At 42.6% G+C, this 144179-nt stretch overlaps 1 protein-coding gene and 1 long non-coding RNA gene across 6 annotated transcripts in view; one reads left to right on the top strand and one right to left on the bottom strand.

The window, feature by feature from the left end:
* LOC147637422 (uncharacterized) overlaps positions 1 to 3432 on the bottom strand; it is a 5622-nt gene extending 2190 nt beyond the window's left edge. Inside the window, exons 1-3 of one of the 2 annotated variants that reach the window (XR_015265983.1) lie at positions 2980 to 3432; positions 2125 to 2870; positions 1317 to 2015 (exon numbers count right to left, since the gene is read on the bottom strand). This is a non-coding gene — a long non-coding RNA (uncharacterized LOC147637422). Of the gene's footprint in view, positions 1 to 1316; positions 2016 to 2124; positions 2871 to 2979 lie in introns of those variants that run through there. The other variant, XR_015265984.1, reaches the window with a different exon arrangement.
* A 45772-nt stretch (positions 3433 to 49204) lies between these two features.
* LOC147637421 (uncharacterized) lies at positions 49205 to 127947 on the top strand. 4 transcript variants are annotated; one of them, XM_086799223.1, is made up of 3 exons: positions 49205 to 49408; positions 125543 to 125752; positions 125852 to 127947. In XM_086799223.1, the coding sequence occupies exons 2-3, from the start codon at positions 125603 to 125605 to the stop codon at positions 127694 to 127696; spliced, it is 1995 nt and encodes a 664-aa protein (XP_086655349.1). In that variant the 5' UTR covers positions 49205 to 49408; positions 125543 to 125602; the 3' UTR covers positions 127697 to 127947. The 4 variants fall into 4 exon arrangements, with proteins under 4 accessions (XP_086655349.1, XP_086655348.1, XP_086655347.1 ...); XM_086799222.1 differs by having other exon boundaries at positions 125538 to 125752; XM_086799221.1 differs by having other exon boundaries at positions 49206 to 49408; positions 125577 to 125752.
* Positions 127948 to 144179: the final 16232 nt, after the last annotated feature.

The following is a 144179-nucleotide window of genomic DNA, read 5'->3' as shown; positions in this document are numbered from 1 at the left end:
AAGTTCTTTGCATCTTATCGCCTTTAACTTGCATTTCATCTACCCTAAAGTGTGCCTCTGCTAGATTAGCACTACATTTGTTGATCATTTGAATTGCTTGTTAGATCATTTTGTTGGACATGAACCTCGATGGGTGTTCTTATAACATGGCTATCTTTTGAGTGAGCTAAGTAGATACCTTTTCGTAGAACCTTATTCTCTTGTGCTGCATGTCTTTTCTCTACACTTTATGCATCTCTTAATGCACTTTCATACATTTGCACCTTTGCTACATGTGATTACAAAAGTTACAGTGCATTATATATGATTGATTGCCTGCTCGCACCCCTTCTCTAGCCTCGAGCTTAGCTTGCTGCATAATCAATATCTCTTACATCTAGCAATTACATTGTTTTCTTTATATTTTTAGAAAGTTTAGAGAATTGCTCAGTTGCTTGCATTTGCATAAAAATTGTTGAGGGGGCAGCTCAACATGTTGGTGGTAGTTGTGTTGAAGGTTGTGGGGCTGGCTATGGTGTTGATGTGTCTTGCTATCTTACTTTAGCCTTAGCCTTGATTTGCTTACCCTATTCTACCTTTTCTTTACCCCTCTCGTTTTTCTTCTAGGCTTCTTTATCTTCTTTGGTGTCAGTCTCTAACTCTCAATAGTAATGTTTCCATGTTCACATCGATAGAAAATTTGTGCTTCTTGGGTGGTGGTTTGCTAATGTCCCCTGGTCTCTTATCCTTGGGTGGTGTCTTTTGTTTAGGAACTAGCTTTTCTGCTACTATGTTACCGGTGGTGGGAACTTATCTAAAGAGTTTGTGGCTTGGTAAATCACTCTTATGAGCAAGGGTGCTATTCCCAAGTGGGGTTTCTTTAGACTCTTCAGTGTACATACCCTCTTAAATCTTTGTGTAAATAAGGTCCACCCATTCCTCCTTTGCCTAATTGGGATTTAAGCATAAATAAACTTTTTTAATTTTAAAGCACACAAGCAACCCTACATAAACCTAGCTTATGCAATGTGGCTTGTAAAAGGATAGGTAGGTGTAATATAACATGTATATCATGATAAGAAGATGAAAAAATATGTCCCTCCAATGTTGCTTGTCAATCCTAAAATAGGTTGCCTTCTCTCTGTAGGTTTATTTACTCTTTTGAAATCCCACTCCGTGCTCTACTCGTGACCATAGTCAAGTAGATAAAGTTATTGTTTTGTCCCTTCTTCAATAAGTTCCAAGGTATATTTGAACACAATTTTTAGTGGCTAACTGAGAGCAAGTGTTGATTGAGTTACCAAAATATCGTACATGGGGTTCTACTTATTTGGATGTTTGGAATAGATTTATATAAATGCAAGGAGATTACAAGAGCCTTGGCATAGACACATTAACATCAACTTCACAACCATGAAAATGAAAGGGTCAGATTTAGCATTTTTAATGTGACAGATATCTTCATGTTGTGAGCTCCCTCAAGAGACAATCTAGAGATAGCTCGTGGTCATTTGTATGCTTGACTAGGTGGGGTTTGTTCCTGTGTACATAGTTTATCTTCTTGCACATGGTCACTAGCTTGTATGTGTGTGAAACGAGTTTTGGGAGCCATGGTGGTGAGTGGGCGGGCTATTGTGGGCACGGACCTAATTTGCTCCATTCGGCACTAGTTGGTTAGGAGTCCATACCATGTAAATAAAACCCCAGGGCCCTTTATTCGTCTTTCAATTGGTCCAATTGATAGTATATTTCTAATTTGATCCAACCATCACCAATTGGTCAGGGTTGGTAGTCCATACCCTCCTGTAAATAGAACCCCAAGGTCTTTTATTCATCATTCACTCATGAGACTCATCTGAGGCACATTGTGGAGCGCTTACACCCACTAAAGGCTTGGCCCATCATAGGTGGAGAGAAAGAAGATCATTGTAAACCACATGCTTCTTAAGGAATATATTCTTGGTGTTGACTTGTTGCAATCACTTCATTATCATCTATTATGATAATGCTCCGATTCCAATTTTAAGGAAGCTTTCCTACTAAACCAAAGACGATACGTTAAGCCTATGTCCCCAAGCTCGCTTTGTACGACCTCCCCCCCACAAAAAACAAAAAAAAACAAAAAAATCTTACCAAAGAACAGACCTGTGATGGAGTTAGTCCTTGAAGGAGTTATATGTCCACGCTCTGAGGATTTATGATGCATCTCAAATGTCATTTTTGTTTTGAACATGCATAACACGATAACAATAACAAAATGTCTTAAGTTATCTTCCTCAAGAAAAAAAACCAACTAGAATATGTAATTTATACAATTTGGTGATCCAAATCCATCGATTGTTATTTGTTTCTATGATTACGGTCTAGGGTTTTCTTTTCATCCCATGTCAAAGCTTAAGTTAAAATAAGTCACGAGAGCAATCCAACTGAAAGTGTAAATTAATCTTACATAGAGTTTAACAATTTGGTGTACTACCCAACTAACCATTCATTTCTTTAATAAAACCTACTCTTAGCTTAATAATCACTAATCATGTCATGGTCATTATTTTTCCCAATTAAGCAATATTTTCGTTGTCATAATCCACTAACCACGAATTAAAAGCCAATACAAGGGACATGCTTAGGGCGCGGGGACTCTGTTTACTGATGCTAGTTCAAAGCTGATACATCATGTACGAAACCACCACCAAGAAGATGGTTAAGATCGTTGATTCGGAGCAGGAACTCAGACCACATCCTACATTGCCTTCAAAACGAGAGAACTTGAGATTTCTCATCGCATTACATCTATATCCATTAAAGGATTGTTAAATAGTGCAGTAATCAGCCTCTACACAACCCACTTAAAAGACCCATAATCGCATGAGGAGCCAGTCCCATTAGCCCGCCTGTCATGGACAATCACGATTAGCAATGAGATTAGTGCTGTAATTGTATAGGAGGAAGCCGCATTATTTAAGGTTTAACCCAGCTGGCAGAATGGGCCATGGTTTTTACCTTGAGCTGAAGCCCACTTTGCCTCGGAGGCCTGCAGGCAGCTGGGGCAAGGTCAGGACAATCGTCATCATCACCATCGCCTTCATAGCAAGGAGAGCAACACCTCCTTTCGCACGGGCAAGGTTCCGCACAATGTGATACTATGAACACCATTGTAGTGAAATTAAGCTGAGTAGGAGCAGGCTAAAACTGAGTGGAATGAGAGAGCTGGAGGCTGAGACGAGTGAACAACTTGCAGAAGCGGGGCAGTGAAGGCAAGGCGGCTATGGTGAGCGTGGGGAGGTTTCTTCTGCATTCTATGGTGGGAGAACTAGAGTGATATATAGGAGTGAAAAGGGGGGAGGGAAAGCGGCAGAGAGTGGGAGCGGGTGGAGGTACAAGCCAGGCGTGTGCAAGGCAGCCGCCCACCGTCTCCTCTCCCACGCCCTCCATGCTCTCCTTTCACTCCCTCCTGCGTCCTATCCATTTACTATTGTCCAATAATGGATTCCTTTCACTTAAATCTCTCTCTCTCTCTCTCTCTCTCTCTCTCTAAAAAAGGCCTCAGTCCATAGCAAAGCACAAACCATATGTGCATATGAAGGTTTCTTGCCCTCTCCATCCATAGTATTCACTTATTTTGTGCATTGTGCAATGCCATATGTGCATATGAAGGTTTCTTGCCTCTCCATCCATAGTATTCACTTATTTTGTGCATTGCACAATGCACAACTTGTTTCCCATAGTTCAATATGCCAACAAAATGCACAATGCACAACTTGTTTCCCATAGTTCAATATGCCAACAAAATCTGGGAAATATCAATGGTCCCCCCCTCATGATCAACACAAGTGTAAGAGTCGTGCCGTGCACTCGAGGCTTATCAATGTAAACCTTGCAATTTCCTTCACAAGATTATAGTCCACCACAAGTTTGCAAATATAAGGATTGTTGATTGTTTTGTAAATCCAACAAAAAGTGAGAAATATCAATGGTCCCCCTCATGACCAACATAACCATAAGAGTTGTGTCACACCAGGCGCTTAATCAGGCTATGTAAAACCTTATAATGCCCTTCGTAACCTTATAGTCCTACCACAAGTTTGCAAGTACAATGTGAGATCTTTATGCAGGTTTACTTCGTTGCTAATCAAGATATCACATACGATTCGTGCTAACCCCCAAGTTCACAAAAAAGAGGTGAAAGGGGTAGGAGTTTCGAAAGGGCTTGGAGTGGAACTCAAGGAAATACTGTGGAGACTACTGGGTTTCTCCAAAATCTATTTGTTATTAACTTTTATTAGTTTAACAAAACCTAGAAGCATGAGTATTTATTTATTTTCCTTTTTTCTGACTAGCCTTAGGCCCAAGATCCTCCCATAGTTACCAGTTTTTCATCGCTCGTAGGCATTTTTTTTCACCCATAGTAGGCGATGCTATCGGGGGAGCACCTAGGACCTCCCTGTCCCAAGACAAACACTTCACCACTTGAGCTACCACCTCGAGTAAGAATTTATTTTCCTTGGATCATGTGGCTAAAAGTGGACAATATATATTCTCTTCTTGTTATATGAACTACATGCCTTACGGATTGCATACACTAAACTATCAACATAAGTGATTTCATCTTTAGTATCAATGCTTTGACTGAGATTCAAGGCTTGCTTCCATGTATGTTTATTGCCATTGAGAAGAATGAGGCAACTCTCTTAACAACTTCAAGGTTGCAACCCATAAACAAGTTAACACTAGTCTTCTTAACATTTCTATGGCTTTTAGAGACTTTTGTAACACTTTCATTTCTTTTTTACCTAACTATAAGGTCTAATAGAATTTTGTTCTTGAGAGTATATTTATAGATCAAGTACCATAAAAGTTCTAAAAATGTATGTTTCCATGGTAGTCATTCTGGCACTTTTTGCAAATAAACAAAAACATATTGAGATTTTCTTTGAGAAACATATTTGGATAGTTTTTTAAGCTTATACAAATACAATACAAAACATCTATATGTATATAAACTATTGGCGTGTATCTTCTATCAATTAAGGACGTCATCCATTAGCCAACGATATAGTTATTTTCATAGGGTTTTCATACTTCTAAAAACTAATACTAAGACTAAATTAAAAGGATATAAGGATTTTCATAGAGTCTTTATACTTGTCAAAATAAGACTATCACTTTTTTTAAATTTAGTATCCTTGAGAAATGTGAATTTGTTGTGTACAATTTCTTTTAAAACAATTCTTACCATGTGTCAACATATGCTAACTAAGTGCACTCAAGTAATTTCATCAATTTTTTAGTCTAGTTACATTTCCAAAAATTTTTAATCATTTAAATTAGCCTCGAGCTCTCTTTTTTTTGTAAAAGCCACATTTTACATTTTATGGATCAAATATATGACTAGTGTTAATACATTTTCTCCTCAATGTTAAGGTGCAAGAATTGTAATTAAACTTCTTCAAATTTATTTATGTTGAGGGGCATGCATGATTCTAGGTTTCAAGTGAAAATGATTTAAATCATTTAAATTAGCCTCGAGCTCTCTTTTTTTTGTAAAAGCCACATTTTACATTCCTTGCATCAAATATATGACTAGTGTTAGTACATTTTCTCCTCAATGTTAAGGTGCAAGAATTATAATTAAGCTTCTTTGAATTTATTTGTGTTGAGGGGCATGCATGATTCTAGGATTCGAGTGAAAATTATATTTCTCATTTTTCTACCATATTAATTAAGCAATAAGGAAAATAATACACTTTTATCCTTGACACTTGCTTTGAGAATCAAATAAAGTCATGGAGTAGACACTAAATGCTTTTAATTTGTGTTGAGGGGCATGCAATAAGGAAAATAATACACTTTTATCCTTGACACTTGCTTTGAGAATCAAATAAAGTCATGGAGTAGACACTAAATAATTATAATTAAGCTTCTTTGAATTTATTTGTGTTAAGGGGCATGCATGATTCTAGGATTCGAGTGAAAATTATATTTCTCATTTTTCTACCATATTAATTAAGTAATAAGGAAAATAATACACTTTTATCCTTGACACTTGCTTTGAGAATCAAATAAAGTCATGGAGTAGACACTAAATGTTTTTAATTTTTTAATAAGTTGGTCAGAGTAGTGTGTTGAAAAGCCTCAATAAGACCTTGTGAGCTAAGGTTATTCATTGCTGCCTACTACTAATGAGTAGTCACAAGGTATTAGGATGTAGCTAAATCATTTTTTTAAAGCCTTATGCCATGTCCACTATAAGTTTTGAATAGGTAAAATACTTTAGATAATAAGATAAACCAGCATATAGCATGGGATCAATGCATGAGTTCAATAATTTTGTATGGTGACCTAAGTATAGAAATTCTCCTTTATGGGTCTTGCATGAAACTTTTCCTCATGTGCTCTAGATTTTTTTTCTACCACTCTTTCCATTGTGCTTCCCGATGAGCCTTCAATAATGGCATGCTCATTCAGTATATGTGCAAGGTGGCCTTTATTAGCTTGTGATGGATAGCAATTGCATAAATAAGTTTGTTATATCTAGTGATGTTTTTTTGCCTAAACAAACTGACATGATTAGGTGGGAAATCATAAATGTTCTCCTCCGAGGGTTTCTCACATCATCAATTTGATCCCATTCAGTGGAAGGGATGTTCCAATGTATCATATCCGACCATGGGTCCTCATCGGGTTTGGTTATCTTTAGTTTGGATCCCTTGTCCTATGACAGAGAGGTATCTATTAAAGTGCTATCTCCTCCTTTCTCTTTCCCTTTACCTTTGTCCTTGTGCATGTCATCTATCTTGTGCTCTTCTTTTCTTTGCTGACCAAAGTCGTCCTTGGCTTTCTTGGCATCATCTTTGTGATTTGGTTTTGGCCCACTGCCCTTATCCTTCTAGAGTCATCTTCATTGGCATCTTTGCTTAGCTCCTCCAGACTCTTCTTCTTATCACCTTCCTGTAAATATTTATCCTTCTTTAGTGGCCCATTTTCAATCAAAATCAGCAAGTCATCAAGATCGTTATGCTCGTCAAGATCTAAATAGTCAAGGTATGCAACATGCTCTATATCAAAAAAGTATGCATTTCTTCTCATTTCTTCTCCATTTGTTTGCAAATTCTTAGATACAAAACTAGAAATAGTTCTACAGCGCTTAAGCTAGGTACTTAAATATGCTAAGCTTCTGGTACCCTATGATAGCCAGCATTTTGTCCCTAGCTACTAGCCATTTAATGTCCTTAGAGCATTGTTTAGCTTAAAAGGGTGCTTTGCACATCTACACTTCTGCTTCTAGTTCTATCTTATGCTCTTGATCTAGCTTTTCCAGGATTACATTATCAAACAGGAAGAACCAAACTATGTAATTTATTATGATTAGCTATTGGTATGCAGAGTATATGTCCATGGTGTTCTACAGAGATAATTGACCCTCAGAACATCATCATTGTGATGTAATTATCAGCATAGGCACTTGCTTGTTTATGATGTCTAAGCTGAGCAATGCGTCAAAGGCACTATTCTGATAAAAGGCCATGAGAATGAGTGCATACCTTACCAATTTTAGATACCATGTGGGGTGGTGGTTTTGGTGTACAAGCTTTGGGAGTTCAATGGCTATTGGATTAACATGGCCTCTTTGTCAGCATCTCGCTTTGAGGATGGAGAAGAGGGTGTTGAGGGGGGCTTCCAACTTTCTACTTTAGCGTCACCACCTCAACCTTTATTCTTAATTCTTTCATCTTTGGTATCCAAATGAGCCTTCATGGTCGCATTTTTGTTTGTCAAAATCCCTTTGCACAGTTTTTAACTAAATATTTAGCCCTGCCTACAATGCCTCAGTCCTTTTTCAGCTCTATCTTAATCTTTTTGTTGCTCTCCTTGCTTTGTTTGAGATACACATTGACCCTGTCCAAGTAGCTCTATAAGGTGTCGACTACATGTTGTTGGGTATAAGTATATATAAGCTATTTGTACTTGGCCTCTAGTAATACTTTTGAGCCCTGAATATGATGGCCCTCTCTTTCTAACTTGCTTATTCTGTTGGCTTATGTGGGGGTGACGGGTCTGGGAGCTCTCTATTATATACATGAGCCTCTTCATTCGGTCTCATGTTTCTCATGTTGGAGACCAAAGAACATGGCTCAAGGTGGAGCTGTAAGATCCCTGTCCCCACCGTGCAACCAATTCAGGGGTACTAGCAGCGGAAGTAGCACTTCTTACGCGGGCCAGGGTCCCACACTCGAGGCCTCGCCCACCACCACAGATATCCGGACAAGAGACTAATCCATTGGTTCTTCTAAAAACTTCCCTTGCCCGGAAAGAACGGGTGATTCCTCCAGGATAACTTTTCTCTAACGTAGTCAAAAGCCTTAACTAACTGAACTGATCTGACCGAACCTGTAAGTCCCATAGTCAGATCATCAGGGAAAAGATTGCACTAGGATCATAGAGACCAACGCTTTTTTCCTCATTGAGAGGCACAACCGTTGATTCTTTTCCATAGAACAATTTTTGTCCGGGATTTACTTCATCTATCATACCATAACAGAATTGAGTCTCAATTTAGGGATCCATCAGTCCAGCCTACCCCATCCAATCCCGTGGGTTAGCCAACCGCCCAACCACTGTAGTGATGGGATCCAATTAAGAATTTGGTTAGGTTTTGTCCCGGGTACTAGGGAAAAGATTTCCCAGGCCCCCTAGCCGGATATTCATGCAAACTTAAAACTAGTCACACCACTTACGCACCCAATATGAAATTGCCTTTTTCACAGAATTAGCTATCTTAAAAAAAACAATCTTTTAATGAAACCATTGTGTCATTGATCACATAATCCTCAAAATCTCCAGTTGAATCCTTATTTCCAATCATTCCTTCATCGGTGTATCTATGGCACCATTGGCAACCAGAACGCTCACCACATGTCCACTCAGGGGCCTTTTCGATAGTTCCTAGCTCATAGTAACTGGTAATATATTCACATAACAAAATGGAATCTCCAATGAAGATCAGCAAGATCAACCAACGGATCCATATAAAAGAGCCATGGACTCATCCGTTTTGAGGACCAGCAAGGTCAATCAACCAAATCCATGCCCAAATTCAGAAAACAACTCTTACTCCTTGTTCCAATATCTTCCACGACGCACGTGTGGGTATCTTCGGTGACCCGAGCACCGTATGGTCAACACTTCTCGCAGGTGACCTAGCGCTTCACTCATAGGTCGCTTCCTTGGTCCCTCATCCACCGTACCGGAAGCTCACCATTTTAATCGAGGCTGGTCAAGACCTCGGCCAACCTTGCTACTCGAGACGTCCTCCAACGACTCTCCGTTAACTGTTGCAACTTTATCAGATTAGGTCTCCACGACCTCATTCACTCACAAGACGGTCAAAATGCTTCTCCAGCATTCTTGACATAAAACAGTCATTTAAAAACAGTTCAAAAATACAGTTTCTATATAACAAACTCTCGTCTTTCCAGAATGCTCCACATCAAGCCACATTAATTAATTCCACAACAACCATTTGATAAGTATTCCTATTCTCATCCAATCACTTCATTTTCATCTCATCACATCTTTCCTCAATTTACCCATATCAGATCTCATCCACTCGCATCTACCCATATCCACATCTCATCACATCACATGCATTCACATCTCATCCATTCAAACCACATCACATTCACTCACATCTCATCCATTCAGACCACATCACATTCACTCACATCACATCTCATTCATTTTACCTCACATCTCATTCATTCACATCTATCCCGATTCACATCCCATCACATCACATTCATTCATATCCATCACATTCACTTTCATTCATATCCATCACATTCATTCTCATCACCATTATATCACATCACTTTTATCCACATCATATCTCATTCATACACATCTCATCTCATTCATCCACATCCATTCAATCGTTCACATGTACGACTACTCGCATCTATCCATACATTCATATCTATCACTTCACATCCACATATATTTATGTCACATCTCATCTCTTTACATCACATTCTTTCACACATACACATCTATATCCATTCTTTCACATACATCCACATCCATTCTTTCACATACTCGTTCACATTTATTCTTCTCATACACATTCACATCCATTCTTCACATACACATTCACTCACATCTCATATCATTCATTTACATTCTGATTCACATGACATCACATCTCATCCATTCATTCACATTTATCTGATTCACATCACATCTCATCTTATCTATTCACCTCACATTCTCATCATCTCTATTCACATCACATCCATCCATTCATTCATTCCCATCTATCTAATTCACATCACATCTCACATCTATTCACCTCACATCTCATCACCTCTATTCACATCACATCCATCCATCCATTCTCATCTATCTAATTCACATCACATCTCATCACATCTATGTATCTCTCATCTTATCACCTCTATTCACATCACACCCATCCATCCATTCATCTATCTGATTCACATCTTATCTCATCACATCTATTCGCCTCACATCTCATCACCTCTATTCACAGAATTTAAACATAGAATTTAAGAGGATTCTAATTTTTGATATAAAGATTCTTATGCATCTATTTATGCATAATTCAATTTTAAGAAAAATAACACTTTTGAAATAAAATTAAATCCTTTATGCATCTTTCTATGCATAAGTTTAATTTTAATGAGAATGACACTTTTGAAATAAAAATAAATCTTTTATGCATCTTTCTATGCATAAGTTTAATTTTAATGAGAATGACACTTTTGAAATAAAAATAAATCTTTTATGCATCTTTCTATGCATAAGTTCAATTTTAATGAGAATGACGCTTTTGAAATAAAAATAAATCTTTTATGCATCTTTCTATGCATAAATTCAATTTTAGTGAGAATGACGCTTTTGAAATAAAAATAAATCTTTTATGCACTTTCTATGCATAAATTCAATTTTAATGAGAATGACTCTTTTGAAATAAAAATAAATTTCTTTATGCATCTTTCTATGCATAAAATCAAAATTAATGAGAATAACTCTTTTGAAATAAAAATAAATTCCTTTATGCATCTTTCTATACATAGAATGAAAATAACACTTTTATAATACACAAACGGAGGGGATTACTCTTTTTGAATAACATGAAGATAAAACTTATTTCTACAAAATTTTAGAAAATTTTGCCATAACCTCCTTTGTATGGCTGACCATTTCTCAATTTTAACATTCAATTTATGACTTGAATTAATCCAATTTGAATACTAATATCTCTAATCTATTCTATTTTCTAAAAATTAAGAGAGTAAACAATGAAAAGAGTTTAATCAATCATTTAATTAAACTTTCTAGGATTAAGAAGGGCTAAATTGTAAAGAAGAGAAGGGGGTGGCCTTTCCATCAAGGCATAGCATCAGATTTTAATTCAAACATTTTCAAATCATAAAATTTAAGAAAACCATAGATTTAAAATTCACAATAAGTAAGAATTAAGCTTACATAGAGTTTGTAAGATTTCCTTTGGCTTGAGGGATTGAGGGTTCTACTCTTGTTTGCAGCAAGAGTGGCCACCAATTTCACTTGGAGAGGATTTAGTAAAAAACAATCAAATTATCAAGTGAATTCAATGTTTTTGGCTCTGGGGAGGAGTAGAGTAACAGTGCATAAACACTATTAACCTTTTACAAAGGAGGAGGCTTCTATTTATAGGAAAAAGTGAGCCTCTAACCAAGCAAACTGATTCTAGAATTTTCCAGATCAGTTTGGTCACTTTTTGACCATTTTTAGGTCTGTTTAGCTTATTTTTTGGATCTAGTTGAAACAGGAGAGAGGAGGGATGAAAATATCTCATTATTTGTGAGTTTAAAACTCATGCACACATGTGAAATAGGCGCCTCCTTCATGAGGGGAATTCCCCACACTGAGGTGTCAAAAATGCATCATTTCCTCTAATTAACTCTTCTTTTTTTAACTAATAACCTTGTCCTTAGTCAACTCTTCATCTTATGTGAGTATTTACTCATTTTTGGGAGATTTTCTTTTATTCTTCAATTTATCTTCTCCCTACATTTGGATTAATCTTATTGGTCCATAGGAACCTTAATCCAAAATTTTCAGAAAATCTGGACCCTCAGGATAAGGTCCTTTTTACCTATTTTCAATTAATTCCAATTGCACATTGGAAAGTTCTTTTTTAATTTCTATTTCAGGGGAAATCATTTTAAACACTAGGAGGATTTTTATATCCAAAAATATCTCAATTTTGAATTATCTCTCTCTAGATATTTTCTCTCTCTAGGCCAAAACAGGATAAATCAGGATCTTTCTTTTATTTTAGAGAGGAGAATAATTATAAGATCAAAAGGGGAGGTTCTTACACCTATACACCTCAAAATCTGGAGAGAGGAATCTTACATCAAGTTATCTTGGAGGAATCGCCCGTGCTTTTCGGGCAAGGGAAGTTTTTTCCGAGTCAGTTTTGGAAGAACCGATGGATTAGTCTCTTGTCCGGATATCCGTGGGGGCGAGGCCCTGAGTGTGGGACATTGGCTCATGCAAGAAGTGCTACTTTCGCTATCAGCACGCTTGAATTTATTGCGCGGTGGGGACAGGGATCTTACGGCTGGTATCAGAGCAGGTTTCGATCCTGGGACTTGTGGGTTATGGGCCCACCACGCTCTGATACCAGCTGTAAGATCCCTGTCTCCACCGTGCAACGAATTCAGGGGTGCTAGCGCGGAAGTATCACTTCTTGCGTTCGGGCCAGGGTCCCACACTTGGGGCCTCGCCATGGATATCCGGACAAGAGACTAATCCATCGGTTCTTCCAAAACTGACCCGAAAAATACTTCCCTTGAAAGCACGCGCGATTTCTCCAAGATAACTTTTCTCTAACGTAGTCAAAAGCCTTAACTAACTAAACTGATCTGACCGAACCCGTAAGTCCCATAGTCAGATCAGGGAAAAGATTGCACTTGGATCATAGAGACCAATGCTTTTTTCCTCATTGAGAGGCACAGCCGTTGATTCTTTTCCATAGAACAATTTTTGTCCGAGATTTACTTCATCTATCGTACCATAACAGAATTGAGTCTCAATTTAGGGATCCATCAGTCCAGCCTAACCCCATCCAATCCCGTGGGTTAGCCAACCGCCCAACCACTGTAGTGATGGGATCCAATTAAGAATTTGGTTAGGTTTTGTCCCGCGTACCAGGGAAAAGAGTTCCCATGCCCCCTAGCCAGATATTCATGCAAACTTAAAACTAGTCACACCACTTACACACCCAATATGAAATTGCCTTTTTCACAGAATCAGCTATCTTTAAAAAAAACAATCTTTTAATGAAACCATTGTGTCACTGATCATAATCCTCAAAATCTCCAGTTGAATCCTTATTTCCAATCATTCCTTTATCGGTACCTATGGCATCATTGGCAACCAGAACGCTCACCACCTGTCCACTCAGGGGCCTTTTTGATAGCTCCTAGCTCATAGTAATCGACAATATATTCACATAACAAAATGGAATCTCCGTTGAAGATCAGCAAGATCAACCAATGGATCGATATAAAAGAGCCATGAACTCATCCGTTGAGGACCAACAAGGTCAATCAACCAGATCCATGCCCGAATAATTCAGAAAACAACTCTTACTCCTTGTTCCAATATCTTCCACGACGCATGTGTGGGTATCTTTGGTGACCCAGAGCCCGAGCACCGTATGGTCAGCACCTTCTAGGATCCTTCGCAGGTGACCTAGCGCTTCACTCATAGGTTGCTTCCTTGGTACCTCATCCACCATACCGGAAGCTCACCATTTGTCAAGACCTCAGTCGACCTTGCTACGCGAGACGTCCTCCAATGACTCTCCGTCAGCAGCAGCAGCTATTGCAGATTAGGTCTCCACGACCTCATTCACAAGACGGTCAAAATGCTTCTCTAGCATTCTTGACATAAAACAGTCATTTAAAAATAGTTCAAAAATACAGTTTCTATAACGAACTCTCGTCTTTCCACATTGCTCCACATCAAACCACATTAATTAATTCCACAACCATTTGATAAGTATTCCTATTCTCTTCCAATCACATCATTTTCATCTCATCACATCTTTCCTCAATTTACCCACATCAGATCTTTCCTCAATTTACCCACATCAGATCTCATCCACTCGCATCTACCCATATCCACATCTCATCACATCACATTCGTTCACATCTCATCCATTCAGGCCACATCACATTCACTCACATCTCATCCATTCAGACCACGTCACAATCACTCACATCACATCTCATTCATTTTACCTCACATCTCATTCATTCACATCTATCCCAATTCATATCCCATCACATCACATTCATTCATATCCATCACATTCACTTTCATTTCTATCCATCACATTCATTCTCATCACCATTAAATCACATCACTTCTATCCACAACATATCTTATTCATCTCATATTTTCATCACTTCTATTCACATCACATCTATCCAATCATCTATCTGATTTGCATCACATCTCATCACATCTATTCATCTCATATTCTCATCACTTCTATTCACATCACATCTCATCACATCTATTCATCTCATATTCTCATCACTTCTATTCACATCACATCTATCCAATCATCTATCTGATTCGCATCACATCTCATCACATCTATTCATCTCATATTCTCATCACTTCTCTTCACATCACATCTATCCAATCATCTATCTGATTCACATCTTATCTCATCACATCTATTCACCTCACATCTCACACCTCTATTCACATCTTATCTCAACACATCTATTCACCTCACATCTCATCACCTCTATTCACATCACATCTCATCACCTCTATTCACATCACATCCATCCATCCATTCTCATCTATCTAATTCACATCACATCTCATCACATCTATTCACCTCTCATCACCTCTATTCACATCACACCCATCCATCCATTCATTCACATCTTATCTCATCACATCTATTCACCTCATATTCTCATCACTTCTATTTACATCACATCTATCCAATCATCTATCTGGTTCACATCTTATCTCATCACATCTATTCACCTCACATCTCATCACCTCTATTCACATCACACCCATCCATCCAATCATCTATCTGATTCACATCTTATCTCATCACATCTATTCGCCTCACATCTCATCACCTCTATTCATAGAACTTAAACATAGAATTTAAGAGGATCTTAAATTTTTTTAAATATAAAGATTCTTTACGCATCTATTTATGCATAATTCAAATTTAAGAAAAATAACACTTTTGAAATAAAATTAAATCCTTTAAGCATCTTTCTATACATAAGTTATATTTTAATGAGAATAACACTTTTGAAATAAAAATAAATTCCTTTATGCATCTTTCTATGCATAAAATCAAAGTTAATGAGAATAACTCTTTTTGAATAACTCTTTTGAAATAAAAATAAATTCCTTTATGCATCTTTCTATGCATAAAATCAAAATTATTGAGAATAACTCTTTTGAAATAAAAATAAATCTTTTATGCATCTTTTTATGCATAAATTCAATTTTAATGAGAATGACACTTTTGAAATAAAAATAAATCTTTTATGCATCTTTCTATGCATAAGTTCAATTTTTAATAAGAATGACACTTTTGAAATAAAAATAAATATTTTATGCATCTTTCTATACATAGAATGAAAATAACACTTTTAGAATACACAAACGGAGAGGATTACTCTTTTTAAATAACATGAAGATAAAACTTATTTCTACAAAATTTAAAAAAAATTTGCCATAACCTCCTTTGTATGGTTGACCATTTCTCAATTTTAACATTCAATTTATGACTTGAATTAATCCAATTTGAATACTAATATCTCTAATCTACTCCATTTTCTAAAAATTAAGAGAGTAAACAATGAAAAGAGTTTAATCAATCATTTAATTAAAATTTCTAGGATTAAGAAGGGCTGAATTGTAAAGAAGAGAAGGGGGTGGCCTTTCCATCAAGGCATAGCATCAGATTTTAATTCAAACATTTTTAAATCATAAAATTTAAGAAAACCATAGATTTAAAATTCACAATAAGTAAGAATTAAGCTTACATGGAGTTTGTAAGCTTTCCTTTGGCTTGAGGGATTGAGGGTTCTACTCTTGTTTGTAGCAAGAGTGGCCACCAGTTCTTTTGGAGAGGATTTAGTCAAAAACAATTGAATTATCAAGTGAATTCAATGTTTTTGGCTCTGGGGAGGAGTAGAGTAACAATGCATAAACACTATTAACCTTTTACAAAGGAGGAGGCTTCCATTTATAAGTAAAAGTGAGTCTCTAACCAAGCAAACTGATTCTAGAATTTTCCAGATCAGTTTGGTCACTTTTTGACCATTTTTAGGTCAGTTTTTTTTGGATCTAGTTGAAATAGGAGAGAGGAGAGATAAAAATATCTCATTATTTGTGAGTTTAAAACTCATCCACACATGTGAAATAGGCACCTCCTTCATGAGGGGAATTCCCCACACTGAGGTGTCAAAAATGCATCATTTAAAGGTGAGCAATTGGAGGCTCATCTTTTATTTGAGCTTGGCAATCCCTGAACCAATTCTTGGGCAATGCCAAGAGTCTTTCCTTCTCCTTAATGGGATTAGGGTATTCGGTAAGTTTTTTGGGGAGTTGGTTAGTGTCAATCGGTTCCCTAGCTCGGGTGAGTGTAGCAGATCTTCCTCTTTTGACAAAGAGGCTGATGCATGTGTGGTCGTGCCATCTTCCGAACCACTCTTAATAACTACTTGACTATCCCCTTTGCCAATTTTTGTGGTTTTCTTTCTCGAGTGTCTAGTTGCTCATGCTTGTTCAGGGACATTCTTTGAAGATAGGACCTTTTCTTATCCTTGATCTCGTGAGGTCGATGCCTTTGTTGAAGCATGAGCTGCGGCCCTCTGTTTATTTTGCAATCTGGTTTTACGGCATAGAGAGGGACCGTACGGATGAAGTCATCTCTTACACTTAGTAGATTAATGATGGTGCTTCGATTAACTTCACGAGCTTTTCCTATTGTTCTTGGTCTCAGTGGTGGATGGACAATCCTTATACATATAGTCTATCCCACACACAGCGCATAAAGGGGTTAATACAGAAGGTCCTACAGAGATACTTGCCATCCCTTTCTTGATTGGACACTCAGCCACTTGGTGAGGTCCTATGCAATGGTAGCATTACATGGGTAGTCATTTCACCATTGTATTCATGTCTCAGCCCTGTGGGATTGGGGCAGCTAAGTACACTAGGAACATTTGGTCTCCCTCCATCACGTAGTGGCTTAGAATTTGGGAGGGTGGACTGGTTGGCTCCAGAGGTTCGTAGAGGTAGGGCCTTTAGGAACTTCCCCCTCATTCCCTTCTTCAAAAATTTCTATCAGGATTAGCTGATGAACATGTGTGACTTGTGGTAATGGGGGTTGAGGTGGGAGAACTGGGGGTGGTAAGGGCATTTCAGGTAACCTTAGAATTCCTCTTTGGGCCACTTCTTGGCATGGTTGAGGTACATTGTGAAGTGCAAGTGCTGACAAGGCCAACTGTTGCCTTGGGTTTGCAAGCAAGGCTTGAGGTAGAGCGCAGGAATAAGCAGCCCTTTGCTGATAGCAGTTCTTGACTTCATGATTACTGGTAATATGTGCAATAGAGGGTGTAACGGGGTCGCAAATGTGGACACTTCATGATGCTGGTATGGTTAGCTCAATGAATCGAGCATCATACTAGCTCCCTCTTTGGATAGAGATGGGGTTGGCCAACCCGATCTCCCGGCCTTGGCTGGTTCTCCAATGTTGGGTCATTTGCTGCATTAAGGCAACAACCAATTGCTCAACTTGTTGTCCAAAAGTGGACTCCTTGCTCTTTCCATTAGATTTAGTGCTGGTGGTCTTGAATGAGGTTTTGATGTACCCTCATGGAGTTATCGGGAACGTGTTCCCTTGAAGTTTTCCTTAAAGTCCATAGCACTCCTATAGCATTGCTCAAAGGAGGTATGGGCCAAGGCATACAAGGAATTGTGTAGGGGTATGTCATCCTAACCTTCCATAAATCTCCCTATTAACCTTTCATCAGAGAACTTGTCTCTAGAATTGCAACATAAGTGGAGATATCTAACTCTGTTAATGTAATCTCAAATGGTTTCACCATCCTTTTGTCTAACATTAAGTAGCTACTCCACATGACTCCATTTGGTCCCTTAACCCTGAATGCCTCTTTCAAGGCTTTAAAGGTGGCATTATCCTCATTTTTCAAGAACCTAAACCATTGGCTGATTTTACCGTCTAGGGTGAGGCCAAAGGCACTTGCCTTAACTTGATCGTCCACATGGCCAAAGGCTCACAGATCTAGTTGTGAACATCTCTAAGTGTGTGGGGGATGGGATCTCCAATCCCATCAAACTTAGCGATTAGCTTTGAGATGTTTGTGGGTTTGTTTCGCTCTAGTCTAGGTCCTGTGCTAGGGGTGTGATGCCCGTTAGCAGCCACCCCCTCCCTATTTCCATGGCTATTCTCAACATTTCTGGTGTTAGCCCTGCCATGGTTGGAGCGGGTAGTACTGGTTGGGGAATGATGGCTGGAGGAGTAGGGCTACGTGGATAATAGACCATTAGAGGCCCTTATCCCATGGGTGGGTTAGGTTGTGCCTCATGTGTGTTGAAATATACAAGTGAATAGGGTGTGTGCGAGAACAAGCCCTTGGTTGGAGGCTGTAAAAGAGAATGTGTAAATGTGAAAGAACCTATGAAAAGGTGAGAAGAATCTACTGGGAGAGAATAAAGGGTAGCATGAGAAGATTTAGGAAGTGTGGAGATATTTTGGGAGAGGTGGAGTGAATCAAGGAAAAGAGGTGGAGATATTCTGGGAGAGGTGGAGTGAATCAAGGAGAAATCAGTGGGATTAGATGCTTGGATGTAAACTCTATAAATTGAGGCATTGATCTAATGAGAATTTGTTGGTTTTTGATTATCCATGCCTACATTAAGCTATCTACTAATTACTCACTAATTATGTCTTAATTATTTACTAATCACTTTGTTAATGATGTTGATTCTAGTATTTGATCCACCATAGCTCATCATATTGCTCTAATTTCAACATGGTATTAGAGCCATGCCTAGAATCCATCATTTTGTGAGCTCATTATCTTGCTAATTATTTTGCTAATTAGGATTAGTAGAAAATTATAATTTTTCCTCATTTTTCAACTCACCTATGTACCCCCAGTTGGTGGAGGAGCTCTAGCTCTTTGCACACTCAACCATTGCCTAAACCCTTCTAGCCCAAGTTAGCTAACCCATTGCTACTCCAGCCAAGCTAATCAAAAGCGCAAACTGCCAAGAAACGCAAGAGAAATCGCAATTTTCGCTGGCGCCATTTTTCTGAGGAGGTTTTGACATTGTTGCTTCATCCAATCAAATTGTTCTAATTCCTCATAGCTCCAGGGGTTTTCAAGCATGCTCTACAAGCTGGTGAAGTCAGAATTCAATTTGATCAAGGCTACAGTGAGATCCAAGCTCTTCATCAAATCTGCAGGTGACTTTGGTAAAACAGAGATTAAGCATTCAATATTTGGTCAAATCTTATGTTTATTGGCTTAATCCTCTACTAGACTCATTGCTATTGATGGCTTTGAAAGAATTTGAGCTCATTTGAAGTCTAAGGCACCAGATCTGGACTCCCCGCATACTCTGTTTTCTACACACAAAACAGTGGATTAATTTACTAATCAGTGCTAATCACTATATTTTGGTGCAATTGAGGGTTCAAATTAACTACTAGGTATCTGATACAGATCCCTATAACTTCAGATTGCAATTCGGAGTTGGTTTGATACTCCAACCATTCCGTACAAATTGGTTACCCTTGATTTAATGTAATTTCTGGTAAAATTGTGCTGATAAATTTGTGATAATCATCATTTTGCATTTAACCCTTGGTTAATGCCTGTAAATCTCACTCAAATTCAAGATTATTCACAGCCAGAGTTGCATTTGAGAATGTGCATTAGAATGAATGCTATATGCATTATGTATTGGGCACATTACATCAGTGTAAATATGGGATTAGACACTGCCCTTGTCTAGAATAAGGAGGAGGTAAGACCTCCCACATAAATTTGGGTTTGCATTGCATATTGACACAAGATAAACAGAAAAAGCCCAAAAGAACTGTCAATAAAATGTTTAAACATGTTGCTCACATGGAGCAAGAAGACCATGGATGACACGAGAAGAGAATCTGCCCCAAGAAGACTGAAAGAAGAGAAAGACACGGACGCGTGGAGAGAACCTGCCACGACAAGAAGACTGAAGACAAGAGAAGATGTGAGGCTCCAAAGAGTGAGGAGCCATGTGAAAATCTCAGAGAGAGAGAGAGAGAGAGAGAGAGACCTCACAACCCAATGTAACCTGCCCCAACAAAGTAAAACCACCTCTGAGCCACCGATGATGTAGGCCACGTGGTAGATAGATGTATGTGTGAGCACTTTAGTCAAGGTTGCGGGCAACTATAGTAAGCCTTGGACACATAGAGAGAGAGAGTGTCAAGGACTATGAGTTTAGGGACTTGAGGCACTAGTCGTCGCAGGCTATCAAGTAAGAGAGAAACTTGGTATAGGGTCCAGGTGTGCTAAGATAACTTAAGGGGAGGTGTGCTAGACACTAGTCGCGCAGACTATCAAGTAAGAGGGAAACTTGGTATAGGGTCCAGGTGTGCTAAGATAACTTAAGGGGAGGTGTGCTAGACACTAGTCGCACAGACTATCAAGTAAGAGGGAAACTTGGTATAGGGTCCAGGTGTGCTAAGATAACTTAAGGAGAGGTGTGCTAGACACTAGTCGCGCAGACTATCAAGTAAGAGGGAAACTTGGTATAGGGTCTAGGTGTTCTAGGAGTATTCACTTGAGGGGAGGTGTTGAAATATACAAGTGAATAGGGTGTGTGCGAGAACAAGCCCTTGGTTAGAGGCTGTAAAAGAGAATGTGTAAATGTGAAAGAACCTGTGAAAAGGTGAGAAGAATCTACTGGGAGAGAATAAAGGGTAGCATGAGAAGATTCAGGAAGTGTGGAGATATTCTGGGAGAGGTGGAGTGAATCAAAAAAAAGAGGTGGAGATATTCTGGGAGAGGTGGAGTGAATCAAGGAGAAATCAGTGGGATTAGATGCTTGGATGTAAACTCTATAAATTGAGGCATTGGCCTAATGAGAATTTGCTGGTTTTTGACTATCCATGCCTACATTAAGCTATCTACTAATTACTCACTAATTACATCTTAATTATTTGCTAATCACTTTGTTAATGATGTTGATTCTAGTATTTAATCCACCATAGCTCATCACATTGCTCTAATTTCAACAATGTGGCCCCATATGGTATCCGAGGTATGCTCCCCAAGGTGGGTATTGTTGATATACAGGTGGCCCAGGTTGATGAGACAGGGCCGAGTAGGCCCTTTCTCTCTGGTATGATGTTTTCGGTCCTTGGGAAGATGGATTTGGCCCTGGGTTTAGTATGGGTCTTTGGGCCCTGTGAGAATCGACCACCCCTCAGATAGGCATGGATCTCCAGACTGGTGGTTGAGTCTGGGTGTGATGGCTCTCGCTTTACCCTATTTCTACTCTAGGATCTAGAGACGATATAGGCTCTCTTTCCTGCTAGTGTTCCATACCTCTTGCACTAGGATGTGGCTCTTCCGATTGTGTGTTTCCCAAGATAAAGTTGTGGAGCCTCGAAGCAAGGATTCTCTGTGAATGTGTGTGGGAGAGGTAGGGTCTTACTCTTGGTTGGATAGGTGGTATGTCCATACACTTAGCTTCAAGTTCTCATGTTTTGAGGTTAGGAGTTTCCCATCCCGTGCTGGGATCGTCTTCGCTCTCACTAGTGCTATCAAAGATGAGCACTGTTTGGCTCCAAGCGATATTGAAATTGATGGGTCTAACCTTATCAGCGAGGGAGCTTCAGGAGAGTTTATATCATCAAAGAGAGGGTTGTTTCACACCAATTTACCTGAACGTAGTTGTATGAATGTGTGGAATTATTGTGCAGGACCCCCCTGTAAACAGTCTCTCTCTTTTTTGGGAATGGTACGGTTGTACGCTTTGAGATGGTACGAGTATACACTTCAGGAGGGAATGGGCATACACTTCTCAGGAAGAAGATGGCATGGGCATATGCTTCCTAGAAGACACGGATGTGGCTTCAACAAGGAACGGGCATGCGCTTTTAGATGGAGAAGGTACGAACATGGCACAAATGGCAAGGGCGTCCTAAGCAGATGGTACAGGTGTGGCAAGGTTTCCATGGGCAATGAGAGATGGTATGAGTGTGACACAAATGACACGGACGTATGCTTGCTATAGCTGGGGCAAAAGAAAATGACACGAGTGTGGCGCATTGGAACATGCATACACTTCAAAAAGGAACGGTTGTGCACTTTAAATGACATAGGCATGGCACAAATGGTACAGGCATTCACTTCCAGTTTTCAAAGGTTTTTTAAATATTTTAATGCTGCAGGTCTGACTGACACCTATAAATATTCTCTAACAGTGTAGCTGTACCCCTTGTTTAAATGCAATTTATGCCTACTTTTAATGCAAATATTCTCTTTTTAATGCTCATTGGCAAATTAAGGTTGAAGATTTCTATTTTCCTAGGAGTATTGGAATGGGCATGGCAAATTTACCATGGCCATTCACTACTGTGAATGGAATGGGCATTCGCTTCTTAGAGATTCATCTAGAATGGGATTTTCACCTACTTTCCTCCTTTGATTTTTGCGCATTCAGGTGTCTTCCCAATATTTTTTGGATTTTTTGTTTTGATGGGGAGCTAGATCTAGTATCTAGCTACCTATTGATACCTAGAATGCGTAAAGAAACCTAATTAATTAAGATTAATTTGATGATTAAACTATGGTGCAAACTTAACAAAAGATGAACAAAAAATCAAAAATTGTATGAATGTCAAGTGAAAAAATTGAACACTTACTTGTGTCTCCCACCTTTGGTGAAGACTTCAATGCTTTGTTGCTTCGATTGACCTCCATAGCTCCACTAAACACAATCAATTTTTTAAAAAAAAACAAACTCAAACAACAAGCAATCAACCAGTAGATTTGCACTCCAATCGGGCCAAATGAGGACTCTAGCACATGAAATATGTGGAGGACCTCATGATGGATGCTAGAAGACCATTCTTGGCAAAGGATATCAGACCAACTAAATTCCATGTAGGTTCATCTCAATTGAATGGGAAGACACCCCTAGTACCATTCAAATATATGGATACATCTTATGGGGATGCCAAGAGGGTGTTTACCCAACAAAAGGCAAATCAATCTATGATGGAAGAAGAGGAGATGTATTGGGATGAAGAAGAGAGCATGCATGACGCACAAGATTGGTGTTAGCCGTAGGCTAGCCTAAGCCGCAAGGGCCAACGTCATAGTAGCTGTCGGACAGCCGCATGTCAAGCACCGTTAATCGTCAGGGTCTGCACACTTTAGTGTAGGAAACAGTGCTTCCTTAAACACTCGAGTATCCAACGCATCTTATCATCATAGTACTGATAGATGTTGCAAGCAGGCACTATAAATGGATGAGTCCTAAGCCTTACAGAAGGCTGGCTGCTACCGATTGTATCACTTTCTGTTTTGGATTGATATAAGCATCTAACAGTCTGGAAGATGATAACATTGTGGGTTTGAGTCATTGAATTAGGAATCCGACCCACCGGGCGTGCAAAGTGTTAGTCATAGGGTAGCCTGAGCCGCGGGCTATTTTGAGTCGCGGGCTAGCACCGCAGCTATCGAACAACCACATGTCAGCTATCGGACAACCGCATGTCAACACCATCAACCGTCAGGGCCTGCCTACTTTATTATAGGAAGCGACACTTCCTTAAACACTCAACCGGTGCATCTTATCATCACAGTACTGATGACAGATACTACAAGCAGGCACTATAAATGGATGAGTCCTGAGCCTTGCAAAAGACTGGCTCTACCAATTGTATCACTTTTTGTTTTGGATTGATATAAGCAAGACCATTCTTTTTTGTTATCTCTTGAACATTCATCTTCTTGTTACATCTCTGTATTTCAGTTCTATTTCATATGCTACGATCGTTAACGTTATCTGTTAAGGTATCATGTTTTTACACTGGTTATTAAGTGGTCGCCTAGTAGTGTTCATCAGTGATCTGTGTGTTGTGTTTGTTTATTTTTGCGTTAGATCCATATTTGTCTGGTGTATATGTGCGCATAACCATATATGCTTTTTGCTGCTTCTTGTTAATGCCATTTCTCTTATTGCCTAACTGTCACAGTGTTTGAATCTCTTTCCCTTGTTTTCAAACCCATACATCCCTCATGTCAGCACATGAAAGCCGCTACTTGTAGCGCAACCAAGCTCGGCAATTCTTGTTCGCCAATCTTGAAGACCACCCCGATGAATCTGAACCAGAACAACCTGCATCCCACTCAAAAGAAAAACCACTCACCCCGACTACCCCGACCTCAACACCATTGTTCATACCACCTCCACCACCACCACCCCATGCAACCCCGTCTCCTGCGCTACCTCAACACCATGCACCGACCAGCTGTCAACTCAAAGTACTCCAAATTTTTTGGAAAATCCTCGAATGATGCAGATGCTCACATCGTGATGTTTGATACCACCTAGCGTTTCACAATGTACTTGGCCCGGTTGATCAACAACTCAAAAAGGTTGCCTTTGTTCCGACACTCTCGAGAAGAGTGCCGCTCTTGGGTTGCTCACTATGAGTACACTCATTTTCCCACCTATGATGCCATCCCGAGATGCATTCCTTCAATGATTCAGAGAAGACAAGACATCTGTACATGTGTTGGATAAGCTGTGCAGAATGAACCAGAGGAGAATGAGAGTAGAAGATTATGCTACAAACTTCCGAAAACTCATCTACAAGCTAGATGCATCTACAAGCTAGATGCAGCTAATCGGCCCGCGGAAGAAATTCTCAACTCTTATTTCATGAAGGGCCTTACCGGCAACTCCGTTGGCTAGTGCTGACCTGGCTACCATCACCATGGAGCAGCTTGTAGACTTAGCTCTCAGAGTAAAGCGGGTATTGGTAGGCCTAGGTAAAAGCAAGGAAAAGTCCAAGAGTAAAAGCAAGTCCAAGAAGTCCTCATCCGGATCTTCGGCGGACAAGGAGAATGATTCGGATGATTCCATAACTAGTGAGGAGGAGGAGGAACATTACAAGACTAGGTCCAAGAGCAAGAAGGCAGGGAAGACATCCAAGGACTGGCTATTGGCAGCCATGGCTTAATTGGCCAGTGAAGGTGCAAAGCCCACTCCTACCGTCCAGTCAAATATCTGGTGTGTGAAGTATCACAATTATGGACATGGAGCCGATGAATGTGACTTGAATGAACTCTGGTGTGCCATTTGTAGGACGGCCACACATATAACTGAAGCCTGTCTCGCTACAATGGTAGACGACACCCTTCGCAAATCCAACCTCTAGTGGTGGTTGGCTGCAGGCCAAGCCACCCAACCCATGGCTATGCCCGACCAGTTTTGCATACCCCAATTCCACCCCCACGGAAACTTTCCTTCCTACAATGCCGATGGTTCCCCAAGGCCTGTCTTTACATGCTTTTATTGCCATCGCCAAGGTCACCGGAAGTCAAAGTGTGAACTATGGAAAAAGCATAAAGCAAAATTAGAGGGAGAACATGCTTTTGTACCCGGTCAACAACCCGCAGTGAACGCGGTGGAAATCCAAGCTCTAGATGAGCAAGCAGTACCCCAACCGACCACACAGATGGCCGAATCATCAGCCATGGCGATGACTAGATCCATGCAACCCAAGGCTCTAGAGGCGGCGCAAGAACCGACCTTGGATAAGAAGGGGAAGCAAAAAGGAGTCACCTAGCAGAAACAACACAAAGTCTAGACAAAATTATCTGCTTGGGTGGAGGAGCAGCAGGCCAAAGAGGCACTGCAAAAAATGCACTTGGAAAAGAAGAGGCCAATCTGTTGGCCGTAATCACAACCCAGTTTTCTGGAGATGAGCCCAGAAGGAAAAGAAGGCAAAGTAGCCTCGCCAATCAAGATGCAATGACCAATGAAAAGTGAGGAGACATCAGGGCCAGAAGAATGTGTGGAAGCACAGAAGCGGGTAAATTACCCAAGAAGGCTTACAAAAGTAGAATACCAGCCATATGATCTACAGAAAGATCTGAAGCGGCAGCCAATACACAAGTCAATGGAATAGTTCCTCACATTGGTCCCAAGTTTCAGGGAGCAACTGATTGGTCACTTAAAACCTCAGGGAGGAGAGAAGACGCCACCCACTGGAAGCCTTGAATTTGAAAAGGCAGATATCCCGCCAAGGTAAGCCCCCATTTATGATGAAGCCATCATGATCCAGGTCAAGTTGGCCGCCGGAGTGGATGTAGTAGAAGTTCTGTTGGATAGCGGTTCCAGAGTCAATATCCTATCAAATGCAACATACAGCATGATCGGATTGAGCAGATGGGAACCCACGCCATTCGCTATCAAAATGGCAGATTAGCGGCGCGAGTGCAACCACTCAGATTGATCCGGAAACTCACACTAGAGGTATCTGGATACAGTATCTAGATAGCAGTTGTGGTGCTCCATATGGAAGATATCAAAGGCACTTATCCAATGTTGCTCGGCAGACCCTAGCTCCACCAAGCACAGATCAACCAAGATTGGGATGTGGATAGCATCACTATCTGGCATGGAAAGAAGAAAATAAAGAACTCTGTTGCCAACAAGTGGAAAGTGGAGAAACCAGCCCGGCCAAAAATAGCCGAAGGAGTCAACATGCTAGAAGGGCTAGACCTTGATGAACGAGGAGGAGTATCTCCAATAGAATGCTAATTTGATCAACCTATTTGAGGTTGATGTAGTATGAATAATGGACGGTATCGACCAAGCAGTCCACAGAAGTGTTATGGGCTAGTACACCTCCAAAGAGGGAACTCAATGCATCCACCTAAATGATGAGCAATAGAACACAACTGGCGGAGGGCACTTACCAATGCTTCGAACTTGAGTCCTTTGAGGCCTCCAATCTCACTTATTAAGCTCCACCTCCACGTTGTCACCGTAGAGTTGCTCACACTATCGCCGCATAAGGCAATCACTCTCTCTCACTCTCCCACACAAGCATGAAACATACAAGCATAGAAGAGGCACAAATGCTAGAATGCTCTCTCTGAATCTCTCTCAAGACACAAATAAGAGCTCTCTCAATCTCTCTCAAGACACGAATAAGAGCTCTCTCAATCTCTCTCAAGACACAAATGCTAGAATGCTCTCTCTCAATCTCTCTCAAGACACAAATAAGAGCTCTCAATAGCACAAAGGGGGATTGTGTCTTTTCATTTATGAGAAAATGCCTTATATACATTTGGCCCTTATTCACACTTGGGCGCCCAAAACTTACTTAACTAATGCCTTGGGTGGCCAATATCTCATCATTTACAACTTTTATAGTGCCATTTCATGACACTTATTAATGTCCTCAATTGGAGGAGCATACTTGTTAATCCAAAATGGGATTAACATCCCCCCTACCTGATGTAGGTTCTATCCTCAGAACCTGTTATCGAGGTTAAAAGACTTGGTCAGTGAACTCATGACGGTAAAAGTTTCTGCATGATTGAAGCTTTTTGAGGGTTCTTCTGAATGATGAGTGTGATCGCCCACAACCCTGTGTCCACCATGTCCTCGAATGTGACATGCATGTAGGCAGAAAGACATCGTAGGGCGATGATAGTACAGCATCATGCCCTTGTCAAATGGACCTTGATTCATGTCGAATTGCAGTTGTTCAGCGTCATATATCCATCATATGGTTCTTCGGATTGATCGATTAGGACCACAAGAAATTTTAAGAATCTAACACTGGCCACGATTGCTAGGTTCGGGATACAATGCCATGCCTGTATCCAAGTGAGCATCTGTTTTCTTTGCTCATGTATGTCTGTAAAGGTTGTTGGCATGAAGATTAGGAAGTTCTAACAAACATGCAAGTTGCGCTGCTTGGCCTCCTGAAACTCCAGTGGAGTCCATCTTCTCTTTAGTGGCATGTACAATGGATCAACTCGTTGAGTTGGTGGCGCACACATATAGACATGGCTGTATTCTGGAATTGTTAAGAATTCCTTTCTCCATTCCGATTGTATTCCAAAATCCTTTAATTGGGGATGTGCATCATCTATGATGATTGTTGCATAGCCCCTCGTGTGCGGACTGGGTGAGCTTTCCTCCACCTGCAAAAATAATAACTGATCATGAATGTAACTACTCGGATTTCCAGCAGGTTGGCCAATTGTGGATTGGCTAATTTTGTCTATCGTGCCATGTTAGACCACAATGTACCCTCTCCAACCAAAGGGAGTAGTTCTTCTAAATCTGGGCGAGATGCTTGTAGAGGGTATGGTACATAATGTTGTTTTGTTGGCGTGACCTCGGAGTAGGCCTCAGGTAGAATCCTTCGAGCCGGCTCAAATGGTGTTATTTGCATTAACACCTAGAACATTAGCTTTGGCTTTAATAGTGGATTGCCAGCTTGAATGAAGCCTTCATATTCTACACCAGATAATGACTCCAAAATTGTATCATCAGTAAAAGCTTCAATATTGTCTTGGGGGAGAGTATGGCGTACCTCCTGAGGCTGCCATGGGGGAGACGGGTGAAGTGCCAGTATCTCCTTGGGGGCAAGAGGGTTAGTGGGAAAATCTATATGTGGAGGAATGAGAGTAGAAAAGATGCAGTCAGCTTGAGACTTGTTAGTAGGTGAGGCATTAGGATATGGATTAAGTAGTTTACTAGCGACATTAGAATATACTAGGTAAGTGGAGATGGAAGATGAAGATGGTGTTCTCTTCCTGACCATGACCTAAGCTTGGGGGTGGGTGGCTAGGTTTGTGAGATTTCATAAAATCTTGAAGTTCAGGGATATCCTCAGGATTAATGTTAGGAATATTCAATATGGGTAGTATCAAAGGTGTAAAGGACACTAGTTAACATGGATTCTAAATGTTTGTAGATACTATAGTATAGTTTCATAATACCGAAAGGGTAATATAAAGAAGACTCGCATAAGTTCAAGTGCTGGTGAGTCAATATTGTAGACTTCTAGCCACCCATGGCTTATAATCCATTGATAACTTTGTGCTACCACACCTCGTAGTTAGCCGGTGTTTCGGGAATATCATCTTGAACAAATAGGTCTAGTTTTTCGACACTGTTGTCCACGATTTCAAAGTTTTGTAGTACCCTCACACCAACTACAAAGGTTTAACACAATAGGGTGCAATGGATAAAAGTAAATATCCTGTGGATTAGTTAATACTATATCTCCCTGCAAAATTCCAATTATGATAGTGGGGTCAGCATCACGCTTAGTAATTTGCTTAATGAGGGTTAGTTCACCTAGGCCTAGGTCCTCATACAAGTTTATATTGTATTGAAGCAAGGAGAGGGTTAGTGTAGACAAAAATAGAGTAAGAGTTTGAGGAGGGGCCCGAGGGGTTACTGGCAGTTGACCTATCTCCGAGGCTCACTCAAGAGTAGGTGCATTTCATCTGTGGGCTCTTGTCTTTGACTTCGGTCTTGTATGGCCAGATGGCATTCCAATCTTGTAGACAGGAGTCATTGGTGCTAAGGAGGTTTGATATGGCTGTTTCGCAAACCATCCATGTAACATCCAAATCCTCGAAGCGCCTCGTTGCGTCCTCTTGGGCATGTCTGGAGGTAGCCCCTCTTTCTTGAGCCTTTGTGATTCTCTGAAGACTTTTGGCAACCAATCTTTGTCTCTCTTGTAACTGTTGGGTGACTTGTGCCATTGCCTCTTAGTGTGCTATCACCATTCTTTGCATCTCAACTTGATTGACACTAATGGTATCATCAAGGGCTCTCACCTTCTTTACATGTGCCTTGTTTGTCTGTTCTCTTTCTTATTACAAGTGAGTAGCCCTACTTTCTGATTCCTTCAGACTTAAGGATAACTGCTAGATCTGGCTTAGTATCTCCTCTTCTTTGGCCATGGACATATGCTGGAGCTCTTGTACTTGCTGGGTATGAATGGTTGTTAGCTCGTGGTTGTGGGAACCTCCTTCTAGAGTTGCTCCTTAGCATGTTTCCTTAAGATCTGTATTCTCTTTAATTATCTGAACAATAGTCTGGCTTAGAACCAAATTATTATTTTCCAACGCTTTGTACCTAGCCTCTTGCTCCTTAGTGGCCTTTAAACTCTTCATGATCACATCTCGATGCGTGGCCTCTGCTACTGTCAAGTGTTCTTTTAAGGTTTGTACTTGTATGTTGGACTCTTAAATTTGCTTCCAAAGTGCAACATTACGATCATGAAGCATATGTGTGTTGGACTCTTAAATTTACTTCCAAAGTGCAACATTACGATCATGAAGCATATGTGTAGTTAGGAGATGACAGCGCCATACTTGTTGCTCCTACTCCCATAGTGGTGCACTTGTGCTCGCTGCCCCTTTCAGCCCAGCATGCGGCAGGTTTAGTAGCCCATCCAAGCCTTCCATAGTTTCTTGCATGAACTATTATATTATGTAGGAATGATAGCTATGGTATTCTTCTTCGTCCTCCAGACACTGTCTTTTGCTCTTGGTCTTGGTCTTTTACTTATATTAGGTGGCCCTGCTGAATCTTGCATTGGGATTGATGATGTCTCAAGCTCTTGTGATTCTTCAACCGCACTGCTTCTGCTGCTGTCTTAAGCTCCATCTCCGCAGGTGTGTCTGTCATAGTAGAATCCTTGAGCAGGGACAAGTTTTTGAATATAAGCTGAGCTAGGCGCTCTGAGGAGGAGTCATTTGTTGTGTTTGTTCTTGTGTGGCCTAACTGACAGTGGCTTCTTGTAGTGTCAGTACTTTCCTGGTATGATTTAATCTCTTGTGCAAGCTCAGCCTCAATCCTTTGTGATTCCCCAGCCACGTCAGGAATGATGCCCCTCATCTTTCTTTCTGTTTTCTTTTTCCTCCCTTTCTTTATCTCCTTCATTATGGCTTGTGTTTCCATGAGGATAGCTTGGCCTTCGTGCACGCTGGTTACTTTGGAAGGATTCCCAATTGTATCTACTCTACTGGTTTGGGTTCTGGAAGGGTCCTCTTTGCCACATGGTTTAGGACTTGTGTCAGGAGGTATGGGTTACATATGTTGGATTGATGGGTTTTGAGGTAGTTTTCATACCCCGGTGTATGTAGTATGCCCAGTCCTCCTCCTTCTCTTCATGGACTTTTGCAATTCTATTTAGCAGTACCCTATTGTAGCAATCCACTGGCTTCACCTACATGATTAAAGACATTGACTTGCATGCCTTCTCCGTGGTCTCATCTCTGATGTTATTATATTCAACTCCATTGGAATTATAAAAGTTCTTCTTCAGCATAGCATCCAAGGGCATCTTGTTAAAGGCATGGGCATGTATCTTGATTGGTGGTGGGAGCTACAAAGCTTCACGAATTATATCTTCCATGATCAGGACCTACTCTGTTGTGCCATCAGCCTTCGTACTATACCCCGTTTGGTAGCTTTATCATATGGTTTGATGTACTCAGCACAAAGCTCCATGTCGATGTGCTTGGGAAGAATTTGTGCCATTCTGCCAAGGCCCACCTTCTCCAATTTTTCCTTTACTTTTGCCTCTTCCAGGATTTGGAGGCACTCCAGGGGGCTGTGGTACTGCAGTGCCGCCTTTCCATGTGCCGTATGGATCTCCTTATTGATGATGGCACCATGGAAGGCTTGGGCATATGGGCCCAAGTAATTCATCTTTCGTCCTCGTGTTGGCCTCTTCTTGTCACTCACCAAGGAGCCTGTAGCACTAGCCTGTGTTACCGCGAGGGTCTTTGCGGCTTCGGGGTCTAAGGTCGACATCTATACATGTAAAGAAAATCAGTCTCCAAACTAGTGGGATAGGTACCCCCCCCCCCCTTTTCCTTTTTTTTTGTATGAATGGCAAGAAGGTTAATCATGATGAGAAGGGTGTTAGTGGTCGGAGCAATAAACAAGGTGTGTTAGTTGAAGGTGCAGGTGCTCAAACCGTGAAAGTGCAGGTCATGAGGAGTAAACTCGTGAGACAAAAATCCATGAGAAGGATTCCCGTGAAAGTTAAAAACGTGAGACGGAAATCCGTGAGAGGGATTTCCGTGAGACGGAATCCCATGAAAATTAAAGGCGTGAGTTAAAAACATGAGAAGGGTTTCCATGAGACAGAAATCCGTGAGAGGGATTTTCGTGAGACAGAATCCCGTGAATCTTATTAGCGTGAAACTGCAGGTTTTGGTCCGTGAAGTTGCAGGTCTTTGGGAGTTTCGTGAAACTGTAGGTTTTTGGCAATTGCGTATTTATGTTTTGTTTTTTTTCTCAAATATTTAACTAGTGCACGTCGTGATGATGAGACTGCCTAGTGGAGTTTAGAGTGAACTCATAGCAAAACATGGAAATTGTTTGATGAAAATGCAAACGGTTTTAATGTGCAAGACTTTGTGTTGTCGAGACATTTAATTGATCATAATCAAACTTTAAAAGGATGAAAAAGAAAAGAAAAACAAAGAACGATCCAAGCTCCCACCTCAATGTGTGAATGTCGATTTAGAGTTCGAAGAAGCGAGGATGCGATGCAAGAAGTTTGATTGCGTGAGCGCACAACGGAAGACTGTTTGTGTTTGAGCACACGATGCAAAATGACAAAGAAAAGAAAGATTTCGAATTTATGGCGCAGCTGTTGGACTAGGCGGCTGCCTTAAATAATGAAGAAAGCCACATGGCATCTTGTGATTGGCCCGTTGAGAAGTGACCGTTTCATGACGTGAAGCATTTTAGACCAGTTCACAGTGTAAATTATTTTGCTCCAATTCATGGCATGAACTATTTTGGATTAGTTCACGGCGTGAACCTTTTTGTATCCATTCACGGCATTGGTTTTAGTTGGGAGTTTGTTCTGCATGCTTTTACTACCCTTTCCTTTGTATTCGAAGTAGTTTGTAACGGTGGCCACTAGGTGGGGTTTGGGCACCCACACTATCGTATTGTCTTGGTAGTATCCTTGTGCTAGTAGTAATTCCTTTCGGACCCATTTCTCGGACCCATTTCTTACGAATGCCTTGTGGAGTGTTGATTTGTCCGTGTAGTACTGCCAACCTGCTTGTAAAGGCCATTTTTTATTTTTGGCTCCCTTTTGAACCCTTCTTATTGTTCCTGTATTAACCTCCTTCTCCTCCTTGTGGGGATGGTTTCTGAGTTAAACCTTGCGAACCCATTGCCGTGTACCCTGTGACTTAGGATATTGTTTGCGTAGGGTTTGCAGAATTGATGCTTTTTTTGCTTCACGTGAGTTCATGTCACCGTGTTTGGTGTTGCTATCTCCTCAATCATGGCTTGCTTCCCTGTGTTTGTCAGGCTCCATAAGGATACGGACATGACATTGTTGCCTCCGTTCAATAGTGTTGTCCTCTTCTCCCATTGGATATTACATTTGCTAGTGCAAATCCAGGATCATCCTGGCATCATTTCCTCTTCCATGGAACTTGCAGGCATGACAAACAACTTTCCAACTAAGGAATTATTTCTGATGGAAATGTTAACACTTAAAAATCCCTCAGCTTTCGTAGTTATCAAGTGCACACTATGTACTTGTGCATTGATGGGTTCAAGGTGTGGTCTATCTAAGGCTACCCATGTCTCATATGAGATCAGGTTATGACTTGATCCCGTATCTATTAGTGCAATGCTCGTTACATGGCATTTAGCCATAGAGATTTCCACCCTGAGTCGTGATGGCTCAATGTTTAGTTCCTCTTCGTCCAGGAGAGTTAAGGAAGCCATGTTCACGCACAACATTCTCTTCTGGAGTAATTGTTTGGCAACGCCTGCTTTCGTAAGCTTAGGTGTTTCTGACTCTTGAAGGATGACTTTCTCTCCTTGTGCTTCCCCTCCACTGATATCTTACTCAATTCCTCACCCCAATCCTTGGAAAACTGATCGTGTACCTTAGTGGCTTCAAGGTATCTCAGCCACCACTGGGCATCCGTGCGTTTACTTCGTAATAGGGCATTTTGTCGGGCAATATATCGTTTCTATTTTTGCCATCTTTTGAGGTATTGAGCGTTAGTATGGCCTTGTGTTATAGTCCCTTCTATGCTATAGGCCTCCTCTTCTGATTCTTTATCAATGGTTTGCCAATTAACCATACAGACAGAGGTTGTGGGAATAGTTCTATATCCCACATATTGGGTTACATCACATCTATGGTAGCTAGGACATGCATCCAGTTCTCACTAAAATCCAGAGGAGGAAGTAATGCATACATTTCCGTTTCCTCTTCCTCTTTGGAATTTTCCATCGAAGGCTGGCATATTTGTACGGATGTGGTCCGCTCCGTTGTGACTGAATCATTACCAAACAATTGCCCTTCCATGGGGTGTGCTCGGCACGTTCTCATATCTATCTTTAAAATTAGCAAATATCTACGTACGTACACATGATCTAATGCCCAATCATGCACCAATTTGGATTCCCTCATGAAGGTTCTCCCCAATATTGTCATATGAGTCGGGTTGGTGCAGGATGTCCATTACCACAAATGTATGATGGTAGCAAAACGTAAAGAGTTTGAGTTTCACATTCTCCAAAAGTCCAATGGATGATATAACATAAATACCATGTGTGGGAGAAGAAGCCACATGCGTCGAGGAGGAGATTGCACCCAATGCTTGTGTTTTGTGTGGTGAAATATTTTTCAAGTGTTCGCGCTACTATGAGTGTATTATTTTTCTCTATTCAATTTAATTATATTGTGAGAATATGGTTTAAACTTGTACGTGGAGAAAGATTCATGTTTCAACCCAACCATTATATATACCAGTAACCCCGAGTGTCCAGTGTGTACCTTCCCGACCACACACCATACTCATGCACCTCCTGTGTCCATTGGTACCCCCATGCTACACATCACTGGTCTTTGAGCCACAATCGTCACCCACGAACATTACCTGTTCACACTTGTTATTATAAGCAATGATGTATAGTAGTATGCCACCATTGGTTTTCTCATGCAACGTGTCCACATGTCCCACACATTACTGGCGTGTAAATCCCATATAACATTGTGTATGTGTCCCACATGTAAGTCCCACGTGTTGCCACGTATAAGGTTGTAACATTCTTTCCCCCTTTTAGGAATCATCATCCTCGATGACAAATTAAGGATAATGCTTACGAAACTAAAACTCCTTTTCCCAAGTGGCATCGGTCAAAGAATGTCCTTTCCATTTTACAAGTAACTCCCAAAGAATACGATTTCTCAATCGTCTTTCTCTTCATTCTAGGATCAGTTTTGGTCCATGATCTTCTTAATTAGGTTCCCATATGAAGTGTCTTAGTTCTACGAGGAACAAGTAGAAACACTTTTTTCCCATCTTTAAAAGAATGAGCTATCCTCTTGAGATTAGCATACTTAACCACTTGATCCGTAGCATGACGGATATAATCTCAATCTCTTGCTAAATTTAACTACATCTGAAACACAAATTCAGTTGTGCAGCGGGTGTCTTCTGAGGTAATCCAATTGTACCTGGCATCGATGGATTATATACATTATTTAATTCAAATGAAAAAAAGTTTGTAGAGGAATGCTTGTGCAAATTATATGCAAACTCTAGTAAAGGCAAATACTTTTCCCAATCACTCTCTTGTTCTCCAACATAAGCTTTCAACATATCCTCCAAGACTTGGTTAACTCTCTCGGTCTAACCACCATCAGTCTGTGGATGATCAACGCTACTCATGTAGTTTCGCACATAAGATTATTTTGTGCACACTCGCACATAAAATCTAGCTAGGCTACAAATGATTAATAAAATTCTAATACATGATTAGCCATGTATGGATGGAGGCAGCACCAGTGTTCAAGCCTCTTTTGATGAGTGCTTATCTTTTGTGGTTTATAATTTATTAGGAACTTTAATAGTATTGTGAAAGTGAATTGTGTTATATTTTGTGTCCCCATAGTCTCATGAAGAAGATGCTTCCTCTCGACAACCATAAGTCGAATATAAGGGTGCACAATAGAAGAGTGTTGATTGTGCTAGGTATGGTTTACAAACTCATACATGCATGTCTTCATGTTTTCAACACTTATTGCAATGCCCAATGGGACCCTTAGGCCCATAGTATTGATTAGGAAGCTTCATGATCCTAGTGGAGCATCCAAGTCACTGATGATAGTAAGTTTATACCTTAACAATGGTGTCAAACCATGAAACCAAAACACACAATACGCCAGTAGCCATGTTGACCATAGTTTACAAGGGTGTATGGTAGGAGAGTGGTGATGGTGCTTGGTATAGATTACAAGCTCATACATGCATGCCTTTGTGTTGCCAACACTTTTTGCAATGCCCAATGGGACCCTTAGGGCACAGTACTAATTAGTAAGCTTCATGATCTTGGTGGAGCATCCGAGGCATTGACAATAGTAAATCTCTCCCTCAATGATGGTGTCGAGCCATGAAGCCAAAACACACAATATGCTAGTAGCCATGTTGACCATAGTTTGGTGAATGATATCGTCACCCTGCTTCATAACAAAATTGTTAGTCATCATAACCTCTATGGGGACGCCCATTATTTTATTTCAGGATATTTTATTTGGATGCGCCTTTTATTTATATAATTTACCAAGATTAATGTGTTTAATTAAGCTATGTGTGCTGGTATAATATGGTTAAGATTAATGTGTTTAATCAAGTGTGTGCACTGACTAATGTTATTCTGGATGTAGGCAACGAATGAGTGTTTGCAAGTTGAGTAGCTCCAAGGTTGCATGAAGACTTGAGTATGCACACACCCTTGTATAGTGGAGTCCTTGTTGCTTATTGTAATTATTCTTCAACCCATGTGATTTCAATCTTCTTCTCTCCTTCTTTCTCAAAGAAGTTATCAAGCATCTTTTCCATGGCCAAATACTCCTCGACTTCATATGGGAATGATGGAGGCATTCTTGATCACGTGGGGGTTCTTTGCTCATAACATCATCTACCACATCAATATTGTGTTAGAGGTTTCTAAATTCCCTCTTATTAAATATCAACTCATGATAGAGTAATGAGGCATTCAATCCCTCATTCTATGACAAGACTCCTCCTATTATGGCCCGGTTCCAGCCCCTTGGGGAATCAATTTGGACGATGCCTTTACATATTATATCTCTATTCAATTTGGAACCCATTTTTAAGCCACACACAAAGATCTTATAGGCATGAGTGGGATATGCAAATTACATTAATAAAGTTAAATTTTAATTACCTTGGTTGAAGTATTAAATTCACATCAAGTTTTAAGTAGTGCACAATAGTAGTAGTGCGAGAGAGTGGAAGCATTTGGAGCATTGCTTTGAGGCTCTAGATAGGGTGTTCAAATTGTCGTCATCAACAATAGGAATCCAAGGAGGAGGGGGTAAGAATGGTGAAGTGGTGGCTTTTGTGAGGATTGTACCAAGGCAATGCCTGAGCGTACACTCACATAGTGATGGAGAAAGCATTTGGTGGCACCGCAAAGGCCGTCCTCAGGGAGTTCAAGATGGTGTTCTCTGTGCGGTGGAGTCATGGTTGGTAGATCGGGCGATACACCCCATTTAGAACAGTCTAGATGGGAGCATCCACCTACTTCTCTACCACTACATCTAGGATGAGCTGCCTTGGTAGGTCTAGCATTACTTCCTCACATGTCCTTGCCGTCGATATCTCCACCGAGTCATCAACCACCCATAAGTCCTCTCACATTGCTAGCACACGTGCTAGGCTAGGATTCTCCATTAATCCTTTGAGCCCGCACCTCCACAACTCACCAACGCGCTTCCGGCACTTCATATAAGGATACAGCAATCATCACCTACTCGAAAGCCACCCATGTCTTAAGTGGTTACCCATGACATCCAAGATAACCCCCGAATCATCACTTCCTTCTTTCAGGTTGCCATAGACCCTAGTTGCCCTGCACATTCTCCCTACCCTGCAAACAAAGTGACGAGTGGGGAGCTTGAAGCTACTACACAGGGGATTGTTAAACAATCCTAAAATGGGATTGATCATGGTGATAAATATAGATTAAGTAACATAATTAGGGTGGATTAAACCACACTAAGAACTCCATAATAAGAGAGAGAGAGAGATTGCACACTCAACACTCAATTCTATTGCATATTTCAAGTGAACCATACAATGATATAGGCTTTCTGGCCTTATCCCACTTTACATGTCATCATCCATGTGGCAACTCCTTTTCCACTCTTTTGGCCAACACTTATACACCAGTCAATATTACATGTGGAATTCTTATCTTACCACAATATCTTGCATATCTAGGGTGCTTTCCCACATACACACAACACCGTGATTACATCTCTCAACACCCCCTCTTAATCAAGGTGTTCCACAACTCACCCATCACCCATATCAATGTAGAATTGCATAACCGCAATCACTAACTCTCAACACTCCCCCTCAATGATACATTGGAGTGTTCAACAAGTGTGTGTGCATATGCCTAGCCAACCTAGACACGAAGTCCATTTTGAGCCCACTTTCTCATCGTGGAACCACTGAGTCTAATTTGAACGTAAAAGTTCGGGTGGGAACCAACCCATGCGTATGCACCTCACACGTGCATCGTTCATGCACACATCACGACAACCATTTTGAGCTTCTCGGTGAGCTCGGGCAAGGCAACCCTCATACCAATGAGGAGTGAGAACAAAAAATACATATCTCGTTTTGAGCACGCAAGCTCGGGCATGGTTGCCCATCATCAATTGTGGGTGAGAATAAAAATTACAAAGTCTTTTGTGTGTGAATTATTAGGAGCATGTGAATGCGGGCTTAATTTGGGTTTCTTTACACCACACATCAATTTAAAGATTAAGGAAAAAATCCCTATCTTTGCTGGGCTTGCTAGGTGCACCAAACCTTATCTAGTTATCTTCTTGTTTTAACTAACACCATACACGACATGTCTACTAGTCCACGACGTAGATTTCATCGTCCTGCTCTTATGTCACATCTATTGGGTGGATCCATTTATTTAGCAGCCGTCGTCCACTTCCTTGAGGTACCTCCCCTTTTTGCTACATGGCAAGACTTGTAGGCACATGCAGATTTGCTCTGCAGGTCGAGACCCACCATAGCTTCTGCTCCATGTGGTGACCTTACACACGATTGTAGCCTCAAGTAATGAGTCGTATGTTGAGATCTTAGTTACACTAACCATGACTGTGCTCGCTTTTGATGTTTGCTGAATGTTCGTTGCTTGCCTATTGTTTGCTGCAAAAGTTGTGTATTTAGGTCCCACTGTGCTAACCTTGACTTTATCTCTCTCTATGAGGTGATGTTATTCCTTGAAAAAAACCATTACTTGACTACATGTCCAAGACAAAAACACCCCTTCCTATGCTCATTATCTCCCTTAGCTCATTTCTAAAGCCTTGATGCATATCGAGCTCATCTAGTGAAGTGGTGGACACTGAAGATGACCCACCTGGGGGATAAGCCGCACACTTACACCACTAGCATGGTTGGTGAGATCATGGGTGATATGCGGCCAGTGGGATGATAGGCTATGTGACAGCCATTCTAGAGACTAGCATAGTTATAGCGCCAGCTCATTTAGTTGGGTTCACACTATAGAGAACCCTAGTATATGTATTTGGTTGAGTACCTTTTTATATACGATCTCTGATTGAGGAGCTTTCTTCGCGAGAGTAAAGCTATAGTGCAACTATATTGTCTTATCGGACCACATTTTTCGGGTCAAAAACACGTTTCAGGCACGTTAGGACCTCCGTTTTTCGAAAAGCAGGCAATTTCGAGCACTGCGGGTAAGTCATCAATTCTCTGCAGAACTCTGTTTTAAGAACTGCAGGAAGACAGATTGGTTGTGCAGACATTGTGTGTACTACAAGGAGGTGAACAGTTGCCATTGGGTGTATGTATGCAGATTGAGGTCACTGGTTGTGACATTTGAGTGTAGTACAGTACCGCTACAGAAAATACAGCAGTTTGTGCAGGACAAACCAAAGTGCTGTTTCTGGTAAATTTGTGTGTCTGGCAAGATGTCAAATGATGGCATAAACCAGATTGTTGCTGAGAAGCTTGATAAGAACAACTTCTATGCTTGGAGGTTCAGGTTGACAAATTTCCTGATGGGAAAGGGTTACTGGGACTACATAGAAGGTGAGCATGAAGAGACACCGGAGATACTGAAGATCAATCCGACTGCTGCAGATGTGAAAGAGTTCAAGGATTGGAACCAAGGAGCCAGATGTGAAAGAGTTCAAGGATTGGAACCAAGGAGCCAGAAAAGTTATGTATTGGCTCTCTATCAGTATAGAGGACACCATGATTGGGCACATACAGGATGCCAAGTCCCCCAAGGCGGCGTGGGACACCTTGGTAAAACTCTATGAAACGAATACCAAGGCACGAAAGATACAGTTGAAGAATGAACTTCATACTGTGGAGAAAAAGAGTATGTCTGTGAATGACTATGCATTGAAGATCAAGGGTATTGTGGAATCCCTTGCATCTATTGGCGTTTCAGTAGATGATGATGATAAGGTGGAAGTCTGTCTACGTGGTCTCGGGCCACAATACAAGGCGTTCAAGACGTCTATTCAGACTCGAGAAAACATTCCCAATTTCACAAATTTGGTGTCTATGTTGATTATAGAAGAGAAGAGCTTGGGTGAAGACCAACAGTCTTCACAAAACAAAAATAGTTTAGAGCAACAGGCCTTCTACACAAGTTCAGGAAGAGGACGAGGTAGAGGAGGCCGTGGACGCGACCAAGGAGGTGGCCAAATAGGTAATCATAATTATGGCCAGCAGAGCAGCAACAACAACAGTCCCAGAATTCAGAACAACAACAACAACACGCAGGTGGAAGAGGCCAATTCAGAGGCATGGGGAGTCAAAGAGGTCGTGGAAATTGGCAAAGGCAGTATAATGATACACGTGGATGCTTTTATTGTGGTAAGCCTGGACATGTGCAGGCAGATTGTTATAAGAAGCAGCCTGACATGCAAAATGGGAAATTACAATAAAACAACTATACATCCTCGAGCAAAAACAATGAGGATAATGAAAGGTTATTTGTTATGCAGCATGTTGTTAATGCTATGTCTGAAAATGTTGAAGCAGCACATAGAGATGATGTATGGTACGTTGATTCAGGTCCTTCGAACCACATGACAAGTCATGGGGAGTGGTTCAAGGAGATGAAAAACCTTGAAAGACCAGGTTTTGTGGAAACAGGGGATGACACTGCTCATCCTGCATACATGGCAAAAGTTGTACAGGTTGTAGAGCCCACATGCATTGATGAGGCTGTTGGAAATGTGTGTTGGGAGAAAGCTATGGATGAGGAGATGGATGCACTATATGGAAATGAGACTTGGGATTTAGTGTAATTTCCTGAAGGCAAGAAAGCCATTGGATGCAAGTGGGTGTACAAAGTAAAACATAATAGTGATGGAAGCATCAGTAGGTACAAGGCTAGATTGGTAGCCAAAGGATATGCGCAGTGAGAGTTGTGATAGCAGTGGCTGCGTCAAAGCAATGGTCTTTACATCAGATGGATGTAAAGAATGCATTCTTGCATGGGGATTTGCAGGAAGAGGTGTATATGCTGCAGCCACTTGGTTATGAGGATGTGTCACCCCAAGCATGGGGATGTAAAGAATGCATTCTTGCATGGGGATTTGCAGGAAGAGGTGTATATGCTGCAGCCACTTGGTTATGAGGATGTGTCACCCCAAGCATTCTTGCATGGGGATTTGCAGGAAGAGGTGTATATGCTGCAGCCACTTGGTTATGAGGATGTGTCACCCCAAGCATGTTTGCAGGTTAAAGAAAGCCTTGTATGGCTTAAAACAAGCACCAAGAGCATGGTCTAACAAGATTTCTGAATATCTTATCACTATTGGCTTTCATGTAGCCAATGCAGATTTCTCGATGTATGTGAGACACAGTGATAGAGGGGTTGTGCTTGTTGTCATCTATGTAGATGACCTGATCATTACGGGGGACCATGATGTAGAGATCTTTGATGTAAAGATCTTGCTTAGATAGAAGTTTGAGATGAAGGATCTGGGAGAGCTCAGATATTTCTTGGGCATTGAGGTGATTAGGTCACCACATGGTATTGGATTACTGCAGAGAGTATGGCTTGGACATGTTGTCCAAGTATGGTATGACAGGCTGTAAGCCTATCTCAGTGCCATTGGATCAGAATGGCAAGTTGAGTGCAGATTCAGGAGAGATTTTGGAGGATCCTACTATGTATAGGTGCATAGTAGGAAGCTTGATCTACATGACGATCACCAAGACTAGATTTGAGCTATGCTATTGGGTTGGTGAGTCAGTTTATGCAGGTTCCTCAGAAGTTGCATTTGGATGCATTGAGATGCATATTGAGGTATGTGAGGTTTGCTTTGCATTGTGGACTATTTTATGAAACTGGGACAGAGATATGTGTACATGGGTACACAGATGCTGATTGGGCTGGTAGTATCTCAGATAGAAGATCTACTAGTGGCTTCATGTTTTCTTTGGGGAGTGCTGCTGCTGTGACTTGGAGCAACAAGAAGCAGCCTACGGTTGCTCTATCCACAGAGGCCGAGTACAGAGGTGCTACTATGGCAGCATGTGAGGTAGCTTGGTTGAGAAAGCTACTTGCAGATTTGGGTCTATCAGTGAATAGACAGTTGTCATTTTCTGTGACAACATTAGCAGTATACAGTTGGCCAGAAACCCCGTTTTTCATGCTCGCACGAAGCATATAGAGGTCCACTATCATTTTGTCAGAGAGAAGTTTTTGGCAGGAGACATTGACCTTGTTTATGTCAGCACACAGGATCAGGTCGCTGACATCTTCACCAAAGCATTGGGTACAAAGAAGCTTCACAGATTCAGGGCTTCGCTTGGTATTCATGAGATGGAGTTGAGCTCGAGGGAGAATGTTGAGATATCGAGCTCATCTAGTGAGGTGGTGGACACTGATGACCCGCCTAGGGGATAGGCCCCACACTTACACCACTGGCATGGTGGGTGAGATCATGGGTGATAATGCGGCCAGTGGGATGACAGGCTGTGTGATAGCCATTTTGGCATAGTTATAGCGCCAGCTCATTTAGTTGGGTTCACACTATAGAGAACCCTAGTATGTAGTTGGTTGAGTACCTTTTTATATGGTGTACTCCTATCTTTGTATATGGTGTGTTGAGTGTTGTGTGAAGAAGAAGAAGATTTTTAGCCTCTCACCTTGTGTGTTCTCTTTTAGGGTTTTGTGAGTGTGTGTGTGCTTGCAAGAGCTCAAGCTCTCTTCTCCCCTGCATCTTTTCACCTCTCATCAACGTTGATGCCAAAACTCTGTAGCAGCACACCCCCCAGACTGTTGCAATCCTCGTAGGTTTTCCTTATCCCTCTCAATCTTGTTGTGTAAAGCACCACACTCTTCTCACCGCCAAGTTAAGGTTTCCAAGTGTGGCCATAAATATGGCTATTGTGAGATCCTTGAGCTCCAAATTGCATGTCTTTTGCCATAGCATGCTTCACGAATGCATCCTTCTTGATGCACAAATCTTTGCCCCTTCAACCTCTTTCATAAAGTTTTATCATAGCCATTTACATGGCCATGTTGAGCTCACACATGAGCTCCATAACTGCTTGCCTCTTCCATCTTTGACAAGCAAGCTTTCCATGCAGCTTCTCTCACAAGGAAATCACTCCAAGGGTGCCTTCAACTAGATTTCTCACAAGAAATCTCTAGGTGCCAAACATGTGAAAGATTTTAAGTGCTTCCACCATTGTTGCCCATCTTCCATGAGCAACTATGTGAGCCATGCCCTTTCAACATGCTCCAACATGAGCTGCAAATCAGCCCATTATAGCTTGCCACCAAGTTGACAAGCTTGCATCTTCAAACTTTCTCTTTGCCAAATGTAAAAACCATAGGAATCAAAGTCCCATTATAGCTTGCCACCAAGTTGACAAGCTTGCATCTTCAAACTTTCTCTTTGCCAAATGTAAAAGCCATAGGAATCAAAGTCCTACCACATAGCAACCCTTCACAAATACGAGAATTCTTCCATGCTCAAACACCAAATTAGAGGCAAAATAATTAAAATACCTTCACAAATCTCCTTGGTAGCTTCTCCTTGATGACACCAAAGACTCCATAGTCTTCATATTGTTGAAATATACAAGTGAATGGGTGTGTGCGAGAATAAGCCCTTAGCAAGAGGCCATAAAAGGGAGTCTATAACTAAGTGGGTAGCAGCAAAAAGGTGAGAGGTATGAGAGAATCAAGGGTAGCATGAGTGAATATAGGGGTGTGGAAAGATTCTAGGAAAAGGTGTCCCCAGACGTAGGGGAGGTGGCACAAATCAAGGAGGAATCAGTGGGATTAGATGCTTGGCATCTTGTGGATGTACAACCTATAAATTGAGGCATTGGCCTAATGAGTATTTGCTGGTTTTTGAGTATCCATGACTACATTAAGCTAGTATACTAATCTCATCTTAATCATCATCTAATCACTTGCTAATTATGTTGATTCTTGCATTTGATCCACCATAGCATTGTTACAAATTTAACACATACTTGCTGAAATCTCCATTTTCAGGTTCCATGGATGATGTTCAAGCTCTCCATGTTGCAAAACCCCCATTTGCAACTCTCTTGGTTGGGCAGCTTCTATGCAACCTCCTTGTTGCAAATCTCCTCTCAAACTTGAGAATAGCAGCTCCAAATCTCTCTAAAATACTCACAAATGCAAATATAAATGATAATATGAGTGCATATTTTTTTTCATAATAAACTGAAAATAATGCTTAATCAAATAAGCACATAACCAATAAATCTATACATAAATATTCACCACCATGACCAAGAGCCCACCCAAGCTCTGATACCATGTTAAACAATCCTAAAATGGGATTGATCATGGTGATAGATATAGATTAAGCAACATAATTAGGGTGGATTAAACCACACTAAGAACTTCATAACAAGAGAGAGAGAGATTGCACACTCAACACTCAATTTCCCACTTTACATGTCATCATCCATGTGGCAACTTCTTTTCCACTCTTTTGGTCAACACTCATACGCCATTCAATATTACATGTGGCATTCTTATCTTGCCACAATATCTTGCACCTCTAGGGTGCTTTCCCACATACACACAACACCGTGATTACATCTCTCAACAGGGAGGAGGGTAGCCATTGGTTGTGTGGCATCCAAGATAATCTAAGAGAACCCCCAAAACATCATTCACTGCCTTCAGCTCGCTAGAGACCCCCAGCTGCCTTGCATGCCCTCCCTACTCTCTGTATAAGCAAAGTGAGGACTAGAGCTTGAATCTGCACAAGAGACGAGGATAGCCATCGGTTGGGGAGAAGGTGATTAAAGAGGTTGTTGTTGCTAGATAAGACAAATAAATTGCCAAGCAAGCTTAACATTTCATTAACCTTCATTTATCCAAGCTCACAAGTATAATTTATCTTTCTTAAGATGCTATTCATATGATTTTGATTTTCAAGTAATGTTCTCTTTGGAGCTCTGATGGCTTTCTTGAATCATTTCTCATCCTATTAATTGTCAATCGGGTTAAAGTCTTGAGTGTGTTCTCTAAGATTTCAAGTCATTTGCAACTTCTATCATGATTATTTCATCACATAATATTTTTTTATTTCAATCAGAGTTTTGTTTTTAATGTATTTAGCAAGGCTAGTTAGCCTCTCACCAATTCATGTATTTTTCAACTTAAGACATGATTTTTGAGTGGTTAATAAGCCTTAATCAAGGCTCATTGAGCCTTTTTTTCCTAGGCATATTTAAACCTTAACAACTAAGGTTTACAAGCCTTAGTAGTTTCAAAGTCTATAAAATTCTTAGTTTCTAGGCCTAATAGACCTAAAAGCTTTAAGGGCTAGCACACAAGCTTTTACCACTTAGGCACAACAAGGGCCCCTCCTAATAACTTCTTTTAACATACTATGAATCTACAGTAGGATAAGTCAACTCATTGCTTAGTTTTTGTCACAACAACTTCTTTTAACAAACTATTAGTCTACAGTAGGATAAGTCAATTTATTGCTTAGTTTTTGTCACTCGATTTTAGGCCTTGCTCGGTTTCAGTCGCTCATCCAATAGCTTTCTTGCCAAGTGGTAGTTAAATCCCAAGTATCATTTTTCTAAATGGAATGAATTTCATCTTGTATGGCTTTTTAGCCAATTTGGATCTTCTTGAGCCTCTTCAAAAGACTCAGGTTCATCTACATCATGTAGAGAGCTAAGAAATGCAAACTAAGTAATATCTGTTGAAGAAGTGGTTCGAGCATCGAATCTGGTTCTACTCTGCAAAGGAGAATAGAATTTGCTATTCTACAAGGTGCTTCTAACCCATCTAGGCAGCATGACCCTAGATTCATTGATTGCTAATCTTTTTACAGCTGATGTGAAGTTGGTGCGTCAATTCCTTGAGTATTTTCCCCTTGCAAAAAACAAGGATTAGTAGGCAAAATCTACTAAGAATTAGCAGATATTGGCACAGGTAATAAATTTCAAACATGTTCAGAGAATTTGCATAGGCATGTTTATTGAATTCTATCAATTGAAAGACAGAATCCTTTATTAACAATAATCTTCTTAGTGAGAGAGTTATAGTGACGATAACGTTTGCTTTTAGCACTGTAGCCATAAAAATGCATCACTGCTTTGTCATTAAGCTTCGTTTGATTTTGTGCTGGCACATGTGTATATCCCAAACAACCAAAAACACACGTGTTCAACCTTAGGTTTCTAATTGAACCAAGCCTCATAACCAACCAAATTTACTGCAATCATGAATAGCTGTTACAAAATATAAATTTTCTCCCAAAGACGCAGTCCACATTGGACCACACATATCATTATGTATGATAGCAAATTTTTATTGACTCTATTTGCTACATTCTTTGGGAAAGGTTGGCGAGCAAGTTTACTAGGGATGCATTCTTTACAAACATATCTTTGTGGTGGATCAAGGTGAGAACAATCGTTTAACATCCCATGTTACTATAAAAGCATCAAACTAACAATAGAAATATGACCAAACCTAGCATGCCTAGAACTGGGTATCGTTCATTGCATTAGAAGTGTCTTCTAGACAAGCAACATCACACTTGTCATACATGTCCAATTTGTACAAACCTCATGTGATCAAAGATCCAATAAACACAATCTGTTTATCCTATTCTAGACAATGGATAAATTTATCATTTGCAAATTCAACATTAAGAGCCTCCTTGCTAGAGTGGGCACATAAAGTAGATTTTTATGAATACTTGGAACAAAAAGTACATTTTCAAGACAAAGATCCTCACCACCACTAACATAAGTGAGAACAATCTCACCAATACCTTTGATAAGGTAAGAGGCATTATTGGCACATGTAATTCTTCAAATTTTTGACTAAACTTCTTTGAGAAGTTATGTGCTTAGAATCACCATTGTTAAGAAACAAACTGTTAGAGCGACAATTATACTAAGACATGCATCCTATTCAGGATTATAACTGCAAATAGCCATAAGTGAGAAGTCTTAGTAGACAACAACATTAGTTGAGTCCTCTTTCTTAGAACTCTTATCGTTGGAGGTAGAACTGCTAGAACCCTTATTGGATTCCTTTTTCTTCTTTTCTTTGTTTTGAAGTTTGAAGTAATTTTAATTGCATTTTGGGTTTTTTGTAATACCGTCAAATCACCTTCTTTGGCTTTTTGGAATCACCTATAGCCTCATAAGTTTTGTTGGAATTGGTCTTCCATTAAAATTTCTTGCCCTTATCCTTACTTGCTAAAGCTTGACATTACTAAAACTCTCAGAAACATTCTTTCTGGGTGTTTCTCCTACAACAATAAGAAGCATTGTTCCTTATACAACAATAAGAAGCCAACAAGCTCCAGATAGGTAAGAGGGGCTACATTGCCTCTCAAAAAGCTAGAGGGAAGTATTGAAACCCATATAAGATTCAAGCAATGAGTTAAGGGTCATATATTAGGATAGATACATTGAGAATTTGTACAAATACATGATTTTCTGATTCCCCAAGATCAGGCTAGATAGCCCTCATAAATTTTTTTGATCATGTGCTCTTTTTGAAATGCCATGATGTCACTTGGGTCACAATAAATACAATTTCATGTCTTCTGACATGGAAGAATCCGCTCTTAGAAATAATTGATTGAAATTTATTACAAATTGAACCGTTGGTTCCAACTACTCATGTTTGCACTCTTGAAGTTGTTTTATTGTTGTGATTGTGTAATATTTTGCTGTGCAAAATCTTGTATCATGTGTTTTTAAATTTCTTCATTGTAGTCTTTAGTGCCATTGGTTGTTATATGTGCCATGTGGCGGCAATACCTTCCAAAATTGTGCGTATCTCATTTGTGCACATTGCCAAAGTGATTCAACCATGTTAAAACATCTTCTGAAGGTAATCCTTTGATAAACCATGGTAGTCGATGACATTGCCAAAGTGATCCAACCATGTCAAAACATCTTCTAAAGGTAATCCTGAGAATGATTTTGGACATACTTTATTAACTAAGTGCCAAGATTGTTGTGAATTGAAGGAGCATGTTGATTTGCTAACAAAGTCATTAAAGCTTGCTTTGTTGTATTAACTTGTAACGGGAGATTAATCAGAGATTGCAGGAGATGATCAGAATTGTTGGCAAGAGCACCTGGATTTTTGAAGAGCATCAAACTCATCCATGATACATAAAAAAATTACAGTTTACTTGTCGTTTCCACCAAATGTTGTATGTAAAATTGCCAAGGTCAAACAACTGCCTATCCCAATTCCTCCTTGTGGTCCGTTCTTCCAATTGTGTTATTTACAACTCGAGTTAGCTATGGGCTATGGGCTAGTTAGCTAATCCGGTTACATTCGGGCACTCACACCAGGAAGTGGTTACATATGTGGGCGGACGGACAATCCTTGCATGCCACAATGTTAATCTGGGGTACTACGTAGTGTGAACAAGTCCACAAATGTAAGGCTTCAAACTGGATTAAAAACACCAACGTTCCGAGCTTCGAGTTTTTCATCGTCTTGAAATACATTTGACCCTTGTGTCCAATTTGGCCTTAAAAGTCAACCACGCTCCATCGCGGCATCGCCTTCCTCCGATCACCTACGCATGGCCCTCTGCTGCTGCTCTGCAATTATAGCCGTCAACTGAGTTGTTGCAGAGAACCGTGGTGGCTTGAGCAGGACTTTTTCTTAACAGGTTTGATCCTTTCTTACACCAAATTTCCTCAAAACATGAGAAATTCCTGTGAATAATTATAGTGCCCATTTTGGCCAGTATATTTGCCTTCAAAAATTGATTATAGTTAATGCTAGGGATGCCCATGCCCATACGGCACTCATACACCAGTGCCCTTGTCCCTGTCCTTGCTCTTACTGTTGCCCCTGATTGCAACTGTGATCATGAAGTGGCCATTTCTGTTTGTGGGGTCAAGGTTAAGCCTCTTGTGTTGGTTTATTATTCTATGTCCAAGTGTTTCCCTACTAGTGTATTCCAGCTTGTGGGGCGGGACATGCAGGGAGGGAGTAAATGCTCTTTTAATGGGATGACTATTCTCACTGGTGGCCCATCTTTGTCACAAGCAAAAGAAGTGGAACAAGGCAGAGGTTTTAATAGAGGTAGCTTCATTTGAACGTGGGTTACACTGCAAACAAATATGTGAAAAGGCTTGGATGCATACTTGACCCATATGTCCGCAGCCTGAGTCATCATGACATTCTTGGTGTAAGAGGGAAAAGACTCATTAGCTGCTGCCAGAGTTGTTCCCAAAGAATTGTTTCACTGCCAGTGAAGACATGCCAGTGGGATTACGCTTAACAATGCCAACACATGGTGGGAGGGTGCATTTTCCTGCTATTCAATTGTGGTGGTGCTATGATTGAACTGAACTTGAGTCATGCAACAGTTTCCATATTCTAACAAGCATTTCTAATCATGCTTGTGGGCATGCTTTATGCCTTTGCAAGGTGGTCTTATTCAATCAATTGGTTTTGCACTTCTATGAAGGATCTGGCCAACCTTACTACTAGGAATACTACAGGTTTGTTACTGTGTGGCTAAGGTTCCTCACTACAAGCTTAAGTGTGTTTTATTGTCCGACAATAGTAATAAGCAAGCGCTTGATGGTCAAACATTGATACAACCTTCTTTCAAACTCTGGTCAATACTGATCGAATCTGGCCCAAAATTGTCAAAAATTTATTGACAGCAGTCATGAATGCTTCACAATCTTGGACCACCCTTCTCTCTATCAGCTCTGAAGCTCTGGATCCTTTTCATGTCTTCAATCTTGTGTTGCTCCACTTGTCACTAGTAGAGACTCTTGGTAGTGTGCCCAAGTTGTGTATCAGGGGTGCCCAGATTTTCCCCGGGCAGCACCTTATTTTTTTCCTCATGTTCAGGCCCTTGGTTGTAGGGTTGGCCACTCATTATCACATGTTTGTTTTTGTCCAGTCGTGGGTCCTTTTCTAGAGCCAGTTGGGCAGCTCCACAAGGAGCTATATAAGGCCATGCTCTTATTCACTTGGAGATATCTTGACCTGGGCTTCCAGGCCCAGGTCCTCCCTCAAGGGAGTTGCTCATCATCATGCCCTCACTTACGGGGACCACCCCTTGCACAGGGCTGTTTGTATCATTGCTTCTTCATCATTATGCAGATTCGTTTTCTCTCTTTGTGCCTATGTCTCACGCTTTCCGTTGCGCACTTTTGACAACATTGTAGGCGTGATTGAGCAGGCCAACCCAGAAAAAGGGGGTACACAGTGCCCTAAAATAGGCATGTCCCCTCCCTCATCAATCAAGCAAGTAATTAACCATCAAGCCTTCCTTCTTCAACATTTGAGCAGCTTGAGAGAGCTTGTTCGTGTATTTGAATCAACTGAACACGGCCAAGGTTTGGGGGAAACAATTATTTTCATCGACTTGGGTTTTCTATCTGAGAGTTGATCTTTTGTAACTTCTAGATAGCTATTTGTATTTTTGTCTTTTGTATATTTGGAACTGGCCTCTTGGAATTAATACAAGTTAGAGTAGATTAATTGTGTATGATTGTTTCATATATCTAGCACTAGGTTATCTAGAATACAATAACAACGCCAATTCCGAAAAAGATATCCACATATCCATGGATTCCTGTAGACCATGGAATCCACGATCTACAACTTCATGATGCCCAACAGTATATTCATGATAATCTCACTTCGCATTGGCAAACATGCGAAGAGAAACAGTTCCATAAGCTGTCCATGGTCCCGAATGAGTTTTGAAAAGCAGAGAAAGCATAAAAATAACCCAAAAAAGCCGAAAAATGCTTGAAAACAGCTGTTAAGCTGAACAAACAAGTTCTCTCTCATCTAACTAACACACCCAGGGTAAGGGGGATCAGAACAACAAAGACCAAAAGGACCAAAAGAAAAATTCTCAGGGTCAATCAGGCAATAAGAAAGATTCCATGCCCAAGAAGACTCTCGAGGAAAAATCTAAGGAGGGCATCTCTGAAGGTTACCTCCAGTTGGATGAACAAACATGGTACAAGGGAGAGAACCGTTGTTTCTTCTGCCCCACTATGGGACACGGGAAGAAGGATTGCACTACGTGGCAGGCTGAAAAGTCTGCCAAGGCACCCACTTCCACAGTAGCGACCGTAGCTCCACATCCATAGCTCCACCATCAGCCTGTTATGTTGTTCAGCTATTGCCCGCTTTGAATTCGATGCCACCAGTGGTATTTTGATAAGCAAGAGGGTGAGGCTGATAAAACTCAGCATTCATACTCATTTTCAGCATTCATACATAGCCTAGAACAGTCCCAATTAGCCCCTTTTCTCAGCCTCAGATTTGCAGCCTTCCTACATCCATTGGGAAGAGTGCATAGGCTCGAGATTGGTCATCATTGGTGCTTCTACAGCCGTGTACAGTTCAGCCCGACTCTTGGTCCTCTGAGATCTTGCGTTTGGCTTATTGTCAGTCCACAGTCAGTCTCTTAAAAGAAATAAATCAAATACTATTCGGGTAACGGGATAGGGGGCCCTTCAATGGGTAATTCGGGACCCCATACGGTGTACAATTTCTCTCTCTCTCTCTCTCTCTCTCTCTCTCTCTCTCTCTCTCAAATCTCTTAAAAGTTTGAAGTCATAAAGTGGATTGCTAAACTCGCGAAACTCAGGATATAGAAAACGGTGTGAGCATTTGTGTGACAGGATCCTCAATTATGAATACTTCCACTGCATGTTACATTGGTATCAGATTCAGCTTGTCCATACACACCGTATCCTAGCGTGAGGGCATCCTTGGATGGTCAGATTGCGTTCCGGCACGACCACCGACTTCAGCATCATGTCTACAGAGGAGAGTACCCATCAGCCGGAAGACGTCTCCCACGAAGGAGACCTTGCTCTTCCGACTACAGCAGATACTGAGCTCTACTCAAAGCTCAGAACCCATGGAGTGTCTCCAACTCTTGGAGGCAACAACAGCACGTCCTCCTTCGCCTCCAGGAACCCCCGACTCTTTCAGATGAAACAACAAAGAAGAGAAGACGAGGCTAGATGGAGAGAAGAAAAAGCAAAAGCTGAAGAAAGAAAGCAACAAGAAAAAGCAAGTTGACGGGACTATGAGGAAGCCCAATGCAGGATCGAAGAAGACCGGCGTCAGGTTGAACACGCCGCACGGGAGTACCAATGACAGCTCGATCGAGAACGTATGTTACTTGAGCACCAAAGGGAAAAGGAGGCCATGCATCGTAGATACAAGCACCTCTCTTTAGTTTCCTCAACCTCAGGTGCCACCAGCCAGCAGCTCGTGACATTGAGTACCGTCATTTGAAGTCAACCGAATTTTAGTAAGTATAATGGTAAGTGTGATCATTTAGCAGTTAATCCGTTTATTCATCAATTTACTGCTCATTTTCCATTAGCTAGGATTACAGATCCTCAAGACAGAGTCTACGTAGCGGCTCCCCACCTTACGGGTGAGGCAGTCACTTGGTGGCAGCATTGGTCTAGTCTTCATACAGACCGGACCACAAGTGTCACAGCTTTAGCTGGGATACATTTGTTCATGACCTTAAGACCAGATTTCTCCCGCCCCAGTATATGACTGGCTTGGCAGATGAGTTTTATGGACTCAAACAGAACGGGTCACCAGTGCTTCAGTTTTCCAGAAAGGTAATAACTTTAGCACAACAGTTAGGGTTATCTGAGCAGGCCAAGATGGATCAATTCATTCGTGGATTAGATCTCAACATCCGGTTCACAGTTCGCAACTTTGAACCTAGTACATATGACCGGGCTTTGACTCTTGCTCAAAATGAAGAAATGAAGATGAATGGAGGCAAGCCCAAGCAATCGTCACAGTCCAGTACCAAACCCTAGCAGCAGTAATTTGTTGCGTAGCGAGGGAAAGGTAATGCATCTTCTAAAGATGCCTAGACATCAGGACATTATGCTTAGGGACGATCTTCTGCCAGTCTCCCTCCATCACGTCTTGAGGACCGTCATATCGATTTGGTCCCTAGATCAGAACCTCCTAGCAGGTTTCCCTATTGTCTTTCCAAGACTTTAGAGGGCGAGCTAGAAGGACAGTTATCTGAGCTTCTCCGAGCTGGATTCGTTTGGCCTTCTTCCTCACCATTTGCTGCACCCATCTTATTTGTCCAAATGAAGGACAAGTCTGCACGCCTTTGTGTAGACTATAGGGCATTGAATAAACTCACCATTAAGAATAAGTTTCCTATGCCAAGGATTGAGTACATGTTGGAGCGTTTAGCCGGTGCAAAATTTTTCACTAAGATCGATCTTAAGAGTGGTTACCATCAGGTCCGCATTTTCAAAGTTGACATTCCAAAAATAGCTTTCCGGACAGAGCGTGGTCACTACGAGTTCGTAGTCATGCCTTTTGGGCTTACAAATGCATCCGCAACCATCAATAAAATGATGTCCAAGATTTTTGCAGTCCTTATTGGTAAGTGTGTCTTCATCTTTCTTGATGACATACTTGTATTCTCAGCCACTGCAGAGCAGCATGGGAGAGATGTGGAGAAAGTCTTGCAACTTTTGCGAGATAATGGGCTCTACATAAACGCTAAAAAGTCTATCTTCGGCGTTAAAGAGGTTCAATATCTGGGTTATATCATCGGTTCCGATGGGATTCGATTGGACCCCTCAAAGTTTCAAGAGATCTTGGATTGGGACATCCCTCATAGAGCCCAAGAGATTCGTTCTTTCGTAGGTCTTTGTTAAGCCTACAACATCCATGTTCACCAGTTTTCCAACCTTGCAACACCTCTCACCGACTTGCTCAAGGGGGTGAAGACTCATAGACAAAAAGTCTCAGTCACAGGTAAGGCACTTGATGTAGTCCGTGCACTCGAGAAAGCTGCCTCAGAAGCGCCTGTTTTGAAGTTAGCATCGTGGGATGAACCTTTTGAGGTCATTACCGATGCAAGCAATGTAGCCATAGGTGCAGTTCTCCAGCAAGCCAATAGACCCATGGCCTACTACAGTAGAAAGTTGGATGTCGCCGAATAGAATTATTCGGTTTATAACAAAGAGCTTTTGGGACTTAGATAGCATGAAAGATCAATATGGCGACTCCCCTGAGTTTGGTACTCAGTACAATTTGGCTCTCATTTCTGAGCCTGGCCAGTACAGAATGGTTGGTTGTTCTTCAAGAACCGTCTCTGTGTCATTCGGGAAAAGCGATGCCCATGACTTCTTAGTTGGAGGCCATAGAGGTATTAACTGTACCCTTGAGAAATTAGAACGGTCCTTTTATTGGCGAAAAATGAGGCGTGATGTATATACTATATTCACATGTTCAAGCCTGTAAGATTTGTCAAAAAGTTAAGGTTCCACATACAAAGAAGGCTGGGTTACTTCAACCTTTGTCTATCCTTGACGGACCTTTCATCGACAAATCTATGGACATTGTAGGGTCTCTACCAGCAGTCACCGGATCTCGTAACACTCAGTGTTTTACCATTGTGGATTGCTTTAGTAAGTTCTGCATGCTCATCCCATGCAAGCATACGACCACGGCTGAGGACGTAGCTTGTCTTTTTCTCAAACATTGGTACCCATTTGTGGTTTATGAAACCGATCCCGTCAAGTGGGAAAGACTCCGTTGGACACCCACACGCTTAATAGCACAACTTTAAAACCACAAATATGAAATGGACAACTTAAAACAACTTGAAATTTAAATGAAATGAAATGGAAAGATGGACACCAGCACTGGGGCCGGAACGGGCCGACCCCTCCCTCAATATATGATATATTTATTGGGAGTATTTAATGAATACAATGCTCCATGGGTTCCAAGAACCAGATAATGTCCATGTACATATGAAAACAGTACCAAACAAGTAGGCTCGAATTTCGATGTAGAAGCTCGAAGCAGAACGACCACTAGTGTGGTCCAATCTCTACGGTCCTGTGCTTTCACTGGACTCCGCGGAGAGCGCCTCACTGGTGTTCCGAGACCACGCACAAACAGGCGCTCTCGTACTAACGCCTGGCTCTCCCGATCTCAGCACCTTTGGACCGAGGTTCTCCAGTAAAGCTTGGACAACCCGGCACCGAACGGGTGTGGCCGTAGAGGGATGAATACTTTAACAGATTTAAACATAAAATACTTTGCTGGAATCTGAAATTCACTTACTTGTAGATGGTTGATAGAAAACCAATACTTGTGGTGTTTGTGCAGAAGATGAAACCACCCAAGAGATGTGAAGTCTTCTTGTAGCCACCAAAGGAAAAGAAGTACAACCTCGTGCAAATAAGCAATAGAAAAATTGCCTTGGGAGAAGTAAAATCTTGCTGCAGGAACACAGCCACCCGTTGTATAGGAGAAGGTGGCTCAGCCTCAAGAAGCGTGGAAAAACAACCAGTATAGAGTGGCCTGGCTGCAGATGAATGCTCTGACTGCAAAGGGGTAGTGTAGGTGCCTGCAGTGGAGAGAGGTAACCTGCTGGAAGAGATGCGCAGGAAAGCACACAGGCGTCTACAGAGGTACCACGCTGCCTGCTGGTCCAGGAGGAGTCGCCTGCTGTAGTACAACCTGTAAGAACAAGAAGCGGTTGACTGCAGCCTGAATTGCCTGTAGCGCAGGGAGAAGAGCAGCCGCCTGTAGTTGCAGCCAGCCGCCTGGGGAGAATAGCCGCCTGGGGAGAATAGCCGCCTGCAGTGCAGTTGCAGCCAGCCGCCTGGGGAGAGTATAGGCAGTCGCTTGTATGGGTGGTGGAGCAGCCGATAGGACAGCCAGCGTAGGAGATCGCCGGGTGATGAACCAACGCCAGATAGATGCGATGGGTGTGAGAGAGGCCCTTGTTATAAAAATTAAGGTGTAGTTAACTTTGGTGATACCCACGTTTGCATGTGGGGGGACTAGTGGGGGTAGGTGACCATGCCCACCCCCACACTCACTTAAAAGTGGGGCTCCCCACCTTGGCCCCAAAGTGGGTGCCCAAAGGGGGTGCCCACTTTTAAATAAGTGTGAACACCTAACCTTATAAAATAAAGGGTTAGAATATAAAACATTAAAACAACAAGTGCGACATACTTACCACCTGTTCACATGCACCAAAACTTGTCAGAATACAGAGCAGACTTCACGACTCACTGGCAGGCGTCCCCGCTCAGTAAGTAACACGTCAAGCAGGCAAACACACAAATACATGTCATGCGAAAACAGTTTCAAACATGCAAATCATGTGTGCATGTGCAAATAGTAACATGGACATATCTCCCGTTCATGGAACAAGTACAAAATATCTGTCGGCACAAAACTGGCACGACATAAAACATAAAAACTTGGTCTTCCTATGGAGTGACAGTCCCATAGGTAAGACAGTTCCAGGCACGAGTCTCCCTATGGTGTGACAGTCCCATAGGCAAAACACGGCACGAATACTGGCTCTTCCATGGCGTGACAATCCCATGGGTCGAACACAGTCCAGGTCATACACGGGTGGCACTGGTCTGGCTCCCGTCCATACGACACCATCCTGCTAACACACGGATGGCACGAGTATGGCTCCCGTCCATGTCAGCAAAATACTGGCCTCTTCACACGAGACACTGGCCTGGCCTCAAGTGAACGAGACGCAAAAACTGGAGATGGACCAAATGGTCGGCCAATTGGTGACATCCCGTCGGGCTTCTAAAGAGTTGACCTCAACTGAAAAGCTTCAAGATATGCCTGCAACAATTGCGGATGATCTGCAAAATAATCCTCATTTACCCACTTGTCATCAATAGGCAAATAATTCTTAAATTTCACAAGGTATCTCCTGGAAAGCTTTCCTGCAGGTAGCTTTCTCTCCTTGTGAAAAACAATCTGTTCTGGCTGAAGGATCTCCTCAAGCTCTTCAATTTCTGGCGGATCTTCTGTGACAGGCTCATCAGGATCTGGCTCCACATATTTCCGAAATAGACTCACATGAAAAGCATTGTGAATCTTCCAATGACTAGGTAAAGCAAGCCTGTAGGACACTTCATTGATTTTGTGAATCACCTTGAAGGGTCCATAATAGCAAGGAGAAAGCTTAGGATGTGATCCTTCTCGTCCTGGCCTCTTCCGAAGCCTAGCCTTCTCAAATTTCAGCAATACCCAATCACCTTCTTTGACTTCCATGTCCCTTCTATGCTTGTCAGCAGCCATTTTATGCTTATCCTGAGATCTTGCAATGGCTGTCCGCACCTGACCAAAGGCAACATCCAAGTCACGAACATATTCATCAGCTGCAAAAATCTCATCCTTGGTACGAAGGATGGGTGGCAAGACCACTCTGCCATAAATAATCTCAAACGGAGCCTTTCCTGTGGAAGCATGGATCGTATTGTTGTAGGCAAACTCAACAAGTGGAAGATACTTCTCCCATGCACTCTTTTGATCTGCCACATAACACTTCAACAAATCCAACACGGCTGAATTTGCAGCTTCACTTTGGCCATCCGTTTGGGGATGATAAGCTGATGAAAACTCAAGCTTAGTACCCATATTATCAAATAAAGCCCTCCAAAATAGGCTTGTAGTCCTGGGATCTCTATCCCCAACAATGGATTTAGGCGTACCATGATGCTTGAAAATATTAGCAAGAAAAAGCTTTACCATATGATCAGCTTTAATGGTTTTCTTGACGGGCAAGAAGTGAGCTTGCTTGCTAAACCTGTCCACAATAGTCCAAATAGCATCATTCCCATGCTGGGATCCAGGCAAATCCATAATAAAATCCATCGTGATACTTTCCCAAGGTTGCGAGGGAATAGGCAATGGCTGAAGCAAACCTGGAGGCTTTTGCCTATCAAATTTCACCTTTTGGCAAGTGATACATGCACGCACATAAGTCTCAATGTCTTTACGCATGATCGGCCAAAAGAAATACCTCTGAATCATGCGTGTAGTAGGCATAATACCTCGATGACCAGCATAAGGTGGAGCGTGACATTCGGCTTAGGTAACCCGCGTGAGTAAAATAAGTTCATAGGGATGGTGGGGGTCATTGAGTTTTTTTTTTTTGGAAAAGTCAAATTTTTTAGTCTAAATTTTCCCTAATGAGCTCTCACTGACACATATACTAGAAGTGTTCAAGCTCCCCATGGAGGATGAGATTGAAATCAAGGCAATAAAACATGAGAGATAAGGATGATCTCATCCAACAATTCAGGAGTTGGAAGTAAGGGCCAAGGAGTACAAAATCATAGGCCACCTCAATGAGGACAGACATAAGAAAATGAGGTTCATGGTGGGGAGATGATAAACCTCATTCTCAGTGGCCTCTCATGGAGACTTATCTGCTATGAGAGATTTGTATCATTTGGATGCTGATTTTTGCCATATATGGACTGATTTGATGGCTGGTCATTCACATGCCTCTTATGTTATCAACGAGGGTTATCTCATGAAGGATAATTGCCTATGTGTGGTGAAGGATTTGCGTCCAAAGGTTAAGGCGTGAATTACAACCAAGAGCTCTTTCTCATAGATATCCATATTGTTAGAAATAATGTCCTGATATTATTATGGGCAGCGGCCAATGTATTAGGACCGGCCGGGCACTTTTTACTCACTTTAAGTGAGGTTTTTTTCCCCGCGCCCAATAAGGCGCCCAACTTACCGTTATGTGAAACGGGCACCAGTTAGGGTTATTATATGCCCTAAGTTTTGTAACAAACTTATCTTCATATTTTGAGCTCCATCGTTTTGCTCCAGGTCTCCACACGTTTTTCTTCTGTTTCTTCGCGTGCTCCACACCGTCTCTCACTCACAATTGGTTGTCGTTCCTGCTCCCGCCTTCCCTACTGCTGGTGAAGCACTTTCGTCGCGAAGAACACTCTCTACTGTGCTGGTCGCCTGCTTCTGGTGCTGAAAAACAGGTCGCCCTCCTTCTACAGACCTGGGCGAGTGCTTTCTGTGTGTCTCGGGCACTGTTCTGGTGCAAAAAGCAGTGCTGGTCGCTTTTCTACAGGCCGTACAGCATCTGTGCAGCACGTGTGGCTGCTGGTTGCTGTTTTTCTGTCCGTACAGGTCTGTACGACCAGTTTTGCTGCTGTTTTCTGATCGTACAGCAGCCGTACAGCTGTCATACAGCCCTATCTGCTGTTTTCTGTCCGTACAGTTTCGTACAGCACCTGCTGGTTGTTGTTTGCTGTCCGTACAGCCTTCTGTACCGTCTTCTGCATCAGTTCGTACCTCAGCAATCTGCAGCAGCAACTCGGGTGAGTCTACCTGCTGAATTTTGGAGCTTAACTGTGAATTTTGTCAGCAAATCAAGTCCGAAATTTGGGGCTTTTGCTGTTTTTGTGTTGCTGCACAATCTGTGACAGCTCCCACAGGTTTTTTGTGGGAATCAGAGAAATTTGAGCCACCAGAAATTTGGGGCTTTTGTTGCTGTGCTGTCTATCTGTGTGAAACAGACAGTCTCCAGCAATATTTGTGGACTCTTGTGCAGTCAGTCTCTTTTGCAGGTTACAGTTTGCTCTCATGGCACAGAACACCGCTGATGTGTTTGGGTTTTTAGCCCAGGAAGATAAGTTGGATGGAACCAACTATTCCTTGTGGAGCTTTATGATCAGGAATCTGCTAGTTGCAAAGAATTTGTGGAATTATGTAAGTGGAGCTGAGGCAAGGCCTATGCATGTGGCCCCAGCTACCCCTCCACAACATGGCAGGCAGCAGGTTGTACTACCAGCTCCTCAGGCACCTACACAGGAACAAACTAGGTGGGATTCCAGGGATGCTCAGGCACTCTCTTTGATTGCACTTTCAGTTAAGAGGTCCATTATTCCGCATATCCGTTCATGCAGGACATCTCAGGCTGCATGGGATACTTTGGAGCACATGTATCAGGCTCGCAATGAGGCTAGAGTTGCCTTTTTGAAGCGGGAACTATCACACTTGTGCATGGATGAGGGTGATTCTATGCAGGATCATCTTACGAAGATTCAGGATTTGAGAGAACAGCTCTTGAATATTGATGAAATCATTTTTGATGCTGAGATGGTCACCACTACACTTAACTCTTTACCGAGCTCTTATTTGGGTTTTCATACATCTCTTCACTTGTCCATGAGGGGTAATCCAGTCCCTCTATCCTTTCAGGATTTGGTTGGACTTTTGCTGCAGGAAGAGCAGACTCGGAAAAATGTCATGCAAAGAGGTGGTGAGCAAGCATTCTTTGCCAAGAACAAGGGCAAAGGAAAATCTGGTGCATATAAGCCTAAGTCAGAATCAGGACAGCCATCTAGTAAAGAGAAGGATGATGCACAGAAACCTAAAAAGAAGGGTAAGTGCCATTACTGCAAGAAGCCAGGTCACTATATTCATGAATGTTATAAGAGGATAGCCAAGGAAAAGAAGAAAGAGTCTGGTAATTCAGTTGAAGACTCTTCAAATGTGGATAACAAGAAAGATGATGCCACAGTCAACCTTGTGGAAGAGGATTGGTGCTTCTTTACTTGCAGCTATGATCCCTCAAATGAGGTTCATTCACTCAGTGTGAGTGAAAGTGGTGATGTATGGTTCTTTGACAGTGGTGCCTCAAGGCACATCACGTCCAGAAAGGATTTGTTTGGCAAGATGGTACCTTCTTCTTGTGGCAGAAAGGTTACGTGTGCAAATAATGCTTCTTATCCAGTTCAGGGCACAGGGGATGTTATGCTTACAGCCATTAATGGCTCAGAATTTCTCCTTCCGGATGTATTGTATGTGCCTGGGATAAAGAAGAATCTTCTCTCAGTGTCTTCTTTTGCAAAGAGAGGGCTGGTTGTTTCCTTTGAGGATACTAAATGTATGGTCCGTGACAGGGAAAGTGACTTTGCTTTGGTTGCTACAGGGACCTTATGTCGCGGTTTGTACCGTCTTGATCCTTATGAGAGGCACAGTGCATGTGTTGTTTCTACCTCTACATCTGCTATGCAGGATGCAGAGTTGTGGCATGCCAGGTTTGGGCATGTAAATTATGGCAGTCTCATGGCACTTCAGAAGCTGAAAATGGTAGATGCCCTACCTAATTTAGAGACTCCTCCCAGACATGTGTGTGAGGGATGTATTTTGGGAAAGATGCATCGTCAGGCTTTCAAAAAGGATAGAGTTGTTAGAGCTGTCCGCAAATTGCAGCTCATTCACAGTGATGTATGTGGTCCAATGAGGACACAATCCTTGGGAGGTCATTGGTATTTTGTTACTTTTATTGATGACTTTTCCAGATATGCCTGGGTGTATGCTTTGAAGAACAAATCTGATGTCTTTATGCATTTCCGACATTATGTCAACATGGTTGAAAATGCAACAGGACAAAAAGTGCAGACTCTAAGAACTGACAGAGGGGGGGAATACTTATCTAAAGTATTTGATGCTTTTTGTTTAGAGAAGGGCATAGTACACCAGTGTACTACACCATATACACCTCAGCAGAATGGTGTCGCCGAACGAAAGAATAGGTCACTCATGGAGATGGCCAGGTGTATGCTGAAAGCAAAGGGATTGCCACATAAGTTTTGGGTGGAAGCTCTTATGTGTGCCACTCATGTGTTGAACAGGTGCCCTACAAAGGCACTCAGATCTGTTACACCCTATGAAGCTTGGTTTGATCGGAAACCTAGTGTTGATTATTTTCGTGTGTTTGGTTGCTTGGCTTATGCACATGTACCACAGGAGCTTCGTGGGAAGCTTGATGATAAAGCCATAAAGTGCATATTTGTTGGCTACAGTAGTCAAAGTAAAGGGTACCGTCTCTATAATCCTGTCACACGGAGGATTTTTGTGAGCAGAGATGTTGTTTTTGCAGAGAATTCAGCACAACCCATTGCTGAATTTAAATTTCAGCAACCTCAGGAGTCTTTTGATGTATTTGAAGGGTTGATACCCATTGGCATAGGAACCACAGCTGATATACCGGCTGAATTTCAGAATTTGCAGCCACCACCTCGTGTGTTTGATGCTTTAAATCAGCCCCAGGCTGAGCCTGACATACAGCAAGCAGAAGAGGATATTGTTGTACAAGAGAGGACAGCTTTGCAAGAAGCTAGAACCATTCCTCGTTGGGCTATACAGTCTCTTCAAGAGAGTAGACTTGCTGCTCCATTACCAGGCAGGACACGTAGGAGTACACGTGAGGCTGAAAGCTCTCACTTTTCAGAGTCAGCTTGGGTGAGTTCTATTATGGATGAAGAGGAACCTGAGTTTTGAAGATGCAAGTGAAAATCAGCATTGGATGCAGGCCATGCAAGCTGAATTGGATTCTATTGATAAGAATCATACATGGGATTTGGTGGATTTGCCTCCTGGCAAGAAGGCAATTGGTACAAAGTGGGTTTATAAGGTTAAACGCAAACCAGATGGTACCATTGACAGGTACAAAGCAAGGCTGGTTGCTAAGGGCTATGCTCAGAAAAAGGGCATAGATTATGAAGAAACTTTTGCCCCCACTTCTCGGATCATCCGTGTTGTTGTTGCTATGGCTGCACATTATGGCTGGTTTGTACATCAGTTGGACATAAAAACAGCCTTTTTGAATGGTGATCTTGAGGAAGAGGTTTATGTGATACAACCTCTTGGTTTTGCTATGTCTGGTCAAGAGCACAAGGTGTGCAAGTTGAGGAAAGCTTTGTATGGCTTGAAACAAGCACCGCGTGCCTGGTATGCAAAGATTGATGCATTTTTGACTAGCCAGAGGTTCACCAACAGTCCAACTGAAAGCACCCTCTACATCAAGAGAGATGGGGGGGATATTTTGATAATCATTCTTTATGTAGATGATATGTTGCTCACAGGTACTGATGCGGATAAAATTTCAGATTTTAAGTCCGAACTCAAATCTGCTTTTGAGATGTCAGATATGGGTATGTTGCACTATTACTTGGGCATACAGTTCATACAAAGTGAGAAGGGTATCTTTATGTTACAGTCGAAGTATGTACAGAGACTGTTGGAAAGATTCAAATTTCAAGATTGTAAGCCTATTTCCACTCCTATGGAACCAAGGCTGAAACTTACAGTACATGATGGCAATGAATCTTTTGATGCTATTCTCTATTGTCAGGCTGTTGGGTGCCTGATTTACTTGTGCAACACCAGACCGGATATTCAGTATGCAGTATCCCAGGTGAGCAGATATATGCACAGCCCACGGATGCTTCATTGGCAAGCTGTAAAGCGTGTGTTTCGTTACTTGCAAGGCACCAAGTCTTATGGCTTGATGTTTCCCAGGGGGGGTGTCGTAGACATTTTCACCCAAGCTTTACCTCGAGAAAAGTTTGAAGCTTTCCGCAAAGCTTTAGGCTTACTTCCTTTTGGTGATTGACATCATGCCTTGTACCCACATTGGCACTGCAGGGGGGTGTTAGAAATAATGTCCTGACATTATTATGGGCAGTGGCCAATGTATTAGGACCGGCCGGGCACTTTTTACTCACTTTAAGTGAGGTTTTTTTCCCGCGCCCAATAAGGCGCCCAACTTACCGTTATGTGAAACGGGCACCAGTTAGGGTTATTATATGCCCTAAGTTTTGTAACAAACTTATCTTCATATTTTGAGCTCCATCGTTTTGCTCCAGGTCTCCACACGTTTTTCTTCTGTTTCTTCGCGTGCTCCACACCGTCTCTCACTCACACATATGAAGCTCAGCATCATGCAAACGACGGCTCTCGTATGCAACTGCATGCCCTTCTTGATTTAGGACAGCTCCTATGCAATCACCACAAGCATCACATTCAACCACGAATGACTTGTGCAAGTCAGGAACAATCAATACTGGACCACATATGATCGCATGCTTGAGCTGCAAGAAAGCATCCTGTTCCTTTGAAGTCCATTTGAAAGCAGTTTTCTTCTTCGTGAGATCATGTAGAGGAGTGGCAATCATAGCAAAATGCCTTATGAAACCCCTGTAATACGAACATAATCCCAGAAAACTACGTACTTGATGTACGTTTTGCAATTCGGGCCAATTTCGAATAGTCTCGATCTTTGCAGGATCCATTGTAACTCCATCTTTGGATACAATATGACCCAAATAATGAATCCTAGAAAGGAAAAACTCACTTTTCTTGGCATTGACGAAAAGTTTATGCTTCCGCAACTCTTCGAACACTGTGACCAAATGAGTTCTGTGTTCCTGCTCATTCTTGGAGAAAACCAAGATATCATCAAAGAAGACTCCTGTAAACTTGCGATGGGGTCGGAATATCCTATCCATCATACGATTAAAAGTAGCAGGAGCATTTGTAAGACCAAAAGGCATTACCAAGAATTCATATAATCCGAAGGCTGTCCTGAATGCAGTCTTATGGACATCTTGTGGCACCACGCGTATCTGGTGATAACCACTCTTCAAATCAAGTCTTCTAAAGCAAGCGGAACCATCAAGCTTATCCAAGATATCATCAATACGTGGAATTGGAAATCTGTCTTGATGGTAAGCTTGTTCAAAGCTCTATAGTCCACACACATACGGAATGATCCGTCCTTCTTTTGAACAAGAAGCACAGGAGAGCAGTAAGGTGAGGAACTGGGCTGAACCAAACCTTTCTCTAAAAGCTCGTTTACCTGCTTCATGATTTCTTCTTGTTGTGCGGCACTCACTCGGTATGCGGGTTTGTTAGGTGGAGAACTACCTGGCACAAGATCTATGCGGTGATCTTCGGGCCTTTGGGGAGGTAATTCACCTGGCAATGAGTCAGCAAAACAGTCGTTGAATGCATTAAGAAAATTCAGCCTATCATTAGACATAGCATCCACATTTTGATGATTTGGCACAAGACTATCACGCACAAAAACCAAGTACGCTGAAAGACTCTTTTTCATTGCTTTATTAATTTGGATGTGTGATACAAGTGGGATGGAATCCCCTTCTTTGCCAGCATCAATAAAATGCATGCGGCCTTTATGCATAAAAGAAATCATATTGGACTTGTAATCTTTGCGGGGCTCAAGCCTATGGTGCCACGGCTTGCCCAACAATACATCACATCCATTCAGTGGAGCAACTAGGAAATGCTCATTGTCAAGGTAGCCCTGGATATGGATACGCAACTTGCCTATCAAAGGGGTAACCTGCACCTCTTTACCAATAAATGCAGCTTCGGCTTCAATCTGAGGTCCTATGTTTTCAACCTCAATTCCCAATGCAGCTGCCATTTGCATAGAGATGAAATTGTCAGTTGCACAGTCATCAAACATGAAGAGTGCGGGCTGATCCTTGATTTGTCCCCAAGCCTTGCAAACCATTTGCTCTTTTGCATCATGACCTGTATTTCCTTGCACATCAGGAACTGCATGTACATTAGCTTTGGTGTGCTTGTCCTCGTGCTTTGATTTGCGATCTGGGCATTGCCGAAACATGTGGTCTTTGCTACCACAAGAAAAGCATTTTCCATCCTTAGCATATTGCTCTCTTTGCTCCGGGGTTAATCCAAATTTGTTCTTCCTTGGGCCCTGTTCTTTAGATGTGTTATTTTCAGCTTTACCACCCTTGTAAGGCTCTCGGAAGTTCTTTTTAGGTGGCTGTCCACCCTTTTGCTGATTTGGGACAGCCTTGTCCTTTCCCTTGAAACCTCCTTGATCCTGCTTAATCTTGAGCACCAATTGCTCCGTAGCAAGAGCAGAAGCTGTGAGTTGTTGCAACGTATGTTTCGGGTGCAATTCAATACCCGATCGATATGCTGGTTGAAGTCCAGAACGAAACTTCCTCTTTCTTTCATCTTCAGTGATTTGCATGAAGGGAGTCACTTCCAGCAACACTTTCCAGAATTTGTTAACATACTGTTGCACACTTTCATTATCTCTTTGTTCCAGCCTGTCCCACTTTTGAGTGAGAGTTTGCTCTGCATTGGGTGGCAAGAACTGAGCATAAAATCTATCCTTGAATTCCTTCCAAGTAGAAATGGGATCCTTGGTGATCTTTTCAGTGATCCACGAATGAGCAGCAGTCCCTTTCAAAAACATGCTAGCATGGCGCACCTTTGACTTTTCTATGAAATCCTCATCGCTAAAAGCAATGTCGAACTGTGCCACAAATGCTAACACCTTAGAAGCATCATGTTCACCATGAAAGACATCAAATTTAACAGATTTATCACCTGCTTTGAATTCCTTGAGCTTCCTGGCATGAGGCTCATGGTCTTCTCTTTTTCTTTTCCCCTTATCCAACGTGGTAGCCCTATCTGCATGGGCTCCATGGGCCGTCATAGAAGTTTCATGGGGCACGGTGGCATGTGCTCCACGAACTCGAAATTCAGATGCATGTGACTTACTTGCATATGGCAATGTCTCTCCATGAGACAACTCAGAAGGCAAAATTTTTCTGGAAGTAGACCTGTCACCATGAGACACATGTCTTGCATGCATGTGACTTTCATGCCCTCCATGAGCACTGGCATACATATATCTATCAGGCTTTGTGCCTTGTGGAGAGGATGCATGTCGAGAGGTGACTGTCACCTCTTCCTTTTGCATAAAAGATTTCAGCCTTTGGGATGCGGGATCTCGATGCTTCAAAAAACGAGGTGGATTTCTGAATTTCAGCTCTCCGTCATCCCCCTCTTTGATATCACCTTTGCGGAGGAGGTAGGCAAGTGCCAACTCCCTTGGTTTCTTGCCCACTTCACGAGCCATTGATTCAAAAGTTACATCCACCATTGCATCAGCCTTCCTGGCTTCAATAGCACTTTGCAGATGGGGATCTTCATGCAAAAACTTTAACTCTTGCTCTTGAGCCTGCAAAAGTTTTCTCATATGTTCCATTTCAGCTCTCATAGCATCAGGCTCTTGTTCAAGCATAACTGTCTTTCCTGGAGACAGTTGACCCTTGGATTCACTATCCATAACCCTTTCAAGGGGCTTGTGTCTACCACGCAGGGCATCAGACCCACGAGAGGCACTAGATGGACCCCTCGAATTTGGCACTTCCAAAGGGTTGCCTTGGCTGTCCATTGTGTTCAAAGTTTGCTAAAAGCGGGATGTCCAGTACACAGGTTCGTTTCCCCACTAGGAAGAGGGAAACAACCGTGCTCTGATACCAATGAAACCGATCCCGTCAAGTGGGAAAGACTCCGTTGGACACCCACACGCTTAATAGCACAACTTTAACACCACAAATATGAAATGGACAACTTAAAACAACTTGAAATTTAAATGAAATGAAATGGAACGATGGACACCAGCACTGGGGCCGGAACGGGCCGACCCCCCCCTCAATATATGATATATTTATTGGGAGTATTTAATGAATACAATGCTCCATGGGTTCCAAGAACCAGATAATGTCCATGTACATATGAAAACAGTACCAAACAAGTAGGCTCGAATTTCGATGTAGAAGCTCGAAGCAGAACGACCACTAGTGTGGTCCAATCTCTACGGTCCTGTGCTTTCACTGGACTCCGCGGAGAGCGCCTCACTGGTGTTCCGAGACCACGCACAAACAGGCGCTCTCGTACTAACGCCTGGCTCTCCCGATCTCAGCACCTTTGGACCGAGGTTCTCCAGTAAAGCTTGGACAACCCGGCACCGAACGGGTGTGGCCGTAGAGGGATGAATCCTTTAACAGATTTAAACATAAAATACTTTACTGGAATCTGAAATTCACTTACTTGTAGATGGTTGATAGAAAACCAATACTTGTGGTGTTTGTGCAGAAGATGAAACCACCCAAGAGATGTGAAGTCTTCTTGTAGCCGCCAAAGGAAAAGAAGTACAACCTCGTGCAAATAAGCAATAGAAAAATTGCCTTGGGAGAAGTAAAATCTTGCTGCAGGAACACAGCCACCCGTTGTATAGGAGAAGGTGGCTCAGCCTCAAGAAGCGTGGAAAAACAACCAGTATAGAGTGGCCTGGCTGCAGATGAATGCTCTGACTGCAAAGGGGTAGTGTAGGTGCCTGCAGTGGAGAGAGGTAACCTGCTGGAAGAGATGCGCAGGAAAGCACACAGGCGTCTACAAAGGTACCACGCTGCCTGCTGGTCCAGGAGGAGTCGCCTGCTGTAGTACAACCTGTAAGAACAAGAAGCGGTTGACTGCAGCCTGAATTGCCTGTAGCGCAGGGAGAAGAGCAGCCGCCTGTAGTTGCAGCCAGCCGCCTGGGGAGAATAGCCGCCTGCAGTGCAGTTGCAGCCAGCCGCCTGGGGAGAGTATAGGCAGTCGCTTGTATGGGTGGTGGAGCAGCCGATAGGACAGCCAGCGTAGGAGATCGCCGGGTGATGAACCAACGCCAGATAGATGCGATGGGTGTGAGAGAGGCCCTTGTTATAAAAATTAAGGTGTAGTTAACTTTGGTGATACCCACGTTTGCATGTGGGGGGACTAGTGGGGGTAGGTGACCATGCCCACCCCCACACTCACTTAAAAGTGGGGCTCCCCACCTTGGCCCCAAAGTGGGTGCCCAAAGGGGGTGCCCACTTTTAAATAAGTGTGAACACCTAACCTTATAAAATAAAGGGTTAGAATATAAAACATTAAAACAACAAGTGCGACATACTTACCACCTGTTCACGTGCACGAGAACTTGTCAGAATACAGAGCAGACTTCACGACTCACTGGCAGGCGTCCCCGCTCAGTAAGTATCACGTCAAGCAGGCAAACACACAAATACATGTCATGCGAAAACAGTTTCAAACATGCAAATCATGTGTGCATGTGCAAATAGTAACATGGACATATCTCCCGTTCATGGAACAAGTACAAAATATTTGTCGGCACAAAACTGGCACGACATAAAACATAAAAACCTTCCTATGGAGTGACAGTCCCATAGGTAAGACAGTTCCAAGCACGAGTCTCCCTATGGTGTGACAGTCCCATAGGCAAAACACGGCACGAATACTGGCTCTTCCATGGCGTGACAATCCCATGGGTCAAACACAGTCCAGGTCATACACGGGTGGCACTGGTCTGGCTCCCGTCCATACGACACCATCCTGCTAACACACGGGTGGCACCAGTATGGCTCCCGTCCATGTCAGCAAAATACTGGCCTCTTCACACGAGACACTGGCCTGGCCTCAAGTGAACGAGACGCAAAAACTTGAGATGGACCAAATGGTCGGCCAATTGGTGATAGTTTACCTAGCACCATTACATCAGACAGAGATTCCAAGTTTACCTCACATTTCTGGAGGGTATTATTCGAAAACTTTGGAACTAAGTTACAATTGTCTAATGCATTCCATCCCCAGACAGACGGCCAGACAGAAATCTATAACCAGTTGGCCTTTGATGTTCTCAAGTCATATTGTCATGACCAGCATTCCAAATGGAAACATTATCTTCCATTGGTCCAAGCCATCTTGAACGATACTCATTCATCCAGTGTCAGATAAACTCCGTATAAAGCAGCCTTTGATCGTGGTTTATCCTCTTTACGAGATTGGTGTCTCCATCTCTTGAGGCTAACGAAATGACGGAAGCATTTTCCGAAATCATTGAGTTAGTTAAGGACCGCTTGACCAAAGCACAGGAAGCTTATAGCAGACAGGCAAATAAGTCTATACAAGATGTCCACTTCAAGCAAGGGGATTGGGTCTATCTATGCATCATGAAACAAAGGTTGAAACAAGTGGGTAAACGTTGTCCCAAGCTTTCATTCCGTAGTTTTGGACCTTTCTCGATAGTTAAAAAGATAAGTGATGTCTCCACGAAGTTGAAGTTGCCTAACAGCTGGACAATGCATGATGTTTTCAGTGTTTCTTGGATAAAACCATATGTTGGACTAGAAGTTTTTGATGTTTCAGATGAACAGCAGCCAGACGTGGTAGACGAAGCAGAAGTCATCGAGCCTGAGCAGATCCTTCTTCATTGTTGGAAGCATGGTTGCGGTTGATGGATACGTCAGTTCTATACGAAGTTCCGAGATCGAATTACCACTAGAGAGACCCAAAGATCATCGCATTGATATAATTCGGGGTAGTTCTCCTCCTAATAGGCCACCTTATCGGATGAGTGCCAGCCAACAAGAGGAGATTATGACGCAAGTTAACGACTTGCTTGAGAAAGGGGCTAGTACGCCCTAGCTCTTCTCCCTATTGTTCTCCAGTTTTATTGGTACACAAGAAGGATGGTTCATATCGCATGTGTGTGGATTATTGTGCCTTGAATAAAATCAAGATTCAGAACTATTCAACTCATAGATGATATTTTAAGATAATCGGGAGGAGTTGCTAATTTTTGCCGCATTGATCTTAAAATTGCTATTAGCAGATTAGAGTGGCATCTCAAGATGTCCATAAGACGGCTTTTTGAACCACTTTTGGGTTTCATGAGTTTTTGGTAGTGCCTTTTGGCCTTACTAATGCTTTCTCCATTTTTAATCGAATGATGGACCGCATATTCAAGTAACACTAGAAATTTATTGGCACATTCTTTCATGATATCATTGTCTTCTCAAAGAATGAGAAAGAGCATAGAGAACATTTGGCAACAGTTTTTGAAGAGCTTAGACAACATAAGTGGTAAGAAGAGTGAATTCTTCTTATTTGAGATTCCGTATCTTGGTCATATCATATCCAAGGATGGGGTATGCATGGATCTAAGCAAAATGCAGGCTATCCAGGATTGGCCAGAGTTGAAGTCTTTTCATCAAGCCAGAAGTTTTCTTGGGTTGTGCATATTACATGAGGTTTATCAAACATTTCTCTAAGATTGCCTCATTATGTGTAATGAAGGATCCTGTCACACAAAGTCTCACACCGCCTTCTTTATCCTGAGTTTTGCGAGTCTTTAGCAATCCACTTTATTACTTCAAACTTTAAGAGATGAGAGAGAAAGAAAGAAAGAAAGACATCTTAACGTCTACAAGAGGCCAAAGTGGCCTATGAGACAAAAGTACCAATACATCCAAAACTCAAGGAAACTAAATGGCCCGAGTAGAAAATGAAAAGCATAAACTGAAAAACAACTAGCTATAACACGTGTCCAAAGAGGAACTAGTGGCTTGATACAACTGCCAAAAAAAGGCATATCTGATAAGAGTGTGGAACTGGAAAAATGGTAGGCTATGGGAAGCAGCTGAGATAGACTCATCCCATAATGTCTCGCATAGGTTGATCCAGCATAGTCAGGCTGAAGCGCTGAGGTCGTGCTACATGACGTCGTGCCAATATCGCCTATATCCTCTGATAATGTCTGGTTGGGCTAGCGGGTCGTGGATGCCGTGCTCTACATAGCTCTCTAGCTCTGTCTAGGGTGACTCCTCGAGGTGGTTGTGTGGACCTAGTCGACTCGTGATCAACGGTGCGCGGGGTCGTTGCTGCTCTGAAGAAGTTGGTAAGGGTGCACTAGCTTGTGTCTCCCCTGTCTGGAGCATAGGATGTGGTCTTGGTGTCTGCGCAGCTCGAGGAGAAAAAGCCCAACGCAATGCTGGTCTGAGTAGTCCATCACTCTGGACAATGGCCCAAGTCCATCTCGGAAGAGGCAATGAACGCGCCCCCGGATCTTGTAGTACACTGGGCACCGACATATGTAGTGCTCCTCAGTCTTTGGCTCCAGCTGACAGAGCTGGCAAATCCGATCCTCAGGGGCAAGGGAGACGGCTCCATATCGACCGGTCTCTATCATCAGCTGATGTGAAGACGTGCGGATCTGGCCAATAGCACATCTGACTCCATGAGAGAGGTGAATGTCCATGTACCTCAGGTGAACAACAAAACCATCAGGGGATAAGTGGAGAAGATGCTCTCGGTAGAAAGCCATATTCATCCCTAGTGGCTCAGCCGGTGTGATCCATGTGCGTGCTATATGTAGCTGAATGATATCCATCCTGATGATCTTGTTGAGCTAACTCCGGCTCAACTCCAGGAAGGGGGACTCTAGGTTGTACTGTAAAGGTGGAAGGCGGTCCGTATGCATACCATGTAGCTATAACCATGTGCTAGTCTGGGCATACCAGCACTCCGTGTCACCCTTTGATGCGAGTTGTCTGGATGACTCTAGCACGAGTCTAGAGTATCTGTGCTTGGAGAGGCTCCATAGCCTATGTATGAAAGTGACCGTCTGGAAGAGGGCCTCGGCTACAATCGGTGGGGCTCCCATCTCTACCTGGACTATCTCATGTGGTCCTGATGATTTACTCCTGATCATGGGGGAGATCATCATCACTAGTGGTCTCTCCATCTGCTCCCACCCATCATAAAACTCCCCTCCACTCGAGGCTAGTTGCTTTGTTGTAGATCCACTCCTCCACCTGTGATAGAGACTCGGTCCCAAATGGGAGCGCCGTACAAAAGCGCTGGTGTAACTATTGTGTCAAATAACTAGAGCTTTGTCCGAGGCTCATGAAACTGGATGTGTGCACACTGGCTCTCCAGGGCTCCGAGTGCAACATATCCTCTTTTCAATCCGTCCTCCGCCGCCCTTCTCGTGGTAAAGCGCGGTCCAGCAAAAGTGACCCCCAAGTAGACATATCTCCCGACTCTCTGTATTCTCTCCCCACCATAGGTGAACTTAGGCAACCGGTCGGCCCACTGCTGAGAGCTGTTAAACACCATTACCTTGGTCTTCCCAAGGTTCACTGTAAGGTCCCTATCCTGGCAGAAGGTCCGTAATGCATCCATGTGTCTCTGCAGCTCCTCTGGTGTATCTGAGATAAGTACAATGTCGTCGGCATAGAGCACTAGAGGGATCAACACTCCTCCCAAGCCAGCTCGTCCTAGTCTGTCAATGTAGTCGGAGATCTCATCAATGTATAGCCCGAAGAGTGTGGGTGATAGCGGGCAACCCTGCTTCACCCCAATAGTGTTGGTGATCTCCTCTGACATCCCTCTCGGAGCCCGGATCCGGCCTTTGATTGACTCATACAATGCTAAGACTCCCCATCTCATCTCAGCGGGCACTCCCATGTCCTGTAGCCTTTGCATCAGCATCCCTCGTGGTACTGTGTCAAAGGCCTTGCGGAAATCCACAAAGCAACAATATACTCTCCTCCCATGAGCTCTGCCCTCCTCGATGATGGCCTGAACCGTGAAGATGTGATCTAGAGAAATCCACAAAGCAACAATATACTCTCCTCCCATGAGCTCTGCCCTCCTCGATGATGGCCCGAAGCGTGAAGATGTGATCCAGGGTAAAGTATCCCCTCCTGAACCCCGCCTGTCCATGTGCCCGATGTTGATGTGTCTCTGCCCATTTGCTCAACTCATGATCTAGGATCGATCCATAGAGCTTGGCTAGCACGTGGCCAACCATGATGGTCCTATAGTTGCTCGGAACCGTAGGATCACCCGCTTTTAGGATCGGTACTATAGTATTCGCTGACCAACTGGCAGGGAAACCTTCGCAAAGGGCCCGATTGAACAGGTGGGCTAAGAGTGGCGCGAGCACATCCCTCGCATGCGAAAGGTGCTCTGCTGCTAATCCATCATGATCGTGGGCTCGGCCATTCTGCAACCTGTCAATGGCGTCGCAGATCATGTTGATAGAGAAGAAGGTGGAGGAGGTGAGCGGCTCTCTGGTGGTCGGGGGAGACGTGGCTGTTGTTGAAATATACAAGTGAATAGGGTGTGTGTGGGAACAAGCTCTTGGATAGAGGCTGTAAAAGAGGAGATGTAATTGTGAAAGAACCTGTGAAAAGGTTAGAAGAATCTACTGGGAGAGAATAATGGGTAGCATGAGGGAATTTAGGAGTGTGGAGATATTCTGGGAGATATTCAGGGAAAAGAGAAGAGGTGGAGAGAATCAGGCAAGAGGTGGAGATATTCTGGGAGTGAATCATGGAGAAATCAATGGGATTAGATGCTTGATGTAAACTCTATAAATTGAGGCATAGCCCTAATGAGAATTTGCTGGTTTTTGAGTATCCATGCCTACATTAATCTATGTGCTAATTATTCACTAATTACGTCTTAATCACTTGCTAATCACTTTGTTAATTATGTTGATTCTAGTGTTTGATCCACCATAGCTCATCATTTTACTCAAATTTCAACATGGTATCAGAGCCATGCCTAGAATCAACCAGGTTTATGACCCCATTAGTTGATTAATTAGGATTAGTAGGTAATTAGCAAAAAAAATCAATTTTTAGTGAGTTTTTCATCTTCCCCTTCACCCCCAGCCAGTGGAGGATCTCTAGCATCTTGCACAGTCAAAATTAGCCCTAGTGCTTCTAACACAAGCTAGCTAATCTACTTGGCTTCAAGCCCATCTACTCCACGCATCAAACCGCCGACGGCAGCAGCCGATTTTCGCAGATTGCTGGGCGTCGTTTTTCTGAAGCATTTTGAAGATTTCTCCTTGTGCAAGTTAAATTGATTCAATTCCTCCTAGCCCAAGGTGTAATCAAGTATGCTCTACAAGCTGGTGAAGACAGAAATCAATTTCATCAAGTCTACATTGAGATCAAAGCTCTTCATCAAATCTGCAGGTGACTTTGGTAAAACAGAGATTAAGCTTTCATTATTTGGTCAAATCTTATGTTTCTTGGCTTAATCCTCTACTAGACTCATTGCTATTGATGCCTTTGAAAGCATTTGAGCTCATTTGAAGTGGAAGGCACCAGATCTGGGCTCCCCGCATACTCTGTTTTCTGCACACAAACCAGAGCATTAATTTGCTAATCAGTGATTAATCAATGCTAATCACTGTACTTTGGTGCAATTGAGGGTTCAAATTAACCATTAGGTATCTGATACAGATCCCTAAATCTTCAGATTGCAAATCGAAGTTGGTTTGGTACTCCAACCATCCCGTACAAATTGGCTACCCTTAATTTAATGTAATTTCTGGTGATTTTATGCTGATAAAATTGTTGTAATCATCTATTAAACACCAGATTGAGTTGTAAAAGGGTAGACATTGCCCTTGAATCTTGAATTTGGATCAAGAGGTAAGACCCCCTTCACATCACCATGAATTCAGCACAGGAAATAGCCAAATTTAATGGGGAATAGTTTTATACATGGCAGACAAAAACCATGTATTTGCTGATGAGGAAAAATCTGTGGGGATTAGTTGAAGGGAGAGATGAATGCCCAGAGAGAGGAGAAAATGAGTGGAAGAGTAGGAATGAAAAAGCATTGGGACTTATTGCACTCAGTTTAAATGATGAGATCATTCATCATATCACAGGGATACAGTGGGCAAAAGATGCATGGGATGAACTCAATAAGTTATTTGGTACACAAGCAAAAAATTCCAAGATAAATTTGTTAATGCAATTCTACAAATTGGACATGAAGGAAAGTGAACCTTTAATCACACACTTGAACAAATATAAGCATTAAGCAACAGCTGGCAGCTATTGGCAAAAAGGTAGAAGATGATGAAGCATTAGCTGTACTTTTGAAAAGTGTGGACAAAGGAGATTATGAAAACATTGTAGCAACACTAAAGAATGTACCTGAACTGAAGATACACGAGATAGAAGCAGCTCTACTAGAGCAAGAGAGCAGAGGCAAAGAGAAGAAAGGGCTCGACTCAACAGTAGGAGAGGAAAAAGCATTCTTCACCCGAGGAGGATTCTCTCGAGGACGAGGACGAGGAAGAGGCAGAGTAGGAGGGAGGACCTTCACTTGCCACAAATGTGGAAAGCCAGGACACATGGCGAGAGACTGCTACAGTAAACCCAGTGAAGAAGGAACGACATCGGCAAACTTCATGGAGGCTCCAAGGGAAGTGGAGTCGGATCATCTTTTTTGAGAGAGAGAGAGAGAGAGACTCCACAACCCAATGTAACCTGTCCCAATAAAGTAAAACCACCTCTGAGCCACCGATGATGTAGGCCAAGTGGTAGATGTATGTGTGAGCACTTTAGTCAAGGTCGCGGGCACTTATAGTAGCCTTGGACACATAGAGAGAGAGAGTGTCAAGGACTATGGAGTTTAGGGACTTGAGGCACTGGTCGCGGGCTATCAAGTAAGAGGGAAACTTGATACAGGGTCCAGGTGTGCTAGGATTATTCACTTGAGGGGAGGTGTTGAAATATACAAGTGAATAGGGTGTGTGTGGGAACAAGCTCTTGGATAGAGACTGTAAAAGAGGAGATGTAATTGTGAAAGAACCTGTGAAAAGGTTAGAAGAATCTACTGGGAGAGAATAATGGGTAGCATGAGGGAATTTAGGAGTGTGGAGATATTCTGGGAGATATTGAGGGAAAAGAGAAGAGGTGGAGAGAATCAGGCAAGAGGTGGAGATATTCTGGGAGTGAATCATGGAGAAATCAATGGGATTAGATGCTTGATGTAAACTCTATAAATTGAGGCATAGCCCTAATGAGAATTTGCTGGTTTTTGAGTATCCATGCTTACATTAATCTATGTGCTAATTATTCACTAATTACGTCTTAATCACTTGCTAATCACTTTGTTAATTATGTTGATTCTAGTGTTTGATCCACCATAGCTCATCATTTTGCTCAAATTTCAACAGTTGTCCGGGTATTTGGTATAGAGAGAGAGAGAGAGAGAGAGAGAGAGAGAGAGATCTGTACACCTTATTGGGTCCCAAATTACCCACTGAAGGGCCCCCTCCTATTGCTAGAAGTATTTGCTTTATTATCTTTGAAGAGAATGAATGAAGGACTGATCTGATTTGGGATTGTAGACAAGCTAAACGTAAGACCTTTGAAAGACCAAGAGTCGGGTTGAATTGTACACGGCTGTAGAAGCACCAATGATGACCGATCTCGATGCCTATGCACCCTTCCAATGGAATGTAGGAAGGCTACAAATCTGAGGCTGAGAGAAGGGGCTGTTTGGGACTGTTCTAGGCTGTGATTTGCACCTTCACTGAAGTGCCTATAGCAAAACGAGATGATGGATGAATGCTGAAAACTGTTTGTACGTTGAAAACGCAAGGTTCTGTAGCGCTTCTTCTGGCTGAATGCTGATGATGTTGCGTTTTGATGATGTATGGCTGAAGGTTCAAGCGTTGATGCTCCTAGTGCTGAAGGACTAAAATGCTTGGCTCCAATGATGATGAGATGAATGGAATGATGCAAGTGATGCTATTGATATAGGCAAGAGGGCTGGTCGGCTGGCTGTAAGCTGGCCGACTATAGCATTAAAGCTACATGACTTGCTATAATGGGATAAATGCTGAAATATTATGGAAAAATGCTAGAATAAATGCTAGTAAATGTAGTAAAATGCTGAATAATTTTCTAATGCTTTTGTCATGGTCTATGTGCCAGTGGGATGAATAATATGCAAATGCAACCATGCTCTGATGCAAACCCTAAGGTTTCTACTGACTCTATATGCATGAATGATTCTCTCCAAGTGGGTTAAGGGACTTGATTGATTGATTGACTCTAAGGCTGAGGAATGACCTACGTAGTTCATGCCTGACATATCTGGGACTGAAGATTACAATGGAGCCACGGCATACGACAATTTTATATCCTAAAAGGGTCCTAGTGCTGTACAGTGTTGCACTGATGATGAGCCATCTTGTCACCATGCACTATAGTGCAGAGTGCATGTGACATTCCCTCCTGCATAGCTTGCGGCAAGTTCATGGCTTCGAACTGGGGGTTCTCTTAAAAGAACTTCGTGTAAGTCTTCGACTAGAACCATGCTTCCAATGATGAAGAAGGATTTGCTCAGGCTCAATGATCTCTGATTTGTCTACCACTTATGGCTGGTGTTCATCTGAAACATCAAATACTTCTGGTCCAACATATGGTTTTAGCCAAGAAACATAAAAAACATCATGCATGGTCTAATTGTTAGGCAACTTTAATTTCATGGAGACATCGCTTAACTTTTTAACTATAGGAAAGGGTCCAAAACTACAGAAAGAAAGCTTGGGACAACGTTTGCCCACTTGTTTCAATCTCTGTATAGAAGAACTTACAAGGGTGCATTTGGATAACACTAATGAAGAGAGGGATGAATTCAAAGGGGTAAAAGAAAATTAGTTCTTACCAAGTTCAAGGTGAGAAAAATTCCAATGAGGAGTTTGAAGAATGGGTCAACAAAATGGACATGTATTTTCAGCTCAATCCAAGGAGTGAAAGGACCAAAGTCTATTTTTCCACTCTTCACCTTGAAGGATATGCTCATACTTGGTGGAAGTGCTACCGTACTGCTAAGACCACCTCCAAAGTTTTGGAGCACCTTCACATGCTCCGGAAAAAGGAGGACACGATGGAGGATTATGTAGCCCACTTTTGTATGTAAATAGACCCTATCCCCTTCCTTGAAGTGGACATCTCGTCTAGACTTACGTGCACATTGGCACAATGAACTGAACAATGGCCAAGCTCAGAATTGAGGGCCAAACTGGATTCAGTACCAAAATCTACAAAAGCGACAAATTGATCTTTTATGCTATCCAAGTCTTTTCCAAAGATTTGAGAATGGTAGACTCTTGAATGGTCTGGATGCAGGTTTGTCTATAAGAGCATTGGCCACTGGGTAATACTTTCTAGGGATGTACTTGTTCAGCTCTTTAAACTGGTGGAAGAGTTGACACCATCTGGTGTGCCGATCACTCCACGGGACACTTGGCATCGTTGGAAGGCATTGAAGTGCTTGGTGGTCTGTGTTGACTGTGAAAACTTGTCCATAAGGTAGAGGTTTCAGATATTTGAGTACTAACTGCTGTTCTAGCTTGCCCTTGAAAGTCTTGGAAAGACGATAGGGAAACTTGCTAGTAGGGTCTGCCCTAGGGACCAAATCGATAGGATGATCCTTAGGACGAGAGGGTGGGAGATCATTCTTACACAAAATGTCTGAATGAGAAAGGAGATCTGTCAACTAAGGGACTGAAGAAGAAGATGAGACAACTGTTATCGATGAGATAGAAGCTGTCTGGGCATGAACAGAAATCAATGCTCCTTTCGCTCCCTTGCGGATAGCGCGTCGGGCCTAGAGATGAGAAATCGTAGGAATGCCAAGAATGCCCCTATCCACGAATCATGATAGGCTCAGGGAAACCTTTAGAGATAATAAAGGTGTCCTGTCCCCAATTGGGAATAGGTTCATACTGACAAAACCACTGGATTCCTAAGATCATGTCACACCCTAAAGAGGAGAGACAACGAAATCTCGTTGGAATGAGGCCTTTTGAACTTGAAAAGAAAACTGTTGTGCCTTTGGAGACATGTGGGTGTGGAGATCAGGCGTAAACCCATCCACCTCCAAATGATAGGGCACTAAGGTACAGCTCATGTTGGTAGCCAACTAAGGAGAGATGGCGTCCTCAGAATTGTCCATGTCAAAAAGGACTATGCACTAGCGGCCCTCGGTAGAGCCATAAGCTCAGATCAGGCTTTTCTGTGTGGTTGTAGCCTCACCCTCCTGCTTAGTATCTACCACCATGGATAGCATGGGATGCATAGAAGGTAAGAGCTGAACCGCATTGGTGGTAGCCGGCGGTGTTGGAGGAGCGGGAGATACTATTGCAACTGTGGCAGAAGGCTCTTCGAAGGCATTGGTTTTCTTCCTTTGTTCCTTTGGAGGAAGATAGCCTCCAATGATGCCTGCTTTAGCCTTTTCCTCAAGGGTTTTCTTAGGCTTGGATTTCTTACCCCTCGAACTAGAGCTAGAACTGTTGTCTGTCTCAGCATCTTTAGAAGACGGAGTGCCCTCCCCGGTTGGGGTTTGGTACTAGACTACGGTTGTTTTGGCTTGCCTCCGTTCATCTTCATTTCTTCGTTGTGAGCCAGAGTGAAAGCCTGGTCATATGTGCTAGGTTCAAAGTTACGAACTGTGAGCCGGATGTTAGGATCTAATCTATGAATGAATTGATCCATCTTGGCCTGCTCAAATATCCCTAATTGTTGTGCTAAAGTTATAACCTTACTGGAAAACTGAAGCACGGGTGACCCGTTCTGTCTAAGCCCATATAACTTATCTGCCAGGTTGGTCAAATACTGGGTAGGAAGAAATTTGGTCTTAAGGTCATGAACAAAGTTATCCCTGGGAAAAGCTGTGACACTTGTGATGTGGTCTGTGGTCTGTATGGATACTAGACCAATGCTTGTTAGAATTTATGCATCTCAGTGTTTTGGGGTTGTACCTATTTTAGGGTATTTTATGTAATTTTCTCCTATTTATTTGTCTTGTGCCAGTCGGTTAGCCCTTCGAGCCAGACAAAGACCGAGAGCACCAGGCTCCCAGACTCCTAGACTACATCAGAGGGAGATCACAGAGATACGGGCTCGACATCAGCACCATATCCAGGAGCGGCTAGCTCACTTACACTCACACCCGGAGATCATGCTCCGAGGTATTTTTGCCTCGCCATCGCCTATGTATCACATATTACACCCCCATTATGGTACTGGTTGGAGCTAGACAGATCTACATTGCATTCTTGTATACCCTGCGCATATAGGTTGCATACTGAGCCTCTAGTAGTAGTGCTCCATCCATCACACCCCCCCACTAGCTCAGTACTCTCATAAGTTATTTCATGTTCATTTTGTCCTTTTTTTTCCTGGACATCCAGAAGACATTAACAGTTGTACATTGATTTGTCTCATAGGTCGAGTTCGGCCTCTAGTAGACGTTAATACAACTTTCTTTCTTTCTTTCTTTCTTTCTCGTCTTGTTTATGCTTCCGCCTGTGCATTCTCCGACAATGCTGCCACCAAGTGACTGCTTCACCCGTGAGGTGGGGAGCCGCTACATGGACTTTGTCGTGAGGATATGATAGCTTTGCCAATGGAAAATAAGCATTAAATTGATGAATAAATTGATTGACAGCTAAATGATCACACTTACCATCATACATACTAAAATTCGGTTGAGTTCGGACGACAGTTGTTGATGTCGTGGGATTCGGGCTGGTGGCACCTATGGGTGGGGAAACTGAAGAGAGATGCTAATATTTTAGATACAAGGCCTCCTTTTCTCGTTGGTGTTTGAGTAACATGTGCTCTCGATCGAACTCTCGTTGGTGCTCCCGAGCGGCGAGTTCAGCTTGACGCCGGTCTTCTTCAAGCCTGCGTTGGGCTTCCTCATAGTCTCGTTATGTCTGCTTTTTCTTCCCGCCTTTGGCTTCATCCTCTCATCTTTGTTGTTCCATCTGAAAGAAGAGGGTGACGAAGTCGGGGGTAACCGGAGGAGTGGGTTTTGTTGCTTTTGCCTCCAAGAGTTGGAGACGCTCCATGAGAAGCTGGTTCTGTGCTAGGAGTAGAGCTATGGTATCTGTAGTAGGAGGAAGAGCATGGTCTCCTTCGGGGGAGGGGTCTTCCTGCTGATGCGTACTCTCCTTTGTAGACATGTTACTAAAGTCGTCGGCCATGCCAGAGCGAAGTATGACCATCCAAGGATGCTCTCACGCTAGGATGCGGTAGGTGTGGACAAGTTGAATCTGATGCCGGAGCGAAGTATGACCATCCAAGGATGCTCTCATGCTAGGATGCGGTATGTGTGGACAAGCTGAATTTGATACCAATGTAACATGCAGTGGAATTATGCGTAATGAAGAATCTGTCACACAAAGTCTCACACCACCTTCCCGAGTTTCGCGAGTCTTTAGCAATCCACTTTATTACCTCAAACTTTAAGAGATGAGAGAAAGAAAGAAAGATATATTGAGGTCTACAAGAGGCCAAAGTGGCCTATGAGACTAAAGTACCAATACATCCAAAACTCAAGGAAACTAAATGTCCTGAGTAGAAAATGAAAAACATAAACTGAAATTACCCACTGAAGAGCCCCCTCCTATCGCTAGGAGTATTTGCTTTATTATCTTTGAAGGACTAACTTGGGATTGTAGACAAGCCAAACGCAAGACCTTTGAAAGACCAAGAGTCGGGCTGAACTGAACACAGGTGTAGAAGCACCAATGATGACCGATCTCGATGCCTATGCACTCTTCTAATGGAATGTAGGAAGGCTGCAAATCTGAGGCTGAGAGAAGGGGCTGTTCGGGACTGTTCTAGGCTATGATATGCACTATGAATGAATGTAAATGATGCGTTTTACCTTCATTGAAGTGGCTGTAGCAAAATGAGATGGTGGATGAATGCTGAAAATTGTTTGTATGTTGAAAACGCAAGGTTTTGTAGTGCTTCTTCTGGCTGAATGCTGATGATGCTGCGTTTTGATGATGTATGGCTGAAGGTTCAAGTGTTCATGCTCCTAGTGCTGAAGGGCTGAAACGCTTGGCTCCAATGATGATGAGATGAATGGAATGATGCAAGTGATGCTATTTATATAGGCAAGAGGGCTGGTCAGTTGGCTGTAAGCTGGCCAACTGTAGCATTAATGCTACACGACTTGCTATAATGGGATAAATGCTGAAATATTATGGAAAAATGCTAATAAATGTAGTAAAATGCTGAATAATTTTCTAATGCTTCTGTCATGGTCTATGTGCAAGTGGGATGAATGATATGCAAATGCAACCATGCTCTGATGCAAGCCCTAAGGTTTCTACTGACTCTATATGCATGAATGATTCTCTCCAAGTGGGTTAAGGAACTTAAGTGATTGACTGACTCTCTAAGGCTGAGGAATGACCTACACAGCTCATGCTTGGCATATCTTGGACTGAGGATTACAATGGGGCCACGGTGTACGACAATTTCATATCCCAAAAGGGTCCTAGTGCCGTTCAATGTTGCAGTGATGATGAGCATCTTGTCACCATGCACTATAGTGCACAGTGCACGTGACATTTGCATAATCTCACTAAGAAGAAAGCTGTCTTTAAGTGGAATGATGAAGAAAAGGAAGCTTTCAATAAGCTGAAAGCTTGTATCGTATTAGGGCCGCTATTGATTATTCGGGATTTACATAGACTCTTTTTGGTTGAGTGTGATGTATGTGGAGACAGCTTTGGAGCTCTTTTGAATTAGGAAGGTCACGCCATAGCTTTTGAAAGCAGGCATCTTCAACGTGCGGAGCTTCACTTACAGGTTTATGAGAAAGAGTTGTTGGCAGTAATTCATGCCCTTACTGTGTGGAAGCATTATCTTCTTGGGGCTAAATTTGTTGTTAAAACGGATGTTCAGAGTATGCGGTACTTCTTGACGCAAACTAAGTTATCAGAGAAGCATATGAGATGGGCGAATTTCCTCTCTTTGTTTCATTTCTAGATTTTGTATACACCTAAAAAGAATGTAGTGGCAGTGCTCTTTCTAGAAGGCTAGAGGTGCATGCTATCACTGTTGCCTATCATCAAGATCTTTCCGACATGCGAAATTCGTATCATACGGATGATGATTTTCAGCATGTATGGGCTGATTTGTAGCAGGGCAATTCAGCCCTGAACTATTGCATTCGGGATGGATATTTGATGATGCAAAATCGCTTGTGTGTGCATAAGGATTTACGGGTTAAGGTGATGGATGAATGCCATGCACCGCCATATGCAGGACATCGGGGATTCTCGCCACTACGCAAGCTTTGGAGAGGTACTTCTTTTTGGCCAAACATGCGAATGTATGGTTTGCTAGAAAGTGAAGTTTGACATGTAACATGCGGAAGCTTCGGGGGAGATCGGTAACTTCAATGCTTAGAAATCAGCACACTTTTCGCGACGAAAATAACGCACAAAACCGAATATAGATGTGTAGAAAATAGAGAGAGGGGGAGAAGAGGACACAATATTGGGTCCCGAATACCCTCTGTAGGGCCCCCACCACGGATGGTGTATTTGCTTTTATTAGAATGATGCAAAACTGAAATAAAAGACTGAACTTGAACCATCTTGGCTGAGCAGAATCCTCCACCCTTGACCTTCAATCCTTCACCCTTTGCGTTAGCTTCTCCTTGCCTATCCTGGCCCCTTGATTGGCTTCAGCACTCTGTGAAATATGAGATAGATGGGACTGATTTATGCTTTGGGTTTATATACCCCTCTCTAATGTTGGTTGGTGGGTTTTATCTAGGTCAGCTGACTGAAAAAGCCTCATGACTGCATAAAGTAGCATTTAATGCTGAAAAATCATGCGTGTTCACACTTGGGCTGACTGGCCACTTGCACAGGCTGTTGGACAGCCTTCTGGGCTCTGGCCGCCTGTAGTTTAGGCTACTCTATGGGCTAGCCAATTGGTTGGGCTGGCCCAAGGCAAGTCGGCTGCATGGCCAAGTCCTCTTGGGCTGGTCGACAGCCTGCCCAGCCTCTCTTGGGCTGGTGGGCAAAGGCCATGGGCCCCTTGGGGTGGCCTAAGGCCTACCCCCTGTCCAAACACGGGGTACCCCCTTCTATATGCAACCTACACAGCCGTTTGGCATCTGGCCACAGACCAAACACACAGAGCAATTGACATCATTCCAGAGGGAGACTCACCGCGCGGACTGGCACTGTTTCATGTGCAGGACAATGCACACCTGACCGTGGACGCATGTGCAAGCCAATGCACACCTGACCTCAGACGAATGGAGTGGAACCTTGGCTGACTCGTCTCGGAATGGGCTCACATGGGACCAGTTTTCCATCCTAGGTCTTGCACCTTCTTGTTCAGATATGTCTACGTGGCATCCAAGTGCAGGATGTACGTGACATCCCCTTCTGCTTAACTTGACGGAAGCTGCATAGCCTCAAAATAGTCCGTCAATAAAGCGGGATAGTCGTCGAAGAACTCTTTGTCAAGCCATACGGCTTCGTGGGTCCCTCGGTCTTGAAACTTTGTGAGGAACTGTCTTTGTCTTCAGCCTGAGCCATGCTTGAAGCAGTGCAAAAGGATTTGTTCTGGAACCATCACTTCAGCTTCATCAATGATATCTGGTTCCGCTTCGTCTTTCACTTCTGAAGGGATCGGACCTGCATATGGTTTTAACCAACTGACATGGAACACATCGTGCATAGTCCAGCTCGGAGGTAGCTTCAACTTCATTGAAACCTCGGTTATCTTTCTCTGGATAGGAAAAGGTTCGAAGCTCCTGAATGACAACTTTGGGCATCGCTTGCCCACCTGTTTCAATCTTTGCTTCATAATCCGAAGATAAACCCAATCACCTTTTGAAAACTTCATATCCCTTCGGTCTTTGTTGGCATGTCGAGTGTCGGTCTCCTGCGCTTTAGCCAACCTGTCTTTTATTGACTCCAAAATCTCCTGGTAAGACTCCGTCAATCTGTTCGCTTGAAGACGGGGTTCTGGTCAATAGCGACTGGAATGGTCTTCCAAATGCTGCTTCATATGGAGTCCTACCAATTGCTGAAGAAAAAGAATCATTCAAAATAGCTTGAACTAAAGGCAAATAAGATTCCCACTTACCTTGCTGAAGCCTGATCGTGGACATAACACTTCAACACACCAAAGGCCAAGTGGTTGTAGATTTCTGTATGGTCGTCCGTCTGTGGGTGAAATGCACTGGAAAAATTCAATTTAGTACCAAAGTTATCAAACAATGCCCTCCAAAAATGACTGGTAAACTTGGCATCTCGGTCTGACACTATGGTCATAGGGATCCCACCAATCGGGTACCAATGCCGAATGAATAAATGGGCAACATCTTCGACGGTCACATTGGCCCTGCATGGAATAAGCATAACAAATTATCAACTATAGTCAAGCACTAAGTATTACGCTTACCCGGACTGGGAGGCAGATTCGTGACAAAATCCATCGATATATCTTGAAAAGGTCCCGCAAGAATTGGCAAGGGCTGTAACAACCCTATCTTCTTCCCACGAGGAGCTTTCGCCTTTTGACAAATATCACAGTGTTGTACATATGAGAACACATCTCGCCTCATCTTTGGTCAATAATATTGCCGTTCCAACTGTTGAATTCATGCCCCTATGACCACCGGTAATGGCGTCATGGGCGTCATGGAGAAGAGCTGCCCTGAACGACTTCATGACACACAATCGGCCTTTGTAGAAAAGTCAACCATCACCTATCAAAAAGTGGCATGGTCTTATGGCATCCAATGCCTGTTCCCATTGTGTACCGAATTCCTCGAAATCCATGTACGTGTACTTCATGTCATCTAGTCCCGTACCAACAAGGTCGAGTCTAGTGGTCTGAATCAAAGTCACCTGTCCCTTCCTGCTCAAAGCATCGGCCATTGGATTGGCCTTTCTTGGAAGGTACTGAATCATACCACCAAATTGTTGGAATATCTGGCTCTAGCGGTGCTGTTGGTCACTCCACTGTGCATTTGGCATTGTCTGAATCCAGTGTAATGCATGATGGTCAGTGCGAACCTCAAAGTCACGGCCATAAAGAAAATGTTTCCAATGTTTCAAGGCCTGTATAACTGCGAGGAGTTCCCAATCGTAGACCGAGTAATTCTTTTCTGTGGGCAGTAACTTACGAGACATGTAAGCTATCGGATGACCATTCTGTTGTAATACACCTCCAATTGCGATGTTACTTGCATCGGTGATTACCTGAAACAGCTCGTTTCACGAGGCAAGTGCTAAACAAGGCGCTTTTGACAAAGCCACCTTGAGGTTCTTGAATGCCTCCAATGCTTGTGGAGTCATTCGAATCCGTTGCCTTTTTGTCTAGACACCCTTTAGTAGATCCGTGAGATCTGCCGAGAGGTCAAAAAACTTGTCTATGTGAGTGGAGTATGCTTGGCATATACCCACAAAGGATCTGATGTCATAAGCAATCTGAGGTACTTCCCAATTGACAATCTCGGCCACCTTGGCCGGATCAAGTCAAATGCCTTCTGCACTAATTATATATCCAAGGTAATGAACCTCGAACAAATAAAATTCCGACTTCTTCTCATTGATGTAGAGCTCGTTGCTTTCCAGCAACTTCAGGACTTTCTCCACATCAGTGTTATGTTGCTCAACCGTAGCTAAAAATACCAGTACGTCATCGAGAAATATGAACACACTCTCCAATCAATTCCTGGAACACCCACATTATCATGCGGTTGAATGTGGCTGGCGCATTTGTCAAGCCAAAAGGCATGACCACAAATTCATAGTGGACCCATTCCGTACGGAAGGCTGTCTTGGGGATGTCCCCCTCAACAATCCACTCTTGGTGGTACCTACTCTTCAAATCGAGTTTTGAGAACACCCTAGCCCCATTCAGCCTCTCGAGAATATAATCTATTCGAGGCATCGGGAATCTACTCTTGATAGTCAGTTTATTAAGTGCACGATAATCGACACACAAACGAGAAGACCCATCTTTCTTCTTGACAAACAAGATCGGTGCTGCAAATGGCGACACGCTGGGGCAGATGAAGCTAGATTGCAACAATTCTTGGAGTTGGCGGTCCAACTCTGATTCCATTGCCTTGGAAAGGTGATATGGAAACTTGCTCGGGGGTTCTGAGCTTGGGAGGAGATCGATCTTGTGGTCCTCCGATCTGGACGGGGGGAGCTGGGGAGGGAGATTGTCTCGAAGAAAAATCTTATGGAACTTTTCATGGAGAGCCAAATACTTCTCGGAAGCACTGGCTAACGTCTGGGCAGTCTGGATGTAAATCATGGCACAATGTGCGCCTTTCCTGACTGCTCGTTTACCGTGCAAGTGGCTTATGAGCGGAAAGTTCGGGATTCCTGGCTCACACTTAATGGTCACTGGGGCGTTTGACACATTCCAACTAATCTGGAAAGTGTGCTTGTCCCACTTGACATCAGAAAGGAACTTGTGAAACCACTGAATGCCCAAAATTATGTCTCCTCCTACAAGAGGGGCAACCATAAAATCACGCACAAACTCAATGCCCTGAATAACTAACTCAGCACCAAGAGTTCATACTTGACGCTTGTTGTCATGCCTGTGCTAAAACGCTAAACTTGCTTGTCCACCAAAGTCACGACGAAACAGGCACGCCGAGCGGCCTGTTCCGTGACCACATCCTCCCTGCTGCTGCTATTAAACAAGACGACTCTTTGGCCACCTATGTAGCCAAAGGTCTTTGAGCAATTCGTTGCGCTCACACTCCTGGTCATTGGCGCCCTTTTGCTTATCTTCGAGCTCCCGGCTAATGATTGCTCCAATCGAAGCATTGGGATTTGAAGAACTAGGGACAGGCACTGGGGTCTGTGGGGGAGCTGGGCTCACCACTGAAGCCATGGAGGTTGAAGCAGCGGTCTTTGGAGTGGTAGTCTTCGTAGCACATTACCAAGAAGTGCATCCTTTTGTATGACAAAAGAAACACCTATCCTCCTCCTTGTACTAAGCAATCTCCTTAGTACTCAACTTGCCACGTGAAACCAGCTTTTAGAAATCTGACGGGCGGTGAAACAAACACTCACACACAAAACACTTCATCACCCATGGGGACCTAGAAAAGGAAGCAAACGGGAGTGCTCCTGCAAATAGTACAAGGACACCAATTGGCCCCAAAACACAGTGGCGCCCCTTGCGGTATTTCTTTACTTGAACAAAATTTGAGTACATAGTACAACTCGTAGAATCCTCTACCAATAGGATCCCTCGAAACTTTCACCCAGGACTTCCAAATAAGAACTCTTGTTATCACAGCAAAGCATTCCATAGAGAAGGCACACCTGTACGACACCTCCCTGCTTGAAAAGGTCTTCTCCATCATGGATCCCATAAACCCTTTCCCAAACAGCAGTAGGGCTGTACCAAACCACATGTCCTTCCTATCGTCACAGCTTGCATGTAACCTCGAGAAAACTACAACCTGTTCACATGAATCTAGAGACATGCTTTCCACATGAAACCAAGGACCTGTATCTGATAAACCATAGACATGTATCCATAAACCATAGGTCTGTTTCCTCGATACCAAAGTCCTGTTTCCTCTCGAAAACCAATGTCCTGTTTGCATGACAGATAAACCCACATATGCACCATCCAATCACGGTGCCAAAAACCAAGGTTGTTTTCCATAGCACCAAGCGAGAGAAAAATAGAGAACCTGTAAGCAAATCCCTAAACACATATAAGTTCATCACGAAGAGAAATCACACCATCTCTCCTATGAACATCGTCCTGTGTATCTGTAGCTTGTTCTCCTGTTTCAGAGTCTCTCATACTTCCATGGCACACATAAGAGAAAACACACCGGGCCCTTATGATGAAAGAGAGAGGTTATACAGTGGTTGGCGGCCTCTGGCCAGCAGCGCCCCCCCTCTGTTTCGCTTGCAATCTGCCCGACTGGCTGCCCGTTGCTGCCCGCTTGGTCACCCGTACGCGCAGCTTGATGCCCATGCTACAAAAGAGCCTCCCGCTTGGCTGTAGCCCATGTGCGCAGCAGCACCCGGCTGGCTGAAGCCCATGGGCGCAGCAGCGCCCCTTTTGCTGGCTGTAGCCCATACAGCAGCAGCGCCTGGTCACCCGTATGCAGCAGCCGCCTAGTCTTCCACACGTGCAGCCGCCTGGTAGCACACGTATGCACAGCCCCTTGAACTTCCTCACGTACAGCTGCCTGTACCACACATACGCACAGCAGCACTTGTGTATACCACATGTCAGTTCTCGATCAAGGGGATGCGCGCTTCTCCATGCGCCACCTTCGTCTTTTTATAAAGATCCGATTCGCTTTCTCAAAAACGCCAAAAGCAAAATAACAAAACGTATGCTTATAATTATAATAATATTTTTTTAAGCCTTCCAAGGTTATTAAACCTTATAACTTTAAAATCCCTTTTGTCCCCTTTCACACTTGGGCTGGCCACACATATGAGTTTCCTTTTCATATCCAACTGATGCGTGTTTACACTATCCACCATCCCGTGCCCGTGCCCACGTGCTTGTTGTCCAAAGGGAAAAACACAGGGTCGTAACATCACCGGTCTTGCCTGCCTCTGCTTTCTAGTCTGGAGTAAGCTTGGGTGCATTGGTTGAGTTCTTGGAGACAGAGGCTCCCGTGCCTGTCCTGGGGAAGACCCCGTCTGGTTCTAGCCTTTTCCCCCCGAGGAGGTAGCCTTAGGAGTAGTCGGCTGGGAAGTCTTGGGTTTTCCACCATTGTGCTTCATTTCAGCACTCTGCGCAAGTGAGAGTGCGTCTTCGAAGGTGGCTGGTCTAAACATACACACTTCCCACTGGATTTGCGTGTCAAGGCCGTACAGGAATTGCCCTTTCTTGTCCATATCAAATAAGCCTATTTGCAAACATAAGTTCAAAATTTTATTGGCAAACTGAAGGACTGGTTGCGTGTTCTGACGCACTCCCCTAAACTCGTCTTCAAGTCGCTCAAGGTAGTGGGGCGGTAGAAACAGCTACTTAAGGTCGCGAACAAACTCGTTCCAAACATAAGCTGCCATACCTAATCTAGTGTGGGCATGAGCCCACTAGGTCCACCAAGGAATGCTCTCACCTTCCAAGTACCAACTGGCTAAGATCACCTTGTCAGTATCATTTTTTCTAACTGCGGCAAAGTAAGCTTCAAATTGATGCACCATGAATAAAGAGATGTGGGGTCGAGTTTACCATTATACTTACTGAAATTCATTTTCTCGGAAAAATGATTTGAGGAAGCCGTTGGTGTCAGTCTTGCATCCAAAGCTGCAAGGTATCGCTCACATTCCATGCGTTGTATGAGGGTCCCTGTGTAGAGGATCTAGAATCTAGGAAATGGAAGGAGATGGAGGAGGAGACGGAAAACGCGGAGCTGGAGAACGGGTGCGCTCTTCCAGAGCCAGTATCTACGCCTTTTGCTCTTCCAACTTGGTACTCTGGTCTGCGATTGCTCGCATCATCTGTTGCAACATCTCTTTAATACTCATGCCTGTTCTTTAGCTGGGCTGCGTGGTGCACTTTGGTCCCAAGGTTCTTGGTCTCTCTCGTCCTTGAACCTCCTTTCCAGAGTGCCCACTGTGTGTGTGGGAGACTTCAGGAGGCTGAAAACCAACCGTCCTTCGAGGGACAGGAGTCACTCCGAAAGGGGTGGTCCACCGGAGTCTGAAAACCAACCACACGAGCGAGAAAAAATTTCTGGTTTCTTGCTGAATCTTTACACTTGAAGCAGGCTCTGATACCACTGTAACATGTGGAAGCTTTGGGGGAGATAAGTAACTTCAATGCTTAGAAATCAGCACACTTTTCGCGACGAAAATAACACACAAAACTGAATATAGATGTGCAGAAAATAGAGAGAGAGAGAGGGAGAAGAGGACACAGTATTGGGTCCCGAATACCCTCTGTAGGGCCCCCACGACGGATGGTGTATTTGCTTTTATTAGAATGATGCAAAACTGAAATAAAAGACTGAACCTGAACCTTCTTGGCTGAGGAGAATCCTTTGCCCTTGACCTTCGATCCTTCACCCTTTGCGTTAGCTTCTCCTTGGCTGTCCTGGCCCCTTGATTGGCTTCAGCACTTGGTGAAATATGAGATAGATGGGACTGATTTATGCGTTGGGTTTATATACCCCTCTCTAATGCTGGTCGGCTGGTTTTATCCAGGTCGGCTGACTGAAAAAGCCTCACGACCGCATAAAGTAGCATTTAATGCTGAAAAATCATGCGTGTTCACACTTGGGCTGACTGGCCACTTGTGCAAGCTGCTGGACAGCCTTCTGGGCTCTGGCCGCCTGCAGTCCAGGCTGCCCTATGGGCTAGCCAATTGGTTGGGCTTGCCCAAGGCAAGTCGGCTGCCTGGCCAAGCCCTCTTGGGCTGGCCGGCAGCCTGCCCAGCCCCTCCTGGGCTGGTGGGCAAGGGCCATGGGCCCCTTGGGGTGGCCTAAGGACTACCCCCTGCCCAAACATGGGGTATAATCCCCTTTCTGGGGTAGCCTTAAGGGATACCCCCCTTCTACATGCAACCTACACAGCCGTTTGGCATCTGGCCACAAACCAAACACACAGAGCAACTGACATCATTCCAGACGGAGACTCATAGCGCGGATTGGCATTGTTTCATGTGCAAGACAGCACATGTGCAGGACAATGCACACCTGTCCTGGGACGAATGGAGTGGAATCCTGGCTGACTCGTCCTGGAATGGGCTCACATGAGACTAGTTTTCCACCCTAGGTCCTGCACCTTCTTGTTCAGATATGTCTACGTGGCATCCAAGTGCGGGATGCATGTGACATGACAGGCATAAGGCACCCAGTTTGCTTCAACCGTTGCCTATTCCGGATGAGCCATGGGAGTCCATAGCCATGGATTTTATCATGGATTTGCCTAAAACGCAGCAAGGGAATGATGCCATATGGACCATCATTGACAGTTTTAACAAGCAGGTTCATTTCATTCCTATGCGAAAGAATATTAAGCCTGAGCACATGGCGACACTATTCTTGGCCCAGATTTTCAAGCATCATGGTATGCCCAAGACTATTGTCGGTGATCGGGATCCGAGAACCACAAGTTTGTTTTGGCGGGCTTTATTTGATAATATGGGCACAAAGCTAAATTTTTCATCAGCTTATCATCCTCAGACGAATGGGCAGAGTGAAATTTCAAATTCAGCAGGACTTGATTTGCTCAAATGCTATGTGGTTGAGCGGAAATCAGATTGGGAGACATACTTGCCTCTTGTGGAGTTTGCTTATAACAATATGGTGCACACCTCCACCGGGAAAGCACCTTTTGAGATTGTTTATGGTAGAGTTTTACTTCCACCTATCCTTAGCACAAAGGATGAAATCTTTGCTACAGATGAGTATATTAGAGAGTTGGATACAACTTTCTCACAAGTACGGACAACCATACAAAGAACTCAAGAAAAACATAAGAAAGCTGCAAATAAAGATTGCAAACATGTGGATTTCAAAGAGGGTGATTGGGTGCTTCTCAAGTTTGAGAAGGCACGCCTTCGGAAGCAACCTAGCAAGGAAGGCAACTGCCCAAAGTTGTCTTCCAGATACTATGGGCCATTCTAATTATTGGAACGGATTAATGAGGGGGCTTTCAGGCTTGCTTTGCCTGAGCACTAGCGCATGCATAATGCTTTTCATGTTAGCCTCCTCAAGAAATATGTGGTCTTGAGCCTCTTGAGCCGGTTATGGACCAACCCGAAATTGATGAGCTTGAAGAAGTGCTTCAACCGGAACAGATTGTGTTTCATAAGGAACAGAGAGTTGTTGGTGGCAGGCTTATCCGTAGGTTCCTTGTGAAGTTAAAAAAACTACCTTGCTTTGGATGCGAAATGGGTAGATGAAGACTACTTCAAGGATTATCCGGATCTTGTATAGGTTTATTTGGCCGCTTTTCAGCTACAAACAACTGATTAGAAGTCAAGGAGAATGTCATATTTTTGACTATACACATGTGGAGGAACACCATGGAAGGATTGATATCATGGTGTGAGTTGCTAGCATGGCTCAATACATGTAGATGTTAGCAGTCATCTCCTGTCTGGACATATTACTCACTGAGGGCCTTTGTTGTGGGTGTGCCTGCCTAGAAGTTTTCCCATTTTTCCCCATTTTTCCATGTTCTTTCTCCTTGTTTTTGGGTCATGGGGGCTGTCTATTGCTGGCCGACTCACTCTTTTGTTGGCCGATTGCTGTTTTGTGCTGGCCGATTGGTCATTTCTCAGTCGTGGACATGTTCAGGTGCAGTCGGTTGCTTTTGGCCTAGCAAAGTTTATACAGCTTCTCTCCCTCTACACTTCTAGGTTTTGTTTCTCACAACAGTTGTCTCATTTTCCGCTGTGCATTCCGACATGGAATGAGAGCCCGAGGTGCCTTGAAGCTTGGAGACAGAGGGAGCTTGATGGTTTGCTGTTTTTGGTGCTGATTGGAGATTTCTTGGGCTGTTCGGGACTTGGAGAATGGGTAGAAGGCGGCCATCACCGTTGGATAGCCACATTTCATAGTGTTTGCATCCTCTTCTTCATTTTTTTCCCACCCACCCTCCCTTCACAAGACCTTGTGAACCCTTGAGATGGTAGATTTGCTTGAGATGGCTGAGAAGCACATGAAGATCCCCACTACCCACATTCCTGATGGATCGACAGTTGGACGGGACTAACTATGGCATCTGGAAGGTAATGATGGAGTCTGTCTTGGAGTCTTATGACTTCGTTGATTTCATTGTGGTTGGTGCTCCACGGCCTGAGTTGGAGGACGGGAAGCTTTTACCCTCTACTAGGAAACAACGGGAGACTCAGGCATAAATATGGGATCGTGTCAATACCTGTGTGCGTTCTTTCATCTTCCTTAATTGCACGCCCCAGGTGATTAATCATATCAAACACATGACGCTGGCCAGAGGGATTTGGCAGCATTTGGCTTCTCTGTATAACAGGGTATCACCCATGAAGCGGATTTCCTTGGAAGTGCAGATGCGGGTGATGAATTCTCAGGCATAGTTATGGGATCGTGTCAATGCCCATGTGCGTTCTTTCATCTTCCTTAGTTGCACACCCCAGGTGATTAATCATATCAAACACATGACGCTAGCCAGAGGGATTTGGAAGCATTTGGCTTCTCTGTATAACAGGGTATCACCCATGAAGCGGATTTCCTTGGAAGTGCAGATGCGGGTGATGAATTCTGCAAAGTCTTTGACGATGCGGGAGCACATCAACAAGCTCCAGGCTCTTCAAGCTGGGAAGGAGATATCTTCAAGGGACACACTTTGCTGTCTCATCTGACCTCTCAGTATTCAACTTTCTACTCCTCTTTGATCACCAGTGCGAGGCTCAGCACCATCACAATGGAGGAGCTTGTGCCTATGGTCTTGGACTAGGAAGAGCGTTTTACAAACCCTCCACAGGGCGGAGGTTCTGAGGCCTTAACTGGCCAGCGGTCGAAAGGCCACAACAAGGGCAAAGGGAAGTCTTCATAGGCTTCTGAACAGGAGCCCGACTCGGATCGTGATGTCTTGAAGGCAGAGCAGACCTGTAACCATTGTGACGAGAAAGGCCACTATTGGAGGAAATGTCCTCAACAGAGCATAGAGAAAGGTGCAAATTCCTCAGTAGTAACCGTCAAGACTCCAGCTTTTGTGCACTTGGAGATTATGGACACTGGAGTTTCATCTTCTTCGAATAGGGAGGCGGTTGGACTCACCGCTAGGGATATACTCGGGAGTGGATTCTAGATAGTGGTGTTTCCAGGCACATGACTCCTTCCCGAGAGTTATTACAGGATCTTCGAAGGCACACAGGTCACATCCTGATTGGTGACGAGTCCACCACACCTATTCATAGTGAGGGCAGGTTAGAGATCGTTCCCGATGGTAGAGGAGGGAAGCATTCCTCCCAGGTCTTTATGTCCCATCCCTTGGTTTTCATCTGTTGTCAGTGCATGAGTTTTTAAGACTGGTGTACGGGTGAAGTTTGATGAGCATTTTTTTTGCTCTCCGGGACAAAGCAACAGGCTAAGTTGTATGGGAAGGCGGAGTGGAGCATGGGATTTACAAACTCTCAGCATTCTCTCTTACAGGTTCTCCGTTAGGTGATTTGTGGCAGTTTCGTCATGACCACTTGAATGTGGATACGGTGCGGCGGTAGGCTTTTCGAGACCAGATGGTGGATGGCTTGCCAGATGTTGGCAGCAGGCAGGGACATTCCAGTTCTTGCGTTCGTCAGTCAGAGGAGCCTTTTACAGATGAACTATGCTTTGATGTCTCGTATCATTCAGGACAAAGAGCCTACTGCAGTTGAGGAAGCTCTTTCCCAAGAGAATTGGAGGAAAGCCATGCAAGTGGCATATGGTGACTTGCAGGAAGAGGGGTATGTTGAGCAGGCTCCAGGCTTTGAGGTTCCGGGATCAAAGGGGTTGGTTTACAGGTTAAGGAAGGCCTTGTATGGTCTTCAGCAGGTTCCTAGGACTTGGCATACCAAAGTTACAATTGATGATCCTTGTGAGTAGGTTGATGTCTCTTTGTTTCGGAAGCTTGTTGGTTCATTGATTTGTTTGCTGAACACCAGATTGGACTTGAGCTTTCCAGTGGGGCTATTGAGCTCATTCATGCAGACGCCTTTGAAGAATCATTGGGACGCAGGGTTGTGGATCTTGCGTAATCTGCAGGATACGAAGGATCTTGGACTCTTCTATGACACTAGAGGGGGGATGATGGATGGAGTCAGACTCCAAGGTTGGAGTGACTCAAATTGGGGAGAAGATCCAGAAACAAGGAGATCTACATAAGGCTATGGATTTACCCTTGGCTGAGGAGCTATTTCATGGAGTAGCAAGAGCCAGCTAACTATTGCCTTGTCTTCTACTATAGAGGGAGAGTACCGGGCTGCTTGTGGTGCTACTTGCGAGGTTGTGTGGCTGCGGAGGTTACTTGGTGAGATTGGGTTTCCATAGAAGGAACCCAGGGTCATCTAGTGCGATAACCAGAGCTGTATAGCTATTGATCCGAACCCGGTCTTCCATGCCCGGACCAAGCACATAGAGATACAATATCACTTTGTTCGTGAGAAGATTTTGGCTGGTGACATCTTGCTTATTTATTGATCGGACGGAGGACAATGCGGAAGACCTCTTCACGAAGTCTCTACCTGAGGTGATGCTCCGATAGCACTCCAACTCTCTGGGTTTGGTTCCACATCCAGGAGCTGAGAGGGGGTGTTAGTAGTCATCTCCTGTCTGTACATATTACATAGTGAGGGCCTTTGTTGTGGGTGTGCCCGCGCAAGAGTTTTCTCATTTTTTTCCATTTTTCCATGTTTTTTCTCCCTGTTTTGGGTCGTGGGGGCTGTCTGTTGCTGGCCGTGTCATGTGCATAGTGTGTATCTACCGTGTGCTACACGCACACAACACTAGCTTCGAGGCTTGGGGAAGCTTGGAGCTAGGCAGGCTGATTGGCGAGCTAGGCTAGGGATAGACTAACGGACGGGCACCCAAGTATGGACGGGCGGGCGCCCCGGTGTGGACGCCCGGTGACCGGCCAAGAGCCTATAAAAGGGTGGCCAAGGTTAGTCAACTGTTCGTAGAGTCTCGCGTGTCTTTGTGAGAGCTCTATGGTCAGGAGCCTGGATCTAGTGCAGACGTGCACCTGCTTTATGCAGCCAAGGTGGCAGCAGTCTCGAGGCCCGCGAGGGTAGCTTCGTGGCGGTATGGGTCGTCATGAGGTAGAGATTGGTCAGTATGTCCAGCTAGTTAGCTCAACTCATGGCTCAGTGGGGACAGCTAAGACTTGTGGGGTTTGCCCACAGCTGTCAAGGTTGGGAGGTGAGTCAGGCCTACACTCCCTTCACGTTGCTTGGCTTTGTTTTGCAAGTTTCGAGTCTTGTATCAGGAGCGTTCTACGAGGTGATCCTTTGGGGATTTGACAGTGGTATCAGAGCAAGCCTCGAGAACGAGCAAGTCGGTAGGTAGAGAAAAAAGAGGTCATAGAAAAGGTATGAGTTCAAAAAGATTTGCTGTTTTTTCGTGCATACTGCTGTTTTTTAGAATTCAGCATGTTATGTTTCCATCGTTACGGACTTAAAAGTTGTGGTCATAGAAAGGGTTGTCTTGTTAAGCAAGAAGAAGAGTTGTTGGCAAGGATAGAAACGTAAGGCAGTCGGCTGTGTGAACAGCAAGAGCAAAAGAGAGAAGAGATTCCTAGCGACTGTTGAATCAGCATGGGAAATCGAAGCACTAGAGTGCTGGTCGGTGTTAACTGTGTACTTGGCGGCTGTGTGGCTGCGCAGTCCTTATGAGGGAAGAAGGCAGCCAAAGATCTCCATGAACCAGTCGAAGGCGGGTAGGTGTGAAGCGCTGCAAGTCGGCGATATCTGTGCTGCAGAGGAAAAGCGGAAAGCTCACAGCTGAGACGGGTGGTAATTTAAGACTTTGTTTATTTTCCAAAAAACAAATCGCGCATGTTGCTTTTCGAACCTATATGGAGAGGTTTTGAAAATATTAACCAAAGCGTGTTTTTTTTTTTGAAACAAAAAAGCATGTAGATTTTTTTTAAACTTCTAGGCGACTAGTTTTATGTAGCTTATGTGTTTTTTTTTTAATAGTGTTTTTTTAAAACCAAGCTTTATGGGTGTTAAAAAATAAAAAATAAAAAGCCCTCGAGCATGGTTTTTTTTTAATTTATTAAAAAAACACACAAAAGCAATGCATAAACACACATGCTTTTTGGAAGGTCTATAAAATTTCCCTCAAGAAGGCTACTTTCCTCCTCGTACTCTCTAGTACTCTTCCTTGTTCAAAGCCAAGCTTTTCTCTCATCTTGCCCTCTTCAAGATGTCGACCCAAGAATCGGAGATGGAACCCATCTTCCAACGTGAAGACCTGCCGGCTACTGAGGCCACCGATGGTGATCTTTTCGACGATTTTGTATCCAAATCTGATTTTCAGGAGTTTAAAGTTGCTTTTGAAGCTTCTTTCTCGGAACGCGAGGCACAAGTCGCCATGCAGATGTAGGCTTTACAGAATTCCATCTCTTTATTGACCACTACCCTATCTACTCTCTCGGGTATGAATACCGTGGCATTTGCTTTAGGCCCCAACATTACTCCGGAACAGTTTGGGGGCGAGCAAAAGCAGCATACCAAGGAGATAGTGGACACATGGCTACATAAGTGGCAGGTCCATTTCCAGTTTCATCCATATGACGATGGCAAAAAGATTTAGTTAGCAGCAAGTTTCCTCTCAGGTAAAGCTTTACTTTGGTGGAAAGAACTCAAACCTAAACCAACAACCTGGGCATAGTTTGAAAAAGTCTTCAAGAAAGAATTCCTCAAGGAGGAGGATGACTACGATATCGTTGCTTAGTTTGCCAGTTTGACCATGACCTCACAGAACCTCACTTATGAGGTCTACCTCTAGAAATTTAGAGACTTGCAGATGAAAGCTACGAAGATGGATTCTACTACTCTTTTGGGTTTCTTCGTAGCCGGTTTACCCGACTCGTACCGTTTATAGGTTAAAAACAACAAATGCAAAACTTTGGACAAGGCCATTCATTCTACTCATATTTATGACGATACAATGGTCTCTTCCAAATCTAAACCCGTGACCGAGCAGAGGAACAAGCACAAAAGGAAGTTTTCCGCACCAATGGCTAGCACGACAAAAGGAAAGTCTTCGGACCAATCTTCGAAGAATTCTACTTTGACCTCAGCAAAGAAAAACCGTCTCCTCAAGGCTTTGAAGCTCAAGAGAGAGGGACGTTGCTTCATCTGCGAGGAAAAAGGACATATGCATATTGAGTGCTCGAAGAAGAAGGGTGCAAAGACCAACGTAGGACCCAAGCCAAAGACAACCAACCAGTTGACTTTAACAGGTACTTCAGTCACTGTACTTTCTCGCCCTAGTTCATGTTTTGATTGTATGTTCAACTCTAAAGTTTTTGGCTTGCATAATCTTCTCCGAGTTTATGGAGAGGTGAATGGCCATAGAATACACATTCTTCTGGACCCTGGCAGCTCACACAACTTTGTTAATTACAAACTTGTGTAGAAATTGGGCCTGGACACAACACCTAGCGATCATACCTATGAAATACGCTTACCTGCGGGTCGGCAAGTATGGGATCGAAAGGTGGAGAAGCTACCAATCCGGATTCAAGACTACGAAGATATTCTGGAGTGCTATGTTGTGCATCTAGGGCATGTAAACTTGTTATTAGGGATTAAGTGGTTTAAGACCCTTCAGGTCCAGATAGATTGGTCTAGTCATACTTTTTCTTTTGAACATAGGAACACCCAGTATTGTATCTTAGGTGATTGTATACATCCCTCTCAGGGACCTCTTGTAAATAACGTTGATTTTGGAAATATAATGGATTCTTCTTTGTATAATGCTTTCCACTGTGTCTTGATTCCACTTTCTTCATTTCTCATACCTACTATGGATGTCAATGAATTAAGTGTGTTTGAAAGCAAAGAATTAACGAAGATACTTGATTTGTTTCAAGATGTATTTCCTAAGGAACTGCCATCGGGCTTACCACCCAAAAGGGCAATAGATCATTGTATTGACCTGGTCCCTGGTGCTCAACCTGTTAGTATTCCACCTTACAGGATGAGCCAAGCTGAGGAAGATGAGTTGGCTAAACAACTCGCAGATTATTTGAGAATAGGCCAGATCCGTCCAAGTAAATCACCTTGGGGTGTGCTTGTGTTACTTGGGAGAAAGAAGGACAACACCTGGAGAATATGGATAGATTACAAGAGATTAAACAAACTGACAATCAAGAACCGTTTTCCTCTCCCTAGATCAGATGACCTGATTGACCGTTTAGTCGGAGTGAAGTATTTCACAAAGATAGACTTACGTACTGGCTATCACCAGATACGTATTCATGAAAGGCATGTCGAAAGAACTGCCTTTTGGACTAGGTATGGCCATTACGAATTTCTCGTATTACCTTTTGGGTTAACCAATGCTCCAGCCACTTTCCAGCAAATGATGAACGATCTTTTTCGTGAACATTTGGGAAAATTTGTGGTTGTGTTCCTGGATGATATTTTAATATATAGTCGTACTCTTGAGGATCACGTTAGACACCTCTCGATTGTCTTAACTATTTTAAGATAGAATCGACTATATGCTAAATTAAGTAAATGTGAGTTTTTTTATGACAGAAATCATTTACTTGGGACACAAGATCACAAGAAACGAGTTAAGGACCGAGTTCAGAAGGTTTTGACCTGGCCTAAAGCTCATGCCACATAGCTTTATGGGCCTATCGCACATCATACAAAGTTGCAATTGGTTGCACACCATTTAAGACGATGTATGGACTTAAGGTATTAATGCCTTAGGAGTTCATGATCCCTAGCTTAGAAAGGGCTGAGCATGATCCAATGTAAAAGGCCATCTTTGTTTTTCTTTGGAAATCTGTTCGGGACTGAGGCAGTGGTCTTATGTGTTTTGCAGGTGCTAAGTGACCCCAAACTCAATTTACAGCTTACATTTTATTATACTAAGGTTTATGAGTGCAAGTGTTCACATACACTTAAATTTGGGCGACAAATTATAAAGTGTTCACATACACCTAAGTTTGGGCGGACAGTTTATTAAGTGTTCACATCAATTGGACCAATTTTTAATGAAAGTTGGCCATTACTCAAGGTGGGCAGCTCTTCATGCAAAAATAACTCCACAAGTTGCTAATCTGGGAGGGGGAGAAGCCAAGGCGCCTACTTCCAGCTGTTTTTGGAGTGGAACACTCTAGGGTTCTTGACAGGTGTCATTTGGACAGCTTCTCCATGGCTGGTCGACTTCTTCTAGGGCTGTTTTAAGGCTGATCACTTGCTTCCATAGTTGCTACAAACCGAAGCGATTCTTCTTCTTCTCTCTCTCTCTCTCTCTCTCTCTCTCTCTCTCTCTCTCTCTCCTGAAGCAGGTGACTACTTTTGGCTCCTCTACAGGGCTGGTCGACTGCTGTATAGCAGATTTTTGGGCTGAATTTTGATGCTTTCAAGGCAAACAACAAGGCATCCATCTTATCTCTTGGGGTGACCTGAACAGCATGTTTGTGGGCTGAAAACAGTGTTGTTCAGTCCAATTCAGCAAGGTTCTTTGCGACAAATTCAAAGGCAAACGATATTTAAACCTGTGTGAAGCTTGTGGCTCTAAGGGTGGAACCTTTGGGTGGCCTTTTCATGGCTGGTTATTTGGGACAGGACTACTGCTAGAGAGTGTGATTACGTACTAGAGTATGGCTGTGCCCGAGGAACTCTTGGAAGGCTGAGGTTGAGGCCTCAGGCAACTGTTTTATTTGTTTTCATCATATTCTGAATGTATCTGGTGCTGCTTGTAGAGTGTTTACTCTCTACCACCCATTCTCTTGTACTGGAACACTCTATTGGTAATAAAGATACCTCGGGTGGGCCCGAGGGGGGGGGGGGAGGCCCCTAGTGTTGTCTTGTACAGGTTTTCAAATTATTGTTTCAGTGGTTTCAAAGCATGATTATGTATTGTCAGATGCCTTCGTATTATGCCATGATGTTATGTATGGTGTAAGATTTTCTATGCACACGTTTCTGTATTGTGACTGCCATCTCCTATATCATGGCATCTTGGGCTATATATCCTTCATATCTCAATCTATCAACATGTTATCTAACCCTCGTAGACCTAGATCACAGTCAGGTGTCCTCAAAACTGTCACGATTGTGACGTATGTATGTATCAGATACTCTCTTCATTGCTGATTCTTGTTGCAGATGCAAAGAGTAACCAGCCAAGGGAACCCCTACCCTCGACTGGTTGCGACTCTTCGCCAAAGGATGTACCTCTTCATCGAATAGCCACATCCCTTCAACGAATGGTTGTATCCCTTGATGAATGGTTGTGCCTCTACATCGAATAGACACATCCCTTAGCCTAAAGTTGTATCCTTTCATCTATAGTCATGTCCTTTCGTCAAAGGACATGCCTCTTCAAATGTGTCTCTTCATCTCCTATATAAGAGACCTATTGTACTCAGTTTAATTCAATGCAATTCAATCTTCTCTCAAGTGTTCTCTTGAAGTCTCTTGTTCTCTAAGTTAAGTACTTAAGTAGTAATTAGTACACAATATGAGGGATTAACAACATAATCCTCACAGTGGTATCAGAGCAAAATTTTTTCCTACCCGTGGGTTGTGAAGCCCTCACCCTCTCCCCGGCACTCCCTCGTGCACCCCTCTTCTCGGTGTTGTATGGAAGCGGCGGAGCGATGGTGGACTTGGCGTAAAGCTTTGCCCATGGTGATGTAAAATATATTTTTTTTCCTCCCCCCGTGGGTTATGCGGGCCACTTAGCCTCTTCACTCAGCGTTCTCCCTCCTCGACAACCCACAAGTGTGTTGGAGCGATGGCGGCCTTGGCGTAAAACCCCCCTCACGGTGGTGGTAGTCGTTCGCTGCATGGTAGGAACCCCCCCCCCCCCTCTCTGCTGAATATGGACCCCCTCCTCCCACCTCCTCGCTTCGTGCGCTGCAAGTCGTGAGCCCTTGCTTGCTTAGTGCAGCTGCCGGCCCTGAACCCCTCGCTGCCGAATAGCGCCCGCCCTTCACCTCTTGGCATAGTCACTGGCGGCGCCTTTTCGAAGCGGCGCACCTTTTTCTCCGGTCGGCTACGCGATCCAGGCCCGTCACTTTTACACCATCAAAAAATAAATAAAATTAATACATAACATTGACACGTGGGTCTTCAATTCCAAAAAAAAAAAAAACGGGCGTGCGCTAGTGTGAACCAAACCTCCCCTTTCTGTTGGCGATTCGGCAAACACCCCCCCCCCCCCCCCCCCCCCCCGGCTGTCAGGATGCCGCCATCTTCACGTTCGCCCCCCTCCCCCCGGCGATTTGGCGACCATCTTCCTCCCGGCTGTTAGTGGGTTCTCCCGGCTCTGCCCACACCACATAGTCTGTGCGCTCTCGCCATCTACGTGCATGCTTCATGGACAACTTTCCAGAGGAGCCCGACCTGCACATCTCCTACCTGAGTTACATCGACGAGATCCCCGAGGCTCTTCTTCCCGAACACAGCTCTCCTCGTGCCCCCACTCCGGAACCGGTGCCACTTTCCGTCGATGATGGGTGGATCCCAAGTCTCCCGGACTCTCTTATCCCAGTAGCCTCGGCCTCACAGGTGTACCGCATACATGTCAGCAGCCCGCATGTAACCGAACCCGACACTTGGGCGATTTGGACTATTTTCCTCACCTGCGAGCCACTGTACCTTACTCATTTCGAGTACTTTCTATCACGGTACCCTGAGTTGGCACTCTTTCTTCCAGAGTGCAGTGTGGATGGCCTCCGCAATATCTCCTCCACGCGCCCTCCTATGACATTCTACTGCAAGATCTTCGTCCCCGATTATACTCCATTATCTCCGGTGACGAGTTCTTTGGCGGAACCAAACGAAGAAGTGGAAGCAAACGAAGTAACCTCCGAGGACGATCCCGAGGAAGTGGAGGACCCCGACTTCGAGTGTACGAGGATCCCGTTACTGCCTCTCCAGCAGTTGTTCCTTCCATCCTACATTTCGGGTGGACCTTTCCTGCTTCACCTCAGTACTCTCTCTGAGTTCTCCAGATGTCGACTTTGCACGACAATGTGCCACCCGCCGATCCTCAGATGGAGGCCTTGCAGATGACCACTCTTCAACAACAGATGGAGAACTTGCAACAGGCCCTTTTCGACAGTATGGCATCAATGCGATCACAAATGGAAGACATGCAACAACGGCACTAACACCAGCGCGAGGGATCCAGTAAGTCACAGCGAGCGCGTCATTCGCGTTCTCCAACATCATCATCATCATCCTCGGTGGGCCAGCAGGACGATCCTTCAACTCCTCCCAATCCAACCGCCGAGGTAGACAATGTTGAACTCAAACTTTTGTATAAATTAATGACCACAGCACAGACAAGAAAGATGGATATCAAGTTACCTGAGCCCTACAATGGCCGCCGCGATAAGCGGTTAATCGATCACTAGCTCTACAAGATGGAGGTTTATTTCTCAAATACCGAATTGCCTGAAAACAAAAAGGTGACATTGGCCAGTACCCTCTTGAAAGATACCGCCTTCCTTTGGTGGCGACGCAAGATTTTAGATGGCAAGTCTACTCCGACGTGGGATAAATTCCGGCGTGCTCTTCGCAAGGCTTTTGAGCCTGCCAATGCGAACTTTCATGCCAGGTCTTCTCTCCGCCGCCTGAGTCAAACTAGCTCCGTGGCCGCGTACATCTCAGAGTTTCAAAAAGTGGCTCTCGAGATAGACACTCAGCTCCTCTGACCAGCTTCACAGCTTCATTGACGGGCTTGAACCCACGATCCAAGACGAAGTCCATAAGTACAATCCTACCACCCTGGATGAAGCAATCTCGTATGTCGAGCGCATTAGTGATTACAGGCGTCCTCCCAAGAACTTTTCCTCTGGTGCCCGTTCTTACCCAGCAAAATCGACCCAATGGGACTAGCCAACCCCAGCGTCCCAATCCTGGACAACCAAACTCTCGGCGACCATATTCTGGACAACAGTCCTTCCGGTCGCGCTTCTCCGGGCAAGCTCCCGCATCAAACACAGGATCCTCTCAGACCGAATTCTCTGGCAGCAAAAACCGAGATCGGTCCCGACAGGACCGTCGCAGAGCAATGATCGGCGCAACTTCAAGCGAGAAACCTCTTCAGGACAGCAAACCTCTTCATCGACTGCCACTTCATCCCAACCTAGTCGTCCAGGCCTCTGTACAATTTATTCTGGCGATCACCGATGGTATGAATGTCCTCAGCGCCCTAAACCCTCCAACACTCAGCGCGATTCTCAGGTGGACAGCCGCCACCATGTTGATCATGACCCGCCTCCTGTGAAAGACAAAAACAAACAAATAGCTTGTTCTGTTCGCATTTCTGAAGTTGTCAGTACCCTGATGCTTAATGGCCAAAGTACCAACCCTGTTCCGGTAAATCTTTCCAAGCAGGTCCTTAGTCTTCTGGGTTTCATTGGCGACCATCCCATCAATGTGCTGGTGGACAGTGGCTGTTCCACTAATCTTGTGGGCACTTCTTTGGTTCACAAGGTTTGCCTACAGACCCGACATTTTGTGGATGCTTTTCAAGTAGAGCTTGCTGATGGTTCCTTCCTTAACTGTAACAAAAAGGTGCAACAGCTGCAGTTCCAGATTCAAGTTTATCAAGATCACCTTTTCAGTGATGCCGTTGTCACATTATGACATGATACTGGGACAATCTTGGCTGTATCGATATGATCCAGTGATCAGCTTTCGTTCTCATTCAATCCAGTTATACCATGATGGTCGAGAGCCGGAGCTTCATGGCCTTTTCAGTGCCAAACCCATCACTGTTGTTTCTGCCTTGCAAGTCAAGCGCCTTGTCCGCAAACGTGACTGTACAACATCCTTGGTCATGTTACGGGAGATTGAAGCAAAAACTAGTGAGCAATCTCAATCCTCGTCATCAACAACTGCTTACTTGGAGCAACCCTTCTTCAGGCCTTTTCAGGATCTGTTTCCGAATGATCCTCCGACGACATTGCCTCCTCGTCGTCCTGTGGATCACCCGATTGATCTTATCCTAGGTCAACCTCCTCCAACCCGAGCTCCATACGGTGTTTCTTACTCTGAATCTCAGGAGATACAAAAGCAATTACAAGAGTTGCTAGACAAAGGTCACATCCATCCCCCTTCGGAGCCCCGGTTTTGCTTGTCAAAAAGAAGGATGGATCAATGCAGCTTTGCATTGATTACCGTGCTCTCAACAAGCTAACAATCAAGAACAAATTCCCTTTGCCTCGCATCGATGAGTTGTTCGACCAACTGCTTGGTGCAAAGGTATTTTCCAAGATTGATTTGAAGTCCGGCTATCATCAAATTCGTATCCGTAATGGTGATGAATACAAGACAGCCTTTTGGACAAAATATAGCCATTATGAATTCTTGGTCATACCTTTTGGGTTAACCAATGCCCCGGCCACTTTCATGACCCTGATGAATGAAATTTTTGGGCCGTACTTGGACAAGTTTTTGATCTTTTATCTCGATGATATTCTGGTTTTTAGCCGATTTATGGTCGATCACAAAGAGCATTTACAGATTGTCTTTGAAGTACTACGTACCAATATGCTGTACATCAACAAGAAGAAGAGTGAATTTCTCAAGAACCATGTGGAATATCTTGGTCACATCATTTCTGTTAATGGGATTGCAGTAGATCCTAAGAAGATGCAGGCGATTGTGGATTGGCCTTTGCCTCTCACCATTTCAGATGTTCGATCTTTCTTGGGACTTGCTAACTTTTATCACAACAAGGTGCATAGGTTTTCAGAGATTGCTGCCCCTTTGACAAAATTGACAAAGCTAGACAAACTTCAGTGGTCTTCTGAAGCTGAACAATCCTTCAATGATCTCAAGCATGCCTTGATGACAACCCCGGCCTTGGCCATTGCAGATCCCACCCAACCCTTTGATGTAATGACAGATGCCTCAGATCGTGCTTCTGGTGGAGTTTTTATGCAGAATGATCGTGTCATTGCTTTTGACAGCAGGAAATTTTCAGCCATTCAAAGCAGGTATCCTGTGTATGATAAGGAGTTTTTGGCAATCGTGCATGCTTATCGGACTTGGAGACATTATCTTCTTGGAGCAGATTCAGTTGTACGTATAGATCATCAATCTCTGACGTACATTTTCACTCAACCTGTTATGAACTCTCGACAAGGCCGATGGGTTGAATTCTTGGCTAATTTCCACATGACTATCCAGTATGTTCCTGGTCTTGAGAATGTGGTTGCAGATGCTTTGAGCCACATGCCTCGAGCCACTAATTTCGCCATCACAGATGTACAAATGGAAATCCCTGCTTGTTTCAAAAATGAGTATTTGACTGATAGAGATTTTGGAGATGCGTTCCGTGCTCTCAAATCTTCTAATCCCAGTCCTGCAGAAATGAACATGTTTGCAGCCTACACCATCATGGCTGAGTTGCTGTTCTTTTCTGATCGCATTTGTGTGCCGCACAATACTTCATTGCGGAAGATTCTCATTCAAGAGCATCATGAAGTTCCTTATGCTGCTCATCCTGGTATCAACAAGACATATCGGCTTTTGTCTGCTACATACTTCTGGCCTCAGATGCAGCAAGATGTTATCAAATTTGTCAAAGCTTGTCATTCATGTCAGATAATGAAAGCATCTCGACAACTTCCTCAAGGGTTACTTCAACCGTTGCCAGTTCCCAATGAGAGATAGGAAAGTACTAGTATGGATTTTATTACCACTTTGCCTCGTTCATCCAAAGGCAATGCTCAAATTCTTATGGTGGTTGATCGATTTTCCAAAATGGCACGTTTCATTCCTTGCAAGTTGCAAGAAAGCTGCTTCAGTCCCAGATGTGGCGTCATTGTTCGTGCAACATGTCTTCAAATTACATGGTTTGCCGAAGACCATCATCTCTGACAGAGATCCAAAGTTCATTGGACATTTTTGGACGTCTTTGTTCAAATCTCTTGGCACAAATTTATTGTTCAGTTCAGTCTATCATCCTCAAACAGATGGACAGACTGAAAGAGTCAATCAGATTTTGGAAGAAATGATTCGACATTACATTCAATCCTGTTTGGCATTATGGGAAGATTATTTGCTGAAGACAAACAGAGTTAGGGTTAGGGTTTACACAGGTTCAAGCAACAGTGGAAAACAAGGAGGAGGAGTGAACACGACTGCTGTATATCTCAATGATAGAAAAATCAAGTACAAGCCACATGATAGTGACCCCTAAAGGATAAGTGTTCACATGTCCGGCCATAAATGTGCCGGGTGGACCAAAACACTTATAAACTGCATATAAGTGAAACTGAACTAAACTGGGGGAAAAAACCTCCACTAACTGAAGTAAAAAATGCCCCAGTAACCTACTGATGATCACTAGCACTCCTCTGGGTGCATACACAGCATAAAACCCAACAAACCCCCCTGGAGTGATATGTGATCACTGTACATCATCCACCAAAAGGAAACAAATTCAAAGCATTGCGGAATGCTTCAAATTTCGGACGTGGTAATGCCTTGGTGAAGATGTCTGCCACATTCTGATCTGTAGGACAGTAGATCAGACTGATATCTCCTGCCTGGAGTCTCTCCCGAACAAAGTGATAGTGAATCTCAATGTGTTTCGTGCGAGCATGAAACACAGGATTCCTGGCCACAGCAATGGCACTCTGACTATCAGTATAGATAGGTGTAGGCTCCTCCACTGAAATATCCATATCAGTCATAAGACGACGCAGCCAAACACACTCAACAGTAGTAGTGTAGGCTGCTCTGTACTCTGCCTCACAAGACGAAGTGGCCACTGTGGTCTGTTTCTTGCTTAGCCAAGAAATGCATGAAGCGCCAAGGAAGAAACAATTCCCACTAGTGGAATGTCTGGTATCAAAATCACCAGCCCAATCTGAATCACTGTAAGCATGTAACTGCATGTCACCCCCCTCAGGATAAAGCAAACCAAGAGTCGAGGTACCCTGCAAATAACGGAATACACGCTTCACAGCTTGCCAATGTGACAACCGTGGGCTGTGCATGAATCTGCTCAACTGAGAGACTGCATACTGAATATCTGGCCTTGTATTACACAAGTAAATGAGGCATCCAACAGCCTGAGCATATGTAGTGGCATCAAAGGAAACACTGTCATCTTGTAGTGACAGTTTCATCCCAGGCTCCATAGGAGTACTAATAGGCTTGCAATCCTAAAATTTAAACTTCTCCAGAAGTTTAGCAACATAACGTGATTGCAACAACCCAATGCCTCTGTTATCCTGCACAAACTGTATGCCCAAATAGTAATGTACAAGGCCCAAGTCAGACATGTCAAATGTCTGTTGCAGTATCTCCTTAAAAGCTGCAATTTTGTCATCATTTGATCCCATGAGCAAGAGATCATCCACATAAAGACTGATGACCAGCAGATCTGTCTCTTCTTTCTTCACATACAAAGTGGTCTCTGATGGACTGTTCACAAATCCCTGAGTGAGTAGAAAAGCATCTATTTTTGCATACCAAGCTCGTGGAGCTTGTTTCAAACCATACAAGGCCTTTTTCAGCCTGCATACTTTCCCCTCATGACCATGTTCTGCAAATCCCATGGGCTGAAATACATAAACTTCCTCCTCGAGGTCCCCATGTAGGAATGCAGTCTTTATGTCCAACTGGTGAACAACCCAACCACGATGTGCAGCCAATGCAATGACACACCTAAGTGTCGACATACGGGATGTAGGAGCAAATGTCTCCTCATAATCAATGCCCTTCTTCTGTGCATAGCCCTTTGCAACTAGACGGGCTTTGTACCTGTCAATGGATCCATCTGCATGTCTTTTCAACTTATAGACCCATTTAGTACCAATGGCTTTCTTGCCTTTGGGCAGATCAACCAAATCCCATGTTTGATTCTTTTTAATAGAATCAATCTCATCGTGCATGGCTTTGTTCCAATGCACATTATCTCGTGCATCCACAAATGAATCAGGCTCATCATCATCCTGTAAACTGGCTGCCATAACCAGATTCAAATCCATGATGTGTGCATGCTCATTGGTCCTTGTCTCCCTACGAGTACGACCAGCAAGAGGACCCTCTAAATGGCTGTCCTGTAATGTCCTCAAATACCATCTAGGTATATGTCTGACCTGTGGTGCCTGCTGTCCCATATTTGGTTCAGCTTCTGGCTCATTTGGCTGCTGAATTTCTGCACCACCTACATCATTTGCTGGCTGTCCAGTACCCTCATGAGTTGGATCACCAACTGTGGAATGAAACTCCATGGGTAGTAGACCTTCAAACACATCATTTTCAGCCTGATTTGCCTCATAACCAGCCATGGATAATTCTGATTTTTCATCAAAAATCACATCCCGACTGATGAATATCTTCCTGGATAGTGGGTCATATAACCTGTAGCCCTTGCTCTCACGGCTATACCCAACAAAAATGCATTTTGTGGCTTTATCATCAAGCTTCCTCCTCAACTCTTTGGGTATGTGTGCATATGCAAGACACCCAAAGATACGAAAATGCGATACAGAAGGCTTGCGGCCATGCCAAGCCTCAAAAGGAGTAATAGAAACCAATGCCTTTGTGGGACATCGATTTAAAATATGACAAACACACATTACTGCTTCCACCCAAAAGATATGTGGTAGTCTTTTTGCCTTTAGCATACATCTGGCCATCTCCATGAGTGACCGATTTTTCCTTTCTGCAACCCCATTCTGCTGTGGAGTGTAAGGAGTAGTATACTGATGTTTTATACCTCTACTCCCAAGAAAGGAATTCAGCACATGTGACATATATTCCCCCCCTCGGTTAGAACGGAGAGTCTTCACCTTGCATCCTGACTCTGTCTCAGCAAGTGCTACAAAGGCCAAAAATGCATCATATACCTGTGATTTCTGTGTCAAAGGATAGACCCAGCATATACGAGAGAAGTCATCAATAAATGTTGCAAAATAAAAGCAACCACCTAATGACTTTGTCTGCATGGGACCACAAAGATCACTGTGTATAAGTTGCAACTTTGCAGTTGCTCTTAGAGCCTGATCACGTGGGAAGGAAAACCTGTGCATTTTTCCCAAAATACATCCTTCACAAATGTGATCTGGAGGCTTCTCCATGAGAGGTAGATCTGTAAACATATTATGTCGCTGCATAAGCATAAGACTACCAAAATTTACATGCCCCATGCGAGCATGCCATAACTCCGCATCAACCATAGCTGGAGTAAGAGTGAATGCATGATAAGTAGACTGATCCACTGGCTGAAATGCATCCAACTCATAAAGTCCATGACATAATGTACCAGTAAGCATCAAGGTCAAGGCATTTGCTTTGTCTCTGACCATGCATTTATCATCATCAAAGTGGACTTGCATTCCACAATGTGCTAAAGAAGAAATGGACAACAAATTCTTCTTTATCCCTGGTACATATAAGGCATCTGTAAGGCCGAGAATGGAGCCATCAATGGCTGTAAGCTGAATCTCCCCAATGCCACACACTGGATATGAAGCATTGTTGGCACACTAAACAGTTTTGCCAACAGGGGTAGGGCCAACATGACTAAACAAATCCCTGCGAGATGTGATATGCTTTGAGGCACCACTATCAAAATACCAAGTACATGCATGCTCTGTCAAACTGAGTGCCTGTGAAGACCAAGAGGCATCATAGCTGCATGTAAAAAAACAGTAATCCCTGTCCTCAACAAAAGAAGCAGTCTCTGGAGGAGCTTTAGGAGCATCATTAACAGACATCCCAGCTTCCTTTGCCTTCTCTTTGGCAATCCTCTTCCTACATTCCGTGATGTAGTGACCTGGCTTCTTACAGTAATGACATTTTCCTTTCTTCTTGGGCTGTCCATCACCTTTCTTGGTATCCTGTGAAGAACCACCATCACCTGAATTTTGATTTGCACTCTTTGGCTGAGATTTCCCTTTCCCCTTTTGACCTGTAGTAAATGCTTGTTCAGCATTTGTGTTCATATTCATATTCTTCCTCATTTGCTCCTCTTGTAGTAAGAGAGCAACAAGTTCCTGATACTTGAGGGGTTCAACAGCATTCCTCATGCTGAGGTTCAAAGAGGTATGGAAAGCCAAGTAGGATCTTGGCAAAGAGTGCAAGATGGTGGACACAAGCTGTGTCTCAAGAATAATCTCATCCACATTGATGAGTTGCTCTCTCAAATCCTGCAGCTTGTTTAAGTGGCTAGACATATCATCTCCTTCATTCATTTTCTGATTTTCCAGCTCTCTTTTCAAAAATGAGATCCTAGCCTCATTACGAGCAGCATACATCTGCTCCAAAGTCACCCATGCATTCTGTGAAGAGCCAGCTGAACGAATATGAGGTATAATGGACCTCTGAACTGACAATGCAATGAGTGACAAAGCTTGTGCATCCCTGGCATCCCATGTCTTTTGAGCATTTGTTCTCTGAACAGGCAATGGCTGTCCTGGAGCCTGTACCTGTTGTCCTCGTCCACGAGCACCCCCTTGGGGAGGAGTCTCTGGAGCCAATGGACTTGGACGTGGTTCATCACCACTAACAAAATCCCAAAGACCTTTTGCCACAAGCACATTTTTCAGCATAAAACTCCACAAGGAGTAGTTCGTGCCATCCAATTTGTCTTCCTTAGACAAATATGTGAATACATCACTTTGCTGTTGATTTGCCATTATGCTTTACGCACAATGTTGTACCTGTTTACCAAAAAACCCAATAGCAGAAACCCTGATAACAACTGTACTCCACTGAATACAGTTCACCCAAATCTGCCTGCACTCTCAATCCTCTGAATGTGCAGCTCAATGCACCAATGACTGAGTAGAGCAGCAAATGGCGTACACAATGCCAAAATGCCCCAAAAATGCCCAAATTTGCTGCACCCAAACTGTGCAAAAAATCTGTATATTTTCTTGCTAGAAAATCTGCCTGTTGTGCCTGTATATTTTCACAGAGAAAATAAAAATGCCCAAAAATCAAAACTTGTAATGCTTACCAGCTGAGATTTCAACAGGTCTCTGAGTTGACTGAAGTGTGCAGATACGTAGACTGTTGTACAGTCGCCAGGTGCAGTCGCCAGGTACACAACACTTAAAGCTGCACGTTTCTCTGTGCAGGTGACGATTAGCGATGACTGGGGCTGCACGGGACGTCTTGCAGGTGACGCACAGGTACACTGGCTGAATAGCGCTGACTGGGGCTGCAGGCGGCGCTTGCAGGTGGCGCACAGGTACACTTGTTGAATAGCGCTGACTGGGGCTGCAGGCGGCGCTTACAGGTGGCGCATAGGTACACGAGCTGAAGGCGACGTGAAGGCTACGTGTAGTAATTGTAGGCGGCGTACTGTAGTACCCGACTGAAGGCTACCACTTTACAGAAGGCGGCGCACAGCTACAGGCGGCGTTGGCTGAGCTTACTGTACGGGCAGGTACTGTTGTACGGGCAGCAGCAATACAGAGCTTCAATGCTCTGCTGAAGGCGGCGCAGGCTGTGTACGTATGATGTACGGGCAGATGCAGCAACAAGTGTACAGGTAGTGCTGAGCAGAGCTTCAATGCTCTGATACCAATTGAAGACAAACAGAGTTAGGTTAGGGTTTACACAGGTTCAAGCAACAGTGGAAAACAAGGAGGAGGAGTGAACACGACTGCTGTATATCTCAATGATAGAAAAATCAAGTACAAGCCACATGATAGTGACCCCTAAAGGATAAGTGTTCACATGTCCGGCCATAAATGTGCCGGGTGGACCAAAACACTTATAAACTGCATATAAGTGAAACTGAACTAAACTGGGGGAAAAAACCTCCACTAACTGAAGTAAAAAATGCCCCAGTAACCTACTGATGATCACTAGCACTCCTCTGGGTGCATACACAGCATAAAACCCAACATTTGCCACTCGTGGAATTTGCTTATAATAATTTTCATCATTCAGCAATTGGATTAACTCCATTTCAAGCAACATATGGGCATACTCCTCTTGTGTCTACAAACTTTGTTTTACAACACAAAGTGGCATTGGCGGATCAGTTAGTTCAGGAGATGCAAGATGTGCTTGTGCAAGTTCGAGATAAATTGGTCCATGTGCAACAAAAATATCAAAAACAAGTCAACAAGCGTCGTCAACATGCAGATTTTCAAGGAGATTTGGTCTTGTTATATGTGGCACCTCACCGCTACAAAACAGTGAAGTCAGTTTTTCCAAAGTTGCAACCTCGCTTCTATGGGCCTTTCAAGATTCTTAAGAAAAATTCAGTTGTCAGTTTACAAGTTGGAACTTCCACCTTCATGGGGGAAGGCTCATCCGACTTTTCACATTTCTTGGCTAGTCTCAAAGTTCATTGACTAAAATCTCAATGTCAACAGTCAAATACAAAAACCCAAGATCTCAAAATGAGTAGTTGCCAATTGGCAGTAGCTGCCAGCATCGTGCATGGAAAATAAAAAATCCTAAACCACTCGCGAGGTGCTATTATGAGCTCTTGCCATCACTATTTTCATCTAAATTACTATCATGGGAGGAGTCCTCTATCGTCCCCACTCTTGCCACTATCTCCTTTGAAGAATCACTAGTATGACCATTGGTGGCAAGAGTCTCCATAGCTTGGTCGTCACGGCCACCTTATCATATGTATGTGTGCGGAGTAGAAGAAGTGTTATCTGCTGCAATCAAGGGTGCACTAGTGGATACTCGTACAACTGTCCTTGATTGTGCACGAGTGACGCGTCGAAAGTGTCCCTCAGCCTCCCGAAGAAAATTATAGGCTATGATGTTCCTAGATTCATCTAGGTATATATATGTCCTCATTCGTATGTCTCTGGATAAATGATATGTCAACGTGCTCCCCTCGCTCAAGGCTAAGCTCCAGCTTCCTAAGAACTTCAGGATCGACTTCCTTCACCTTTCAGTGCAACATATCCTTTCCACCAACACGGGCAGTGGTGTTCGAGCCTTTAAGTCGCTCCAAGAGACGAAGGTTGGCATTTACATACACTAATCTATCAAGCTGAGATGTGCTCAACTTGTAATAAATTCAAATCGTTAACTAGTTAATATGATATAACCACATATGAAGTCCAAAATTATGATTAAATTTTATTTTTATCTATTTCTTTTCTTGGTATGTATATTGGTATATATACTCCATATGCGCTTAGCTGCTCCACTAGTACACTCCTGAGAGAGAACTCGAAGAGCCAATGCCTACAAAGTTTAGACGTCCATTTATTTTCCATCATGATACAACGAACCTCCTCTGCTCCAGTCTCATGGGTGGCCACATCTTACATGAACTGATCTCGATGAGGATAGAGTTTTCTTCAATCTTACAAGATGGCATTGCTAGTTAGTTATTGCTAGAATATGACATGGCTTAAAGATAAGAGAAGCATGCGTTATTGCAAGAATGTGACATACTTACTTTGCTTGCTCTCCCAAGAGAGATTCTATCCACATAGGATGTTCAACCACTCACAAGAATGCGGTTGGACAATGTTGTTGATCCTTGCAACATGTAAGAAACCATGTGAATTGATTTATGAAACTAATTCCATCACTCGGTTCAATTTCGATGTAGATCATCCACCCTGCAAATTCTAGCCCAATATAGATTCTATCTATTTGAAATGCGAATAAGATGTGATAATGCGGCATGCCACTTGCAAGTAATACTAATTGTTAAAAAATTGCATACCTCTCATTTGAAAGGCATCTACAATTTATCATACTTTTCTTGAGCCTATGCATATAGTGGTAGAGTAAGCTCGTTATACTTCCTTCATGGTCAAACAATCTCAAAATGAAGTACAATGGTGTAATGGCTGTCTTTATAGATGCTGCTTCCTCCCAAAAATTACTATCTAAGATGTAGGTAGTAATAATGCGGGTCTCCACTTTGCGGCTTCCTCTCTAAGCCTCCCACTCTTCACTACAAACAAGCCACCTAAGTGCATCCTTTTTTTGCGTCATCCTAATTATATCATCAAGAAATTAAATCTCAAGTAAGTATTAAGATTGCAAAACGAGAATTGAAATAGGAAAGAACTCTCCAAAAAAGCTAGCCACTTGTAGCTTACTTTTGAAGAATGAGGAAAAGATAGCTAAATCTCGTCCTTGAAGGCTTTATAAGATCATACTTGCATATATCTCTAAAGAGAGCTAGTGCTTGAGTCTTTCTTGTAATGAAGCTAATGATTTGTGTAGCCTTATCAAGTGTAGAGTGCACCACTTTAGCTTTGCAATGTCTTCCATCATCAAATCCAAAGAATGGGATGTACATGGAGTCTAGACAATGGTATGATAATTCCTCTCCACAAAATTCACCCATCTTGGCACAATTGGAGTCATTGTTTGTGATAACTTGGACCACATTTTGTGGCCCAATCTTCTCAATGGCCTGTCCAATGTGGCCATAAATCCACTCCCCAATTATACTCAAGCCAGGAGTAGATGCATCAACGACATGCAACAATGTGGTGTCAGCACAAGATAATACCAAAATATTTATCATGTGACGGCGTCGCTGACCATAGAAAAACCATGCATTGGAGAAAGAGGAAAGATCATAAATTTACAAAGTTCAAATCTATATGAAAGATTTTCATAAAACATTGACATGAAGCATAGTTGTGGAGAGTCGAGACTTGGTAGTTTGTGACTCACCGTGTCACTCTATCCATCTGATACTATGCTGCAACCATAACGTTGCCAACAAGCTCTCAATCTGCCTCACTTGATCTGTCAAGTGAGTAGTCCTCAAAGACTTGGCGTTCATTGAATGTAGGCCTGTAGCTCCCCCTGCGACGACAGTTGCCACAAGTGTATAATAAAACTTGTGGTATGCTGAGCATCGAGCTATGTAAAAGGCAAGGTTGCATTGATAAAAGAAACGATACTCAGCAATTTGGGCCTCTTGCTTCAACGTTGGAGCATAGCTAGTATCGAGCGTCATTTCTCATCTTGGAGGCTCTCTTTCCCTTTTCCTTGTGGTTGCCTTAGAGTGCACTTGTAACTTCCGAGGTTTCGCAAAACACTTGACCATTAATGCAATTAAACACCTAATCCATGTCCACAGCCTTAACACATATCCATTGTCACTTTGCATAAAACATAAAAGCTGGACAAAACAACTACAAATGCTGAAAATGGAGCTTGCACAGCTGACACCACATAGAGGCCGGAATGGGCCAACCCCCCCCTTGGAGTATTTTGTTACCCAAGGAGAATAATATCATGTACAAGCTTTGAGGGCCTTACTCTCCCCACGAGAGATGTTGGATTATCCATATACAAATGCCTCAACACAGCCCAACACGAGGCAACTATAAAATTCAGCCGGCACATAATGCCGAGCCAACAATATAAACCATATACCTCCGTGTGGGTAGTGATTCTTCCCCAAAACCACAGGTCTTCATGCAATAGAGTTGGTATAGCAAGTTTAACTCTCCATTCAGCCGGTACAACAAGTATAATTGTTGATACACCGGGGACAATGGTTGGTACAGTAAGTACAAGGGCTAGTACAGCAGGTATAGTGGTTGGTACAGCAAGTACAAGGATTGGTACAAGCGCAGTGGTTAGTACACCAAGTACAAGGGCTAGTACAATAGGTACAGTGGTTGGTACAATAGGTATAGTGGCTGGTACAACAAGTACAGTGGCTAGAAATCATAATAAAATGATTAAATACCCTTGCCTTCAGTATTTCTTCGCGATGGAAGCCTCCAAAAGAGTCCCCAATAGCCGGTATTCTTCATGGGCAGCTTTCAAGAGAGAGAAATCATAATAAAATGATTAAATACCCTTGCCTTCAGTATTTCTTCGCGATGGAAGCCTCCAAAAGAGTCCCCAATAGCCGGTATTCTTCATGGGCAGCTTTCAAGAGAGAGAGAGAAAGAGAGTAGCCATCATTAGGGCAGCCTGTAACGGTGGTAGAGGCTAGCAAGAGAGCCTCCATTAATGAAGAGAGAGGTCTCCGATTTATAGATTTGGGGATCCCATGAGTTATGATAAGTGGAGAGCCTGAAGTGACAAGTGTGAGGCTACTTGTCTCATTTTGATCCACTTTCTAACAAGTGTTAGGCCAATCGTCTCACTTTGGTCCACTTTCTTGCCACATATCCCAATCCAAGAGATGGGTCCTTTTATAAACTTTAACTCTAAAAATATCCCAACTAGCTGACATTCTGTCATAGGCACTTTGCCAACCCTTGGTATTTGCTCTGATGCAAACAGAATTTCCATCGGAGTCGGGCAAAAAACAGCAACTCTCTTAAATTTTAGGAGTGTGGTCCTTTGTATTCCAAGATAATCCCTCATTTCCAAAGCTTGTACTTTCTAAATATTTAGACGTCCTGGAGTTCACCAGACCCCTTTTATACTGGGAAATGTCTAGGGTGGTGACATCCTCCCTAGCTTCTTAAAAGTTGTCCGCAAAGTTAAGCCATATATCGAAGATATAATCATGTCTCATCAAGTGGGCGAGACCATATAGTCTCAAAAATCCAATATAGCTGAAAGAATTCACGTCCCAAATAAATGGGCGAGACTAAATAAGTCTCCATAATACCAATATCAAAATCATGTCCCAAAATAAATAGGTGAGACAAAATAGTCCCATAAGTCTAGATCATAATCATGTGTCTCTGTCCATACTCCAAGTCGAATCCAATTCCAAGGAGCAGTTACTCGTTTCCCAATCCCCAGTGTCACGTCAAACGCATGCTACTCTCCACTGGCTTCCATGCTTACACATGCAAAGACCATGCCGAGAAATAGAAGACCTGTGGATGCCGATGTAGAATGTCCACAGGATCTAAGCGCAGACATCAAGTCCCCAGGAAACTAGATTCCAGTCTATTGACACTTGGCATAGACATAGTTCCCTGCCAACGAGGTGTTAGTCCACATGACCCTTGGTGTAGACATAAGTCCCCTGCCAACCAAGCATCATATCCACTCTACCATTTGCACTCCGTGTTGGTACTCAGGCCACACGCCTTGGAGGAGAGGTGGACTCAAGTATGAAACATAAGATGAGAATCACTCACAGTCATAGATATCTTGGTGCTCCATAAACATTTCTGCTACACATAGTTTATAGGCATTTTGGCCACTAATAGTTTTATAGGCATTTCAACCGCCAATAGAAATACTCGATCCATGAGATAACCATGAATTCCGTAAGTCCAATGCATCCCAAATAAAGGGAGTAAAAACCATAATCCATCCCATAAAGAAATCATAAACAACTTTTCCCTGAAACCATCTCAAGGCAAATAATAACACCTTTTTCCTTGCATGGCTATACAAGGGTTAGTGAACATCAAAAACACTTCACAGTAAATAGCAAAAGCACCAACTTCGCAAACTTAAAGTATACTTAGCTTTTGTTTGCTAGGTTCGTCATGAAGCCAAAAGAAATACCTCCTCACCATATCCTTAAGATATATCTCCATATAGCTTGCCTGTAAGCTTGATAATATAATCCACAATATCCATATGGAAAGAGTGCTAAACACGTGCACTTAAAGCGAACTCCATACTTACAAGATAAAATTTTGTGAATTCATAAATCCTTAGATCAACAAGTTGTCTATTGCTCATGCTCTTGCTTCATAGGCTATGAAGCGGCTCTACACCCACTATTGGGCATTGATGACGTTAGTGGAGATGTCGTAGTATCCAATCCATACTATGCATGATGGAGTTGATGGTTTCTTGTCTTGTGGATGACTACCATGAGATTATAAATTGCACATTCTTATAAGGTGAATTTGGGCATGTTCCTGGATTCATCTAGGTATATCTTTATGTTGTATTAGCGGAATACAAATTTCACATTGTGAAGTTTTCGTCCAAGTTGCAGCCAGTTGATATTGTGTTAATTCTTTCTATCTTTAGTGGTGCATATGTCCTATTAACTACCTTTTTTTTGTAATAATTCTTTCTATTTGTTATGATCCTTAGTGCTAGGCTTCATTATGGCTGAGTCTACCCTGTATCTGTGGAGCTCTTACAGAAACTCAATACACAGGCCTTTGTATGAATTTATGCTCTTATGTGTGTGTGTGGGGTGTGTGTGTAGGGTGTGTGTGTATGGGAGCATATATTGATACCAAGTTCTACACCCACCATTGGGCACTCATGACGTTAGTGGGGATGTCGTAGTATCCAATCCCTACTATGCATGATGGAGTTGATGATTTATTGTCTTGTGGATGACTACCATGAGGTTATAAATTGCACATTCTTATAAGGTGAAATTGGGCATGGTAGTGGATTCATCTAGGTATATCTTTATGTTGTATTAGCGGACATGAAATTTCACATTGTGAAGTTTTCGTCCAAGTTGCAGCCAGTTGATATCGTGTTAATTTTTTCTATCTTTGGTAGTGCATATACCCTATCAACTACCTTTCTGTTGTAATAATTCTTTCTATTTGTTATGATCCTTAGTGCTAGGCTTCATTATGACCGAGTCTACCCTGTATCTCCGGAGCGCTGACAAAAACTCAGTACAAAGACCTTTGTATGAATTTATGCTCTTATGTGATACCAAGTTCTACACCCACTATTGGGCACTGATGACGTTAGTAGAGATGTCGTAGTATCCAGTCCATACTATCCATGATGGAGTTGATGGTTTATTGTCTTGTGGATGACTACCATGAGGTTATAAATTGCACATTCTTATAAGGTGAATTTGGGCATGTTCTTGGATTCATCTAGGTATATATCTTTATGCTGTATTAGCGGACATGAAAAATTCACATTGTGAAGTTTTCGTATAAGTTGCAACCAGTTGATATTGTGCTAATTCTTTCTATCTTTAGAGGTGCATATGCCCTATCAACTACCTTTTTGTTGTAATAATTCCTTCTATTTGTTATGATCCTTAGTGCTAGGCTTCATTATGGCTGAGTGTGCTCTGTATCAAAGCTCTGACAGAAACTCAGTACACAGACCTTTGTATGAATTTATGCTCTTATGTGTGTGTGAGGGGGGGGAGGGAGGGGGTGTGTGTATATGGGAGAGCATATATTGATACCAAGTTCTACAGCCACTGTTGGGCACTGATGACGTTAGTGGGGATGTCGTAGTATGGAGTCCATACTATGCATGATGGAGTTGATGGTTTATTGTCTTGTGGATGACTACCATGAGGTTATAAATTGCACATTCTTATAAGGTGAATTTGGGCATGTTCTTGGATTCATCTAGGTATATATCTTTATGCTGTATTAGTGGACATGCAAATTTCACATTGTGAAGTTTTCGTCCAAGTTGGAGCCAGGTGATATTGTGCTAATTCTTTCCATCTTTAGTGGTGCACATGCTCTATCAACTACCTTTTTGTTGTAATAATTCTTTCTATTTGTTATGATCCTTAGTGCTAGGCTTCATTATGGCTGAGTCTGCCCTGTATCTCCGAAGCTCTTACAGAAACTTCGTACACAGACCTTTGTATGAATTTATGCTCTTATGTGTGTGTGTGTGTGTGTGTGTGTGTGTGTGTGTGTGTGTGGGAGCATATATTGATACTAAGTTCTACACCCACTATTGGGCACTGATGATGTGAGTGGGGATGTCGTGGTATCTAGTCCATACTATGCATGATGGAGTTGATGATTTATTGTCTTGTGGATGACTACCATGAGGTTGTAAATTGCACATTCTTATAAGGTGAATTTGGGCATGTTTCTGGATTTATCTAGATATATATATTGCTTAACAACAATGATGGTAAGTATAGTCCCCACTTGAGATCTTTTCTCTTCCTTATTGATAGAAGGAAGCCTCTGCTTCCAAGAAAGCCTATGCTCTGATACCAATGTAACTTCCGGGGTTTTGCAAAACACTTGACTATTAATGCAATCAAACACTTAATCCATGTCCACAACCTTAACACATATCCCTCGTCACTTTACATAAAACATAAAAAGCTGGACAAAACATCTACAAATGCTGAAAATGGAGCTTGCACAACTGACAATGCATAGAGGCAATGCATAGAGGCCGGAATGGGCCGGTCCCCCCCTTGGAGTATTTTATTACCCAAGGAGAATAATATCATGTACAAGCTTTGAGGGCCTTACTCTCCCCATGGGAGATGCCGGATTATCCATATACAAATGCCATAACACAGCCCAATACAAGGCAACTATAAAATTCAGCCGACACATAGTTGTAGAAATGCCAAGCCAACAATATAAACCATATACCTCCGTGTGGGTACTGATTCTTTCCCAAAACCACTGGTCTTCATGCAATAGAGTTGGTATAGCAAGTACAACTCTCCATTCAGCTGGTACAACAAGTACAATGGTTGGTATAGTAGGTACAATGGTTGGTACAGCAAGTGCAAGGGCTATTACAACAGGTACAGTGGTTGGTACAGTTGGTACAATGGTTGGTACAACAAGTACAAGGGTTGGTACAACAAATATAGTGGTTGGTATATCAGGTACAAGGGCTGGTACAAACAAGTACAATGGCTAGAAATCATAATAAAATGATTAAATACCCTTGCCTTCAATATTTCTTCGCGATGGAAGCCTCCGAAACAGTCCCCAACAACCGGTATTCTTCATGGGCAGCCTTCAAGAGAGAGAGAAAGAGAGTAGCCATCATTAGGGCAGTATGTAACGGTGGTAGAGGCTAGTGTGCAGCCAAAGAGCCTTCATTAATGAAGAGAGGTCTCCAATTTATAGATTTGGGGCTCCCATGAGTGAAAATGGAAAGAGAAGGCTCTCGGTCTTCTTGATGTCTTCTTTTGCTTGGCTTCTTCCACCTTTGCATTGATGGCCTCCAGAGGCAAAGGCAAATGGAGAAGTGCTCGTATTTCCATAAACTTTGATGGTGAACCGCTGTAGGCAAGAAAGACACCTTCCGGAACAAGAGTGCACTCATGTGTTCCTTGTGACTTTTCCCATGTGTAATGTGCCATCACACGGATTGCGGCTCCTCGTTGAACTTCTCTACAAAACGTGCATAACCACACATTTTGTGTTGGATGTCCCATACTTGTGAATGAGCACTGAATCCCCCCAAATGTCACGCGTATTAGGGGGTTTGCAAGGAGCCATGATGGGGAAGGGTTGGGACTTGCAATTGAAGGCTAAAAATTTAAGGAGAAATCTGAAATTTCTGAAATTGAGCATGAAAATGCCCAAATTAATGAGAGATTGGGAGAGATAATGTGATTAGAGACTAGTGGGTATGAAATTCATGATTTTGGAAGTAGATTTTTTGGTCAACTTGGTCAAGAAAAGGAGAGAAAGAGAGGAGGAAAGAAACAAGTTGGAAAGAAAGAGGAGAAAAGGGGAGGAGGTGAGAAGAAAAGGAGAGAAAGTTGAAGGGCAAGAAAAGGAGAGAAAGAGGAGGGGTGGACTATGGAGGAGAAGAGAGAAAGAGAAGAAGGGAAAAGGAAGAGGAGACGTGGAGGAGAAGCAGCGAAGGAGCAGTGGGCTACAGCCGGGAAGCGCGCTGTGGGCATTGGGATGCGTGGACAAGCGCACGGGTAGCAAATAGGGACGCAACCGACGGCAAAAACGCGTGCGCTGTGGGCATTGGGATGCGTGGACAAGCACACGGGTAGCAAATAGGGGCGCAACCGACGGCAAAAACGCGTGCGCTGTGGGCATTGGGATGCGTGGACAAGCGCATGGGTAGCAAATAGGGGCGAAACCGACGGCAAAAATTGCATTTGCAAAAAAAAAAAACCCTTCGTCCGTTTTTTTGACGTGACTTTACATTTGGGCAAAACACCATTTTGATGGACACGTTTCATTTTGTTTCGCAACGTTTTGTGGTATTTTGATACTGCGAAACACATTTTTATGTTACTATGATCTGAGTAGAAGGCTTGCTCATTTGAATTTCCAAAGAATGAACCTCCTCCAATATTCAGCTCCTTATGAATGAGAGGAGCAATCAATTTCTCAAAATCTGGAAAGTTCTCTCAAACTCCAATGGAGATCTAAAATTGGCTGTATTCTTTGCCAAGACCATTCAAGGTCACAGACACCATATCATCATTATATATCGGTGATTCAATAGAAGCAAGGGCATTTGCAAGTCCTTTAACCTTCATTGAGTAATCATTTTTACTTGGCTTTCCTCTGGTCACATTATGCAGCTCCTGCTTTAGCTGCATCTTCCGAGCTTAGGTGTTTGTCTGTACATCTTCACCAAGGTGTCCCAAGCCTCCTTAGGCGTTTGTGCATCCTGTACAATGTATATGCACAATCATAGAATTTGTGACACTGATAGACAACCAATACAACACCTTTTTGGCTTTTTCATGCCATGCTTTATATTCCTGCACTTGTTGAGGGGTCAAATTTTCTTCAGCAATCTCCGGCTCCTTTTCATCACTCGTGATAAACTCCCAATATCATTTTTCCATAAGAAAATTGATTGCTTGCCTTGTTCTTGCCTCTTGTAATTATAGTCTAATTTGTTATCGTATCATCAAATATATATTGTTTTTTTTTTTGGGTTTTGTTTTGTTTGTTTGTTTGTTTTTGTTTTTGTTTTTTTTGTTAATGTCTTAATTAAAAGTCTTCGTTTGGTATTATCTTTTGATTTCCTCTCCTTCGTAGCTAGGTTTGTTAGTTTATTTATCTTTCAAATGCTTTGTTTTTGTCTTTGTCCTTCTTCACTATTATTCCTTTCTCAAATCTCTCAATTCGTAAGTTCAGATTTTTTTGACCATATGAAGGTATATATATATTTTCATATCATAATTATTACATAACAGACCACCCTAGCATACCTAAAACTGTTACTTTTCTTTTTTAGGTTCCTACATTGTTATTGTGAGTAGACTCTCATGAAGTTAAAATTGCATTTCCTTTCTTGTCAAGCAAGTTTGGGAAATAATTTGAACTGTCCATTGGTATATATATTGCAATTGTGAGGCTTGAAGTGTTTATGCTGTTTTATCGCAACAATATACATACCAATAGATCATATGTGCGCCTCTTACTTCACAGTTTGCTAAGGGTTGCCATAGCAGTCTTCTTTCTTGGTCTATTATGCAAACCAAAACAAGATTTTCTTTCCCGTCTCCCTGAGCCTGTTGGAGTCCCAAAAGAAGTATGAGGTGGTTTCGTGTGCACTATGGAAGCATTGATAACATTGTAAATGACAAAGGCTTTTTACATATTCTGCTAGTGTCAGGGTAGGTGGTCAGGTGTGCGCTATTTTTACCGTACGCAGGAACTGCAAAGTAGGGAGAAAAAGGAATGTCAGACCCAGAAGGTATCAGAAAGTCAGGAGACAACAAGGTGCTTACGTTTGGGGAAATAGACACCAGCCTCCCTTTTGCATCAGTCAGGGCAGCTGTGAGCTTATTTGGAGAGAGAGTTGACTTACAAAAGCCAAAATTCCAAGAGGTATGTTTCGTTAGCATCATGCTTACGATGGCCCTTTTTCCTTTGTGAAGCTGTTTTCGTCCCTGAATAGACTTTTAACACATTGATTTGTTGGGACAGAAGCGGGTTCCAAAGGATGTTGACTTACTGCAATCACGGCAGGAGTTGGTAGAAGTTCGAGAACAAGTAGTGAATGCAGAGAAACTGAAAGAAAAAGCCTTGTATGAGCTAGCAGAAGCAAGGAAATTGCTAAAACACACGACTGAGAAAGCAAAGGAGACAAATGACTCTGATGGATGTATGAGAGAGAGCCCTGCAGCTGATGCTGAGAATGAGGATAAGTTGGAACAAGGTCTTGCTCAGGTAGAGGAGAAGCATGTCGTGTGGGAGACGCAATCGAGAGTTCCAAACGAGGAGTGTACGACTGCACTTACAGACTTGGAAAGTGCCAAACAAAAGCTAGCAGATTTGAAGACACAGCTTCTTGCTTCTGTGAAGGAAAGAGATGCTACTTTGAAGCAGACTGAGGAGGCTTTGGCTGCTGTGGAGGCCAACACGCAGAGAGCTGAAGACCTTACCAAGGAGCTCGCAGGGATTAACGAGTCATTGGTATTATTAAAGCTTGCTTGCATAGAAGCAAACAGGGATAAGGTTGCCCTTTTGGAAGCAAAACAGGCTGATAAGACATTGACAGGTGGCACGGGTGAGGACTTGGAACTGGCAAATGAGGAGCTGAGAAAGGCGGAGCTAGAACACAAGCTTGCAGCAGCCATGAAGGAATTGGGAAAGCTCCAAGCAGAAATGGCAAGTGCAAAGGAGGGTGAAGTTAAAGCAACCAGTGTCACAAAAGAGGCTATGGCAACATTGGAAGCAGTAAGATTAGAGCTCGAAAGGACAAGAATGTCTGAGGAAAGTGCTGCTTCTTCTCTCCAATCACTCTCTGCAGAACTGGAAGAAGCCAACGTGACCCTCAAAAAAGAGCTTGATAATGCAGCCACCCTTGCTGCCGTGTTGGAATCACTGCAAACTGAATCAGAGATGATGAATACTGAATTGAAAAGTGTGAAAGAGAGAGAAGCCAATGCCACAGCAGCAGCCTCTGTACTGATTGGTGAGCTTGCAAGAATCAGAGACGAGCTACCAGCTGCAGTAGCAGCAGAGGCTAGAGCAGTTCAGTCCATATCAGGTCTGTCCCAGGCCTTAGAACAAGTCAAAGCAGAAGCTGCAGAAGCGAAGTCAGAAGCTGAAGCTCTACATAACGAGGCTGTTAGAGCCAAGAATGATGCAGATCAAGCTAAAGCTGCTAGGGAGAATGCAGAAAGTATGCTGCAGAGTGCTTTGCAGGAAGCCGATGCAGCTAAGGCAGCAGAAGCTGCAGCGGTCGATCGTGTTAAGTCCTTGTCTATGAAGGCTTATGCTTCAAGGGCTTCAGAGGTTGAACCGGGTGCTGGAATCACGATCTCCCAGGATGAGTACGACTCTTTGAAGCGGAAGGTACAAGAGGCAGCGGAACTTGCCAATATGAGGGTGGCTGCTGCTATGGCGCAAGCTGACGCTGTTAGAGCAAGTGAGCAAGAGATATTGCGAAAGGTATCAATGGCATCCGAAGACATGGAGAACATCAAAACTGCAATAAAACAAGCATTGCACAGGGCAGAGATGGCCGAGGCGGCCAAATCAGCAGTGGAGAGTGAACTAAAGAGATTGAGAGAGAGAGAACAAAAGCGGAGGGAGAAAGAGATGGCCATGGCTTCTCAGCAGTATCACACGAGAAATGGAGATGAGGGTGGACAATCCTTGTTTCTCACGAGATCACCTCTGTCAGAGTCTCTGGGGAATGCCATGAATATGAACTCAGAAGAAGGCGGCAAGTCTATGGATAGAACCAGCACACAGAAGAAGAAGCCTTTTTTCAATGCACTTGGATCTTATCTATCAAAGAGGAAGAGTTTTTCCAGCAAATAAAGCCCATGGACACATGTTCATAGTACTTTTCAGAGCTTAAACTTACAGGAGTTTGGGTTGGAGAAGCTTACATAGTGTATTGTACGCTCCTGATGGTTATTTGCACCAATGATGACTTGTTTACTCTTTTGGTCTTTTGGCTTGCATTGATATGAACTGTAGTAGTGCTCTATACTGTAAATAAAGCACAAGACTCGTGCGTTTTCTTTACATCCTTTTTTTGTGTGTGGAATATATATTATTTAGTCTCAGTGCATCCAGTGGGTATAGAACCCAGGTTCTTACCCTGGCAGGCGACAACCTTCATTATCTGGCTACTCGCCTGTGGATGCATTTGGTTTACATCTTTTACATGCATGGCAACCTATTGTTGTGCTGTAGTTTTTATTATATTTGACGTTGCAGGGGACTACTTTATGAAGATTCAAGACACTGATTTATGGAAGGATGGTGTATAGTGTAACCCCAATTATGTTTGGTCCTGATTGTGAACAAAGCATTCTTTCATTTGCTCAAATGACCCAGTAGCAATTCATTCTGGTTCTTTGTGACAAACTTGAAAACATGTTTTGCACTTGGTGCAACTGTCGCTGATATTGCATCAGAGGTGATAAAAATTGCTGCTGAGTTGGTTTACTATGAAACTTAGATGACGGAATTGACAGGCAGCGGATATTGTCGCCAGAAAGACAGGGTTTTTGAATGATTTGTTTGATAGAAAGGAAAGCCAAGGTCTCTGTGTAGACCAACACGAGAGAGTATCTTTGTGTAGACTCTGATCGATACACTCTCTCTCCATGACGTACAGAGGGTTAGCATGCAATTGCAATTCTCTCTCTCACACACAGGTGCGCGCGCGCACGGACAGCATGCACACTCAGTTGCTTGCAGTTCGAATCTCTCTTTCTGACAAGCATTGCGTGCAACTGTTTTGAAGCTTCCGTCAACAACCAGAAGGAGAGGCGTCCCACTGTATAAAAGCCCGTCTCTCTCTCTTCTCTCTTCTCTCTTCTCTCTCTCTCTCTCGGTTTTGTGGAGAGGCTTCTCTCTCTCTCTCTCTCTCTCTCTCTCTCTCTCGGAATGAACACCATACCTACATGTTTTTTTAATGCTAGAACACTCAAATTAAGCACTACAATCTCCTTCCAAGCTTTTTTTTTAAATTAAAATTTTGTTTTTTTAGCCTCTTTATTCTCCAAACGTTTCTCTTTCTTGATTATTCTCACTTATTTATTTTTCACTTGGCTCTCTTTTTTGATTATTCTCACTTATTTATTTTTCACTTGGCTCTCTTTCTTGCTTGCTCATTTGTGGCTGCCTTGCTTTCCTCTCATCTTCTTTAGTTTTTTTCACCTCTCTCTATTTGTAGTTTAAGGGGTTGGATCTAGGGCTTTCTCCTTCAATTTTTTCTCCCTAGCCTTTATGTTTAATGTAGGCTCCATGAGATGCCCCTAGGGCCTCCATCTGTTCAAGGTTTGTGCACAATATCAAAGATGACACGGGATATTGAAAGGGACCGAAATCGAGGAAAGATAACTACACATATAGGAAAAGAAAACAAGAGCCAAAAGCACATTGAGAGAGCAAATCAAACATAACTTTTATCCAAGATAAGCAGAATAAAAATGATTCAGCTCAAATTAGATGCAAAATTGAAGACCAACCCATTAAGAGTCTAACATGGGCTTTTGAACGCGGGTTAGATGATATTTGTTGGTAAATCACCTCCTCTCTTTTTGATAAGAAAATATATTCTCTTCAAGTCTTTGTAGTCACGGATTCCATATAACTGCGGTACTTCCATCTGAAGACCCAATTTATGAATTTTAGTCTGAATATCAATTTGTATGAATTTCATCACACAATTCCAGCCTTTTACTGTTACTTCATAAATTTTTGACATTTTTGGCTTCTTAGTCAATTCTCTCAGATACCAGCTGAAAGATCCCTGCCCCCTCCGCGCAACGGATTCGGGGGATATGGTAGGTTAGAGTTACTTCATAACCCTTCTTTAAGTTTTGTTGAATGGCCGGTCTTTGAGATCTTGGAAGGCCAAGATTATAAATGACATACACAAATTTTTGGAGTTCTTTAAAGTTTCAAGATATGTATGTTTGAGTTGGTTCGCACCTATATATGTATTTGCACATTTATTTTAAGCAACCAATTCATACTACTACCCGTCTATATGCTTATTTGCAAAGATATTATAGAGGGATCTACACTGGTGCATTAGGTGGTGTACTCTTGTAAAGTGGCTCTTTCAAGTATCATATCTCATTACTTGGTTCAGCCCTTGCTTGAGTGCAAAAAACAGCCACAGGAGACTCACATGATCTCTTTAATACTCTTTCCTTTGTATGGTACGCATTTACCTGCTGGTGTTTCTCGTTTAGACACTCAACCTACACTTGGAAATGAGCCCATACAAGCTGAAAATTAGCAGCCAAGCATGCCTGGTGTTGAGCCCATTTGTTAGGTAGATGTTGATGATGTAGTGGAACATGGCAGAGAAAAGGATAGCAATGTATGAAGCTAAAGAAGTGCCTCGTGAACTATTACAAACCTTACCGGATAGCCATGTTGAGGCTTCTTGCCAGGGAGATTGCATGCTAGTTCTCGCCATGCATTTGGAGACTTAGTTGATCATGTTCTCTCACAAGCACCTTGTGCAATGAAGAGGAGCCAATTTCCTTCGAGAAGGAAGCACATGAAGATGAACATTGGATGCATGCTATACAGGATGAGTATGACTCCATACTCAAGAACGACACATGGTATGCGGTAGATTTGTACCAATAGCCTTCCATTGGAACAAAGTGGGTTTACAAGTTGAAGAGAAAAGCATATGGTAGTGTTGATCGCCGATACAAGGAAGGCTTATTGCCAATGATTATGCTCAGAAGGGCATTGATTATGATGAGACTTTTGCACCCATTTCTCATATGGCCACCATTCGGTCTATCATTGCATTGGAAGCTCTTCATGGATGGCATGTGCATCAGTTGGACATCAAAGTGCTTTCTTGAACGGTGACTTGCATGAGGAGGTATATGTATCTCACCCTTGTGGTTTTGTACATGGAAAATTTATTCATACTCTTCCTCGTGGAAAGTTGAAAGCTTTTTGAAAAGCTTTGGGTTTGTTGCCTTTTGGGGATTGATCAAAGCCATCCCTATATATGTTCACATCATTGCTCCAGGGGGTTTGTTGACATCTATGTCATATGGTGAGTGGTGTGTGAACATTAGGACCTACCGGGGCACTTTTTACATTCTTTAGGAGAGGTTTTTTGGTTGGAATTAGGGTTAGGGTTGCAACAATGCACACACACAAGATAGATAAGCTTGAGAGCAAACAAACTCACTAGATTAGAATGAACAAATGTGTGCCAGATACAAAAGATAAGTACACACCCCAAAATGAGTAGATAAGAGGGTGTACATACGCACGGGCTCCTAGTGAGGGACAAAGTGCCCTGGCGATCCTAAGTGTGTTCACACACATAACTACCATATAATGCTATAAATCCCCCTTGGAGTGATGATGTGAATATGTACAACGTATGGCCGATCAATCCTGAAAAAGGCAATAAGCCCAAAGCTTTACGAAAAGCTTTGAACTTTTCACGAGGAAGAGCCTTCGTGAATAAATCTGCCATGTCATGTGTAGGCACATAAACCAAGCCGATCTCTGTTACACAGAGAGTCTTTCCCTGACAAAGTGGTAATGCACCTCAATTTGCTTAGCGCGAGCATGAAACACTGGATTCCTCGCAACTGCTAATGCACTCTGGCTGTCAGTGAAAATCGTAGTGCTAGACGACTGTCCAACACCCAAATCAGCCATAAGACGTCTGAGCCACACACACTCAACTATAGCTTTAAAAGCTACCCTGTACTCAGATTCCCAACTGGAAGTGGCCACTGTAGGGTGCTTCTTACTGAGCCATGATATACATGAATCACCAAGGTGAAAGCAAAACCCACTAGTGGACACTCGTGTGTCATAACATCCAGCCCAATCTAAATCACTGAAAGTATGCAGCTGTGACTCACTCCCCTTTGGATAAAACAATCCAAAATACTGAGAGCCCAATAAATAGCAAAAAACCCACTTGATAGCACCTAGGCTATGCATAAATCTTCTCAACTGTGAGACCGCATACTATATATCTAGCCTTGTATTGCATACATAAAGAAGGGATTCAATAGCATGCTGATACAAACTAGCATCAAAAGAGTCTCCTGCATCTTGAAGACTAAGTCAAGTACCTATCTCCACAGGTGTAGCCTAGGTTTACAGTCTTCAAGATTAAACCTCTTCAATAGCTTCTGTATATATTTAGACTGCAGCATAACAATGCTATCATTACGCTGCATAAACTGAATCCCCAAATAGTAATGCAACGGCCCCAAATCTGACATCTCAAATGATGACTGCAAATCAGCCTTAAAGGCTGAAATCTTATCTATATCGGGTCCCGTGAACAGCGTGTCATCAATGTATAGAACGATGACCAAAAATGTGTCCTTACTCCTCTTCACATAGACATAGAGGGTATTTTCTATTGGACTGTTGCAAAAATCATTTGCAACCAAGTATGCATGAATCTTCTCATACCATGCTCTATGAGCCTGCTTAAGGCCATAAAAAGACTTTTTCAACCTGCATACTTTAGACTCTTCTCCTTTCACAACAAAACCAAGAGGCTGCGGCGATACATACACCTCCTCACGTAAATCACCATTCAAGAATGCAGTCTTAATGTCCAACTGATGTACATTCCACCCATGATGTGCTACCAAAGCAATGAGACACCTAATGGTAGTCATACGAGATGTGGGTGCAAAGGTCTCATCATAATCAATGTCCTTGTGCGTGGGCATATCCCTTCGCAAACAAGTCTGGCCTTGTAGCGATCAATGCTACCATCTTTTTTGCGTTTTAACTTGTAAACCCACTTAGTACCAATGGCCTTCTTGCTATGAGTTAGATCTGTCAAATACCAGGTGTCATTCTTGAGTATAGAGTTATACTCATCCTGCATAGCATGCATCCAATGATCATCATCCTGTGCTTCCTCAAAGGAAACAGGTTCCTCCTCTTACATAAAGTAGAAATGAGAACATGATCCACATGAGAATAATCCGCATGATGAGAAGTTGCACGAGTTCTGCTAGGTAGAGGAGCTGCCAACTTGCTATCCCTCAACGTCTGCACAAGCCATTTTGGCATACGCCTAGATTCTTCTATGGTTGCTCTCTCCTCATCCACTACAGCCTCAATAATTGCCTCATCAAAAGGCTAATTTACAGGCTGATTTTACACTTGCAAAGGCTGAATTTCAGCACTTGGTTGAGCATTCAATTGCTCTACATATGGATGCCCTCCATTAAACAAAGGTAGGAGCAAATCAAACATGTCCTATGAGCATACATCCTGGTGTTTTTTGCATGAAAGCATGGGCTGAACTGAGTTTTCGACAAAAGTAACATCTCTACTTATCAAAATCTGCTTTGAGGTTGGATGGTAGAGTATATATCCCTTGCTTTCTGAACTATATCCCACGAATATGCATTTGACTGCCTTATCATCAAGCTTACTACGTTGTTGCTCAGGCACAAGAGCATAAGCGAGACAACCAAAAACACGCAAATGAGCCACATAATACTTCCTACCATACCAAACTTCATAAGGAGTTTTAGACTGCAAGGCCTTGGTAAGGCATTTGTTCAACACAGTTTGCGCACATAGTTGCCTCTAACCAAAAACCATGAGGTAAATCTTGGGCTTTCACTATACATCGTGCCATCTCCATGAGAGACCTATTCTTCCTCTCAGCCACACCATTTTGCTGAGGTGTGAATAGCACTGCACATTGATGCCTTATGCCTTTTTCAGCCATATATGCATGAAATTCCTTGGACATATACTTCCCCCCTCAATCTGAACAAAGGGTGCCAACTTTACATTCACATGCATTTTCAACCATGGATACGAAGTGCTTAAAGCACATAAAAACCTCCGACTTCTTCTTTAATGGATACACCCAGCTATATCATCAATAAAAGTGACGAAGTAGAGATATCCCCCAATAGATGGTGTCCTCATAGGACCACATACATCACTATGTATAAGCTGTAATTTCTTAATAGCTCTCACATATCCATCCTTTGGAAATGATGACCGATGCATTTTACCAAGAATACACCCCTCACATACATGTCTAGTAGGGGTCTCAAGAGTTGGCAATTTAGACACCATATCATGCCTTTGAAGGCGTAACAAACTGCCATAATTTCGATGGCCAAATCGTGCATGCCATAATTCTCCATCACTCATAGCACGAGTCGTAGAGACTGAGCAAGCATAATGCTGCAACTTCTCAAATACATCCATCTTGTATATGCCATTAAACAAGGTACTACCTGAGGTAATGATAGAATAACCCCATCATTTCTATCGTGAACTGTATATCGATCATCCACAAATTTCATCGTCCAGCCTAACAAGGCTAAGGTTGAAACTGACAGCAAGCTCTTCTTAATGCCTAGCACATATAAAACTTTAGAAAGAGTAAACACGCCCCCATTTGTAGCAGTGAGTACAACTCTACCAACTCATTTGATAGAATATGAAGAATCATTTGCACATGTGATGGTTCCTGCCAGTTGGGACAAATTCCAAAGATGATGATAACATTTTTTTTTTGGTGAAGTAATGTGCTTCCTAGCACCACTGTCAAAGTACCAAGCATCTGATTATTCCACTAACATGCATACATCATGAACAGAAGGGTCATAACTGCAATGTACAGTCCATGCCCAATCATCTTGAGCAAAAATTAAAGATTCCTTCTTCTCTGCACTTGGTGCAAATGCAGCAACCACAGCCATGCCCGATTCTTTCTTTTTGTCCTTCTCTAGCCTTTTCTTACACTCATTTATGTAGTGCCATGGTTTCCTGCAATAGTGACACTTGCCCTTCTTTTTAGGCTTATCACCTTCTTTCTCTGCATCCTTACTTGAGGATTCTTATTTTGCTTATAGCCACCACCATGCAAAGAAGCTTTACCGTTGCCTTTCTAATAACAAAAGCTTAGTCACCAGCTCGCATAACAGATCTGTTTTGCCTAGACTGCTCTTCTTGCAAGAGTACTGAAACCAGCTCATCAATTGTAAGGGCATTTGGATTTCCCTTCATCATGAGTCTAAGGGTAGAGGCAAAACTTTGATAAGAATCCTTCAATGCATTGAGAACTATGGGCACCAATGTACTATCATGATATATATCATCCACACTAGCAAGCTGCTCCTTAAAATCTTTGATCTTGGTCAAGAAGTTGTCCATTGAGTCTCCCTCATTCATGTGCTCAAACTCCAATTATTTGCGCAGATATGCAACACGTGCTTCATTGCGCACATGGTATAATGCAACAAGTGCATCCCATGCCTGTTTTGAAGTCTCACATGACTGAATATGAGGAATAATGCTTCGTTTCACAGAAAGTGCAAGCAATGCATGTGCATGTGCATGTGCATGTGCATCTCTTCCTCCATCCCATCTCATTTGAGCAGCAGTGCCTACGTTCTTTTTTAAATACCATTCCTAGAATCAAAGATTGGGCTAAAACATATAAAACCTTTAAAAGCCTACTCCAAAGAAAAGGAAAAGATAATAGAATACAAGAACCCATTCTAAACAAGAAATGGAACCACAAGAACATAGAATGTCTATGGATATTCTCATACATTGAATGGAGGAAGAGCTACATTGTTCAAGGAACCTTCGACTAAATTTACCATCAACCTCAAAGGGAAGATCCAGGTATGATTAGGGACAAATACCCAAAGTCATAAGGATACCAGAGAACCAATATGGAGAATAGAAAAGGCAAACATGAAAAACAAGTGAGTTATTTACGGTCGTGAAAGACTTGGAGGTTTTTTCATGCCACATGGAGGAACACAAAAAACCAATGCTAAAGGCTTTCTTAACCTATCCATCAAGCCCAGGCCAACAAAAAACAAAAAATAAAGAAGATTTTCAACTGTGAAAAACACTGGTTTTTCATGCCATGAAAAATAGGGAGTTCCTCACATGTCTTCAAATTTAAAAGGAAAAGGTTACTGGACACACCTCACTAACAATATCTAACAACAACTTAATCCTCACTAACAATATCTAACAACAACTTAATCCTAAAAAATTTAAACATTAAAAATTAAAGGTTTTCCACCATGCCTAAATAATCATGTTTTTTCACGTCGTGAAAAACTCATCTGCATTTTCACATCTTCGTGCATTCATGATTTTGAAATATTTTTGGGCAAAATGAACATCAAAGCTAAGGTCAAGATGCAAAAGGGAACATAAATGTTTAGTTTTCCACACCATGACAATACCTGACAGTCATGAAAATTCCCAATTCCTACTACAACTAACACGTGTCAGACATTTAAAAAAAGCAACCACATTAAAATATAGCCGCCTTATTTGCATCATAATTTCTAAATATGCCTATTTGGATTATTCTTCTTCTTCATTCTTTGTATTCATTCTTATCGTTTTCATCTTTTCGTATCATTGCTCACACTTTTTTCCTTGCTTTCAAGTAGTGAAGCTTCCATCGCCCACATACAAGCTAGTGTTTATTATTGTCATCATCACGAGTCTGTGGAAGAAGTGGCGCCCAAGAACCTGACGTCAACAAAGAAATATCCAACATCAACAAAGCAAATATGCAACATTGGTAGGGACAACATTGCTTCACTACTTTGTTTTCTTTTACTTGCATCTTCTATGTCTTCATGTGCTCGTTCTACATGTTGGACATACCATAAGAGCAACATGCCACTTACATGGAAAAAGAAAACCCTAAATTCCTAAAAACATTAATTTTTGAAAACACTAACATGCATAAACTCTTTATATTTCTTTTATCCATTATACATAACGTAACATGACACAACAAAAATAGTAGACTACTACAGACGACGTGTTTCATAAAAATCAAGAAAATTACAAACTTCATGCACTATGAATAACCAAATTGGTTTTTCATGTCATGATTGATTATTGGATATACGGGTTAAAACATAAAATTGAAATCATAACCACTTAGGTGGCCACACTTTCCATGCACACTTGTCACTGTGTAAAAAACTCAATAGTTTTTCGTGCCAAGGCCAATTTGATAGAGGGCTGTACAAAATATATTTTCTAATATTTTTTACACCAAGCTATTATTGGAGTGGAGATCAATGTAGCAACACACACATAAGTGTAGTAAGCAAGGAGAGATAGATGGAAGCACAACAGTCAAAGTAGATTGATGAGAATGACTGAAGTACAAGTGAAGTGACATGATAAGGTCAATTACACACTCATAAGAGTGCGTATATATGCTTAGGGATAAAAACCTCCTAAAGGGAAAAACGTGCCCCGGCCTATTATTAGCCTCCATTCACACATCACTACCATATAAGTGCTACAATGATGATGTGAACATGTATAGGGATCATGTGGCTGATCAATCCCCAAATGGCAATAAGCCCAAAGCTTTGCAAAAAGCTTTGAACTTCTCTAGTGAGAGAGCCATCTACCACATTGTTCTATGTAGAGACATAAGCTACGCTAATCTCTCTTTGTAATGAGTCTCTTTTTGATATAATGACAGTTCATCTCAATGTGATTTATGCGAGCATAAAACACGGGGTTACTTGCAACAACGACTAATGCACTTTGGCTATCAATGAAGATATAGGTGGGGTACTGCAATCAACACCAAGATCTACCAAAAGGCATCTGAGCCATACACATTCCACAGTCGTTGTATAACAGCTACCTTACACTCAGCTTAATAGCTCGAAGTGGCCACTATTGGATGCCTCTTGTTGAGCCATGATATACATGAATCATCAAGGTGAAAGTAAAATCCACTATAGTAGACACTCGCATGATATACATAAATCACCAAGGTGAAAGAAAAAGCCACTAGTGTCATAACATCCAATCACAATTATTAAAAGCATGCAGCTGAACATCACTCCCCTTAGCATAGAACAATCCAAGGGATTGAGTGCCCTGTAAGTATCTGAATACTTGCTTGGCAGCCTACCAATGCTTACATCCGAGACTATGCATAAACCTACTCAATTGGGAGACCCCAAACTAAATGTCTAGCATTGTATCACATAAATAGATGAGGCACCCAAGAGCCGCTGACTGATTAATTGATGCATCAAATGGTTTAACTACATCCTAGAGATTAAGCCTAGCACCTGTCTCTACTATTGGTGTAGCAAACAAGCTTACAGTCTTCAAGACTAAACCATGTAAGTAGCCTCTATATGTAGTGTGACTGCAACGTCACAATACCATCATCACACGACATAAATTGTATTATTTGGGCATAGACTGTATGCCCAAAAAATAATGCAATGAGCCCAAATTTGTCATCTCAAATTACACATGTAATTTAGCCTTGAAGGCTGTAATCTTCTCCTCATTAGGGCTTGCGAGTAGCATGTCATCAACATATAAAACGATGACCAAAAAATAACCTTTACTCTTCTTTACATAGAAAGTACTCTTAGTTGGACAATTGCAAAAACCAAAACCATTTATAACCAAGTATGCGTTTATCTTCTCATAACATACTCTAGAGGTGGCTATATAAAGCTTTTGTTAACCTACATACTTAGATTCATGCCCCTTATCAATAAAACCATAAGGCTAAGATACATAAACCTCCCCATGTAAGTCACCATTTAAAAAGACAGTCTTGATATCCAACTAATGTACATTCCAACCCTGATGTATTACCAATACTAATACACCTGATCATAGTCATACGAGACGTGGGTGCAAAGGTCTCATCATAATCTATTCCCTTCTCTCTTGAGCATAACCCTTTGCAATAAGACTTACCTTGTAGCAATCACAATGCTACCAATTAGCTTTACGCTTTAGCTTATAAATCCACTTTGTAATAATGGTCTTTTTACTATAAGGCAAATCTGCTAAATACCAAGTGTTATTTTTTAGGATTGAGTCATACTCATTGTGTATGGCGGCATGCATCCAATGATCATTTTCATGTGCTTCCTCAAGGGAAATAGGTTCTTTTCATTGCCATATATGCTGGCAACAAGAGCATGGTCCACAAAAGAATAAGATGCATGATGAGAACCTGCACGTGTCCTGCTAAGTAACGGAGTAGCTAATATACTATCCCGCAATGTCTGCAGCACCAACCATTTTTGTATTCTCTTGGATGCCTGTATGGTTTTCCTTTCCTCATCCATTGCATCATCCATAATTACCTCATCAATAGGCTAATCTATGGGCTGAAATTCAAGCTGAATTTCAGCCAATATGGGATGATTTTTGGAGTAATTTTTGAGCATTCATTTGCTTCACATATGGCTGCCCCAACATTGTACAAAGGTAGGGTTTATCAAAGATGCATGTGAGTTATATATATATATATATATAAAAGCATGGGCTGAACTGAGATAACATCTCTACTCACCAACATCCGCTTTGTGGTCGAATGGTAGAGTCTGTAGCCTTTGATTTCTAAGCTTTCATGCCTTGTTATGCACATGGAATAATGCTTCTTTTCACTGAAAGTGCCACTAATACATGTCCTTGTGCATCCATGTCATCTCACCTGGCTTGTTCTGTTGTGGGAGGTGTGAAGGCACAACTATGCTATTATGCTAGTGAGATAGGGTGTGCCACCTCAAAGCTAATAACAACATTCTAAATCCCTTTGGTGAGACCAAATATAGGGGTAGTTGGTCCCGTCAAGCTTACCTTGAATGGAAAGCATCCGAAAAATACATCACTGTCTTGCCATTCTACTTGCAAATAACTAATCTTTGACACAGAATGCAAATATCCCAACTACCTATAGCCATTGTCAACAAAGAAACCAAAATGGCTCTGCTCTAGTAGATAATTGATGACAATGGAAACCTGAAAAATATATGAAACATTGTAGTGTAGAGTGTGGAAATGATACTTAACAAGAATGCAAAAATCAATGATAATGTTGACAAGAATGTAGAAATCAATGATAATGTTGATGATACTATTGAAGCTATTGAAGGTGAAATCAAAGATGCGATTGTAAAGATGACGAAGGCACTATCTGCACACCAAATGCTACTACTGTTGTGCGAAAAACCCAAAAATGAAAAAAAAACAGTTTGAATTGACACCCGCTTGGGATGCTTGCGAAAACCTTACAGCATGTGAACGAGTCGAAACACACCCAAAACATGTAAAAATTCCTAGTAACATAGTTAACAACACACTTCTCCACCTAAAAGACCTAAGAGGATAGCTCAATCTGAGACAATCAAAAGAGTAACTTGAGAGCCAAGAGAACCCACTCTATCACCAATTATTGGAGTGGAGATCAATGTAGCAACACACACACATAGATGCAGCAAAAGTAAGGAGAGATAGGTGGAAGCACAACACTCAAAGTAGATTGATGAGAATGAGCGAAGTAAAAGTGAGATGACAAGGTCACTTACACACTCTTAAGAGTGCATATATACACTCGAGGAAAAAACCTCCTAAAGAGGAAAAAAGTACCTCGTCCATTATTAGCCTACGTATCACTACCATATAAATGCTATAGCTATTAACCCACTTTGCTTATAAAAGATTTAAAAATTAAGTTCCATTTTCACTATAAAAAAACTCATTGATTGTTCATGTCATAAAAACCTTGGGATTTTCACGTCAAAGACTAACTTGAATCTTATCATCTAACTTTACTAACCTCCACTGATATTAACCCTTTGACACATCAAAAACTCAAGAATTGTCACCATAACATATATCAACTAACCCTCCTCATATTAACTAGCCCTTCTAACACATTAAAAACTCAAAAAATGTTACCATAAAAAACTCACCATGGAAAACAAAACTTCATTTTTCTCATGGCCTTTTTTAGTGCTCCCCATTTGCTCACATTATCCTTAAAATGATTGTAAACCCTTTGCATTAGTTATTGTGACTAACTTTGTTTTTTACAGTGTGAAAAACAAAAATTGGTTTTATCTCCAAAAAAGTAGCATGAAAGTGTAACCAAGAATGTTTCCTAAGGCAATAATGAGTGGAATTCATGAAATTTACTTGTATCTTTTCACCTAAAAAACTAGTAAGTTTTTCATGCCGTGAAAATTTGATTTTCACATGATAGATCAAAGATTCATAGATGATCTAGCAACCTCTAATAACCCTATAAACATAAAAAAATGCTCACATCGGTGAAACAAAAGCTTTACATCATAGTGAAAGACTGGCTTTTCACACTGTAAAAACAGAGACCATCAATACATAAAAGTAGTCACAAAAGGAAAATCTTGTAAATCTAGCACATCAACTAGAATCTCATAACAAGTATGATAAATATCTTTACTTCTCAACTATCACCTATAACAAACACATCCTTACCATTACAAAAAACAAGAAAAGAAGCAAAGATTGTCTCATACTACCCTATATGGTTTAAGACTAATCGATTTCTTTATGCTTTAATAGGATGGCCCCCAAGAAGGTTGAAGACTATGAATCTAAATACGAGAAGAGGAGGTGACCCAACTAAGAAGCAAATGAACTAATGTTAATTAAGTAGGGGATGAGAGGGTCAAACTATCCCTTGGCTTTAGGGTACGGAACAAGGTAATCCTCAATGGGATTAGGAGAGCTTTGGAATTGAGACACATGCTACAAATTTTAGCATATGACCTAATTAGTACTTCCTTTAAGGGCACTAATGTTGCTAATGTTGGATTTTGACCATTTGAGCCTTGGAATTGAGACATGTGCTACAAATTTTAGCATAAGACCTAATTAGTACTTCCATTGAGGGAACTAATGTCGCTAATGTCATATTTTAACCATTTGAGCAAAATGAGGAGCACCATACTATTGGTTCGGAATCCACCTTCTAATTTCTTCTTCATCTATTTTAACATGGAATCTTATTCTTTTTACTCCTTTACCATTTGGTTAACCTAACTCTCTCTTTAGTTTTTATAATGTAACATCTAGCTCCTCCTCTTGCTTCTAGATGTAAATATTCTCTATGTCACTTTTATAAAAGTGTCGCCTCTTCATAAAACTCTAATTCAGGGAATGGTGGGCTTGTAAACTAGATAGACCTAAATTTTCTCTATCTATCCCGTGGCTTTAGGGTGGAGAACAAAATAATCCTTAATGTGACTAGGAGAGCCTTGGAATTGAGACATGCTATAAATTTTAGCATGTGACCTAATTAGAACTTCCTTTGAGGGCACTAATGCCACTAATGTCAGATTTTGACCATTTGAGCCTTGGAATTGAGACACATGCTACATATTTTAGCATATGACCTAATTAGTATTTCCTTTGAGGGAACTAATGTTGCTAATGTCAAAATTTTACCATTTAAGCAAAATGAGTACTATTGGTTTGGTCTCTTTATTTTTTAACATCTTCTAATTTCTTCTTGGCCTATTTTAATATGGCATCTTATTCTTTTTTCTCCTTACCATTTGGTTAATCTAACTCTCTCCTTAATTTTTATAATGAAACATCTTGCTACTCCTTTTGCTTCTAGATTTAAAGATTCTCTATGGCACTTTTACAAAAGAGTGACCTCTTCGTAAACCTCGAATTGAGGGAATGGTGGGCATGTAAAGTAGATAGACCTAAATGTTCACTATGCTTTTTAAAAAATCAGATAAAGATTTCATTCCACTTCTCATTAGACTTTATCTTATCTAATCGTGGATCACAGATCATAGTCCATGAATCATAGTTTACAAATAACACCTGTGACTAGAAATCGTGCCGCGATTCTCGATGTCATCAATCAAAGTGAAACGTCATCAATCACGGTGATCCAACTTGATAATTTGAATAGATTGACATATAAAATAGTTACTAGGGACCTCAGGGAACTTATATATACCTTTTTATACCTTCATTAAACTTGTTAGGGTGAAGATCATCACCATGATTCTTTAGAGGATCATGATCATGATTCTTGACCCTACAAAATCACATTAATTGAGACTTAAGTGTCATCAAACTAAGTGTTCAGGGGTGTTTCTAAGGACGCCTTGACACTAGGGGTAGCTAAAAATATCTGAAAGCATGAGGAAATCTTGACATGATTCCTAGTGTATTATTATTTTCATGATTCCTGATCATACTTGTGATTTTGAAGAAATCTGGTCATTATAGATGAGTAATTCTAGTTATGTGCAAATCGACATTTTTGCCACTTAAACCTTTTCATGCACTTAAGGTTAAGAAGGCTTATTGGTGATGATGACATTGCCCCTTTACGATAGTGCATCTAACCAACTAGGATCCTCCTACTAGAGAAGCCTAGGGTGAGCTCGCTAGGCTAGCATACAAAGGAGTGTGTTTGCTTTGCAAAGATTGAATTATTTTGAATCGTCAAATCATGTGAGGAAACCATGGAAAACCCTCTTAAACAAAGAATTGGGAGGAGAGAAGGGTACTCCAATGCTATCTGGTAGGTCCATGAACTTAGATCAAGTAAACCTAGGATACAATTATGAGCCTGAAAGAGAATCTCCATAGGCCAAGGGACAACCATCGAGCTTAGAAAGGGAAGTAAACACTAGAAGACCCGAGAATAGAGAGTAACAATTGATGGAGGAAGGGTTACCATGATGGCAAAGAAATCCTCAACCTGCAATACAACTCTCTTAGAATTTCCTACTTCTAGGGAGCTAGAGATTAAGGAAGGAATGGGAGAAGCACAAGCCCAACTCAAGAGCAACACAAAGAGCAACAACTCAGGAGAAACACCAGCCAAGCCTAACCATGTGGCGAGATTGATGCATAAATTCTAAAGTGATGGCAATGCCATACAACACCTCAAGATATTTGAATCGGTGTGTGTGAAAATTGTGGGCCTATTAGCGACCAAACTAAGATCTTTACATTCTCCCTTACCCTATGTAAACTAGTGTAACTTCCTAGCAGATTGAACAGGATGACAAATAACCTGACTTCTGATTTGACAAAAAACTCTAACTTTCACATTCTCTCTAAGATAAACAAAGATGAACAACATTGTACAGAGTACTATAAAGAGAGGAACACCTTCCATTAATGAGACTGATAAACATTACTGTCAAAGCTCTAAAAACATAAGCATCAACCGATAATTTGACAAACTTGCTGACTTCTTCATTGCCCAAAACACAGTTCTACTTACATCCATCTACATTTTTCTTGCGCACAAACATAACTGTCGATTTATATCCAATGCCAAAAGACATTCTAGCTTCTCCTAAGATCCCAAAAGTCACATTTGATTTCCCTAAGGTTACATATCATATGACAAAATAATAATCCTCCTAAGTTCATCCCCTAAACACCTAGCACAGCCCGGTGGCTTGAGCAAGAGGCTGACTTTGAACTCACAATC

The sequence above is a fragment of the Cibotium barometz genome, chromosome 6 (genome assembly GCF_041138505.1).
Source record: "Cibotium barometz isolate CiBa-2024 chromosome 6, ASM4113850v1, whole genome shotgun sequence".
Taxonomy (NCBI): Eukaryota; Viridiplantae; Streptophyta; class Polypodiopsida; order Cyatheales; family Cibotiaceae; genus Cibotium; species Cibotium barometz.
The sequence above is the reverse complement of the archived record's forward strand: the minus strand, read 5'-3'. Positions and strand labels throughout refer to the sequence as shown.

Coding starts and splice junctions, on each gene's coding strand:
- LOC147637421 (XM_086799223.1), top strand. CDS start 125,603: ATGTCAGACCCAGAAGGTATCAGAAAGTCAGGAGACAACAAGGTGCTT. Junction 125,753..125,851: donor AAAAGCCAAAATTCCAAGAG/GTATGTTTCGTT, acceptor TTGTTGGGACAG/AAGCGGGTTCCAAAGGATGT.